Here is a 144,179-nt window from a genome sequence, read left to right on the forward strand (position 1 = left end):
CACGCACTCTGAACCCCGTCACTACATAACACGTGACTCTAAACAACAGGTAACGTTCAATATCACAACTGTAAAACAATTACACCACACTTATCAAATCAAACCAAAAAAACTCAATGTTTTAACATCTTTTATGTTTTGCATACTTGATACATGTCGTGGGATAAAAGTTAGAAAAAGATTAAATATGATTGTCACGTTGTACAGCACTGTGTCCTCTTCCTGGGTTTTTAAAGAGCTTTATAAATAAAATAAATGAAGTTGGATTAGAACTGCACTTGAACTTTTTCTGTTTAATATGGTTTTGTATTATATAACATATTTTGTAACATAATATGTTATAGTATATATCAATACAGTATATAGTTATTATTAATAGTAATAAATATGTAATACATTTTTATAATTACATTTTGTTCCATATTGTAGTGAAAAAAAATACAAATATCACATGGTGTTTATTATAATGTATTTGACCAGATTTTTTATGAATATCAAATGTTAATGTGTCTTTATTTATAAACATCCCATAGTTGAAAAATATGAATTAAAATACAAAAGCAATTCATCCAAATTTGAACATTTCTTATTTTATAGGAACTTTCCTGCATAAAAATATCATTTTATTTTTGATATATTAATGAGCTAATATTATGGAAGCAGATTTGGGTTAATTTTGAAGACAGAAAATAATTTTGGACAATCATTAAATAATTGAAAATTCCAATGTTTTGAAACTGAAGCCTTTATTGGTCCCTATGAACAACCAAAAAATAAATTCAATTTATGAGTTTTAATTTGTACCATATTTGATACATCTGGTCTCAATGATCAAAATTGTTTTTTTAACCAACAAAAACATAATAAACTCAGAGAGCGCAGACTTCCACAATGCTCACGCTCACCTAACACGCTCCGGTCACATGGTCAACTCAGGATTACCATGACTACCTGTCAAACATTGAGCTGTTGACTCCAGGAGAACCAATGACATCATCAAGTTTCACAGTGTGGATGGGAAAAGAAAGGGGTATATGTATATATATACATATACATATACTGTACATATACATATATATATTCTTTTGGTAGCCAGAACATCACAAAAATGTAATCACTTGTTTCTTGTCCCATTTATCAGTTTTCCTGAAAATTTCATCCAAATCCATTCATAACTTTTCAAGTTATGTTGCTAACAGACAGACAGACAGACAGACAGACAGACAGACAGACAGACAGACAGACAGACAGACAGACAGACAGACAGACAGACAGACAGACAGACAGACAGACAGACAGACAGACAGAATGACGGACAAACAAACGGAGGGTGAAACATAACCTTACCGTCGCTTTGCTCCACTTCTGTGCTTCGCTCTATAATAATAATAATAATAACTAGGCAACTGAAAATTGAAACTGCAAAATCTGTAGAAAAAAATTCAATATGAAAAAATAATATTTCCGAATTGTTCATGTGAAAGACGTCTTATTGTGTGTATTTTGTTGTTGAGTAATGTCCCTTAATGTTGTTCTTTTTCGTGATTGAATTAAAAGAAATAATGCAGAAAAAACAGAAGACTGACCTTGACCTTAAATATGACGCTGAGCAAAGGTCAAGGTCACACATTGAAAGGAAATTGTGTTCAATGGTACCAGTCTGAGCACTGGATGGTGGTATCATCAGCATATTTGATGATCAAACTGGAGTCAGAAGAAGCCAAACAATCATAAGTGGACAAAGTAAAAAACAAAGGACTTAAAATGTTCCCTGAGGAGATCAAGGACTCATAAACACTGTCAGAAAGACAGTCCTAGTTTTTACTCTCTATGATCTGCCAGTTAAAAAGATAAACATCCACTTACACATAACATCACTCAGACCAAGAGACGTTTTCAACCAGTTTACCTGAAAAAGAGAATTAAATGCAGAGCTGTAATCAATGAGATTTAGCATTGTCTAAATGTTGGTAAACAGAGTTCAAAACAAAGACCATTACATCATCAACGCTCCTGTTTTCTTTGTACGTAAACTAGAGCAGATCAACACACGCAGGGATGAAGTCCAGTACAAGCCGCTCAAAAGTCTTCATCAGAACAGACGTGAGGGTCACAGGACGATAGTCATTTAGACACGTCACTGGAGATTTCTTAGGAACCGGAATAATGGTGGACTTTTTAAAGTCTTACAGTTCCTCAGTGACAAGTTGTAGATATCCGTTAAAACAGGAGCATAGTTTCAGTACCCGAGGAGGAATGCCGTCCGGACCTGGGACTTTCTGGACAAGACACGTTGAACTTCCTGCTGCATCGTCGTAAAAGCACCCTGCTCAATGTATTTGAGGAAAACAACAGATTCAAAGTGACAGTAAAAGTTGTTGAGCTCATTCAGCAGAGTTCTTCCTGTACTTGGTTTCCAGGACATAATGGTTTTTATTTCTTTCCACATGCGTCGAGGGTCGTCCTCTTCAAAGTAGCGCTCTAACCGGTCCCCATAGGAACGTTTTGCATGTTTTATTGAGCATTCTACAGCGTAAAGGGACAGCTTGTAAGTAACCGCATCATCAGATTGAAACGCTAATGCACGCTCATGCATTTTCAAATTTACGTCAAAGTTCATCCATAGATTCTGAGTGCAGTGTTCTTTGATTACGTTCTGTGGGACACAGCAGTCAATGCAAATGTTTATGTATCCCATAACAGCGTCACAGAATTCATCCACATTGTCAGACTGGAAAACGGACCAGTCAGTGGCATCAAAGCAGCCCTGGAGCTTGATACTGGCCTCTTCAGACCAGCACTGTACCGAGCGAGAAGTTGGTTTATGTTGTCCTCACATTATAAATAATTGTGATTATAATTGTGATTATCATTTTGGACTTAACTGTGCAGCCCTACTGACTAAGCACGCTAATGGCCCTAATCCTGTTCTGTAGAAATGACCTGAACACCATCCGTCTGGCTCTACTGGGTGAGAAGCTGACAGAGATGCAGGTGGACTCCTCCATTGTGTCCTGGATTGTGGACTACTTAACTGGCAGACCACAGTATGTACGCCTGAGACACTGTGTCTGACAAAGTGGTCACCAACACCGGGGTGGGGCCCCTTAAGGGACTATTCTCTCCCTTCCTCTTCACCACCTACACCACGTACTTCAGCTACTGCACTGACTCATGTCATCTCCAGAAGTTCTCTGATGACTCTGCAGTGGTTGGATGTATCAGGGAGGGGGATGAGGTGGAGTACAGGGCTGCTGTGGACAGCTTTGTCACATGGAGTGAGCAGAACCATCTACAGCTCAATGTGACAAAGACCAAGGAGCTGATTGTGGACCTGAGGAGAACCAAGAGGCCAGTCAGCCCTGTCTCCATCCAGGAGGTCAGTGTGGACATTATGGAGGAGTACAAATACCTGGGAGTGGTGATTGACAGTAAACTGGACTGGGGGAGGAACACTGACTCCCTCTACAGGAAGGACCAAAGCTGCCTCTATTTTCTGAGACGCTGAGGTCCTTCAACATCTGCAGAAAAATGCTGAGGATGTTTAATGAGTCAGTGGTGGTGAGTGTGATCCTCTACGCTGTTGTTTGCTGGAGGAACAGACTGAGGGTCACAGACACCATCAGACTCAACAGACTCATCCACAAGGTCAGTGACGTAGTGGATTAAACTGGACTCTCAGAGAGGAGGAGCCTGTCCAAGGTGAAGGACATCTTGGTCAATGAGTCCCACCCACTCCATGATGTGCTGGTCAGTCACAGAAGCACCTTCAGCACCTTTAGAACCTTTAGAGCCTTTAGAACCTTCAGCACCTTTAGAACCTTCAGCACCTTTAGAACCTTTAGAACCTTCAGCACCAGGCTGATCCAACCATGGTGCTCCACAGAACACCACAGGAAATCATTCCTGTCTGTGGAGATCAAACTGTATAATTCATCACTGTAACCTCACAGCTTGATTGTTGTAAATATCTGTATCAAATTATTATTATTATTTAATATTATGAGAAACAGCAGTATTATCTATCTTACTTTATTTCTTACTACTGTAATATGTGTGTATCTAATCCTTATTTTTAACAGTATTTTACGTAATTATATACTTATTTAACGTTTATTCTTTTATTTGTGATTCTTACCTGAGTGGCTGTCACAAAAGAAATTTCCCCCTGGGATTAATAAAGGAATTCTGATTCTGATTCTGATTCTGATTCTGATTCTGAAGGACAGAATGCAATACCTCAGATCCTCCTTAGAGGAAGTACTTTTGTGTATTTATTTTGAACCACTGATAGTTCAAAATAGGCTAAGAACAATGGTACAACCAATAATAATAATAATAATAGTTGTTTATTAAACTGACAGCTAATTATGTGGCTAATGTTTATTTTTTCCAAACTTTATTAAAATATAAAATAGTACAGTATACATACATACAGAGGCACAGCTTCAGAGTAAAACATTAAACATAAATATTGTAGAGAACACATACATTAATTAAAAGTCTTAATAGCTTTCATATTAGTGGAGTGTTTAATGGTTTTCATATATTGTTTGACTTCATTTTCAAAAACAGGAAGCAGTGGTTTCTGTTTTGTGTTTCAACTTTTGTGAATATGCCATTTTTATCTCATCAACTCAGAAAAAAGAACAATATTTCCTATAAAAACAGAAAAACATGGCCAAATTTTTTTATTCACTAATTTTCATCCAATCAATTAAAAAAAAAAACAAAAAAAAAACGAAACTTTGTTTTCTTCTGTGAATGCAATAAGCTTCTGTACATTTATAACGATGTGGATAATGTTTAGGGAGATTGTTTTTCCCGGTGTTCTCGCGGGGCGGACTAGCTCTCACCGCGGAAGGAAAAGGCTTCGCGTATGGATTTGTGTATATATCTGTAGCCTGCCCCCGTTCCTCAGCATTAGCATAGACTGCTAGGTCATAAGAACACTGTGTTTAGCTGCAGACTGGCAGTCAGCTACGGACAATTACTGACAATACTAACGTTGGGTGTCCTGTCAGTGACGCACGGAAACAACGTCCGTTCCTTTACGTGGCTCGGATTAACGGGAGAGGCGGGGAGTCGCTCGGTTGTCTCATCATCATCAGAAAAAGAGGATTCTGCTACATTAGCAACTGAAGCTAACACTCGGTGGTTAACGTAGAGTCATGTTTCGTCTTTGTTGAGGATGAGTCTGTTTAAAGGTAGCGCTGCTGTGACACTAGGCTAATGTTAGCCTGGGGCTAGCGGACACTCACTGACCGTGTCACCGTCTTTATGGCCCCGCAGCTCGGCATCATGTAGGCGGAGGACTCGGAGCTGTGGATGGCTCACACACTCTCATCATTTCAGTCCTGTCTGTTTGCGTTGCGTGACGTTTCACACATGCACTGTGTGAGTGCGTGTGAGTGCACAATGTTCCATCTGCACCCTGTGTTGGCCCACCGTGAGCCCTGTGAGGCTCCACCGGCTGCTTCCTCCCAGTGACCCGCACCGACACACCGAACCGTCCCAGGGCTCAGCCCTAGCTGGCCCAGCGTTAGCACAGCACCATGGAGACAGTGGGAGACTTTGAGTACAGCAGGAAGGACTTGGTGGGACATGGAGCCTTTGCAGTGGTTTTCAAAGGAAGACACAGGAAGGTAAGGAGCGTGTGTCCTTTCACAGTAAAATACTGCAACTTTATTCTATAATGTGGGCCAGAGCTGCTAGGCCTTATCTAACACCATGACTCACTGCTCTATGCTGACAGGTGGAATGATGGAATCACTAAATGTAAATATTAGGGGTGGGAATCTTCAGGCCTCTCACCATTCGATTATTTATGCACCCATGATTGAATCAGTAATTACTACAGCTAATTTACAATTAATCTCAATTACTGAGCCTTTAATAAATAACCTTATTAAACGTAACCTTGCTCTTGTGTTAGCTTTCTGTTAGCATCTCTAATGCTAATGGGTCAGTTTGACCCATGTCATAAATCAGCTGTAATAAATATTATCTATCATCTAATTAGTTTCTCATCTCATGTTAGGCTTTCTAATCAATGAAAATATTGGTATTAACGTTTTTTCACAGTAAAATGTTCCTCAAGAGAATTAGCAGATAAACTTGATATGAAACATATTTTGATAATTATTAACTACGTATGTGTAAGACATGGTCCCATAGGTTTGTTTAATTACATAGTAAATTACAGTTTTTATAGAATTTCTATGCCAATTACATTAAAGTCAAATATCTGAACTCAGTTAATTATGATTACAGAGCAACAGATTTTTTTCAATCTATGATATAATTTATAATTATGTCATAACTGTAATTAATTATCAATTACAGATATAATTGACCCAACCCTGCTGGCAGGTGTAAAGCAAACTTATGATGGGATCAGTAAATATAAATATTAGAGCTGAGAATCTTTATGAATCGATTATCGATGCACATTTTCGCAGCATTTCTTTGTTTCTCAACGTGATAAAAAGCTTTAAAAACGTAGGAAACAGTTTGACCTCTTTTAGCTTCTAATAAAGCAGCAGATGATGGTGTATCTGTAAAACAGGGGCTGAATACAGACCACTTTGATTTCAAGTGGGCCATGGAATTATTAAGGTGTGGAAAAAGTATTTGTGAGAAATTGCAAGATTTTTTTGAAAAATTGAGAATTATTTTTATATTTGCGATTTAAAGAAAATGACTACATTCATTTGATGTAAGCGTGGGAATACTTCAAGCCCCTAAAAATAATGTGGAGTTCAATTGAATTTTGAGATATCTACAACTGAATTATTTATTTGGTAATTTACACAATATTTCATGTATTTTCTATCATTTTACTGTCTTCTGTGGGCAAAATTGGGGCCGGATTTGCCCCCGGGCCTTGAGTTTGACACACATGCTGTAATGTGTTCAGTTAGAAATGCACAGTAAAGTAGAACCATCCTGGTTAGCATATACAGTAAACCAGTGTTTTGTGGGATCACCCGGAATTCAAATGGGGGTTGCTTGAAATATCTAGTAATTGATTTAAAAAAAAAAAATGCTGATCAAAATTAGGTTTTTGTGATTTTTCTGTAATTATTCTTTTTAAAATTAAAACATCACACACAATCTCAAACAACCGTAGTATAGACTTTTACTTCCTCAAATAAAATCTACTTTAAAAAAAACACAGTATAAACATTTAATAAATAAATAGTTTAAATAATAAAAAATAAAAATTGTTTTTGTAATTTAAAAAAAAAAAAAAATGATTCTGTTCCAAATTAAGGCTACACTGAATCTCAAACAACCTTATTCTATACTTTCACTTACTCAAATATATATTTAGTTAAAAACAATAGAGTACAAGAATATATGAGCTGGTGCATCTCATCACTATAGTGCTATTATTAACACTATATTACAAACATTATCAAAAACTAATTTAAAAAAAAAGATCTTTTTTTAAGATGAGATCTTAAAGATTGGAAGGGCTGCTATGAATGATATATTACCTACAGTTTAATTGATATATAAACACATAAACTAAATCAGAAGCTTAGTCACATCTGTTAACGTTCAATTTATTATAATTTATTAGTTCTCCCATCCCTAGTAATTTATATAGTTAACCAATAAATCCAGTTTAAATGTGTGTAATTTAATGAGCTAGGTCACAGTAAGTCCGTTCATCTACTCATTCATTAAAGAGCTGAGTCAGGCGTTAGTGGTAACACGGGGGAGGGAGGGTGGCTCTGTTTATGTAACAGCTGCTCACTCACCCAGTAGGTAACAGAGCTCTGCATCAGAGCAGCTACTGAAGCATGCTGGGAGCTGGAGTTCTGTGAGTAAAAATGAGATAAATGGCTTATTTTGTATTTAAATACTCATTTTAGGAGTAGCTGCTTTTACTTCTCACAACAGCATAAAAAGCACAGTTGGATGCATTAATGAGTGTGTCCTAACCCCTAACAACACACTACAGAACTCACTCACACATGCTGTCCCTTACAGGTGAAAAAGCGGCACGTTTTTCATTTGAATTGTATTTGTTTAATATAGATACATATGTTTTTTAAATCACATGGCCCTGTGTGCAGGTTTTCACACAGGGCCATGCAGCTTTGGATTTTTTTTCTTTCTCATTAATAAAACCCTTCATTTAAAAACTGCATTTTGTGTTTACTTGTATTATTTTTGTAATGTTTAATTTGTTTGTTTGATCTGAAACATTTAGGTGTTGAAAACATGCAAAATAGTAAGAAATCAGGAATGGGGCAAACACTTTTACACACCACTGTAGTTCGATAATTGATATTTCCGTTTCTCTGTTCACTCATTTCCAAAATGTGTAAATGTGTAATATTTTTATATTCACACACATTCTTAACTGATAATTACAGAACTATCTCCAGGTCAGTTCTGGTCATACTTCCATAAGCAGGCCAGATGCCATCGTACATCTCTACCTGAGGAGGATCTGCTATGTTATGACTACTGCTATCAGCAACATACATAACACTGAGCAATAAACAGCAGCAGACTTATTGAGACACACACACTGAAGACTGGTTAACCGTAAGCTGAGGCGACTCTCAGAGGATATGAAGGTTCTCCGAAAGAAGAAGAACTTTTCGTTTGGAGAGTTGGAGGAACGTAAACAACGACTGGAAAAGAAAGCTCGAGGAGATATGGAAAAAAAGGACAGTGAGGAGGAGTAACAACAGGAACAATGACTGCAGACGAGAACGCATCACATAAAAAGGACAAAAAAAAAAAAAAAAAAACGTTAATGAAAAGATGAAATTATGAAGAAGATGAGAATGTTTGACAAGGGAAGAAACGAGGTTTGATGTAAAATTATCTGTGTTCAAATCAGGGGACGGATCTGGATAAGCATAATGCTTTTTTCTGTCGCCCTTTCCGGCATGCAAAAGGACAAAAAAAAAACAAAGATGTGATTTTGCTCTGAATGTCAAAATGAATTTCTGTGATTGCAACCATGTCGGAAATGAACTGAATAAATAAATAAAATAAAATAAACCTCTGAATCCCAGACTGGTCTGTTCACCAATAAACCCTTAGTCAGCATCTGACCAGCAACCCTAAAGCTGGACTCGGTCTCATTCATCCAAATATATGCTCAATATTCTAGAATGTTCACAATAAAAAGAAAAGCTGAAATGTACAGGAAGTGTATTTTATTTTAATTACTGATTACTACTGGGATGACATAGAGGGAACTGCTCTGCTTATTTTCAGCTTTTGTAACTTGGAGCTTAATGGGTGACAAAATGATCTTCAATGTTTTTGTGTGTGATGAGGCAAGGCAAATTTATTTGTATAGCGCATTTCATACTCAAGGCAACTCAATGTGCTTTACATGATAAAACATTCAATTGTTTAAAATCAATAACATTTGTAGCAACTTTTTCCACAAAGTTTGGACAGAGTAGTATTTAAAGACTGTATTGTTGTTCTGTTTGTGCAGAAAACGGACTGGGAGGTGGCCATTAAGAGCATTAATAAGAAGAACCTGTCTAAGTCACAGATCCTCCTCGGCAAGGAAATCAAAATCCTGAAGGTGAGATCTCGACTGCATCTCATTGAAGATTGTGTGTATGTGCACTGTCAGCATAAAGTTGGAGATCTCAATGAGGCTAATTCTCTGTGCAGTATTAGCTTTCTGAATGCTCGTGCTGACGTGTTGTTTTTTTCAGGAGCTTCAGCATGAGAACATTGTGGCCCTATACGATGTCCAGGTGAGCCTCTCTTTCTTTTTATTCCATGGAATTTAAATAAATGTGTGCAAAGCTATTTATTTGCTGAGCTGTTCTTTATTGCCGTCAGGATTCTTCTTTGTTTGTTTGCCTCAGTGAACAATGCTGTGAAAAAGTCAAATATTGGTTAAATAATGCTGTTCAGTAGTCAGAGCACGTCCACAGGCTGCCTTCAAACATCACACATCCCATCAAATATCATCTTCATTTTTCAGAGGCTCATGAGCAGGGTTTGGGTCAATTATATTTTTCAGTTACAGTTCAATTACAATTACTGTTACCAGCATTTTTCCCAATTACAATTCAATTCCAGTTCTTTTTTATCCTCAGAAAGTCAATTACAATTACGTTCTCAATTATTGAAGTTTAATTACAATTAATCACAATTACAGAGCCTGAAATAAATAGCCTAATAGATTTTAACTTTACTCTTGTTAGCTTTTTGTTAGCATCTCTAATGCTAACGGGTCCTAAATGAGCTGTAAATTACAGTAAAAACTAATCAGTGCAGCAGATGAATTGCATATTTCAAGAGAATCATTCACTTTGGTATAAAAGCATGACATTTGGAACAGATACTCACTATTTTAGAAAAAGGTGTTGGCCACTCAAAAATTCAATACGGAGGCCATTTTTCATTGCTATTCAATAGTTATTATATAACCAAAAAATGTTTGGATTGGACCAAATGAGGTGTCAGCGGAAAGGTGTGGTCCTCCAGAGGCCGAATATGTGGATCCCTGGTGGGCACAGTTGTAACTGCGCCCGCTAGAGACAAAACACTCAGTCATGGTGCAAAGAAATAACTTGTTTTGTAAAAAATGTGGCACCAACAGACGTATTTTATTCCCCTGAGTCCAAATATGTGGTTTGTGTTTGGCAAAAGGCCAAATTACGCCCGCAGGAGGCCGTGGAAGTCTGGTATTTTCCTGCTCCAGGGGTAACTTTGGTCAATGGGAGAAGGCAGTATAAAAGTCACTCCCTTTTGCTCATACTCCTCTGAGGTTACCCCTGGTGCAGGAAAACACCAAACCTCCACGGCCTCGGGAGGACCAGACCTTTCCGCTGACATCTCGTTTGGCCCGATTCGAGCATTTTTTGGTTATATAATAACCATTGAATAGCAATGGCGGCCATCTTGAAAAATGGCCGCCATATAGAGTGGCCAACGCCTTTTTCCAAAATAGTGGTCTTTAGAGAGTATCTGTGCCAAATGTCATGCTTTTATACCAAAGTGAACGATTTCTTTTTTTAACTAATCGGCTGCACTAAAATATCTATCATCTAATTTATTTCCTATCTATTGATTACCTTGTTAGGCTTCCTAATCAATGACAATACAGGTTTTAATATTTATGGTGTGAGACTTTTTTGTTTCAGTATACTCTAGAGTAATTTTTCTAAATTGGTAAAATGTGGGAAAGCTTGATATGAAACATATTTTAATAATGAACATCGTATGTATAGAGTTTTTTGTTAAATTATAATGGACAATTTTTATAGAATTTTCATACCAATTCCAATTACAAATGAATTTATTTGAACTCAATTACAATTTCATTACAATTACACCAGCAACATGTTTTTTAAATTTGAATTCCGATTATAATTACGCCGTAATTGTAATTATCAATTATAATTGAGCTCAACCCTACTCGTAAGCCACTGAAAAGAAAAACCCAACTCACTTGGTCATGAGCAAAGTGACATAAAATATACAAGTAAAAACATAAAAAGGAAATAATAATGCTTTTAACTGTAAACCCTTTTCAACTCAAAAAGAATATAAAAAAGGTTTTACTGTTACTATCTGGTGTGTAGTAGATCGTGTGACTGTCTTAAAGGGGCCACGCACTGGATTCTGAGTGTGCTTTAAAACTGCTTTCTGGATCTCAAACCTGTGTAAGACAGAATTTACTCGTCTCTAATGAGAGAAAGTGGCACAAAACGCTGATATTGTGCAGCTGGTGATTACTTTTGTTTATTTTGTTTATTCTAACAAGTTAAAAGAAAAGAGAAAAAATATATATATGTATATATATATTTAATGTGGATGGGCAAAAATATTAAAGATACAACTCAATAAGAACATAAATAATTATACCTTGTTTGAAAAAGGCACAGGGTTATTTAATAAAACAAATAAAAGGGCTTTTATGGTCTTTTTCTCCAGTGACTTTGACCCAGAATTGTTTTTCTTTTAAAAATCGACTGTTTTAGGAAAAAAATTGAGGTATGAATACAAAAGAAAAAACCCATCAAGTCATTCTGGTTTCATTAATCCACCCTAGTTATTTTACTGGTACATATATTTGGGGTGACCATGGCTCAGCGGTAGAGTGGGTTGTCCAGTAACCGAAGGGTTGAGGGTTCAAATCGTAGGCACAAAATGGCAGCCACACCACTGTCAGTCTGCCCTAGGTATGACTGAGTGAGTGGTGTGAATGAATAATGGTTTCTGTAACGCGCTTTGAGTCTCCTCAAAGAAAGCGCTATATAAATCCGAGCCATTATTATTATTATATTGAAAATACGCTACACAATAAGGTGTAAAATAAGGGGTTTCATGATGATATGATGTTGATTATTTGGAACATGAAACAATATTTGCTGATAAATTCAGGGACCTTTAAGACGGTATTATTTACCTATTTAACACAATGGATTACATTTGACTAAAGAAATTTAGATCCTTTGACAACTTTATAACTTTAAGTTTCAGACATTCAAATAAAAATCATTATTTTGAACAAAAAAGAAAGAAAGACCTGTGCTGTGTTTCACTGAAGCAAAAAGACATTTTAAAAATAGTTTTTCTGATAATCTTTGCCCTGCTTGTATTGATCACTCACTTTGAAATCATTGAAGGAAGTTGTTCCGTGAGTGTGTCCGTGTTTATTAACATCATGTACTGGTGCTATCTTTGTGCTTCAAAGTAGAAGGAAAAACATTATTGTGACATAAAATCTAAACCTTTATAAACAGAGTAAATGTCCAAATGAGGAACGTGTTGAGCAGGACAAACACCACTCTAACTATTTCAATGATAATAAACATGTTTTTAAATGACTGAAGGTTTGTGATCAGTCTGGGAGACGAGCTTTTCCTCTGAATGTAAAGTTTGTCCTGGGAACATTGTGTTCTGAACTGCAGAGAAACCCGTATGTACATGTGTGGCTGTGATTTCCTAGAAAAGTGCGTGCGTGCGTTCTTTTATGGAGCTGTGCTTTCTAGGCAGGAGGAATGCACAGTGACTGCTCTCTAAGCACAGCCGTTCACTCAGTCACGTGCTTGGAATAGAATTCATAAATCCTGTCAACATGTACCAAAAAATAATCAAAATCACCCTGAAAAATAACCTAAAAAAAACTAAACACTAGTTTTATTTAAGCATAAGAATTGAATGAAAATGACCTCAATAAATTCAATAAAAACAAATGATGTGCTTTTTATCAGATATATATGATCTGATACTCATTAGTTTTGCTGATATCAATAATATGGCTGTACATTGCCATGAATTTGATGATACGATGCAACATATTACGATATATTATAGAGTATATTATATAGTATATTATAACTATCTGTAATTTAAGTATAAATATCAAAAACAAGTGGTATGTTTATCAAAGTGTCAAATTACATTTTTCAAAAAAGTTTAACTTTTGCTTCTAGAACAGATTCTGATTCTGTTAGGTTCTTAAATTCTTTATAAATGTAACCATGTACATCTACTAAAATGCATTGAGTGAGGTCGTTTAACATGGTCTGATGGTGTGTTCACTGACACCTAGTGACTGGGAGTTTACATGCTTTGCAGATATGAGCACAAATAAATGCTTTTCTCATTAAAAACATCATTAGAAAAATTGATTTGGACTTTTGTTTTGGATCGTTACTATAATCACACGGTGAGATATTGCGATATATCGCAGAATCAATTTTTTTCTTACACCCTTAATACCTAGTATCAATATCTGACTGGGACACCCTTAAATATACGTATTTATTTTAAGTTATGTTTATTAATATCTCCTATTATTGTCAGTGTTAGAAGTACATGAATTTATTCTGGCTTTGTTCCAGTGTGACGACATGAATTAAAGCTGTTTGGCTGCATCTACAGTAAGGGTATAAGAAAAAACAGATTTGACGATACATCACGATAATTCACGCTGCGATTATCGTATCAATCCAAAAAAATAAAAAAAATCCAATTTGATTTTTTTTAATCATGTTTTTTATTTTACAAAGACAATCATTTAATTTCGCTAACATTAGCATAGCACGTAAACACTAGGTGTCAGTGAACGCACCATCAGACCTTGTTAAACTACCTCACTCCTCAATTACTTTTAGCTGGAAATTAATTGTGCTTTATTTTCATAAACACTTTTATAGATGTATCTGGTTACTTTTTTTTTAAAGAATTTAACAGAATCAGAATGACACTTGGATAAACATCCCTCTTGTTTTTAATTTATTTTTGTACTTGAATTACTGTTAGTTACCATTTGCTTGTTCTTGCAAGTTTAAAAAAAAAAAATGAAATAAATTGTATTTCATACCATTTTGTACTTGTAAAGGTGAAAATCTGTAATTATTGATATTGAGATATATAGTATTGTGTGATTCATGGCAATGCACAGCCCTAGTCTACCTGACAGCAAAGTACTCACAGTCACACACACATTCCTCAGTTATGGCCCCTTCCCTTATATAATTACATAACCGTACGACCTTAGAGTCGGTCAGTAACTGAACAGATAACAAACGTACGTACGTACGTACGTGCTCTAAGGCAGTGTTTCTCAAATGTGGGTACGCGATGGCACTACAGAGGGTACTTGACAGAGAGGAAAATTAACAAATAAAAGCATTAAAAATTTGGGGTTTTATGTTTATTTTTTATTATAATCACACTGAATATTACTACAAATGTTACTATGACAACAAAAACATAAAAAATAAGAGACAAATATACTGACTAATAAAAAGAACAGACCGACAACACCAAAATACACAAAATCCCACTGAAAACACACATTAAGAAAGAAACATACTCACTATCTCCAGCAACACACAAAACGACAACAAATACACACTAAATGAGAGAAAAATACACAAGATCACTCCAAAATACACCAAAACAACAGCGGAACAACCACACACTGAGATAGAATAATTTAAATAATACCAACAACACACAAACAACAACAAAAACGTTCAAAGTAAGAGACAAATATACTGAATAATAACAAGTACAGACAAACAACAACAAAATGGATTAGAACATTGTTGGTCCTACATCATGTGGGAGATGACCAGAATTCATAAAAACTATAGAAATGAATCTATTCAAGCACTAAATACTGTTTCATTCACTTATTTACATAATGAGAATGTTTAAAATGTGTTATCACTCATTCATTCCATTATTATGATCTAAAGTTACTTTTCACAGAATTCTGAGCAAAATGTTGTCGTCAGACAATAACTTGATTTCAAAGTTAGGGAAAGGAAAGAAAAGCCTCTGATCAAAGGGATTTAAAATCTTTGATCCTCCTTGTGTAGGAATGTAGATTTTTCTTATTTCATTTATTGTAAAGGTTTAGATGTACAACAGTATGTTTGTGGATAGTGGAACCAGAAACTCACTGAGCGACTGTTTATTCCAGATGAAAACAGTTTTTTTCTTCCAACATGTAGAAAACATTGAGCTCAGCATGTTTCTCAGAACTCTTCACTCTGCTGTTGTTGAGTTTTGTATCAGTTGTGTAACAGTGTTCCTGTTCTTATGTTGTTACGTTATATCAGCTCCTCTTTGCTCATGCTAAGCACTGCTGACTGTCCCACATATACCAGCGTTTTATTCTAAAGGTCACAGGCTGGAGCTGTTGAGTCAATTCTATTCAGGATTTTTAGGAACAAAGAAGCTTTTTACCCTTGGGTGTGTCATCAGAACAAAAGTAAATGAAATAAAAAAACTTTCAGACATAAATATATATATATCTTATCGCTTAATTTACTAATGGATACAATTAAAAGGATGTGGACAAAATGGGTCTTCTTAAAAAAATATTGGGAATAGGAAGCAGAGGTCGTTCTCATCATTAGAAAACAATATCAGAAATTTTTATTTCTAATTTTGGTTTTATACATCACTGTTTTGAAAAAAGGCAAAAAACAAAAAAGAGGAGTATACAAAATAGATCAATCTTGTTATGGACTGTTTTCTGACCAAGATGTACAGCAACAAATACACATGAAATCAATCAATCAACATTTATTTATTATATGTGATTGACAAAAGTAAAAAGCAACACTAGATTAGGCAGTATATTGTGCCTATATAATATATTTAATATTTATAAACTACAGTCACTGTCTTTTTTTTTCTTTTTACAATTTTAACATATTTCTGAGATATATATTTTTACATCTTATTTAGTATTAAAATCTTCATTTTAGCAGTCTCCTTTAGTTAGTTCTCAGAACAGCACAGTTAGATGATCACTACAGAACTCACTCACACATGCTGTCCCTTACAGGAGAAAATGCTTAAAGTGGCACGTATTATTCAGATGTTTATTAATAAATGTGTCTGTGTGGTGTTTTTTGTCTTCAAATTTAACCCAGAATTGTTATTCTGGTCAGACTTTAAGTTAAAAATATTGAGATTAATATTGTTTATCACCATTTTAAGAAAAAATATCGAGATATGAGTTTTGGTCCATATCGCCCAGCTCTATTAGAGACTAGAATAAAAACAAAGCAGAAACTGGAACATTTTTAAAACATAAACATGTACAGTATGTATACATGGAAATACTCTAAAAATGAAAAAACAAAAGCAACAACTTTCAGACATGACTTTGCTCCTGTTTGACTGTGTTAAAGAGAATGCTTACTCAGCATTTAGCTGAGCTCTTTTACTGTTATTCTGTGTTTAAGTTTGGGTCTCATGATCACATAATATACAGCACACACCTAATGAAGGCTCCCAGTATGTACTCTGGACTGGATCCAGTCAGTGGATGTTTTTCCTGCTTGCTCCAGAGAAACTGACTCTGTCTTTCATCTCTTCCAGGAAACGCCCAATTCTGTTTTCCTGGTCATGGAGGCAAGTATAGAAACATGACTCAGTCACGTGATCCAGATGACGTGTTGGAACGTCCGTTTCAGGACCTAAGATCTGTGGATAGAATAGATCAGCGGTCACCAACGCGATGCCCGCGGGCACCAGGTCGCCCGTAAGGACCAGATGAGTCGCCCGCTGGCCTGTTCTAAAAATAGCTCAAATAGTAGCACTTACCAGTGAGGGTATCACTGAATCTCCCGGGGCCACCATTCTCCCGATTTTCTCCTGATTTCTGCCCGACATTGTCCGGGCGGACCATCCTTCACTGAGCGTCGTTTCCAGCCGGACAATAATAACGATTACACCGCATAAGAAGAGGAAGAAGACTCTTCTTCCTCTTCTTATGAGGTGTAATTATATTATTGTAATAATAATATTGTTGTAATAATAATAACGATTACACCGCATAAGCAGAGGTGTAATCGTTATTATTGTCCGGCCGGAAACAACGCTCAGTGAAGGATGGTCCGCCCGGACAATGTCAGTGAGGAAATCGGGAGAAAATCAAATCCAACCATGTGTAGGGAAGTGTTTCTGTTATGGTTATAGCCGTTGTTGTATAGGCTATGTTTAATTTTCCTTTTGTTGATTATTTTTATTTCAAGCATACATTGCATAGATTGATGGATAATTTATGCAATGTATGCTGTTTTTGTTTAATTTTATGTTATTTATTTTATTTATTCTACTACTACCACCATTTACCATTTGCACGGGTACTGTGGAATTTGTTCTTTACTTTATATGTGTTTTTCAAATAAAAGAACACTGTGAAATTGAATTATTTCATTTTCTCTTTAAAAAGCAAACTCCCCCCCCCAAGTGATCATTTGAAAATGTTCAATTTGAAAAATGTGCACTTAGAGAAAATATAAAAATAAAGTGTTGCATATTGATATTTATCTGTTTCTATATATATTTATTGTGAGAAATCATTGAGATGATCAGTGTTTCCACAAAGATAAATATTAATTATTAATAATAACATAGAGTTAAAGGTAAATTGAGCAAATTGGCTATTTCTGGCAATTTATTTAAGTGTGTATCAAACTGGTAGCCCTTCGCATTAATCAGTACCCAAGAAGTAGCTCTTGGTTTCAAAAAGGTTGGTGACCCCTGGAATAGATGGATGTGTCCTTACACTAAGCTTCAAAATAAGTAATCAGACTAAACAGCCTTGAGCCGTAAAACACACGACATGACGTATTTTGAAGAAACCAGAAATAAACATGACGTCAATATGTGCTGCTTCGGATACAAGAGTAAATGAAAAACTGCAATTGCCAAATACATTGTTCTCGTGGAACTCCTCCTAGACTATTAATGCAGCACTGACACGTATGTCATCTCATAGGACAATGTCAAGGATGTGTAGTCGACCTTTTTTGGAGCCAAAGTGTCATGGTCAAGGTTGTGTCAAGTGCCAAAAACCAACATTTTCCATATCTCTACAAATATCTATCATACCTGTTTGATGCTTGCATTTCTGAAAAGCTCATCTCCAGTGGAGTATTTTATTTCATGGACCGAAGCTGTACGACCTACCAGTAAAAAGATCGGTAGGGGTCAAAGTTCATGACATCACTTTTCACCATATTTCATGATTGTTTTTCACAGTTTAAACTATTTGTTCCTATTTTTAAGTTTCATTACCCCAACCCCCTATTTCTTTCACTTTAAAGCCAATATTGACACTTTGAACCTTTTTTACCACTTTTTCTTTCTGTTTTTGGCCACACTAATTTGCAACTTTTTAGAATTCCATTTCACCACCTTTTCCACCATATTTGGTCACTTTGAACCCATTTTATTTGTGATTAAAACAATGATTTCCATATTTAAGATGACTATTATAATAATAAATGTTCCTGCATAGCAGTGGATATTATTCAGATGAATAAATAAATGCAGGGCTAAAAAGCTTGAGAGCCACTGCTGTAGAGCAAAGTACGAGACATTTAGACACAGCAGTGAAATGTCAAAGAATCCCCGTAAAGTGATTTACTTTGCAAAGAATTAAGACAAAGATGATATTTGTACATTTAGGGTTCTATTCTTTCATCTGGACTTGAGCGCTTTTTTTGCGAGCCTGCAGTTACGCGCTTCTCTCCTACGCGTATTCTTCAGTCCAGGCTACTGACACGCCCACCACACGTAAGGAGCCAAAAAGCGCGTATGTGTGAATGAAGGTGGGATGAAGGAAAGGCGGTGGTGATGTCATTTTTTTGGGCTCTTTAGAAATCACGGAACATGGAGTTTTCCCAAGGCTTTTAAATGTCATTGAAATACGTGAAAATGTTAAAGTTCACTTTTAATTTGAAACGCCTTCATTGATAAACAATATAACAGGTTGATTTGATCAGATTAGTTCAAATCTCTCTCCATCATAATCATCATCATCATCATCATCACTGTAGTGTGACAGAGTTAGATGATGTAGATGTGATGAAATAACGCGTCCACAGAGCGTCCTGCTTTAATACAGAGGGATGTTTACAGTGAAACAGAACTATTAACTTCCATAATACACAGTTTTAAATATAAATAGTTTAAAATGACCTGAGCTGAGCCTCATTAAAATATGTGTGGGAACAGTTTGTGTTCCATCCTCATCTGCATATGACAGCTTGTTTCACTCTGTAGTGAATCAAACTGTGACTTTACGTTGGACATAGTATGAAAATAGTTGAATCACTGTGACCAACGTGGACAGAAGTCTGTGTCTGTCAGAGTTTTAATTAATCACACAGCAGCAGCTGAGTGATCACAGCTGCTGCTGCACAACACAGGAGTCCGTGTAGCTTCAAATGTAACCAAGTCCATATTTCAGAGCTGCTCCACCCACCGTGCGTAACTGGGATGAAGGCGTGGAGAGACTGACTTAAGTACAGGGGGAGAATAGCATACAGCCAGAAACGGTGTCACTGCGTGGCTTTTTGGACTGGTTTTTAGTCATTTAGGAGAAAAGCTTCACCTTCTATGAGGCTTTAAAGAATAAATGTTTTGTTGTTGTGCTGCCTTATTTCATGTTTAGTTTAAATTAAAGTGAAATTATCACTGACTATTGTAGTAGTTAAGTAGTTGCTAGTTATGAGAATGGAGTGGAAAATGGATTCCTCACTGAATATATTTGATGGACTTGATTCACAGACATGTTTAGTGTATCAGAACAATACAAAATAGAATAAATAGCTTACTACATAAACTGACTGATGTTTTTGTTTCTTTGCTCTTAGTACTGCAATGGTGGAGATCTCGCCGACTATTTGCAAGGTATGGCTTCCACTAAACTGTACGCACACACACACACACACACACACAGTCAGCAGTTATGGTTTGTTTGTTTGTGGTCTGTAATACAATATTATCTGTAGTTCTACTTGAAATCCTAATAATCGTGTCTTTATAATGAGTTTTTCTGCATTTTATTTGCGTTGCGTCATGGTCAGAGACTGTGTGACTGTTGTGCTCTTTAGGAACAAACAATCAACTATTCACTCACATAGAAAGTCTGTCTTTGTGTAACATCAGGGATGGTCGATGCGTGTTAGAGCCACATGGTGATTGGTCAGCAGTGAAATGAGGCGTTTCCTGCATTAATTCACATCTTTTTTGCGTAAATAGTTTTGATGATGATGAAAATCACATCGATTGTTTTAAATCAACATCTTCCATGTGAGATTGTGACTGAAATTATATCATTTGAGCTTTTTGACTTTCTAATTTTATTTTCACTTTTATTAGGAAAAGCTGCTTTATGCATCAGTGTGGTCGCTTTATTTCACTTTACAAAGAAGGAAATAAACACAGACACACACAAAACTACCAAACGCAGCACGTGTAGCAGCTAACGACACAAAAGGATGACAGAAATGCACAAAAATAACACAAATATATAAAATGACAACAGTAATACATAAAATAATTCAAATCCCAAAAATATGCAAAAATAACATACATTTACTAATTGCCAACAAAAATGCACAAACTGATTCACATCATGCCCATTTTAAAAACCGTCCAAACAAGGACTAGAGAAATGTACAAAAATAACCAAAAGTAGCAGAAAATGTGTGAAAATCCACACAATTTTACAAAATGACAACAAAAATACACAAAATAATTCAAACCCAAAAATTATTTTTTAAAAAAATACAAAAATAACAGAAATTTACTAAATGTCAGCAAAAATGCACAAATTGATTCACAACATGCCAAATTACAAAAAAAAGTATGTGAAAGGACAACAGAAATACACAAATATATAAAATGACAACAGAATTACACAAAGTTAACTAAAAGTAGAACAACATGAGGGAAAATCCAAAACAGACAACAGAAACACGTAAAATTATTCCAGAAACACACAAGATGACAACAGAAACACACACAAACCTTTCTTTTGTCATTAACGCTCAGATTGGTCTGAGTGTTGGTCATGTGACCCTCAGATCAGATATAGTCACATTGTTGTGGCCCTGCTGTATTTAAAGTTGTGTATTTCAGAGGTAAAGGAAGCCCAGAGCACAGAAAAGCCACTGATTTAATTCCAGGGTTAGGGTCAATTATGTTTTTCAGGTACAATTACGTCTTCAATTGTCCATGTTCAATTACAATTTAATTACGATTATGTTGACAAGCATTTTTTAAAATTACAATTAAATTATGATTATTTAAGTCAAGTACAATTATGCTCTCAATCACAAAATGTCTTAACCATGTCATAATTCAGCTTTGTTTCTCATCTCTTGGTTTCCTTGTTAGATTTAAATCAAGGCTGTAACCCTTGATTTATTTAGTTTTTAAATGATAAAATTATCGTCACAACAGCCAATCCATAATAAAAAAGACCATGATTCATGCTGAAGTGCTCTAATACCTACTACCTGTATGGGTGTGAAGATTCACAAGGTATTAATCACCATGGTAACCGATTAATGCAACAACCCATCCTGATTAACATGTTGGGATTAACCCACCTTTAGGAGGTAGAGCAGACAAGGATGCCAGTTGAACAATTGAGAAAATAAAGAAATACGATAGGTCAGTGACTTCAAAGGTGCACTCACAATGGCAGCACATTGAGGCTTGTGTAAGTGTTCATTTCCAACCAGTCTTTGTTGACCTGATTGGTAGAAACTCTGTTGGTCACACATGTATTCTGTAAGCAGGGACCAGACTGGCCTAGAGCACTGTGTGCTATGTGTAGCCATTGGGTTTTCATTGAATTTTCAGGCCAATTACAAAGTCAATTATCTAAACTCAATTACAATTCAATTACAAATACGATAGCAACAATTTTTTTAAGTACAACTTCAATTACGTCATGATTATAATTATCAATTACACGATTGCAATTAAAATTGACCCCAACCCTGTTTAATACAGACGTCTGTAAAAGTGACTCTTTACGTTGGTTAGTTATTGTTGTGTACAACATGTCTATAGATGAATATGATGATAAGATGAGTGTTTAATAGATAACAGTGGTTGGAGCAGGGCACACAGCTGGAGTCATAAATAATGTGATGTGGTAGTTATCTAACGTGATCACTGTTGATTATTGGAGACTCTGTGTTACTGTCAGGACTGCAAAGGGAACAACTGTCCTGGGTTTAATGCAGGATGTCACAGTAAACAGTAAAGTAAACTTTCCTATCTGTAGATAATATGTACTGTATGATGGAATATTCTTGTTTTTAAGCCGGGCTACTGGACTAAAACGCCACTCATTTTACTCTTCTTTGGACCCCAAAAGACAAAAAAAAAAAACAAAAAGTCATTTTCTCATTTATTTGTGAGTCAAATATTGCTACGGTTGGTGGTACCTAATTATTGGCACATGCCAATATATAAATGGGTCCATTACTCAATGTTTCAAATGACTACTTCTGCGTTAATGCTCTTTGAATCGGGCTGTAATTAAACATGGAAATTCTATGAGCGGATGTCTGGAGCCTCTCGGAGACATTTTTTTACTCTGAGTCATCTATCTATAAATACAAGGATGGTGCGTGTGCGCGCGCATGTGTTGAGCAAATATCTCCCCAACGTGGTGCCTGTTCGACTTAAAACTTTGTCAATGGCTTCCAAATACCCCAAGTGTGTGTATCTGTTATTTTGGAGTAATTTGGTATACACAAAATGACTCCAGAATCACACTACAATGGCAACAGAAAACAATAATTATACAAAAAACACAACAGAAAGATACTAATGTACACATGACTCCAAAAAACATACATTACAGAAAAATACACCAAAGAAAAAAAATATAAAAATGAGTTTTAAAAAAAAACATTTATCATGCGCATGTCCCATAGAATTAAGGCAGAGAAATTGCACATGCTATTTTACTTTGCACCTGCAAATAAACTCCTTTATAATGCTACAGAGTATGTTATTATTATGCCCATAATTGACAACTCTACTTAAGCGCCCACTATATGAATACATACTTCCGACGGGGGGGGGTACAATATAGCCATGCATGCTGATGAATAATTGACTTAACTGGCGTACTGTAGCTTTGTATGAAGTAAAGATTGACAATGATTTAAGATATTTGCAAAATGTTTTCAGATTTTAGTGACAATATTAAGTTTTTCTGCAACAAGCAGTGGCTGAAATAACAGGTCATTATTTTTATATAATTTTAAAAGACGTAACAAAAATTATTTTGTTTATTTTACAGAAATACTGTACTTGAATTAAGTTAACAGTAACATAACCAACTTAGCATCTTCATTGTTTCACCCCATGAATTAAATTCAGAGGGTCCAGCTCTGATAGTGGGGTCTCCTAACCCTCTTCCCCTGGTCAGGGGTCTGTAACCTTTACTCTACAAGGAACCATTTAACCTCATCTCACCTGGATTAAAGTCCTCCTGGAGCCATAAATACCTTCTCTATGAAGACAATACAGTGGATTACATTATATACAGTTAAATTATATAGAATAATGTTTGATTTAATTTAATTTATATTGATCATGTAAATGGAAACTTAAATATAGTTTAAAATAAAATAAAATAAATTAACATCAAGAAATAAAACAATATCTTCAAATTCTTACACATTTAAGTTTACATGAACACAATGTTTTATAAAGATTTTTTTTAGTTAATGTATTTGAACGACTACAAAAAGTAACTTGAATATGATAAAACATGATCATGTGATCAACACATGCTAATTACTCATTTCTTGCCTCACATAAAACATACATATTTAACCTGTACATTGGTGGTTAAATGAATCTGTTCCCACACAATTAAACTCTGTATTTTCTTCCAGAAATAGTGTTTTTGTTGGTTTAGTTTCTTACCAGGGATTTAAAACTTAAGGTTAGTCACAGGTGGAGGAAAGTTGATGGTCTGTAGATGTTGTAGGAGGTGAAGTAGGAATGTGCTGAGTCATTGCACAATGTGATTTATTTTAGGTTAATAAATGGTTATATCTTGATTTAATTTGTCAATAATCATTAATAGTCTCTGTAAAGCTATAGGGAGCCATTGCAAAAGAGTCAAAGGGCCACATTTGGCCCCCAGAGGTTGCAGACCACTGCCCTGGGAGAACCACAGCTGAACATCTGGCCTGGTATCATAGTCCATCAGTTCTGGTCCCTCCATGATGATTCTGATGTGTGTACGCTCTATCGCTGAGCTCGGCACTTTCTTCCTTTTTACTTCTGCCCTGAATGTGAGCGCGCACTCAGTGAACGGCTTGTTATGTCTGGCTCTGTTCATAGCGGACCGCAAGGAGCATATTGGTGTTTATACTCAGCGCATTCACCGTTGCAGGAGCATTACCTGCAGCAAAGTTGCGTGGGCGTGCTCCGTCTCCTCGCCCGCAGCGTGGAGAGAGAGAGAGAAGTGCACTCTGTGTGACGTGACTGCGCTCAGCCGCTCAGTCTAACATAAGGTCACTACGCACTCGCACGGATGCGACCAGATAAGATTTTCACTCGCACACAATGAAAATATATTCGTATATGCGACCATTTTGGTCGCAGTTTCTAGCCCTGAATATACATTCATTTATTCTTATCAAAGTGTGTTGAATAGGAATCAAACTTACAACAAAATCTATTATGATTTTTTTTTACAATTATTTTTAGAAATAAAAAGTGCAATTGTCATTTTTATCAAAGTTTCTAAAATACAAATCAAACAAAATTTGTGTGTTTTTTTTTTTAGTCATTTTCGTATGTCAGCTCAACATCCTGGTGGTAAATGAGAAGTCCTTGACAGCTTTTGGTGAAAAATGTCGTGTAAAACATTGGTGTCATGTTGGGCCTGATTTTGAATAAAGAGAAAAAAAAATATGGGTCAGATTGATTTTATTTGTTTCAGAATGTGAATTCAGTTTTTTTCCTAGAATTGGAGGTGAATCCTGTTTCTGTTGTAAAAAATATGGTCACAATAACCAAAAGGTTGTGAACCTCTGGACTAATCTTTTTTAATTTTTAATTTTTTTAGCCAAAGGAACTCTGAGGGAGGACACGTTGAGGATCTTCCTGCAGCAGATCGCTGCTGCCATGAGAATCCTCAACAGCAAAGGAATCATTCACCGTGACTTAAAACCCCAGAACATCCTGCTGTCGTACGCAGGACGCAGGAAGTCCAACGTCAGTGGGATTCGCATCAAAATCGGTAAGAAGAGTAGACTTTGTTATGAAGCATAGACTTTATTGATGGTTAGTACTGTAGGTTTATTCTGCTGATGTTAACATCTGCTTTGTTTCTGTGTTTTACAGCTGACTTTGGCTTTGCTCGTTATCTACAGAGCAACATGATGGCTGCTACGCTGTGTGGTTCCCCCATGTACATGGTCAGTGTGCGTGTTATGACATAGTTATAATTGTAATTCCATTTTGAAAATTCTGTTGCTGTTGTAATCTTAATTGAATTGTAATTGAGTTCAGATAATTAGTGAGGATACAGTAAGTAATCTGTTTAACCTTTTTCAACTATTTTTAAACGTTATTTAGATTATTTCTGATCTTTCAACTTATTTTCAACAATTTTCATCTTCTGCATCACAGAGGTTTCATTGGCAAAGATAATGCCAGCTTAATGTTAATGCTAATGTTAGATTAATGTTAATGCTAATACTAGGTTAATGTTAATGCTAATGCTAGAATAATGCTAATGCTAGGTTAAGCTAATGCTACGTTAATGTTAATGCTAGGTCAGTGTTAATGGTAGATTAATGCTTTTGCTAAGTTGATGCTGTTGCTAGGTTAATGCAAATACTAGATTAATGCTAATGATAGGTTAATGCTATTGCTAGGTTTATGCTAATGGTAGATTAATGCTATTGCTAGGTTGATGCTGTTGCTAGGTTAATGCAAATACTAGATTAATGCAAATACTAGATTAATGCTAATGATAGGTTAATGCTAATGGTAGATTAATACTATTGTTTGGCAGATGCTGTTGTTAGGTTGTTGCTATTGCTAAGTTATTGTTATTGCTAGGTTAATGCTATTTCTTGATCAATGCTAACTTTAGGGTAATGCTAACTTATGTTATTGCTAATGCTAGCCAATGCAAATGCATTCACATGCGAATGCTAGTTAATTCTAATAATGATGTTAATGCTAATTTATGTTAATGCAAGTTCATGATAATGTTATTGCTAAGCTAATGCAGTGCGACGCAGGCCAGGGAATCCAAATATACTAAATGTACATTGTAATTGAAATTGTTATTAACATGCTATAACACTAATTAAAGCCTGGTGAACCATGTTACAGATCTATCTGTGTCTTACACATATGTAGTTAAGAATTATTAAAATATGCTTCACATCAACTTTTCCCACTGCATGTATGTTCTGAGGAGGATTTAATCATTTAAAATAAAAAAAATCAAATCTGAGTATAGTGACAGAAAAAAGGCTCAGACGTCCACACCATAAATATTAATACCAAAATATTTATTGATTATGAATCCTAACAAGGAAACCAAAAGATGAGAAACTAATTATATGATAGATCATATTTATTAGTGTATTTTACAGCTGGTTTAAGACATGGGTCAAACTGACCTGTTAGCATTAGAGATGCTAACAGAAAGCTAACACAAGAGCAAGGTTAGGTTTAATAAAGGTTATTTATTACTGGCTCAGTAAATGGGATTGTTTGAATTTGAACTTTAGTAATTTAGAACGTAATTTGTAATTTCAGCAATTTCAGCAGGAAAATAATAATTGTAGTTTTAATTGTAATTGGAAAACATTCTGTTTTCTTTAATCTTGACTGAAATGTAATTGAACATGGGTAATTGCAGACCTAATTGTAATTGAACCAATGTGTATTTAATCCTCTCTGACCTTGGCCCTCACAGGCCCCAGAGGTCATTATGTCCCAGAACTACGACGCTAAGGCCGACCTGTGGAGCATTGGGACTGTGATCTACCAGTGTTTGGTTGGAAAACCTCCATTCCAGGTGTGTAGTGCGTGCACGTACACGTGCACTCAGTAACTTCACTCTGTGATTCCTTTGGTTCAAAGTGTTTTTGATGTTTTCAGGCCAACAGCCCTCAGGATTTGAGGATGTTTTATGAAAAGAACAAGAATCTACAGCCCATGTAAGCGTGCTGTTATCTACTGTAAATCCATAACGTGTAGTTATCGTTAAACTGATGTTTAATGTCTACTTACTACTGTCTCACACAAGTGCTGAGGTCAGCTTCTCTTGATTTTGGTATATAGCAGAGGTGGACAACCTTTACCACAGCTGGGCCACAAAAATGTGATTGTCTAATCTGAGGGCCACGTTATCAACATTCATGTCAGCATTAGAATAATGATCGATCCGAGCATTACTACAGGGAAGAACGATGAGATTATGTTGTCATTTCATGTGTTTTTGGTTATTTATTGTTGTTTTTTGTGGTCGTTTTGTGTATTTTTCTTTCATTTTGTTGCTTTGTGTGTTTTTGAATTTTCCTCTGACTTCGTTTTTTGTTGTTGTTGTATTGTGTGTTATACTCAATTTGAGTATTTTTGTTGCCATTTTGTGATTTTGGAGAAATTTTGTGTTTGTTTTTGATGTCGTTTTGTTGTGTTTTTGTTTTTGCCATTTTATGTGTTATGAGTCATTTTGTGTATTTCTGTTGTCCCGTGTATATTTTTGTAATTTTGCAGGTTTTTTGTGTTGTTCTTTTGTGTATTTGTTTATTATAGTTATTTTGTGTTTTACTAACTTGTCTTCTTGTGTATTGTTCTTTACAATGTGTGTTTTTTTGTGTTTTTGGAGTTATTGATGTATTTCTGTTTTTTATAGTGGTTTTATATGCATTTGGAGAATATTTTATGTTTGTGCATTTTTGTTCTCCTTATTTGTGTATCTGTGTTACATTTTATGTTTTATTTATTATTAAAGGCTTTGTGATTAATCACAAAGTAATTGTGATTAATTTTAAATAGGGATGTCCCGATACAACTTTTTCAAATCCAATACCGATATTGCAGCCTTGAGTATTGGCCGATATAGATATTGATTCGATACAATACTTTTATGACTTATTTTGTAGTGTGGAATAGTACACTAGTCAGAAACATTAGGGATGAGAAAACCTGACACATTTATTATTCACAGATTGGTTCCATACATTTTAACTTTTAACATAATATCTACAGTATTTTGCAGTTGATGAAATATAATATATATCAGAGATTTTAGATGCAGTCCGATACAATCTGATATTCGTTTTCTGGCTGATATTGGACCGATGTCAATATCGGATTGGGACACTCCTAATTGTAAATGAACTGTAGTGAGAATGTAATTGTAATTGACTTTCAGGGGGAAAATATTCATTCTGATTGGGAAAAAATACTGGAGTTGTAATTAAAAAATGTAATTGAGCCCAACCCTGGTTGGGGAGTTTTTAAAGTTGTGTTCTTGCTGCTCTAAACCCTCAGAATCCCCAGAGAGACGTCCCCCCCGCTGGGTAACCTCCTGATGGGGCTGCTGCAGAGGAATCAGAAGGACAGGATAGACTTTGGTAAGAAGTGGAAACCATGGTCCTCAGCTCCCTGCGTTACCTCTTCTTCTTCTTCTTCTTCTACTTAAACAACCTCTGCTTTGTGTTTCGTCTCTGTAGAAACCTTTTTCAGCCATCCCTTCCTGCAGCCATCACCCGCCATCAAAAAATGTAAGAGAAACCAGTTTGGTTCTTTACTGGGAGATGTTGTGTATCTATCTGTACCTGTTGGTTATTCTCTGTTTAGCAAGTCCAGTACCAGTGCCCAGTGCTTCCAGTGCTGTGAGCGACAGTTCCTGTGGCAGCTCCCCCTGCATCCGCTACAACTCCCCCCCCGTGAGTTTCACATTCGTCTCTGTAGTTTGAACTTGATCTTTAAATGACTCGTTTTTTCTTCAGTCTCTGCCGGACGTGCAGACTCTAGCTGAAGAGGGTCTTTCGTCCCCTCCACTCGGTCCACCCAACTTCCTGCAGCTGTCCAAAGAGTCTGCAGGAAGCACAAGCAGCAAGAACTCGTCATGTGACACCGATGACTTTGTGCTGGTGCCTCACATTTCTACAGACAGCTGTGAGTCTTCTTACCTTCTCTCTAAATGTCCACAGCATCAATTACACACAACCACACACACACACGCTGACTTTACACAAGGTTTCTGTGAGAGATTTAACATCCAGCCGTTAGCTAACTTGCTAAAGCTAACATTAGCCCACCTGTTTTACAGAGAAAAATATGGTATAAAAGTGTGATATTGTCCCTAAACATGTGGTTGGGGTTTAGCAGAGGTGAAAGTAGCAAATTACAAGTACTGACATTACTGTACCTGAGTTGCTTTTATGGGTACTTACATTTTTTTGAGTATTTTTCTAAATCAATCATTTTACTTAAGGTAATTTGTTGTATTTCTGCACCCAAACTTTACTGAGTAACTTATATTTTTTGTTTTAAAATGATTAACAGACATTGTGAAACTAAAAAAAAAAATGACCTGACAACAATCAAATATATCACATCATAGCTGACCAATCAGATTAAACAGAATGCATCACATCATAGCTGACCAATCAGATTAAACGTAATGTACGGCACCAAAAACACCATTGAATGGAGGTTATTCAGTTCATAAATGTATCTATACTTAAAGCCTGATATTTTTTTTATTTTGAATTTAATTCATTGGTGTTATTGTATCTTAAAAATAATCGTTCATTTATTTTCCACAAAGGCATCTATTTAAATTAAAGGTATAGAGGAGGATTTTCCCAAAGTTTAGAAAAGAAACAACTCTCCAATTTCTGGGAAAATGCACATGCGCAACACATTAAACATGTGAGAGAGCTGTGCACGAGTCCAGTTTTCCTCGTGCACAGCTCTGTTTACAAGTTGGTGTCGGCATCGCTCATACAAGCTTACTTTTTCTCACTACAGTTGTGTGCGAAAGTCAGGGCACCCCTTTAAAAACAGCATATTTTATATATTTAAAAAGTTATATTCATATTTACTGTCTCTCTGGTATATGTGAAAAAAAGACAATATTGTCAGGAAACATTAATGCATAGTTACATTTTATTTTATAAATTGAACAAAATTACAAAAATGAAAAACATAATTTTGGCATGTGCAAAAGTCGGGGCACCCTGAGAGTTTCAAAGTGTCAGATTCTTTTTACAAGCTCAGACCTCTACCAGCTCATTGGTCCTGAAGCATGTGTCAACAATTGTCATTAGGGAGTGCCAGCTGGTGCCAATTTCAGGGTTTCTTAAATACGGCGACTCCACAAACCTTGTACAAACACTCAGCAACCATGGGTTCCTCTAAGAAGCTGTGTAAGACAGAAAAAATGAAAGTAATTGATGCCCACAATGCCGGGGAGGGCTACAAGAAGATAGCAAAGCGTTTTCAGCTTGCAGTTTCCACAGTGCGAGGCATAATTAAGAGATGGCAGGTGAGAGGAACTGTGGAGGTCAAAAAGAGATCTGGAAGACCAAGGAAACTCTCGGAGAGAACAGCTCGTAGTCTGGTCAGAAAGGTAAACCAAAACCCACATTTGACTTCAAAAGACCTCCAGGAAGATTTAGCAGACTCAGGAGTGGTGGTGCACCCTTCCACTGTGCGCCGATACTTGCACAAACAAGACCTTCATGGAAGAGTCTGTAGAAAAAAACCTTATCTACGACCTCATCATAAAATACAACATCAAAAATATGCAACAGAACATCTACAGAAGCCTGATGACTTTTGGAAACAAGTGCTGTGGACTGATGAAGTTAAAATAGAACTCTTTGGCCACAATAAGCAAAGGTATGTTTGGAGAAAAAAAGGAGCAGCATTTCATGAAAAGAACACCTTGCCAACTGTTAAATATGGGGGTGGATCCATCATGCTTTGGGGTTGTGTTGCAGCCAGTGGGACAGGAAACATTGCTCGGGTGGAGGGAAGAATGGATTCAATTAAATACCAGCAAATTCTGGAGGCAAATATCACAGCATCTGTAAAAAAGCTAAAGCTGAAAAGAGGATGGCTTCTACAACAGGATAATGATCCTAAACATACCTCCAAATCCACCATGGACTACTTCAAGAAACGCAAGCTGAAGGTTTTGGAATGGCCTTCACAGTCTCCCGACTTAAACATTATCGAAAATCTGTGGGTAGATCTTAAAAGAGCTGTGCATGCAAGACGTCCTAGGAATATTGCAGAACTGGAAGCCTTTTGCAAGGAAGAATGGGGAAAAATCCCAAATAATAGAATCCAGAGACTTGTTGTTGGCTATAAGAAGCGTTTACAAGCTGTGATATCTGCCAGAGGGGGTGTTACTAAGTACTGAAGGTACTGATGCTGTAGGGTGCCCCGACTTTTGCACATGCCAAAATTATGTTTTTCATTTTTGTAATTTTGTTCAATTTATAAAATAAAATGTAACTATGCATTAATGTTTCCTGACAATATTGTCTTTTTTCCCATATACCAGAGAGACAGTAAATATGAATATAACTTTTTAAATATATAAAATATGCTGTTTTTAAAGGGGTGCCCTGACTTTCACACACAACTGTATGTCAGACTCACCACTGGTAAGAGAAAAGTGAGAATGGTGAGCTTCACTGAATGTCTTAACTCATCATCAAGTTCTGCAGAAGCCTGATAACGATCCTGGTCTATTTCATCTAAGCCCATATCTTATCTAACTTCTCATTTTAATTAGTCACTGTTGGATTTCATGACCTTTATTAAGTGAGATATCAAACTTTTCAGAAAATTGATTTATTGCCCGTGCAACATTTTTTCATCCACTTTCATTAGAACTTTTAAGCCCTTTCATCCCCAGTCATTCTTCAACATACACACATTTCTACTTTTTTCAAATTAATTGCTAATATTAAGCTATTGCTAGATGAATGCTAATGATGGGTCAATGCTATCGCTAACGTTAGGCTAATGCAGCGGCAAGCACCTGCATCCTCACTTGCATTTTCTTCAGGAAATTCAAATATTCTAGTTTTAATTGGTGTTTTTTATTTTTTCTTCATCAGTTGACCAGCCAATGGGAGCAGATCGTAGGCTGTCTAATGAGTTCCTCATGTGTGCAGGGTAAGTGTCATATCACATCATCTAAACCTGTTTTGTCCTGTTGTTGATCCTCCTGTACCTGAATCATATCTGATCATCTTTGTTACATTAGATTGAGTTTTAGTCATTTTGGGCTTTAGCGAGAGTTTAACAAAGTAAATGTGATACTTACATTGTGGTGTATTAAAGAGGTGATGGACAAAAAACGTTTCTGCATAGAGACTTGGGTGTGGGTCAATTATAATGGCGTAATTGATCATTAATTACAATTATGATGTAATTAATGATCATTGTAATTGAAAAATATGTTGCTGTTGGATTTGTTCAGAAGCGATCACGCTGTGATCGTTCAGAGGTAGTTCACGGTAATAAAAGCGGATGAAGTGGTGTATCAGTCTGGTTCTAGTGAAAAGTGACCATAAAAAGCTGTAAATGGACTGATATGTAGACGTGGAGCAGTGAGGAGGAGACTTCATGTTCAAACATGGACATTTCAGTGAAACCTAACTTGTGTACAGCAGCCCACCTACCTGCCCGCTCTGATTGGCCGAGTTGTCTGACGGGCACCCTTATCAGCCAATAGGGTGCGGCCTATGTTGGGCTTCAGCATTTGTGTGGATTTTTGTTAAAAAACTGCTAAATTTTTGTAATGCAGCCAATATAGCCCGGAAATTACGGTAATTGAAGACATAATTGTAATTGAAAAATGGAATTGACCCCAAACCTGATAAAGACCAAAAAATGAATTTACAACTGCCAGTTCAGTAAATGCTTCCAGGTGCTGTCAGTAGGATTAAAACTGCAGGTCATGCTGAGTCATGCTGTCCTTTTTAAATGTGGATTATTTAACCTCTCGTGTTGCATGTCAGTGCATTTTTTTTTTGGACATCCAGGGATGTCCTTTGTTTGTGTATGTTCTCAGTTTTTGACTTTAACCACTTACCACAAAAACAGGCTGCTGGTGTTTTTACACACACGCACACACACACACACACACACACACACACACACACACACACACACACACACACACACACACACACACACACACACACACACACACACACACACACACACACACACACACACACACACACACACACACACACACACACACACACACAGACAGACAGCATCATAGTTGGGTTAAGTCTGTAATGAATCAGACTGACCAAAACATGGAGGTGGTGCTGAGTCAGCACTGGAGGGACAATAATAAACTCATGACATGTCTTGTTTGTAAAAACAGAGAATATAAAAACAGAACAGCATTAGTCAGCAAATCTATAATCATTCAACAACAAACTGTCATCATTGACCTTTTTAAAACCATCCCACACATCAGTGGTTCCCTTTGTTCAGATGTTATTAATAACTCTTAAAAATAAAAACTGTCTGTTAAAGTTTAATGATTCTATTCACCTAATGTACAAATATGAATAAAGATAGAAACTACAACTGTTTGGTGTATTAATAGGAAACGGAAAACAAATACAACTAACACCGTTTAAAGGTCAAAATTCCAGGGAATTTATTTTGTGATCTTTGCAAAAATAATACATTATGTTTTAATTTATTCAGACAATTGTATTAATTTTTATTATCAATATAATAAAAAATATTGCGTTTCACAAATTGGGATGAATTAATAGTGACATTATTTATGCTAATCTATCACAAAAACATCTTCTACCACCTAAAGAACATCTCCAGAGTGAAAGGTTTAATGACTCAGAAAGATCAGGAGAAACTGGTCCATGCTTTCATCTCCAGCAGACTGGACTATTGTAATGGTCTTCATCAAACATCTACAGCTGGTTCAGAACGCTGTAGCTCAGGTCTGAACCAGAACAAAGAGATCAGAACACATTAGTCCAGTTTTAAAGTCTTTACACTGGCTCCCAGTCAGCCTCAGAGGAGACTGTAAAGTTCTGCTGCTGGTTATAAATGAGTGAATGGGTTTGGTCCAGAATACATCAGTGAGATGTTAGTCAGGTATGAACCCAGCAGGTCTCTGAGATCTATGGACACAGGTCAGATAGTGGAGCCCAGAGCTCACAGTAACCATGGTGATGCTGTGTTTAGTTGTTATGCTGCAAAGAAGTGGAACAAACTGCAGTAGAGCTGAAGTCAGCATCACATGTGAACATTTTTAAATCAAAGTTAAAGGAACTATTTTTCTCTACTGCATATGATTGAGAGAGATTTATGGTCATGTTGATGATGTCATGATGATTTTACTGATGATTTTAATTGATTTTACTGGTGATTTTAATTGTTCGTATTGATTTTAAACAATTGAATGTTTTATCATGTAAAGCACATTGAGTTGCCTTGTGTATGAAATGCGCTATACAAATATATTTGCCTTGCCTTGCCTAACACTTATTTCACACAACGTGTAACATGTTTAGTTTTTATTCTTCATAAAAGTATTAAATCTGACCGTAAACAAATCTATGGTTCTCTGTGGTTTTATGACAGTAAGACGTGTTCTTTTTATTTGGTCTATTCCTTATATGGAGTGGTTAGCATTAGCTCTTAGCTCAGTGCTTAGCATAGTTAGCTTTAGTTGAGTTTCCAGTTCATAATCGTTGCTACAGGTTCATCTCTGTCCCCGTGTTTGTGGATCTGATGGAGGAACTTAGATTGGTTCACTTTGTTGATGTTTATCTGGTTTTAACCAAGTAGTGGTTTATGATGTATCGCAGCATAGTAGCTTCTGGTAGCCGTGACGATCACACGCACAGACAGACGGCGGTGTGTGAAGGGGGCGGTGGCGGTGCACACCGTGCAGAGCTTCCGGAAACAACGTTCCCTCCAGAGCATTCTTGGCTAAATTGAGGGACAAATGGCCCGTGGCCCTCGCTAATTTCCGACATGGGAATTTATCGTTTATATCGAGGGATGACATATTCTTACCGGTGAGAATGATTTTGACGATAAATCATAAACGATAAAATATCGCACATTCCTATTAGTTACTCTTTACAGTTGCACTTGACTTCCATGTAATAGTTCCAGCGAGATTCTTTTTGTCTTTTTTTTAATAGTTATGTTCGAAATCCCCTGAAAAACCTTGTCTGAATAAACAAAACCTTAAGTTGCTATACTTCACACAGAAGACGAAATGAATGTTGCTGGAACAATTATCAGATTATATCGGCCGACATCTACTAACATGTCTGGTATAAGCACATACAGAAATGAGTTTTTATTGGATTTATTGAGGTTATTTTCTTTCATTTAAATACCAACGTTTGTTTGGCTGTAAAGACTTGATCTGATCCCTCCTGTGATTGGATGATTTACAGCCTTCTACCCTGTGCGTGTGTGCGTGTGTGCGTGTGTGTGTGCGTGTGTGCGTGTGTGCGTCTGTGTGTGTCTGTCTCTGTGTCTCTGTGTCTCTGTGTGTCTCTGTGTCTCTGTCTCTCTCTTTATGGAGCTCTGCACATGGTCTCAGATGTAAAAAAAAAACAAACCCACATTGGTTTCTTTGTCTCGACATGGATGTTCCTCACGTGTTTCCCTCAGAAAAAGCACCCTATGGTTACTAACACTGATTCCCATCTGCCCCTGTACACCCCCACCCCCCACCCCCCCATGCTAAATGTAATCGAGGGTTTACTTTCCAGTGAGTGACTCGGTCATGAATGTCCAGAACACTTTGTCCCCACTGGGATGAATACAACACGTGCTCATTGGCCACGCTGAGCCTGTAGCCCCGCCCCTCAACAAAGCCAAGCTGTAGCTGATTGGTCTGTTCTCTGTTTACATTAATGCCCCCCCCCTCCCCCTTCTTCCTGAACTACTGAGCGTTTACTCTAGTAGGCAGATTGAGGAACTAAAAACTGTGATTGTTTCAGTCGTACTAAAAGCATAGTTTGTGTGAGTTAAATATTGAATGGGTAAAAACATGTCCCTCTGTTGCTATGTTAGCAGCATGTGCTAGCCCTCTGGCTAACAGATCTGCTTCTCTACATCCTCACTCCCCCTTCCAGGCAGCCTCAGCCTACAGCAGGACAGACCCCCATGGTGTCCCCACGGGTGGAGACCACCCCGATTCCTGTGCCCACACAGGTCCGCAACTACCAGCGCTTCAAACAGAATGTGTCCAGCAGCCCGACCACAGCGCTGCACACCTCCCCCAGGTAAGGAGCTCCTCAGGGACCCACTCTGATTTTTGTTATGTTCTCTGATGGTGTTGCTGCACTTCCATTGTATGTTTTAATCTGAGAAAATGTATTATATAGTGTAGGCCTCACAGATCAATAAATCAAAGATCAATGGCTTGGAAAAAATATGTGAACGGATTAAATCACTGCTCAAAAGGTTTATATTAATCTCCACTGTAAACTCTCTTATTGACATGAAAAATCCACTAGATCATAATAATGGAATGAATGAGTGATAACATACATTTTAAAGAATCTTATTTTGTAAATAAGTAAATGAAACTGAAACTTAGATTTATTTCTATAGTTTTAATCATTTCCTGATGTGGGACCAAGATTGATCCTTGTTTTTTCAGTCCATGTTCTAATAAGATAATTTCTATCATTATTTTGTGTATTTTGTTATTATTTTTGTCTGTTTTTTTTATTATTCAGTATATTTTTGTCTTATTTGTGTTTTTGTTGTTGTTTTTTGTGTGTTGTTGGTATTATTTAAATGTTTAGTGTATTTTGTGTATTTTTCTCATTTAGTGTGTTTTTAAAGTCGTTTTGTGAGTTGCTGATAATATTCAGTATGATTGTCATTTTAAAAATAAACATTGTAAAACCCCATATTTTTTAATGCTTTCATTGGTAATTTTCAACACACTGTTGAAAGTGCCCCTGTAGTGCCATCACGTACCCCCATTTTAGAAACACTGCTTTAGAGCATCAAATTCAGCCCGCTCAAGTCAGTAAAAATAATAATAAAAAATGTGAAAACATTTTGGAAATTAACTGTCGGTTGTACATATTTCAGCCCCTCCAAATGCAGTTTTCTTTAATTAAAGTACACAGTATTTGCAGAGCTCAGTTTTCCACTTCTTATATCACATGACAGCAGTCATTTTTAATCTCAAATTGTTTAAAAACTGTAAAATTTTCCAAAATCTGGCAGTTTTTTCCTCAAATTATTTCACAATATTTTCCCAAATTCCCAAAATCAGTGAAAATTAGGTTAAGATCCTGCAGGGACTAAGATAATCGCATACTTTATCATTAAAACCAGGCCACATTAATGTTGAATTTGCTTTTTTCCCCAACCTAAAATCTGTGGCCCACTTTAGCTCAAACTGGTCCATGTTTGGCCCCTGAACTAAAATAGTTTAACACCCCTGACTTAAAGAAAAGACACATCACGTGCAACAAGTGTTTGGATTTGTGCAAAAGTGAAAATACTTGATTTTAGTGTTTGAAGGATTTTATTTATGTTTAAACAGGGTTCCTGTGGATCATTAAGTCTTAAAGGCAATAAATTCATGAATCTAAAATTAAGGCCTTAATTTTCATTCAAATGTCTTAAATCAATGTTTCAAAAGTCTTACATTTTAACACAAGTATTATTTTATTATTGTAATTAGTCTCAAATTTCAAAATAACTGGTAACATTAGATTTAAAAACGTATATACTATATAATTTACAGTAACATCGCGCGCTCACGACAATGAAACAGTGACGTGGTTACAGCTGCACTCTGTAGCAACTTCAAACATTGTGGGGAAATTTACATTTAAAGAAAATTGCTGGTCCAACAAAGATTTTTCTTAACGGTTTTTATTTTTTGTTTTATTGATTTCTGGCTATTTTGTCGTCATCTTGTTTTTGGAGTGATTTTGATCATTTTAGTCCATGTTTTTTGTGTATTTTAGTGTCATTTTGTGTATTTTTGTGTGTTTACTTTGGGGGCCGCCAGTTGCACGTTTGCACTAGACACTGGAAAAAATGTACCCTAACCCTATATAAATAATGTGGCTTTCCTCCCTCATTGTGTTTACTGTGAAGTTGGTATTAAATTTAAATTCAAATGGCAATAAAACATTTTAAGAAGTCTTGAATTTAATTTGACTGAAGCTGTAGGAACCCTGTTAAAGAATAGATTTTACATTGTTTTGTACCAAAAAAAAAAAACCTTTTTGGTTGAAAAATAATCATTTCAATAATCATGATTTCAATTATGACTAAAATAATAATAAATAAATAAATAAAATATAATGAATTAATAAATAAAAATAATGACTAATATAACAATAATTAAAAAAAGATTTTTTTAAAAATTGATTAAAATGAATAATAATAAAAAACACTATAATAATAATTATAAATTTTTTTCTATATTCGAGCAGCCCTTGGAACAACAAAGTGATTGAAGGCCTAATGAATTAATGACGTGTGTAGTAAAATAAAATGTGTGTGTTTGTTCCTACTTGTCACCAAACAAAGGTGTGTAACACTTTGTTCTGACACGGTGTTCACCAGCTTTAAAAAGTACTGATGACACGTTTGATGAGTAACCATCTAAATGTTTCCCTGTGATTGTTTTATCAAACCATTAGTCATCTTATTCCTGCTCATGACTAATCATCACTAATGGGTTGATTTTTGCAGTTCGTGAGTTTCACTGTGGTTACATCAGCTCAGGGTTTACTGGAGTTTGTTGGACTGTTAATGATGTTGATGGGAGGGTTTTTGGCAGTTTTGTGTGGAGACATGCAGAAAAGGGGCGGGGCAAAGGAAAGAAGCACTGTCAGTAGTTTAGTGCTGCTGTTCCTGTTTACAGCCTCATTGGGTACTGTGTGCTTCTATTTGTTTCCTGATGATTTCATGTGTTGTTTGTTGTCCTCCTGTCTGACGCTTTAGTCATGTGTTGTGTTCACATCGTACAGATCTAAACTGCAGTGATTCATCTGGTCTCACATGTTTGATCTGTTCAGTGATAATATGTGAGTCATGTGTACGTTGTTTATGTAGTTGTAATGTTTAATAATTCTTTTTTTTTTTTTTTTAATATGTTAAGGTTTTCTTTTATTCAGACAACTTTTTCAGGAAATGTACTCTCCTGACATGTTTTGACTGTCAACTGCCAGTCTTCCTCAGAGGCGGGGAAAGAAAAGAAAACAGGGGAATTTCCAATCTGGAACATCAGTCCTCTGAAAAATACCAAATTACATCATGGACTGGCACAAAGCATCAATAACCGAGACAGAAGGAAACAAACACGGGATCAAAGAAGCCATCCAGATCAGGAGGCGGAGCTTCAACATCAAAAGGGATGAGGGAACATTTTCATGCTCCCAAACCTGAGACCATCGGGTGACAAGTTGACAAGTTGGCCACGTCCAGAAAGAAAGAACTCATAAGGACACATCTAAGCGATCAGCAGACACCTCTGAGGAAGACTGGCAGTTAACAGTTAAAACATGTCAGGAGTATGGTCTACATTTTAAGACATCCTCATGTCTCAGAAAAACCTCCGTCAGATAAAACGGCCTCACTTGTCAAACCAAACGCTGTCAAATAAACACGGCCTCAGGCAATAAAACACGACATGGCGTTTTATTTTGTAGGACCTTTAAGTACACATGAAGTAAGTTGAAAAGCTGTTTTTTTTTTTTTCCTTTTTCTATTTTAAAATGTACGATATATCAACTAAATGTTTGATTAATAAATACATAGTTCAAGGAAATGTTGGTATATCTTAACCATAGAAAATAACATATACTCTCGTACCTGAAGCAGCACAGAATGATGACGTCGTGTTTATTTCTGGTTTTTTTAAAACACTGATCATGAGGCAGTTTTATTTGAGGCTTTTTAACTCATTCAGCCGTTTTAGAGCATTTTGACTCATTTTTAAAGACACACAGAATATTTTGTACAATGACAATCTGAAACCAGATTCTGAAAGAATAAAGTTTCAAGTTGCAAGTTTTACACAAATCACCAGTTTCAGAGCAAAAAGCTGAGAAAAAAAAAAACTCATCTCAGTGACTTCAAAGCAATTTTTTTGCTTTATTGAAAACTATAACATCTGAACATTGGTTTACTTCTTAAAAAATCATCACTGAGACAAGGCTTTTGATGGCAAAATTAAATTATTAATATTATTTATCTATCTGTCTCACAGTTTAATGTTTTGCTTACTGTACTTTGTACCTCCTCCCCCCGTCAATCACAGACATGCAGACATGACCAGTTTGGCCTGGTTCGTTGATGGTTTGAATAATCCACTCAGGTCCACACATGTTCTGTGTTGGTATGTGGTGCTGTGAGCTGCTGGATACGTCACTATATCACTTCATAGTTACATATCTCACTCAACCGTGCTTCTTCCTCCTTAGCTAATGGTAGCATCAGTGGCTAATCTGTCATCCAAAGGAGTTGATCTAAATACTTTTATTTTGAATCCTGATGCTGTTTCATCTGACGACGTTTGGTCTGACCAATGACAGAGGATTTCCTGATACTTGATACTTCATACTGAGACCCGAGGATGTTCTAAAATGTACACCGTACAGGAGATCAAAGTCCATTTCCTGATAAAAATGTCTGAATAAATGAAACCTTAACACATGTGATGTGTAAACAGCCTAAAGTGGAGTGACAAACAGGAAACAGGAAGTTTAATAACAGCTGCTGTGAATTGATTCCACTCAGTTTGTCCTTTATTCTCTAATCTGTTTTAATTTTTCTAGGTCTGGCACAGTCCGACGTTCCAACACTAGTCCCATGGGGTTCCCCAAAGTGGGCTCAGGTTCACCCAACATGGCGGACGTTGCTCCTCAAACAGCGGGCCGACGCCTCTCTACGGGCAGTTCGCGGCCTTACTCTCCGTCACCTCTGGGTAAGAGTCTGTGATCTCTGCACTTTGACTATATTCACATAGGCCCCAAAATGTAGCGTGGGTATAACGGGAGTGTTTGCGTTGGCAGTGGGAACCATCCCAGAGCAGCTGGGTCACTGCTGCTGTCACCTGCAGAACCAGGAGCCTCGCAGCCGCAGCTCCTCAGGAGGTCAGTCCACTCACATAGATCACTATCGACACAGCAGTGGTTCAGTCTGAAATAGTTTTTCTACATAACAGTTGATAAGTTGGGTCAGACGATGCTATCAGACGATGCTATCTGACAACCAGACAAGGCTGTCCACTCTCACCTTTGCTTTTTGCAATATTCGTTGAACCTCTCGCAGCAGCTGTACGTCAGAACTCTGTTATTAAAGGAATCCACTCATCCATCTCAGAACACAAAATTAATCTCTACGCGGATGACATTTTACTCTATTTGGAAGAACCGCAATCCTCTTTAGAGGAAGTATTTAATCTAATAAACAGCTTCTCTAAATTATCAGACTATTCCATTAACTGGACAAAATCATCAATCCTCCCTTTGACAAAAAACTCTTGGAATCCTGCACACCAAAATCCACAACACCCCTCCACCACAAATACAATTAAATATCTAGGCTTAAATATATCACCAAACTTAAATGAATTAATTAAACTAAATCATGATCCGATGTTGGACAAAGTCACAGAAGATCTGCGGAGATGGAACAATCTCCCCATCTCACTACTTGGCAGGATAGCCTCAGTTAAAATGAAAATCTTACCAAAAATAAACTACTTGTTCTCAATGATACCACTGAAACCACCAAAACAATGGTTTCAAAGATTAGATTCTACAACTACAAAATTCTATACTAGAAATAAAAAACCTAAAATAAGCCTTTCTACCCTTCAAAAAAACAAAGACGAGGGTGGTTTAGAAGCCCCTAATTTCATGCATTATTACTTAGCAAACCAAATACTATATTTAACAGAATGGCTAAATCCAAAAGAATACTACAACACCTGGCTAGAAATAGAACAGTTAGACTGCAAACACATTAAACTCTCTGATCTCCCTTTTATCACTGCGACCCTCATACATCACAACTGCTTTAAAAACCCACTAATTGCCTCCACACTGACTGCATGGTGGAAAGCCCTGGACATCACAAATGGCCAATTAAAAACTAGTATACTCTCTCCAATCTGGCACAACCCCGACTTTAAAAATAAAAAAACACCACTCTATCTGAAGACATGGGAAGAGAGTGGAATCACTCATCTCCAAGACCTTTTTGAAAATGACAAGATCAGGTCATATAACAATCTAACCCAAGCATTCGATATAAATAAAAGTAACTTTCTACAGTACTTACAAGTAACAGAGACAATAAAGAAAACCACTCCACTAGACTTAACTACGTTACAACCTCCAGAACTGGCTATATATATGAAAAAAATCTCAACAAAATCAAAAAAACTCTCAAAAATATACAGAGCGCTTTCGAACACTAACTGTAATTACTTACCAATCGCGAAGTGGGAGGCCGAACTCTCAATCACCCCGAGCACTGATTTCTGGGCAGAAATTTGTTGTAATACTTTTAAGATGACAAAAAACACAAACCTTCAGCTAATTCAATACAAGGTCCTCCACAGATCCCACATTACCCAACAGAAAATGCATAAAATGGGCTTCTCAGCAACAGACATCTGCTCTCAGTGCACCCAGAATACAGCGGATTCCTATTTACATGCCTTATGGCTTTGCTCCCCAGTTCAACACTTTTGGATTCTAATCACTGAAAAACTGTCCTCCATTTTGGACTACAGAATTCCTTTATCTCCAAATCTTTGTTTGATTGGAGACCTGACAATGCTTCAACCTCCAGCAAACCAATCACAATCAATCCTTGCGGCACTAGCCATAGCAAAAAAAACAATATTACTAAATTGGAAAGACAAAAAATCCTTAAACATAAACCAATGGCAAAATCTCCTCACAGAATTTATTTCCATGGAAAAGATGTCTGCTCTCAGAAAACAAAAAAAAATAACGTGCTTTGAGGAGCGTTGGACTCCTTTTTTAATTGCATTAAATCTAAATTTTTAAAAGCCTGATGATCTAGCCTGCAAGCGACTGCCAGCACCACTCTTTACTAACGCACTAGCCCAACTGTAGGCCGGGGCCGCCTTGGGCCTCTGGGGTGGTCTTGGTCAGGATGGCTGGGGTGGGTTGCCGGGGTGCCTTGTTGCCTCAGCACGGGTGTGCATTCCTTCTGGGTGTTCACGGGGTCCCGGGGCTGTTTGATTTGGCGCCGTTGCCCCTTGCATGCGCATCTGGTTGGTCTCTGGGGCTGGGGCCCTGCGTGCTCCCCTGCCGCTCCTTCCCCTTGCTCCCTGTCCCCCTGTCTCGTCCTCCCCCCCTCCTCCTCCTTTGCTCTTGCGCCCGCCATCCTGTGGGGTTGGGTTTGGGGGGCTCCCGTTGGCCTGGGGCACTGGTGGGGGGGCTGTGGCTCCCGCCTGGGGGGCGGGCGGTGCCGTGCCGGGTGGGTTGGCTGGGGGGTGGTCTCGTTGGGGGGCCTGGGGTGGTGGGGTCCTTGGCTCCGGTCCGGGGGGATCCGGGGTGGGGGTAGCTTTGGGGGTGGCTGCTGCCCGGGGTCGGCGATTGCCTCCTGGGTTGCTGGGTGGCGGGGTGTGGCTGTGGGTTGCTCCGTCGGCCCTTGCGGGTCCTTGGCTTGGCTCCCTGGGGCGCACCTTTGCTAGGGATGTCGCTTGCGCGACGAGCCAGGCGGGGCCCCCTCGGGGGCTTTTTGTACGACCGCAATGGCCGGGGTGTGGACGTTATGGCTAGGGGGTGGGGTGAGGGGTACTATGGGGCCTCCCCGGGGGTCGTATTGGGCGGGTGTGCGGGGGCGCGGCGCGTGGTTCCTCGCCCGGTGGATCCGCGTTGGGATTGGCTGGTCTGCTGGCTGGGTGCACCGGGCGCCGTGGGCGCGATTCTGGGGCGGGGGTGCCCCGGGGGCGGATCCTTGGGCTACGTGTCCGGGGAGGTGCTCTCCGGCCATCTGCCCGGGGACCGGCCGCGGCTCGTGGCGGCGCTGCGCAGCCTTGGGCGGGGCGGGGCTGGTGGCCTTGGGCCCGCTGTTGTTCGGGGTGTGCTGGCGTCGGGGGGGTGTCTCGTGCCGGTGCGTGGGTCGTCGGGGATTGCCTCCGTGGGGGGGGGGGCTCTATTGGCGCCGTTGGTGTGGGGGGGGCGGTTCCGGGCTGGGGGTGCTTCGGTACTCTGGCTTGCCGGTCCGTGGCTGGCGGGATGGCCCTGCTTGGCGGTGGATGGCGTCCTCTCTCGTCGGGGGGGCCGGGGCCGCCTCCCGGTGGAGAGTGTTGTATCGTGGCGCCGGGTGGGCCTGTGCTGGCCCTGGTGCGGGCATGGGCCTCCCCCCTGCTCGGCCGCTCCCCTTGGTGGCGGGGTGGCGTTGCTCCGGGCCGGCGGGCGGCGGGGGTCGCCCCCTGGGGCGCCGGGGGATGTTGTTGGTGCCTGGCTGTGCCCGGGGGTGGGGGGTGTCGCCGTGCTCCGCGGGGCCGGCGCGGTCTGGGGGGGTGCCGTGGGGGGGGGTCTCCGGCTGTGCTGTTCCGGGGCCCGCAGTGCCACTTGCCCGTCTGCGCCATCTACCCTCTCGCGTGGCCCGCCACGCGGACGGGCCCGGCTCACACTGGACAGGCCTCCTACATGTTCACTTCACCCCACTCCCAGCTGGTCTGGCTCACTCAGAAAATGCACCACACACCAATACCCAACCCTTGGGGGGCTGGATGGTGGGGCTGGGGGTGGAGGGGGCCGCCACCTGTGTTACTATGTAGTGGCATGGGGGCGGCCCTCCCACCTCTAGTTGCCCTACTAATCCCTCCAATTTTAATCGCATCTCAACATGTCACCCCCCGGAGGGTGTATCATCATTTACACCCTCCGGCCTATTACACCACATACACATAAATCCACAGAGGCTGGAGGGGGAGCACCGCTCCCCTCCATCCCCCTTCTTTTAATTACACCCCATACATTCACCAAACACACACATTCACACAGGGGATTGGGAAGTGCCTCTCCATTGGGGAATGGAGAGGCACCATAACAGGGTGGTGGGTTGGTACACATATTTGGGCCTCTCCGGTGGGGGCCTGGCCCCTCTGTTGGTGGCTGGGCCACTGCATGGAGTAAAAGCACATCAAGATGGTGCGGTCGGGCGTGGCGGTGGGTCTCGGGGGGGCTTTGCCGGGGTCTCTCCTTGCGGGGTCTTTCCGGGCTGTGTCGGCCGGGTGGGGCGCGGGGGTGCCTCTCCCCCTTGGGTGTGGCTTGGTGCTTGCTTTGTCTCCTGGTGGCCTAGGGGGCGGGCCCCGCGGTGTGCGGGCCCGGGGCGGCCTGCCTCGCCGGTTTGGGGGGTGGGTGTGCTGGGGGGGTGCTGGTGTCCTCACCGGGGTTGGGGCAGGGTTGTTTGGCGCCTCGGGATGATGCTGTTTACTGGGGGGGCGGCGTTAGCTGTTCCGATGGTTGAGGTTGCTTTCGGCCGCCTGGTGGGTATGTCCTGCCATCTGCGGACTGGTGGGTGGGTCCGGGGCATCTTTGGCTGGGGGCTGCTGTCCCGCGCTGGATGTGTGCCGTTGGGGTGCCTCCGTCCCCGCGGTGGGGGTCGCCGGTTGCTCGCGGGCCGTCGGGGGGCGCTGCCCTGTGGCTTGCGCTGTCCGGGGGGCGGCGGGCCCTGGGCTGCTGGCCTTGTGCCGTCTGGGGCTGTGCGGTCCTGCTGGGCTGTGGCCGGGACCTGGGCTGGGGTGGGGGGCGCGTCCCGGGGGGCTTGGCCCGGGGGCTTGCCCTTGGGGGGTCCTGGTCCCTGGGGGTGCTCCTGGGGCCCGGGGTGCTTGGCCGGCTGGCCGGGCCGGTCCTGGCGGGGGTCTTCTGGGGCGGGTGGCGCGTGCCGCGCCCTTGCATACCTTCTGGTGCGGCCCCTGCTTGGGCAGTCCCCCGTGAGGCAGAGTGTCGGGGTTAAATTAGGGGGCCACATCCCGGCGGGGCGGTCTGGCTTGGCCTCTGGAGGGGGCCCTGGCTTTAAAGAACTGAAGCTCGTGGCGCGGGCGGCATCAGCATCTGGGGCGCCCGGGGGGGCTAGGTTGGGGTGCCTGGGGACCGGCGGGGGGACTCCCAGCGGCCCCCTGGTGCCTTATGCGGCTTGGGGTGTGGTCGTTCGCCCTGGGCGGGCTGCTCCTGGTGCTGCATCCATTCCGGGTCCTCCTGGCCTGGGGTCGGGTCCTTGCTGGCTCTGGGCTCACCGGCGGGGGCCCGCCGGCTGCCCGTTCGGCGTGGCTCTGGTCGTCTGCTGGGCGTGGGCTTTGGCTCCTCCGCTGGGGTCTCGGTTGGGGGGCTCTCTGGGCCCTCCCCTCGGGGGGCTGGGCGCGGGGGTGTGGGTGGTGGTGGGGGGGTGGGGGGCTGGGGGGTTGGGGGTTGGAGTCGGTGGCGTGGTGCGCTGGGTCCTTGGCTCCTTGGGGGCTTTTCGGGTGTGTATGGGGGGGGCAATGGCAGCCTCTCGGCTTGGGACCTTGGGGGCGTTCGGGGGGCTGCTTGGCCGTGGGGTGGTCGCCGGGGGCCCCTAGATCTCTCGCTCTTTCTGCTGGCCCGACTGCTTCTTCGGGCCCGGGGGCGGCTTATGGGTTTTGCAGTAGCGGCTCTTGGAATCACATTTGTCATGGACGCACTGGCCTCGGGCTGTGGGATAACACTCATACTGGGCTCAACCATAGACACGTTGTTCCCAAATACCTGTTTTATGTAACTTCCACTCACTTCCTCCTCTGCTCACAGCCACCATCATTATTCCTAAGCCGCACACTGGTCACCAGACTGGCTTGATAACACAACAATAAGCACAATATACACAACCACAATTTCACATCACATCACTTGAAACTTATTGATTATTCTCCACCCATTCGTTTTCCTATCTTGTATCCCTCCTCCCTGTTAACTCCCCCCCCCCACCCCCCTCACCCTGGTGTAACACTGCCCTCTCTCTTTTACATCCTCCCTTTAATAAAGTATTTACCCTTCCCTAGGGAGGGCTGGTGATGGTCACAATTATGCAATGAAATAAATTCATTTATTTAATTGCAATAATAAAATATGCATTGCTGTTAAAAGATTGCACTTCTTGTAGTGTTAACCTTCAACAGCATGTGCAAACAAGGTGAAAAAAAAAAAAAAAAAAAAAAAAAAAAAGACGATGCTATCTGTAGCAGCACTTCTAGCCCCGCCCACATCCTCTACCACAGAGTGGTCGACTGTCACTACAATCATTTATCACTGACTTTGTTCATTTGTCACTCATGGATTTATTATTGGTTCTGAACCCTGTCTGAGTGTCAGTGTGGATTGGAGACACTGTCTGCTCCACTAGGACCATTGTCCCTGCTAGCTGCTACATGTTAGCGTTGAGGTGCTAGCTGTTAAATGTTTAGCATTGAGGTATTAGCTGCTACATGTTAGCATTGAGGCGCTAACTGTTACATGTTAGCATTGAGGCACTAGCTGCTACATGTAGCATTGAGGTCCTAGCTGAGGCTAGCAGAGCTCCGCTGATCCACAAACTCTTTCTTAGACAATTTTCACACAACTAGGCTTTATTTTTCCATCCAGTGTTTTTATTTAAACTAAAATTAACTCCCACGAAGCACAGCAATGACTTCTCTGGTTCTCCTGTTTCTAGTGTTGTGGTCTGTGCATCAGTATTATGGGTTTTTTGTGCGTTATTTTTCTGTAATTAATTATTTGCGATTAACGTTTTGAAGTCCCAGCTCTAGTGTGCACAAATCAGAATAGAGGATGTAATTGTGGTCATTACAGTTCTGAGATAGCAACAGTGAAATAAAATTATGAATAATAAATTTGATTATGGTCCTGTCCAGGCTCCCCCATCCCGCCCTCTCAGCTCCTGGGGGCTCGTCTCCAGAGTGCTCCCACCCTCAGTGACATGTATCAGACCAGGCAGAAGCTCTACAAGCAGCTGTCGGACCCCGTGCCTCCCTCGTCCTCCTCGGTCTCCTGTGGTCACTCCCCTCAGCTGGGCCGACCGGCCAACCTCGGCTCCTCCCCCACCAAGCTGCTAGGCTCCTCCCCTCGAACGTCTGACTGGCTGCAGAAGTCCCCACTCCCCACCATCATTGGTTCTCCTACCAAGGTCAGGCACCGACCCAAACAGTGACCAGATGCGTTCAAAGTGGATGTTAGTTTGATGGCATTGTTTATCCTCAGACTATTTCAGCGCCGTTTAAGATCCCTAAAACCCAGGCGTCCTGTAACCTGATGGCACTGGCAGACAGCCCGCTGCCCACCAGAACTATGACGGACCCCAGAGACTTCTGTGCCTTCCACTGCAGCCCCTACCTGGCTGCACGGGGGGCTGCTCCTGAGGCCAGCAGAACCTTTGGGAGGTGGGACACTTTTCACTTCCTGTACCAGCTCGTAGGATCAATAAATTAAATATCTCTAAGGTTATACTCCTCGCTGCTCAGTGAATTCGATCGTCATTAACATGTCACGCCCTTAAATCTTCCTGGTTCGGAGGCTCCGCCCACTATGGTCAAACAAGCACTGGCATGAAAAGCTTTAGTGGAGGCTGTGCTGCCATTGGTTCAGCTTTGGCTCCTCACGCTGTATCACTGCATTCACCAATGGAATGAAGGATTGGGGTCAATTATAACTGTAATTGATATTAATTACAACTATGGCGTAATTAATATTGTAATTTTAAAATTCCGTTGCTGTTGTAATCGTAATTAAATTGTAATTGAGTTTAGATAATTGATTTTGTACTTGTAATTGCTGTAAAAATTCTATAAAAATTGACAATTATAATTTAACACAAACCTGCAGAACCATGTTACAGTTCTAATGTTCAGTTCTACACATATGTAGTTAACAATTATTAATATGTTTTATATCAAGCTTTCCCACATTTTACCATTTAAAAAAATATTTAAATCTATGGGTATATTGACAGAAAAAAGGCTCAGACGGCCACATCATAAATATTAATACCAATTTTGTCATTGATTAAGAAGCTTAATAAGATAAACAATAGATGAGAAAGGACTTCCGTGATAGATCATAGTTTATAGTGTATTTGTGGAACGTATGAACGGTTGATAAATGAGGGCCAGCTCCAGTAGTTGAGTGATGAATGGAGCATGCTTGTTTCTGCTCTCCCATAGGTCTGTCAGCACAGGTCGACTGTCGGAGCAGCCAATCAGAATCACCCTGGGTGGACAGGCCTATCAGGGCAGCACTGACAGTCTGAACAGTGAGCGACCCATGGACACAGGTAAGCTAACGCTAACGGTCTGTTTCATCCTGTCAGTCCATACAGTGAGAGCTAACAGTGGGTTCTTTTTCCTCTTCTTCTAAAGCTCCTGCAGGTTCCTCAGCCAGTCCTCGTACTGTCCTCTTCACCGTGGGCTCTCCACCCAGCAGCAGCACCCCTCCCACCTGTAGCCACCTGAGCACCCGCCCCCGCACCACATCAGGTAAGACGCCCACATACTGTACATCCACAGACTGAGGATGCACCGATTGCAATTTTCTGGCCAATCACGGATTTTTAAAAAGTCTGACCTGCCAATCCTAATTCATTTTCTAACTGACAGCAACACCTTTAATGTTCCAATTTTATTTTATTGTAAGACATTGAACAATACCTGTGAAACAATACAAACGTGTTGTTTTACCTGCACATGAGGTATTTATCTGTAATATAAATGAAAAGTTTAGAACATTGCTGTCCAAAATACAAAATTATATCACTTCCTTTAATCTTTAATTTTTCACATTTAAAAAAACTAAATAAACAGGTTTCACTGCAGACCTGTTTAGAGGTCTTTGACTAAAAATAAAGTGCACATTGAGCAGTATTGAGATTTTACAAATAAATGAAATAACAAGGTTGATGATATAATAATAATTTACAGGACAAACTAACAAAACATCTCAACGCACCAATAAAGTGTCCTGAGTTTTATGTTTCCTTGTAGAGCAAAAATAAAATAAAGTGCATTATGTAACATTTTCAAAAGTCATGAGTAATGAGTAGAATGAACATGTGACATGTTAGTTGTTTTCACACTTATTCATTAGTGGAAGGTTTTTATTCATGTCACATGACATGAACTCCATTATTTTCCTTGGAGTCGCTTTGATCTTTTCACTGCTCTGCTCCCGTTAGCTTTAGAAATTGGCGCTGATCGATTGGTGCATCCTAACCACACCCACAGACATGTCTAACCTCTGATTCCCCCTCCCACCACCACCACTCCCCACCACTCCCCCAGTGGGCTCCAACAGCTCCACAGGCTCCTTGTGCTCCACCAGTGGGCGGGTCTACGTGGGCTCTCCTCCCAGCATGGCCCTGGGCTGTTCTCCTCCAGGAGGCTTTGGGGGTGCTCAGGGATCCCTGGGGGCGGACGGACCCCCCAGCAGTCTCCGATACACCCCCTATGGGACCTCTCCTCCCAGCCTGGATGGATTCATCACGTTTGAAGCTCCTGAGCTGCCTGAGGAGACCCTGATGGAGGTGAGTTAAAGCTCTGCTCTCCCATAGTGGTTGTTATTTTATAACGAGTAGGGGGGGGGTCTCTCTTCAGCGTGAGCACACCGACACCCTAATGCACCTACGGGTGATGCTGTCCTTCACCGACTGCGTCCTGGAGATCGCGGCGGTTCGAGCCGGGGGGGCGGACCTGGGCGTGTCGGCCACGTCTCTGTACCCTCCCCAGGACAGCGTGGTCGTGGACCAGATCAGCCAGCTCAGCAAAGAGTGGGGGTGAGGATGGTGCATCAGTGTCATGGTGCAGGTGTTTAGCTCAGTGACTAATGAACCATTGCTGATACTAAAGCATTAGCATCCGTTTTCATTCATGCTAATAAAAAGGCTAAACCTTCTCCAAAGCTAATCCTTTGGTGCTAATGTGTATAAAAGAGTCACTGCCTGATCCTTTCAACACATGCACGTAGATTATGTCACTTCCTTCACTCGACCCAAAGTGGGCCGGTCTGGTACATTTTTTGTTTTTGATGAGTGAGTGGAGGCAGACATGGAAACAGGTGGCCAGGCAAAAACGGTCCAAAAGTTACAAAAACTTAGCAAGAAAAGACTAAAATGGGCCAAAAGCCAAGAGTGGCCAAAAAATGGGCAAATACAGAGGAACCAGGTGGTACTTAATGGGAAAAGGGTAGCTGAAATGGGCCAAATGTAGCAAAGGATAGTGAGGAAGGGCAAAAATGTTGAACAAAAAATAGGCAAAATGTAGGGGAAAGAGATAATAAGTGGTATTTATTGGGCAAAAGTTAGCTTATTTGGATAAAAAGTGGCCAAAAAAGTTATAGAGAGGACAAAAATTGGATAAAAGTGTCAAAAAGAACTTGCAAAAAAATAGGGAAAACATTTTGTATTTATAGGGAAAATCAGCTAAAGTCTGAAAAAGTGACAAAAAAGGCAAAAATGGGACAAAGGAAATGGGTGAAAAGGGGGTGTAGATGTAGATGTGTTCCATACGTGCGTTGAAAGGATGTGGCAGTTTATTATCCTGTGTCTGAGTCTGTTAGCATGTTTGTTTAGTGAGTGTGTGCTGCCCCCTACAGGCAGGTGGAGCAGTTGGTGCTCTACATGAAGGCTGCTCAGCTCCTGGCGTCATCGCTGCATTTGGCTAAAGCTCAGATTAAATCAGCCAAACTCAATCCTTCATCTGCAGTCAAACAGGGTGAGAACAACACGGGACACACTCTGAAGTCATTGCTGATCACTAACACCACACCAGTTAGACGCTCTACATCACACATGCCAAACTCAAGGGCCGGGGGCCAAATCCGGCCCGTTAGAGCATCAAATTCGGCCCGCAGGATAAAGTCGAATTTTTTTCGAAGTTTTAAATATATAAATGTAATTAAAGTCGATAATATATTTGCAGGGCTCAAAGTTTTCACACGCTTTTATCACAACAGTCATTTATTTTATTGAAAATTGTTAAAAAAAAGAAATCTTTATCTTATCTCCAAATTCCTGCAGTTATATCTAAATTATTCCACAAGCGTTTCCCAAATTTAATAAAATTTGGTCACAAACTCAAAGAAATGTAATATTGTCACTGTAACTTCCATTCATTTACATATACTTATAGTGCAGAATAATGTTGAAATTGCTCAATTTTACCTAAAATTTGTGGCCCACTTGAGATCAAACTGGTCCGTTGCTGCTCAAGGTCCGTGGGCCAAGTCTGGCCCACCAGAACATCTAGTCCGGCCCACAGGAAAAACAGGACTTTATTAATGTTGTGGATAAAATAAGATGGAGACTGCATTACTACATTATTTACTGTAATATTAAATCACAATTATTCATAAAAACTTGCAATTTATCCCACAGAATTCTGGAAAATTTCAAGAAAATTAGTAGTAAAGTCAAAGGAATTTTCACCAATTGCTTGAACTAAAATTACCATCCAATTTGGCCCGCAGGAGAAAGTTTAAAAAACTTGTCTAAATGACCAAATTATTCAGCTGTAGATATAATTTCAGATCTATAAATACACAAATTAAATGAAACTCCACAATAATTGGAGGATCGCAATTTTCCCCATGCTTTCATCACATGACTGCAGTCTTTCTAAATCTCAAATTGTTAAAATAACTCAATTTTCCTAAAATTATTTCACATAATTTTGCCAAATTCAATAAAAATTGGTCACAAAATTAATAAAAGAGAAAATCCTCTGTCACTTATCGCCTGGATATTCTTGGCGCCTTACATACTTTATGATTTATGTGTTGTGTAAAGTACAAATTTCTGGACATTAATGATGAAATAGCTTGTTTTCTTGCCTAAAATCTGCAGATCAAACTACTTTATATTTGGCCCCTGAACTAAAATGAGTAAAATGACCCCTGCTTTACATGATAGCTAATGCTAACAGCTAAATACCTAAAAAAAAAAGCTCAGAGGATGTTTATTAGTATAAACAGTTTTTACATGTATTTTTTGCTGTAACCTTTCAGTGATGTGGTTTTAATTCAGTAAAACAAAGTCAACATTTAGTATTTTAGCTAAGTTTTGTTTAAAAGAAGCACATTTTAACTTGTGAAACCTTGACTTTAATGTGTAAACATGGAGCTGATTAGTGTGTGATTGTTTCAGTGGTGAAGAGTTTAAACGATCACTATAAAAGCTGCATCCTGCTGTGCCGACAACTCACCGACAAACTCAACCACTTCTTCTCTGACAAACAACTGTTTATGGATGAGATCAACAGCGTCACTGCAGAGAAGCTGATCTACAACCACGCTGTGGAGATGGTGAGACACACACACACTGTTAATGAGAGCTGTTGGGTAGGAGTGTCTGACCGTGTGTGCGCGTCAGGTTCAGTCTACAGCTTTGGATGAGATGTTTAAACAAACCGAGGACATTGCGTACCGATACAGCAAAGCAGCCATGCTGCTGGACGGCCTGTCCAAGATTCTACAGGACCCCACGGACATCGAGAATGTGATGAAATGTGAGTACACACACACACACACACAGTGTATAACACACTCTGGGGCGGAGTCACTACTATCTGAAATAAAGGGTGGTAAATCAGTTGCTTCCCTGAATCCCTTAGTGACGTAGTTTCTTCACCTGCTGCACTGAATTCACTAAGATTGCAGAGATGATTAGTGCATGTGCAGAAGTAGTGCAGACCGCCCTTATTTAAATGAGTGTTTTGTACGTGTTGTGTTAAACATGGAGGGTAAACGTAAGTGCACAGAAGCAAAAATACAAATGTGAAGCAGCAGAATTGGTCGTGTTAGTAGAGGAAACGAATTAAAAAAAAAAATGGATGAATTACAGCAGATGGATATTCTTTATTCATCCCACAGTGGAGAAATGTGACTGAGTGCGTATGGCTGATTGCGTACATGTGTGACAGTGACCCGCGGAGGAGAGATGTGCAGCTTTTTTTCTCTCTCTCTCACACACACACACACAACTGGAGCCTTTTTTCCATCTCCGCTTTGCTTTCTGTCCACATTTACCAAAAATAGTGGAAAAGGTGGTGAAATGGGATTTTAAAAACCACAGAAATTGATTAAAAGATGCAAATTGTGGGAAATTGAATTTAAAAATGTTGTAAAAATTTGCAAAATATGGGCATTAAAAATTATGAATGTGGTGAAATTGGCAAAAATAAACAAAATAAAATGTATAAAAAATTAAAAATAGAAGTAAAAATTGGCTCAAATTGATCAAAACATATTCTTAGTTTCTTGGAGGCATCTGGCGACCCCCTCCCAGTGTCTAGCAACTCCAAATGTGGTCCTGAGTGTTTACAGTGGAGATAAAACAAACTTTCAAGCAGTAATTTCAACATTTTACATCTTTTCTTTTTGAGCAAATGTTTGGTTTAATGATCATTGAAGCCTCACTATGTCTTTATCTGATAAATCATCGTAGTCTCCAGCTGCTTTTAGCCTGAAAGGATCGGTCTCCTCAGGTCCCAAAACACGTGCTAGGAACCATCAGCAGATTCTGATCCATGGACCTCAGAGCTCAGGCAGGGGTGTGACCCCCAATTTTCACTGTATGAGGGTCTGCTGCGTTGCGTCTCTGCCACCGGAGCTGATAGGTTTTCACTGTAGTCTGTGTTCATTTCCACCGGCTCCGTTGTGCTGCATATCTGCAGGACTTCTATTTCTGGTGGATGCTGGAGTACGACACAGAGACAATGCAGTGAAACAGGAAGTTAAGCACATACTAAACATTAAAACATCCCGTTATTTTTCAAAATAAAACACTTTAGATCATACTACATCATATTATCTCTTCTCTGATGGCTGTAGCTAAAAAATGTAACTAGGACAACAACAAAAGGTAAACATTATATTTTAATACCTTAAATTATGTAACAAACAAAAAAGCTGTGAAACTAAATAATGTAATATATACATATATGTCTGAGAAGTGTTTAGTGTTTATCATTATTTATTTATCTTTATTAATTTATGTTTCCTCTCCTTTCTCTGTCATTTTATTTTTTTCTATAATTATGTCATTTAATCTATTTCCTGGCTCTATTAACCACATAAATGCCCAAATGTATCTATACTTGTTTGTGAATATTGCAGCACTTTGTTATTATATATATCATTGTAATTCACTATTAAAAAAAATAAATATATATATATATATAAGACTTAAACTGCGTTCTTGCGTGATTATGTAAATATCGCTGGAACTCCTCGGTCTCATGACGTAAACCAAACTGCACCGTGGCACACTCAAAACACAACCGGTGGGGGTTGCCGGACGGCGGACAGCGGAGCCGTGGCGCAGCGGAGATGTATCCAGTGGAAACCCCGGGTAACGCTGGATCAGATCACTGATGGAAGGAGTCTGACCCTGCGAGGCTCTGAACGCTTTACATGATCAAAAAGTGCAACAGAAAACATTTAACAGCAGCAAAAAACAATTAAAATCATCAACAAACACAAAACATCTCCCTCTCAATCATACGTGGTAGAGAAAAAGAGTTCCTTTAACTTTGATTTAAAAATGTTCCCATTGGATGCTGATTTCAGCAACAGTCATTGTGTAGCGCTTATCAAAATGTAAAATTATGAAGAAAAAACCAACAATTCCACATGAACATGATTGTGTAAACTCTATAGGTTCTAGAATTGGACCTCCTCATATGATTTGAATACAGGTTGTGGGTCAGCTGATGTCATTCTGGACTTTCCTTGTTCTAGAGCCATGAATAGAACTTTTCATGTTTTCCTGACATGTCGTCATAAATGACCTGATGTTAACCTTTTATCCTCAAATATCACTAATACATTTAACGTCAATCTGACGGATATTTTCCTCCACAAAATGATTTTCAGAAAATTGTTGACTACTAGTAAGTTTTAGTGTCAGACACTTTGTGTATTTGTTGAATCCATAAATAAGTCTTTGATAATGAAACCTTGACCTGTTCTCTAGCGCCACCATTAGGACAAACTTTTATATTACAATTAATTTATGTTGAATAGTTTTCATTCAAATCTTCTCACATTTACTGACAACATTAATGAGCAATAGAGTATGAACCCTATTGGTTGTGGGGATAATGTGACCTTTGACCTTTCCTACAGCGCCACCACCAGGTCAAACTTTCACTTTTTCACTTTTTCTAATTAGGGGTGAATCGGAGGGTCGCCAGTTCAAGTCCCGGTGTGGACCAAAAAAAAAAAAAGAAACGGAAGTTGTTCTAGTAGCTGGAGAGGTGCCAGGGCACTTCCCGAGCACTACTGAGGTGCCCTTGAGCAAGGCACCGAAACCCAACACTGCTCCTTTCATTGTAAAGTGACTAAGAGTACCCAGAAAAGCACTAAATAACAACACAATGAACCATAGTAATTGATGTTGATGAATTGAGTCAAGAATTATTTTTTGAATGATAAATGTTGAAGGGGTCAAATTGACCCCAAGGATGATAGGAGGGTTAAAAAGGCTTATAAAATGACTGAACTAATGTGTAGAATGTTTCCTGTCTCTAATGGTGTGTGTGTGTGTGTGTGTGTGTGTTCAGATAAAGCCAGTGTGGAGCGCAGGATCTCGGCCCTGTGCTACTGTACGGTGACTCTCTACGAGTAGTGGGACCAGGACCACCTCTCTGCTCCATCCTGTAGCAGCTCAAGCACTTTCAATCATCACTATTTATCACTGCTATACTTTTTTTTCTTTTCCAACCAAAGACCATCTTCACGCATCCTGGAACTAAAGGCTGGACCTGGACCCACTTTCAGGTGCATTTTTTATAAGAAGCTATATTTTGTTTTTGCGCTCATGCTGTCATCAGATTGACTTTGTTTACCGGAAGAAGAAGAAGAAACTGTGGACTCCTGTGTACCGGTAGTTGTTTCTGACTCATTGGTTTAAACATTGGCCCTCCTACCAGTATCACCACTAAACAAAGACTTGTAGAGACCCCTGTCAGAGGACCAGGACATGAACCAGAACCAGGACCAGGATCGTCCTGTGGTCTGTAAGTGGAGCAGCTTGTGCTCGTTTGTGTTGTTGAGTGATTCACTGAAGCACTTTATGTAAAGTTCCTTCTGTTGGTGTGTAACCAACTTATCCACGTGTCATTGGGCAGCGCTACAGTGGGCAGAGCTTAGCTACGTTCAGCTGCAGGTGAATGCGACCCCCATTCCCGACTCAGTCCCTCTCTCTGATACGTATCTGATATTTAACAAAGTGAACGGACAGGTGGCCTTTTTCTCACCTTTACGTCATTAAATGTAAATTAACGTCACAATTCTGCGTCCCAGGAGTAGCAGCAGCGGGGAAAAACATAATTTTCTTTTACAGAACCTTTATCAGTGCCACACACACAAGACGAGAAGCCTCCATATTGAGTTCTGTAAACACACATTGGTCCTCATTTATTAACCGTTCGTGCGTTCAGATCTGAGCGTACCACGTATGTTATCAATAGTGACGTGATCGTACGCCATGATCAGAATTCACCTCAGTGGGAAATAATTATTAAACAAACCTCAGCTGTTACTAGCTTTTTCTATTACAGATTTTCGCAAAATAAAAGCAATGTGTCTAAATGTCCACAAAGTATAAATGCGCTTTGAAGGTGTTTCCATTGAAGGTTGTTTTGGGGGCGGAGCCTCGTAACTCCTGTGAAATTTCATCCCGTGAGACTTCTCTGCAGGAGGTCTGATAAAACTTCCTCATGAAAGCCTAAAAGCTTTTTAGCAATATATGAGTGGGGTTTTTTGTTGTTGTTCAGGTGTTTCCATGACCAATTTTGATGATAATTATATTTTGTACATCTCCACGAGTAATGAAAACGCAGCGAGTGATAATATTGTCACTACCGTCATGTAGATCTTTGCTTAAATGCTCTCAAACCTTTTCTAACATCAATGAACACAAAGGTATCATCAGCAAAGAGCTTGACTCTCTAGCTGGGTTTCCATTACAGATTTTCGCAAAATAAAAGTGATATTTCTAAACGTCGACAAAGTATAATTGCGCTTTGAAGGTGTTTCCATTGAAGGTCATTTTGGGGGCGGAGCCTGGTCACTCAGGTGAAATCTCATGCCATGAGACTTTTCTGCAGAAAGATGGCTGCTCTAAACCTCCTTAGAACACTCTGTATTCAAAGGTTGTTTCACGTCTAATGGGGCACTAATTATTTTTAAGTGTAATGCTAAGAAATGCCTGGGTCTTCTCTTCTGTCCACACATACCGCGCCATGTTTACTCGGAGAGAAGTGGTCATGTGACCAGATACGTAATGTCCCGTGACGTATATTTGCGGAAAATGTTTCCATAGCGCTTTTCTGACAATTTTAATATCGAAACATCTGAAATTATCATTGAAGTGTAAAAAAAATTGCGATATGTGTTTTTTCTAAAAAAAAAAAAAAAAATTATAAGTTTGTATTGTTCTATTAGATTTTACGCATTTCTGAGGGTAATGGAAATGCAGCTACATTCAGAACAGATCTAAACACAACTTAAAAACACTCCTCAAAACCCACCTGTTCAAACTTGTTTTTCTTTTAGCTTTCTTTTTTATTATTTCTTTATTTTTCTGTATTCTGTAAAGTGGCTTTCAGTCTCTAAAAAGCATAAAATAAACACAGACAAGGGGCAACATTTTGTCCTTTTAAGGGTTTTGTTAATTTATTTTAATGTGATATTTATTGGCTAAAGCTTGAGGACCGAGGTTGATATAAACCTCATATTTCCATGTGTGTCTCCAGGATCTCTGTTGTGTAGTTGTTCTCAGTGCACACAGGGGGGCAGACGTCACCTGCTCAGTAGCTGATCCTTCACAGTGTGTTTAAATGAGCTAAATGAAGTCGAGTTTTCACACGTTCTTAAATAACATCTGTATTCTGCTCCACCTCAGATGTGAGGAATTCCTTTCTTTTCTTGCCAGTGTTTGTTTGACCTCAGTGGGCGGGGCCTCCGAACCAGGAATTTTTGAGGGCGTAAAATGTTAATGTCTATAGAATTCAGCCGCCGCATTTATCAGATATCAATATTTGATTAATCACACATTGGTCCTGTCTTACAACACAATGTGAACTTACATTTACACACGGTTGATAAATGAGGGCCATGATGTGGTCACATATGACCTCGGGACGCCTTCAGACATGGTTGGTCACATTCAGTTCATGCTGTAAACTGACAGATTAGATAGATACGTTTAATGTGCAGTCTGAACGAAGCCTCCATGACTTTAGTTTCCTGTATGTTCTCCATCACTAGCCTTTACCTACGTTACGTTCCAATCAGTCACACTTTAACTAAATGAATTCTATACATTTCATGTTTAATGTATTTACTCTAACATTACAGCAAAGTAAGAATTTTATTGTACAAGGAAACATGTTTCCTTACTGTGCACATGACAATAAGTACTTTGAACCTTGTGTTTATTTTGATAAGGAAATCTCATTCAAACCTCCTGTGATAATGATATAGATGAGTCTAACAAACCAAGCCCTGTGTTTTATGGGATGTCTGCTCTTAATGTCACTGTGCAGATGAAGCAGAGGTTATTCCATAGCGTTTTTAGCTCCTGTCTGCAGTTTGTTTTAATTTAAAAAAAGGTGATGTTGGTAAAGCTGTACATATTTAAATGTGATGCATGTGATATTTACCTTCTTTTGTTCTGAAAAAAAAGCTGTGTGTGCATGTGTGTTTGTTCAGGAGTGCTAATTACACCCTGTAATTAATTACATGGTGTAATGACATCAGGCAAAGAAGCACTAAAATGTATGTAAATACAGGACTTTGTACGGATTTTCTTTCTGTCAACATTTGATTAAAAAACGACTGACACAACGTGTGTGTTCATATTTTTGCTCCTTTTAATGCATTTTTGCTACATTTCTGACACTTCATCACATTTCAATGATTTTTCAGCACTCATAACCCCTCCCACCTAATGTCACATATGTTGACCAATTATTGTCACTTTGAACCTCTTTTCACCAGATTTCATGTCGACAAAGAATGTGTTTAAACGTAACTATGCTATCGTCTTAGCCCAGGGGTCTGCAACCTTTACTTTGAAAGGAGCCATTTTGCCTAATCTCACCTGGATTAAAGGTCTTTACGGAGCCGAAAAAACACTTTCTCAATAAAGATAATATAGTGTGTAACATTTTACAGTTCAAATTATATGGAATAATTTTATGTAAACAATATTTTATCGAGTTAATATTTGAAGGGCTACAACACATGACCATGTCGGTCAACACATGCTAAGTGATCATTTCTTGCAACATCAAGCATGCATATATAAATTAGCTAAATTAAAAAAAAATCTTTCCCCACAAATAAAATCTACATTTTCTCCGAGAATATTCTTTGAGGGATTTAAAACCTAAGGTTAGCCACAGATGCAATTAAAGTTGAGAGATTACAGGTGACGTAGGAATGTGGCAGAGTTATTGAACAATCTGATTTAGTTTTAGGTAAAATTGTTTCATCATAATTCTATTTGAAGTTAATGTAATTAAACATTAATACCCTCTGTAAGAAATAACAATTCATTGTTTTAATTTTTAATTTTTTTTTTAAAAGCTATAGGGAGCCATTGCAAATGAGTCAAAGAGCCACATGAGGCTCCAGAGCCGCAGGTTGCAAACCCCTGTCTTAGCCCCTCTTTAAAGTGACACCAATCCATCCCATGATCGCTCTAAAGCTGAATAATAAAACTTTTAGCCTCAAACACATTTTAAATGTTGGCGTGGAGACTTTTTTTTAAATCTTGTTGGCTGTTTAATTTATTTAAGAGAAGTCCTCTTGTTCTTTTCTGCCTTATTGTGTATTTTCTTTTGTATTACAACAACTAATATAACATATTTGTCCTTTTAGAATGCCCACAAAACTATAACAATGCTTATGTCCTCTAAACCCATATTTTATTCAGGCGTACATGGAGTATATTGTTTAAACACATCCACTGCTTTTCACTGAAACTTTGGTAGATTTGATGATGAGGTTCAGGTCAGACTTTTTTGGTGTTTTGAGGTGAAGTTGCAGTAAATTTCTTTAGCTTTGGTAAAAAGGTGATTAACTACAAATCCCAGCTCACCATCACTAATGTTTGTGTTTTAAAGTTATTTTGATCTTTTCTGAAATAATGTTAAGGTTTCATTTGTTCAGAAAACTTTTTCAGGAAATTTACTTTTAAAAGTACATTTCAAAGTATATTTTCTTTTAAAAAAAAGTTGTCTGAATAAATGAAACCTTTACATATTTCAAAATTTGTTTGTGACTTCTGGAACTTCTTTCAAACCTGGATAAATGTAAAGGACTCTACATTACATAAACTACAATGTTTAAATATTAAGGTTATTGTGCAAAGAAAAAATAAAAAGGATTTCACACAATTAGTTTAATCATAATGGGCAAACATTTCATTCTTTGCTGTATTTTTTTAATAAGTTGACATTTTTAGAACTATATTAATTGTACATTTCGATATCTGATATTGTTTAAATACATTTTTAATAAATTTAGAAGAAAAAAAACTTTTCCTCCATAAAATAAATATTTTAACATACATATACAAACATCACACCAATCTAAATCTTTCATTTAAAAGAAATAAATAAACAATCAGGCATCAATAATGAAAGTACAATCCACATATCCAGCCATCAAAACAAAACACACTCAAAAAAATAAAATACAGCAGTTATTCAACATTCAACATTAGAACTTTGGACAGTTTTATATCGCTTCTGTTTTAAAATGTTTTCAGTGACAGTCAATTTTAAAAGCTTTAAAATTTGGGATATATTTCTTAAAAGAAATCTGCATTTATGTATAAAATGTTTGCCAAATATCATTCAGTTGTTAAATTAATAAATTTTTGAAGGACAAGGATGTGACCTTCAAAATGACACCAAATGTATCAAAATTATAATCTAACCCAGATTTTTGTGAGCAGCCAATCATGAACTCTTTCCCAAAAACTCTTCACCACAGAACACGAAAAAAAGACGCGTTACTGAGTTTCAAATATATCCGTTTGACAAAATATACAGGTGTTATCATCCAAATTAAACCTAATATTTGAACATTCTTTACTTGGAGAAGAAGTAGTTCTGGTTCTGTCTGTATTAGCGTGCCGTATATATATATATATATATATATATATATATATATATACGGCATATTAAAATGTGTTTATTGTGTTAACGCATAACATCAAAAAATAAAAAATAAATAAATTCAAATATGAAGAAGTAACAACTTCCGCTTCGGTGAGGCCTGTACCAAGATGGCGGCGCACCACGCTCAGCGGAAATGACGTATAATAAACTTCTTCTCTGCTTGTCATTGTCGTCGGTGACTAGAAACTGTCAGCAGGTAAACAACATGTTCGGTCATTATTAACTAATGTTACTGTTTAATCACAGTGGTCGTTAGTGACGTCATCATGGCGGTTTTACATCAGTGTGTGTTTAACAGTGAACTACTACACACCAGTTCCAGGGGAGGATGTCCCGACAGGAGCAGCTTCTGCAGCGGGCCCGGAGCTCCTTCCAGGCGGGTAAAAGTAAAGCTGTAGAGCATCGGCTCCAGCAGCTCCACCGCCTGATGGACCTCCTCACAGAGAGGCGGAAGGATATCTGTGAGGCGCTGCGGCTTGACCTGGGAAAGGTGCGTCCATTGGGTCCTCAGAGCACGTGGTGGCCCGCGGGCCTATCGGTCGATTAATGGGGAGATAATCGAATCAAGTCTAATCGGACTGGAAAAAGGAATCATTAGATTAATCGATGCATCAAAGTAACAATCGCTCTCGATTAATCGCTTAAAAAAAATAATCGTTTATGCCAGCACGAGCTGATATAGTTTTTTTTTAAGCACATTGATTATGAAAAAATAATTTAAACATATGATATAAATATATATATTAGAAAATTAATTAAATACACCAATAGAACTCTTAACATTTATTGAACTTTAAATATACCCGTACACAACCAAGTAAAACAAAAATCCTGATCTTATTAAGGATATAATAGGATAAGAATATTTGATCAGGCACTATTATATTATATCCTTATCCTATTATATTGGCTTTTTATTTAGAAGCCTATTGGCTTCATCCTCTCCCATGCACATGCTATTATTATTATTACTTTTTTTGTATATTCATACATCCAAATGGATGTTTTTTATGTTGTTTTTTTTCCTTTAATGGCTACTCTAAAGTGCTAAATAATAATAATAATTAAAAAAATGACCATATATCAATCAACCTCTATCAAAAATACACTAAACAAGACAAAAACACATAATGACAACATAAAAATACTGATGTCTCACACGACACATAATAAAACCCACAGAAAATGACTCAAAAGATGCACAAAGACAAGAAAAATCTATAAAACAATTCCAAAAACATGAAGAAAGAAAGAAATTCCACAAAATGACTTCCCAAACACAAAACTACAGAATAAAACTCATTTGTGTATTAATTTTATATTCCTCAGCTGAGATCTTAAGACATTTTGTGTGAGAATTTATTGCCTTTTCTGTTTCAAGAAGTAAACTCCACTGTTTTCCATAATGACATAAAACTGTAGGTAAATCAATGTGACATGAATGTATTTAAGGTATTTGTGTTTTAAAGCTGCTAAATAAAACAAAGCGTTGGTGTTATTGTGTATTTTAGAGCCAACATGGCACTGAGCTGTTTGAGATCTTGGTGGTTGAAGGTGAAATCCAGCTGGCTCTAGAGAAGCTGTCAGAGTGGGCGTGTCCTCGCCCCGTAGAGAAGAGCCTCCTCACCCTATCAGCTGAGGCCTACGTACAACCTGAGCCTCTGGGAGTGGTTCTCATCATCGGGGCGTGGAACTACCCCTGGGCCGTCACCCTGCTGCCCCTGGTCGGAGCCATCGCTGCAGGTAGGATGTACATATTATGTAGGATGTACGTAGGATGTACATAATACGTAGGATGTACGTAGTACGTAGGATGTAGGTAGGATGTACGTAGTACGTAGTTGTATTATGTAGGTAGGATGTACGTAGGATGTACGTAGGATGTACGTAGTACGTAGGATGTAGTATGTAGGTAGGATGTACGTAGTACGTAGTTTGTATTATGTAGGTAGGATGTACGTAGTACGTAGGATGTAGTATGTAGGTAGGATGTACGTAGTACGTAGTTTGTATTATGTAGGTAGGATGTACGTAGTACGTAGGATGTAGTATGTAGGTAGGATGTACATAGGATGTACGTAGTACGTAGGATGTACGTAGTACGTAGGATGTAGTATGTAGGTAGGATGTACGTAGTACGTAGTTTGTATTATGTAGGTAGGATGTACGTAGGATGTACGTAGTACGTAGGATGTAGTATGTAGGTAGGATGTACGTAGTACGTAGTTTGTATTATGTAGGTAGGATGTACGTAGTACGTAGGATGTAGTATGTAGGTAGGATGTACGTAGTACGTAGTTTGTATTATGCAGGTAGGAAGTACGTAGGATGTAGTATGTAGGTAGGATGTAGGTAGTACATAGTGTGTAGTATGTAGGTAGGATGTACGTAGTACGTAGGATGTACGACGTAGTACGTAGGATTAACGACTAATCATTTACAACCACTGCACAGTGACTCATCATTTACAACCACTGCACAGTGACTCATCATTTACAACCACTGCACAATGACTCATCATTTACAACCGCTGCACAATGACTCATCATTTACAACCACTGCACAGTGACTCATCATTTACAACCACTGCACAGTGACTCATCATTTACAGCTCAGATCAAACATAATCAAACACATGATTGCTCTGAGAGCCACGTTTTGGATGATTTCATGTCCTTTTTCTGTACTTTTTGTTCTTCGTTATTGTGTATTTTTCTTGTTGTTTTATGTTTTTTTCTTTAATTAATATCTTTTTTTTAAGTCATTTTGCCTATTTCTGCTGTTTTGTGTATTTTTTTGCTCTTTAGTGAAGTTTTGCTGTAATTTTCTGTAAATTTGTTGTCCTTTTTTGTGTTTTTGTTAATTGTATAATATTGCTGTTGTCATTTCCTACATTTTTTTGTTCTTTTTGTGTATTTTTCAGTGATGTTATGTTTTTTTTGTAATATTTTCTATTATTTTAGTAATTTAGTCTATTTTTGCTGTTTTGTGTATTTATTGTCCTCTTGTGTACTATTGTTGTCCTTCAGTGTATTTTTCTATAATTCTGTGGTCCTTTTGTGCATTATTGTTGTTTTTTGTGAAATGTTGTCATCCTTTTGTGTTTTTTCTGTCAATTCTGTTGTAATTTAATTGTGTGTATTTTCATTCTTTTGTGTAATATTGTTGTTCTCTCGAGCCTTTTTATTGTTTTTTGTTTTGGTCTTTTTGAGTCTCTTTTACTATTTTATGTTTGTTTAGTCGTTAATTATTATTTTTTTGCTGTTTATTGTTTCGTGTATTTTTTGTTGATCTTTTGTCTAGTTTAGTTGTATTTTTGTGTAAGTTTCGTGTTGTTTTGTGTATTTTTAGTTGTATTTCTGCACTGCCTTTTATTGCTGAAGGTGCTAATTGATAGAATAATGAATCTACTGATGTATGATTATTATTATAATTAATATTTCCCACTTTTGTGAGGCTGATGAAAGTGCTGCTAGCTGTGTGTGACGGTGTGTTTTGTGCTGGTGTTTCAGGTAACGCTGCAGTAATAAAACCATCTGAGGTCAGCTGTGGGTCTGCCAGTGTCATGGAGAAGTTCCTCCCTCAGTATTTAGACCCAGTGAGACCCCTCCTCCTTCCTCACAGTGTTAGCATTATTAGCTTCTAATGCTCACCTCTTCTTCTTCTCCTAAGGACCTGTACCCCGTGGTGACGGGGGGCGTGTCAGAGACCCAGGAGCTCCTCAAGCTGAGGTTTGACCACATCTTCTACACGGGCAGCACCGCGGTGGGCCGCCTGGTGATGGAGGCGGCCGCCCGTCACCTCACCCCAGTGACCCTGGAGCTGGGGGGGAAGAGCCCCTGCTACATAGACAGGAAGTGTGACCTCAGCGTGGCGTGTCGGTCAGTAACGGCTCATCATCTTTAGAGTCTACTGTAGATCTGTGTCGGTGTCAACGTCACGTCTATTATTAAACTGCTTTATTATTATACTGCCCTCAGATAGCACATTATATTTAAAAGATATGGTGATAGAAGAGAACCTCGTTGAACTTACACATGATATCATTACACATGTTAGTTTATATACACAAAAGTATTGTGTGTGTGTGTGTGTGTCTCCCCTGGAATTTTTCCACAAAATACACCATTTCTCCCAGAAATTGTTGCAATTAAAAATGTTTTTGCTATACATGTTATTTATTTTATGTGCATTGAAAAAACACAAAAAAGCAGAAAAAAAGCCAAATTTTATACAATTTTACACATTAAAAGGAAAAAGACCAGACAAAATAGTTGGCATCCACCCTTTGTTCTGTCGACGGAAGGAACTTCATCACATAAAGGTAAATATGGTATAGTAATAAGCTCCACCCACTCTCTCAGAATATATAAATAGATCTGCTATACATCCTATCTGGTGGACATGTCAGCTCCTCTAAATAGTCACAAAGTCAGTGTGTGTTTGGGTCTGGAACATGTTTGAGTCTTCAGTAAACTACTTAGCATATGTCTCAGCTCCCTGTAATGTGATCAGCTTAGAGCTATGAACATAGACTGTTCACATCACTAATGATTAGTCACAGATATGCATTGGTTCTTGGCTCACACACTCTGGAAATATGAACATATACTTTATTTTTTACAATTTTTATTGGTCCATAACTGCATGTGGGAATGTAAGAACAAATCTGATCTGTTTTAATTTATAGTATAAATGTTACTATTTATCAGGATATAAAACAATGTTTGTTTATGAGAGTTTTTCATTTTTATTTTGGACCTAAGCTTTAGGGTTATTTCACCACTTGTCGATATTGAAAATCCTTTAATGAGGCTATTGTAGCTTTGCTCTGTGTCTGATAATCAGAGGTGACAAGTAGCAAAGTACTCCAGATATCAGCTTTAAGTAGTTTTTTTCTGTACTTTACGAGTATTTTTTTTTTGGCGACTTTTTATTTTCTACTACTTACTTTTGTAAACAAATATCTGTACTTTCTACTCCTTACATTTTAAAAATTTATCTCGTTACTTTTAAGACCTTTGAAGATGACGTCACATGTAATATGTAGGTAGTTTGACTATTTTACAGTTAGACAGGTCCCTTATTTTTATGCTTCACATTTTCAAGTTTTGCAACTCAAACCTGCTCTGGGTTAAATTGAGCATTTGTACTTAATTTTTTTTTTTTTAAAGCTAGGGCAGGCGATTTTCTCCAGATACACTTTTTAAGTTATTGGTTGAAATTGTCTTTATGTTCTGACAGAAATTAAGATCTTATGTTCTCTGGAAAAGGAACAAAGAAAATCCATCATCTGTAGCAGCTGTAAATCTGTATTAACTTTAACCAATGGAAAAAATTAACTGTTTTTTTTAACCAATCACGTCTCCCTGTCTCCCTGCTCGTTCTCAATCCCTCACATGCACAAGCTCACACTGAAAGCTCGTCACCGCTGACAGAGTTAAAACAGAGTTTTTGGTCATGTTTTATAACATATATAATGATAAAGTTTAGTGTTTACTTATTGCCGAATGAGCTGAGCTCCTCTTCTGCAGCAGCTATGAGCATGCATGTGAGTGAGATGGAGCACAGAGGGGAGGGGGGAGGGCGTAAAGGAGGAGCCATTGGGGAGGCTACATTCAAAATTTTACCAGAGTCCTTTTTCTGTTCCAGTATCTATATTTTTACTTGAGTACAAAAGACTACTTTTGCCACCTCTGTCTTATAATAATTTCATTATTAGTTTTTCACTAGTAAGTTTACATAAATAATATAAAAACCATTGCATCAGAAAAGCATTTATTTCTGAAAACACAACATAAATAATGAACACATTTCTCATAGGGGAAGTAAAGAACAGCCAAAAAATGTAGAACATGAGAAAAGTTATTACATAAAACTGGACAGGGATGGAAGAGCAAAAATAAATGAAAACATTTAAAATAAAACTTGAGCGGAAAAAAAAAGCGGCAAATGAAAAGGAGGGTAGTGGAGGAGGCCGGTGGGTGGGATTTTCTATGGGGTTAAGGTCAGTTTGCTGGCCAATCAAGAACAGGGATACCATGGTCCTTAAACCAGCTACTGGTAGCTTTGGCAATGTGTACAGGTACCAAGTCCTGTTGGAAAATCAAATCTGTATCTCCATAAAGTTGATCAGCAGCAGGAAGCATAAAGTGCTCTTTTATGTCTTGTCCTCCTTGTTCAAGGTGTCAATGGTCATCTTTTGGACAACTGTCAGGTCAGCAGTTTTCTCCATGATTGTGTAGACCTACAGAACTAGACTGGAGAACATTTAAAGGCCTTTGCAGGTGTTTTAAGTTAATTAGCTGATTAGTGTGGGGCACCAGGTGTCTTCAATATTGAACCTCTTGAACCTCTCCATGAATGTATTGTTGGAATATAATCTATTCTTATTCCAGTGTTTGTTAAATAGGAAGGATCACAGTTCAAATTCTTACTTGACCTTTTTTTTTTGCCTGTTGCGCAGGAAGCAGTTCAATACGAGATCTTAAGAAAAATGCCTAGAACAGAGTCTGAGCAAAATCAAAGAGGAAGAGCCTCGAACTTCATGTGCTCCACTCACGTCATCCGTTTATCAGTTATTGTGCTCTTGTGTAACCTGACTCCAATAATTAATACAGACATAAAGTGTGGTTGAGCCGTTATCATTTTTTCAACATGTTATTCAACAACATCACAATGTTACAAAAGACATCTCAAGTAATTCATAAAGTGAGTTTTTAACTGTTTACACAAAGATTTCAATAAAGCCATATAAGGCATTGACCTTGACCATTCCAGGGGAAAAAATGAGTGGCTGCGATATGTCAGAGTGGAAAATTACAACAAAATGTTGAAACAGGACATGTTTACCTGCTGCACTTGTCTTTGCCTTAAGCAATGGTTTTAGCAATGATTATATGGTTAGATCAACACCCAATTTATTATTTAAAACCTTCAGTATACATTATACAAGTTTCACTTTTTGAATGGAATTACTGAAATAAATCTACTTTTTTATGATATTCTGATCATATGACCAGCGCTTGTATACATTTATATACAGTATTGTTCTTTTCCCCCACATATTGGACTATTGTTTACTTATTATTGTCTCCGCCTCTCACCCTCTAATAGCACAATACTATTACTATAATTATTATAACACACACAGAACCAACGGAGGAGATTAGAGTCTCAGGTAGAGACACACACACACACACACACTCTTACTGTATTATAATGTATAAGATTGTAGATATGGTCTATGGAATTTTTTTCTGTAATTGTCTCTGTTTTTGTGTTGTATGTGGCAAAAAAAAAAAAACTTATCACATATAGTCATATTTCATGCTCTGCCTGCAGTCGCATCACGTGGGGAAAGTTTGTAAACTGTGGTCAGACGTGCATCGCTCCAGATTACATCCTGTGTGAACCATCCATCCAGAGTCAGGTGGTGGATGAGGTCATTAAGTGCATTAAGGTAGAGTGGAGTACATATCACAGGATAAGATCATTGTGAGATAAACATACTGTATATAATAATCAAAGACTTGTTTGTGCAGGAGTTCTACACAGACGAGCCGAGGACATGTGAGGACTATGGACGCATCGTTAACCAGCAGCACTACAGGAGAATTATGGCTCTGATGGAGGGCAGTGCAGTGGCTTATGGAGGAGATGCTGATCAATCCTCCTGCTACATCGGTACGTCTCTGAGCCCTTAGATCAGACATAGGCAACTGGCAGCCCCCAAAGTAAACATACAAAATGACAAAAAATACACAAAACAAGAGCAAGAATACATCCAAAAATACAAAGAATTTCAACATTTTAGGAAAATACAGTGAAAGACAAGAGAAAAACACAGAAAATACTATGAAAACACACAAAACTACTTCAAAAAATGAACAAAACCACAGTAATACACAAAATTACTCAGAAAAATATACAAAATTACAGAACCTGACAACAAAAGTGCAATAAAAGACTAGAAAAACACAAAAATTACCCACAGTACTAATGTCACGGCAAATTTGCGGTTGACCTCATTTGGAGACATGATTTATTGCTCTGGTTGAATGATGGAGTCCAGTCGGAGCATTGATGATTTTATAAAAAAGATTTATTATAACATTAAATAAAAAAGGAGTAAAAAAGAAGCTTCCATCCTGAAAGAATGAAAGGCAAAAGGCTCGTGGCAGAGCAAAAAGGCAAGACCCACTCTAACTAACAGTTTCACAGCTTAAGCTTTTATACAGATGACAGAAAAAGTTCCACCCTGAGGTGAGGAGAAGGAGGGAGTCAGATGCCCAACAGTGGAAACGTTTGAGGATGATGAAGACGTGTATATTATGAGGAAGATTGGGCGCCACTCTTATCTGTCCTTGATAGTGTGTGTGTGCGTTTATATCTGCATGTGAGTTTGAGTTTGGCCTTCAGCAGAGACTCTGTGTTGCACTGAGTACAATACGATCTGTACTGTTTAATCTAACATGACTCAGCTGTTCTAAAGTGTAAAGAGTAATGGAGTCATCATGTATTAAAACATGACAAATTGTACACATGAACACACATTTGACGATATTATGATGAATATAAAAATTGCCATAACATTCTCCACTTTTGGTCGCCATCAATGACCAAATCAAGAAACAAAATTATTATATTCTGGTAGATTAACCTTGGATCCACCTTTGCTGTCTGTCAGGGTTAACCATTAGCATCGTTATTGTCATACATTGGATATATTCTTCCTTTGTGAGGCACAGACATATCAAGAAAAATGTGGAAATAAACCTTAAAAAACTTCATCATTCTTATCAATGGCATGAATCATCAAAAATCATCCTCTATTACCATCTAGATAAGCAAAAATCATCATTTGCATCAAGGACATGACTGGGGTCACCAATAGCTAGAAGAATAGTGGAACCATGGTTAGAATCACCACACTTGATTGGCGGCATCATGAGTGAAGAACCTTGAGTGTTTTCCTCAATCGCAGCAGAAGGGTTTATGACTGTATTCCTGCAGCTAGGTGTGAGGTTGTCCACCCTCCACCGAGCTATAAGCCTTTTCATGGGTGTGGCCTATAAACAAAGCAAAGGAAGAACAAAATCCCACGTCGGCGGGGTCCTCAGGGCTTGGTCTAGGCTCTTGTTCTGGAGCGTTTTTTCAACAGTGTGTGTGTCTCGTGAAAAAGAAAATCAGCTCCTGTGATCCCATAAGGCAAAGGAATGCTTCTTTGTGCACCGCACCTGAGAAGCCAGCTTAGACGGCGTAGTTGTTATTATATCATATTATATTATATCACTCAGTGGCCTTGTCGGTTCTCCCTTCGTTGTTCGGTCAGCCTCCGTCTCAGCATCAGCTGGTGTCGGCAATCATCTGCTTGGATCCATGTCGCCCGCTCCGCGACCTTCACTGCCGTGTGGGTCGTCAGCTGAATTCGGAAAGTGACGGTCCACCTTCGGTCGTTCATTTTCGGTCGGCGTTGTAGATGATCGGTTGTTGTCTGAGGAAGGGTAGTCTCCACACACCTGGCAATCTCTCTTGGGATCGGTTGGTACCTGAACAGAAGAAAAGAGGGGGGGTGGGGAAAAAACCAAAACAAAACAAAACAAAATAAAATAAAATAAAAATAAAATAAAATAAAATAAAATGAAATGAAATGAAATGAAATAAAAGTTTAAAGAGTAGGGGTGTTAGGGTTAGTTAACTAACTAAATGAATAGTTAGTATGGCTCTGGTGCTCAGTTATAGCTTCCAGGAAGGCAGAGACAGGTCAGAAGTCAGGATCTGAGAGCTTTTCAGATCCTAAAAGGTGCTGCTGCACAATCACACAATGGTTAGGAGTGGGTTAGTGAGCTTTTTGCCATGCTAGCTCAAAGTTATCTGTAGCCCATTCACACGTGAGTGGGAAAATATGAGGCTGAAAGAAAAGCAGGAAGTATTAATTCGATTCTCCTTTCCTGGAGCAAGGAGAAGCATAGCTGGAGTTGCAGTGATTCTCAAACTGTGGTACGTCTACTACCAGTGGTACGCTGATACCTGGTGAGAAGCAACAATTTGAGAACCACTGTTTACAAGGACATGCAAGTCGGACGGAGAAGTGTGGAGTGTGACTACATGTCTTCTCAAGATGAATGCATACAATTGGGAGACATGGAGATGTGAGAAAGCTAAATAAGTTTAACCAAATAAATAAATAATGTTATGTATTTATTTAAATTGTTTTATTTTTCTTTGCTATCTTTTATTTATGAAGGAGAAATCTTATTCTATCCTTTATTTATTCTGAATAATGTTTACACTCCACACCTAATGACATAGCCTAATTAATTTATAGAGCTGAATTTGTCAGTTCATTTATTTCATTATTTTCCCCCATAATTGTTATTTGAGATGTCATTTACTTAATTTTGAAGGTAAATTGGTGGCAAAAGTGTCTCCTATTCTTTGTCTAAACCAGAGTTAAGCAAGATTATTGGCCCTTTTAAGGTTAGACAGAATTAAAGTTAAGTTGAGTCGAACAATCATATTGTCTTTTGCTCTCTGTGTTTATCCCATTCGTAGGAGTGACGAGCCCTAGCACGGTTTGGAGAGCTTCCTTAAATGCTCGGAAGTTACTTAACTTTAAACTATCTCATTTATATCGATCAATTATTAAGAATTTCAGGAGGACCCTCTTTAAATCTCAGGCGACCCAGATTGGGCCACCAACCCGATGTTGAGAGCGCTTAATCTTATTCTTAGAAATGTCTAAACCCAGTGAAGGTGTTTTATGGTCTTACACACTAAGTGCTGGTGGGGGAAGAAAAGGGTTGGAGGGTTTTGAGGTAAATCATTTTCCCATGATAAAATATAAATCAAAAATCAGAGGGACGTTGGCCCCTTCATTCCCTTTTTTACATAAGAATACATTTGGATTCTTAAAACCATATGATAAATATCATTGGAAAATCACTTATCTGATCATTTTGGATGTGTCTCCGTTTTCCTCTCTCTTGTGTCCGCCTGCTTTTGTGCCCTCCAGCCTCCTCGACCTCCTCCTCCTCAGCCATAAAGGTCAAAGCCAGGGTCAACTGTACGCTCCTTTTGGAAATTTGAAGATCTGTCCCCACTTTCGCAGTTGGATTGGAAGTCTCTGTAGTCTCTGGAATAGATATTATGTTAGAACATCTTTAATCCTTAATCACCCCACCACCTAGCAATTGAAATGAATAAATGACAGACCTTTTTTACTCTTGGTTTCCACATTTAATTCAGTCTCCGTAAAATAATCACAGTCTGAGTTTTGTTTCCAGTGTTTATATAGATCTGGGTCCATATCCATGATTACCATCAGTAATGTTGTTGTTTAGGTGGATCCTTCGTATTTTCCCAAGTTTTCCATCGTTTTGATGAGGATTGGTTTTCCGTTCTCTTCTCCCAGTGGTGTGATATAAATCCTGCAGTTTCTTGTCCACGTCTTTAGAATCTTTCCTCCTTTTTTTATTTGGCGTGCCTTCCATGCAATGCTTGCATTTTGTTTCGTCAGGTTTTCATTGATGTACACCTTCGTTCCCTTGAGTTTATTTCCTTGCTTCAGTAGTTCTCCTTTGAATTTCATATTCGTGAAGGTTATTTTTACAGCTCTGTTATCATTTTTCTTTGGCAGGAGATGGCAGGAGTTGATGTTGTCAGGGTTCAGGACAATGTCCTTCGACTCCAGGTAGTCAACGACCTGTTGTTCAATCGATTTTGTTTCTTCGTCACTCGCGTAGCTTCTGGGTTTTATCTTTAGGCCTGTGATGATGACATCTTTCTCTCTTTCCTTTTGTTCCAGCTCTTCAACCCTGGCGTTCAACAATTTTATCTCTTCAGCATTTCTTTCATTCTTTTCTTTCAGTACCTTTGCTTCGCTTTGTAGGTTTTTCAGTGAGTTTTCCGTCGTCTTTTCCAACGACTTTATCTCGGCAGATAGGTTTCGTAGACCCTCGCGTATCATCTCCTTGACCTCTTCCAAACCCGAATTGGGTTCTGAAGGGCCTCCCTGCGGTTTTTTCACCATTTTACTTCAGTCTTGGGCCCAATTTTTCAGGCTATTCAGCTGTAGCCAGCTGTAGCCAAGGTCGTGTTATCGGAGCGAATGAGTATGAAATGCGCTATACAAATAAATTTGCCTTGCCTTGCCTTACAAATGTGTTGCAAAACTCAGGCAGCTCAGATTCACACGAAAAAAGTAGTTTGTGTTTCTGTAGCGGTAGATTGGAGAAGTTATAACCGGAGAGTTGTGGTTGTAAACCATCATTTACGCAAGTAATTAAAAAACATGTGAATAAATGTTAGATTACAAGTTTGCAGCTGTAATTTTATGTTTAAAGCTCACTCTATACATTTTTTCCCATCATTTGTGACATTAAAATTATTTCACGCGTGGATTTTTTATCCACAAGCTCACATCACATTCTACAAACTCTCACATTTTGCAACATATCTACCTTCATAGATGCTGGTCATTAGTTTTTAATAATGATTTATATTTGTTGATATGTTTGTAAAGGTCCTACAGTTCTAAAAGATGTGACGGCTGAATCTAAAGTGATGAAAGAAGAGATCTTTGGTCCGGTGCTGCCCATCATCACCGTCAGTGGGTTAGACCAAGCCATCCAGTTTGTTAATGAGAGAGAGAAACCTCTGGTGGTTTACGTGTTCTCCAACTGTAAGAAGGTACGAGGACAGGTACAAGAACAGTGGAGTCTCTGTTCTACTGTACTCTGTGTGATGAACCTCTTCATTTTGTCGTTACCAAGGTGATCAGAAGAGTCCAAGATGAAACGTCCAGTGGAGCTCTGCTGGCCAACGACTGTCTGGTCCACTTCACCATCCCTGCTCTGCCTTTTGGGGGCGTGGGTGAGAATTAGGCTGTTAAACACATGCAATTTAAACAAATAACACTTCGGTCTTAAAAAATACTAACATTTATACCGATATTTCTGTGATTATACTGAGTCAGAAAAGTTTATTTTGCCAAGTACAGTTTTAAAAAAACAACAGGGAATTTGACACGGTTGTCGGTGCGCAGAACAGAAAAAACAAAACACAAGCCAGTAACAGTAATAATAACAATGATAGGTATAAAAGATAAATAAAGGATAGATAGAGGATCAGGATAAAAGTTAAATTATTTCTTTTTTTAATTTGATCTTTTTTTTTTCAAAGATAAAAATAACAAATAAAAATATATAAAAATGTAAATGAATATAAATATATGGGGGCGGTGTTTAGCTCAGTGGGTTGAGCGCCCGCCCCATGTACAGAGGCTATAGTTCCTCACCTGCAGCGGGTCCAGGTTCGATTCCCGGCCTGGGACCCTTTCCTGCGTGTCATTCCCTGCTCTCTCTGACCCCTTTCCTGTCAAGCAACTGTCATATAAAGGCCACTAGAGCCAAAAAAAAAAAAAAATCCTTAATAAATATATGAACTTATATACAGTGCTGCAGGTAATATTGACTTTATGGAGGTGGTGATAAGGGGGTGGGAGGGGGGTTTATGGGTGACTGGGAGTGTGTTCATGTGGATGATGGTGGCAGAGGAAAAGAAGCTGTTTTTGTGTCAGGAGGTTCTGGTCCTGATCCACCCAAACCTCCTTCCAGAAGGGAGAGATTGAAACAGTTTGTGTCCTGCACGCTTCAGAATCCTGGAGGCGTACAGGTCCTGGAGGGAGGGCAGATTGCAGCCGATGATCTTCTCTGCTGAGTGGATGATACGCTGCAGTCTGACCTTGTGCTTGGCAGTAGCTGCAGCGTACCAGATGGTGATGGAGGAGCAGAGGATGGACTGGATGATGGAGCTGTAGAAGTTCACCATCATCTTTGTTGGCAGACTGAACTTCTTCAGCTGCCTTAGGAAGTACATCCTCTGCTGAGCTTTTTTGATAAGGGAGCTGATGTTCAGCTCCCACTTGAGGTCCTGAGTGATGATGGTCCCCAGGAAGCAGAAGTGCTCCACAGAGCTCACTGTAGAGTCTCCCAGGGTGAGGGGGGTGAGGGGGGATGGGCTCTTCCTGAAGTCTGCTATCATCTCCACTGTCTTTAAAGCGTTGAGCTCCAGGTTGTTCTGGCTGCACCAGGACACCAGCCGGACTGTCTCCACCTGTAGTCAGACTCGTCTCCATCAGAGATGAGATGATGATGGTCGTGTCGTCCGCAAACTTCAGGAGTTTCACCGACTGGTGAGAGGAGGTGCAGCTGTTGGTGTAGGTGGAAAGGAAAGGGGGAAAAAGGCAGGTCCCAAACTACAGTATTCTCCTTTACAGGGTGCCCAGTGTGGGGGGGTTAGGAAAAGATTGCAGCTCGCCATTGCTGGGGGGGGGTGCGTGCAGCCTCTTACAGGTACCTAGCTCGCCCCTCCTGCTGCCACTACGAGGGAGGGAGGGGGGACGGGGGACCAAAGAAGGTGTTGAAACATGATCCCGTTTGCTTCATTCTGTACAGTTCAGTCCATCGTCGAATACGTATTTGGCAATTGAAAATTAAAAAAATTGAGAGGGGTCCAGCTGCAGACCTCCATGACCCGGTCCTCCATGCCCCGGCCCGGAAGCTAACCCAACATATATGGGTTCCTGCACAGCAGCTTTTCTCCTGAAGGTGGCAGTAATGCAGCGTTTTGGGTGCCAACTGCCGTCAACAACCAAAGAAGAAGAAGCTACTCTTCTTCTATTGTTAGACGAAACAGTAGTTGTACACGTGTTTCTCGGAACACCCTTGTGCAGAACATGGTAAGTAAAAACTTTTGTTTCTGTTAAATTATCGATAAAATTATTAATCCTCAACGTTCGCGGTGTTCAGACGAGAGGGTCCAGCTGCAGACTATTACTATTAGTTTCTTCAGATGATCTGTTGATGTAAAATACAATCACAACTTTAACACAAAGCATTTTTTTAGATGAGGCCGAGCTAACGTGGGCTATTTTTCTTTAAAATAGGTACAATGTTAAAGCTTTCTATTATGTCATGCCATTGAAATTAGTCGCAAGGGTTAATTTTGATACCAGTAGATTGTAATATCAGTCGTAATCGAGTGCGTTTTTATAATAACGGTTTCACAGATATAAAAATATCATTTGAGTTATTATTGTATTTATGTGTCCATTAAAAAAGGATGGCATGGTTTGTCTTTATTTTTTTTCTTTCTTTTTTATGACCTGTCACATTAGCCATGGCAAAAGGTTTGCTCACTGGACGGAGCAATCAAAAGCACTCCTTTCAGGTCAGCTGAAACCAGTTTTCAGACTGAAAAAGAGGAGAAGCCAGCTCTGAGGTTTGTCATTTACATGTATATATTTTGTACATCTCTGTAAATGTGTGTATCTGTTACCTACATCTATGTGTGTTTGTATTAGACACATCTGTTTTTGTGAGAAATATATTGTGTTCAAGAAATTGTTCAGTTGCTCTGAAATAAATGGGAAAGAATATGTAAAATTTAGATTGATTATGGATCTGAATCATTGACCAAGACATTATTTGGAACAGGAACAACAACAAGACTCTCTTGAACGTCATGCTGAGGAACCGGTTACCGAGGAGGTAGAAGTAGAACCCTGTTAAGCCCCGTAGGGTGCTAAGATGAATTGAAGTGTGTATTTTTGTTGTATTAAAGGCTTATTCCCTTTGTTAACATGGATGACTTCACAGCAAAGGATTGTGGCAGATGGCAGAAAAGCTGCACAGTGGTTTGTGGAAAATAAACACCTGTTTGCAGCAAAGGTGGAGGTACCAGCGGCCCTGCAGTTTGAGGAAGAGGAGCTGGCACATGCTCTCCAGCAGTGTTGCTGGCTTATAAATGACTCTACTGATGAGGAAATGGACGACGACCAAAAAGAGTTGATTTTGGAGCCATTCAAATTTCTTTTTTATAACACGGAGGACATGGATCAATTTATTGAAGAAATTGTGGACAAGAGGCAAAACCTGGTATTTTGTGAAAGAATAGATGGTTGACAACAAACTTTGGTCTTTCAGTTATGGAATCAGAACAGTATCATAATGAGTGAACTCTTGCAGGCTTTTTCACAAATGCACACGATCTGTTTCACAAATGCACACACACTGGTTCACAAATATTATTTTGAAGTACACTTGTGATATAAATCCACAGATAATGCAAATTGCTGAATGTGCATTTGCAAACTGCTTCTGTGCTGTGAAACATCTGTGTATTTGTGAGAGAAATGTGTGGTGAATTATGAGACTGTCCTGACGGTTCAACAAACGTCACCATATGCTGATAAAAGTGATTGACAGATTCATCAGCCAAAAAAGTGTTTTTTTGAGACATCATGACATTAACAATTTTCAAGTGCCAAATATAGATAGTTTGAGTGGATGTACTTTATAAAAGGTTGAAACCCTGAAAAATTACAAATGCATGTTTTTTGTATAGGATGTTGCATAAACAATCTGCACTTTTCATGTATATTTGTTGTGAATATACACATTTACATTTTGTTATGTCAGCTGTATAATGTAGATGCTTTTCAAAACATAATAAATGAATAAAAAAACAAATGTATGTTTTGAGTGAATTCTTTTTTTTTTTTTTTTTTTTTTGAGTGAATTCTAATATATTTTGGTTTGTATTTTATTTTCTGTTAGGTTTTTGATTGTCAATGTTGTGTATTGCGTTTGATCAGTTTTTTTTATATCGTCAAGCGGTGTTTTTTTTCCTTTTTTTTTTTAAAATTAACAATTAAAAACACCACAAAACAGTCACATATTTTAATGTGTGCTACATTAAAACATTTAACAAACGTTGTATAGTTGGTTTACATTCAAATATCACGTCCCAGCAGCTCTGTCGTAAAAATTGGGAGTGAGCGTTTCAACACGCATGCGTTCAAAGCATCAGGCTTGTGAACAGATCAGGCACAGCTATGTTCACTAATATTTAGTCACATATATGCATTGGTTCTTGGGTAAAACGCTCCGGAAATATGAAAATATACTTTTTTTTATTATTATTATTATTTTCATTGGTAAAAAAAAAATGAAATTCTGAAAATGGCTGGCACTGAATGAGTTAATGACATCACATCCTGGATGAGCCGTAACTTTCTCCTTCTTAACCAGGATAAAAGCAAAGTGATTTTATTTGGTTCAAATAGTGTCTCTGGATGACATTACTCTGTCACCCAGCACCACAGTAAAAAACTTAGGTATTATCTTTGATACTGACTTATGCTTTAACTCTCATATTAAACAAATCACAAGGACAGCCTTCTTCTACCTCCGTAATATCTAAAATCAGGAATATTTTGACCCAGAGTGATGCTGAAAAACTGATCCATGCATTTGTTACATCTAGATTAGATTATTGTAACTCTCTACTGTCAGGATGTCCTAGTAACTCACTAAAATGTCTCCAGTTAATTCAGAATGCTGCAGCTAGAATACTAACAGGTACTAACAGTAGAGAACATATTACTACAGTATTGACTTCCCTTCATTGACTTCCTGTAAAATCTAGAATAGAGTTTAAAATCCTCCTGTTAGCATACAAAGCTCTACATTATCTAGCTCCTGTATATCTATAGAGACCTGTTAGTGCCCTATCATCCAGGCAGATCACTCTGCTCTCAGTCTGCTGGTCTTCTGGAAGTTCTTAACGTGTCTAGAAGTAGAACAGGAGGAATAAATCCTGTCTGGTCTTGGTATATAATTGACTGTACTACTTTCTTTAACCTGGAAGTGAGTGCTTTGGAAATAATGTTTATGTCTGTGTTAATAAGTGAGATGGGACGGTAACTTGAGGGTAACATGGGGTTTTTGTCTGGTTTAAGTAATAATTTAATGTTCGCTGTATTAATGTGACGTCCTACGTAACCTTTATTTTTAATCTTTGTTACTACTCTGAAAAAGAGCGGAGCCAGCATTGACCAGAAGTGTTTTAGGAATTCAGCAGGGAACCCATCTGGACCTGGTGCTTTGTCTGTTGACATGCTGTCTAAAGCATTTAGTAGTTCTTGTAAGGTTAATGGTGAGTCTAAGGTGGTTTTCTGCTCTATGGTGAGCTGTGGTAGGTTTAAGTTATTGAGGAAGGTTTTCATATCATCAGGGTCAGGGTTTAAGTTTGATGAGTATAGGTTTTGATAATAATCATGAAAAATCTTATTAATGTCCTGAGGTAAGTTTAAAGTTTGACCTGAATTATCAGAAATATTATATTATAGAATAATTTTCTTTGTTGTGTTTAAACTGATTTGCTAAATATTTGTAATCAAAGTTTTTGTATCGTAATTGTTGCAAAATAAAATATGTTTTTTTTAGATAGGATAATATCCAGATTAAGTTTTGTATTTTGGAGTTTTTTCCATAAAAGTTTCGACGGGTTAGCTGCGTATTCTTCCGTAAGTTTCTTAATTTATTCTTCAATCGTTTTTTCTGCTATCTGTTCCTGTTTTTTTCTCACAAGAAGAATATGATATTTTATATATATATATTTCCCAGAGTAAGGACGGTGACACTTGCAGGGAGTCGTTTGTTTACAGAAAGTCCTCCCATTCTTTTCTTATCATTTTTTCAAATTCACTGTCATTAAGTAATTAAAAGGCCCCATCTGTACAGATGATGTCAGATGACGATGACCCTCCTGTTTCCTGTGTCTCAGGTCACAGTGGGATGGGCTGCTACCGTGGCCGTCACACCTTTGACTGTCTCAGCCACCTGAGGAGCTGTCTGATCAAACCTCTGAGCATGGAGGCGGTGAACAACATGCGGTACCCTCCACACACGGCCAACAAGCTGAGCTGGGCTCGGTTCCTGCTGCTGCGACACATCAACGTTCCTAAGCTGTGGCGTGTGGTCCAGATGGCAGCCATGGTGGGCCTGGGAGCGTTTGTGGTGCAGGTAAAGATTCAATCACACGCTACATGTAAACGCACACTTTGACCTGCTGTACCCGTTGGTACGTCACCACACACTGCTTCCTGTTCAGAGAACGACAAGAAACAGTTAAATAAATAATTAAAGGGATCCTTCACTGTTTTTACAAGTTGGGCCTAAAACTGGACTGTTGAAGAGAATAAAAATGCTTTTGGGTGGTAGTCCTTCAAATGTCCGTGATTTACTCTCTAACTACAGCCACCAGAGTGTGTCAGCGCACTGTTTAAGGGAGACTACAGGTCCTTCAGGAGAGCTCTACTTCTCTGCTTCATTGTCTCCTACCAAACCTCAGAGTTGGAACTGTCGCCCCCTGTGGTCACAACAGTTTTTATCCTTTTTCTATAAACAAAAGGTGGAAATCATCTTTAACTTGTCCTGATTATTTAGAGTGTTTTTCAACATTAAATGTCTAGTAATTGCTAAAAAAAAAAATTGCTTATCACAATCTTTTACATTATTATTAAATTCTTATTACCGTAATTTCCGGGCTATAAAGCGCACGGTTTTATTAGCTGCATTACAATAATTTAGTAATGTTCTAAGAAAAATCCACAAAAATGCCACAGCCTAACTTAGGCCGCACTCTATTGGCTGATGAGGGTGCCCGTCAGACAACTCAGCCAATCACAACGGGCAGGTAGGCGGGTTGCTGTACTCATGTTAGGTTGCAGTGAAATGTCCTTGTTTCAACTGATAAGTTTCCTTTACTACATGAAGTCTCCTCCTCACTGCTCCACGTCTACATATCAGTACATTTACAGCTTTTTATGGTCACTTTTTACTAGAACCAGACTGATACACCACTTCATCTGCTCTTATTACCGTGAACTACTGCGGATCAATCACAGCGAGTCAGACTCTGAGTCAGAATACAAACGCGATCACTTCTGAACAAATCCAACGTGATGATTTGGTAACTTTATGCTGTTATGTTACTATTACAAACTGGATGACTTTTAGTTCATCCATGCTGCTGCTGCTTCTGCAGCGGGCACTCTCTCTCTCTCTCTCTCTCTCTGACAACATTTCTCTGCATCGTTGCTATGGTGAGGCAGTGTGCATCATGACAAAATGAGTGATCAGAATGATTCTGTGCGAGCAACAACGATTTAATGTTAAAAATGTCATTGTTTCACCTGGTCTAATGTGTCAGAGCTTAATTTTGTGGCGGCATGAAGCTAAATAAAACCGGGAAAAATCCACAATTTAGCCGCGTCACTGTTTAAACCGCAGGGTTCAAAGCGTGAGAAAAAAGTAACGGCTTATCGTCTGGAAATTACAGTATAGACCTTTCTCACAATAACCAGAAATATGCAATTGTAGTGTATAGGGATTTCTGCTAAAATATCAACACAGCAGAAAGCCAGGATCAGAAATGGATCAGAGACTCTACACAACTTCCCTCATGGATTTGCCAAAAATTAGCTTTGCCTACTTGGCACGAGTCGTGGAGGAAAACTCCGTCACCAAGAAGAAGAAACTGGATAAAGGATACACACTTTCACACGAAGAATTTGTCCATAAGTATCAAGGTAAGTAACGTTAGAGAGCATTCAGGCTAACTGTTACTGAACTGTTAATTAGAATGACTAATCATTAGTGTGTCCGCTACACAACAACATAACTAGGGAATTAGACACAGCGATATTAGGCCAGGAATGCTGTCACAACACACATCTCTCCCATGAAGACATAACGTTAACGTTAAAGGAAAAGGAAGTGGAATTTCTTACCCGCGGGCGGCGGTGTCTCATAATCATGGTCCAGTTTATTTCTTTTACCTCGACTCCTACCGACGGTAACGGCTTCAGTTAACGGCACCTCTCATACACAGACGCCCTTTTTCCTTTAGAGGTGTAATCGTTCCAGGATAAAGGCTAGGGACAGACAGTGACAGTGATCCCCAGACGTAGTCTCCTGGTGTGGTGTCTGCTGCAGACATTAGTACTCCACTTTTTTATTGTAAACGTTGCTCCTTCATCCCGTCGTTTAACCTGAACCTATTTTTGTCTAGCTTCACCGTTAACAGGGAAGGAGTGGAACCATAAGTAAGGCTGCTTTTAGGCATTACAAGAACAGCCCGCTACTGCTGTTTACCCGTTAGCCCTGACCGCAACAGGAAGTAGGTTTACACAACGAGTGCGTATTTCCGGTACAAGATATGAAGTTGTGAAAACGGTCTATTCTCAAATAATTTAACACAATCTTAAACAACTGTATTCTATACTTTCACTTTCTCAAATATAAATGTTCAATTAAAATGCAGTATAAAAATATCTGAGTTGGTGCAATTTGTCACCAATAGTCGCTAATCTGTATTTGTAACACTGAAACAAACGAGGTAAAAGAAGTAATTCTAGAAAGAAAAAAAAACAGTGTCTTTGGGGTCATCTGACAATTGTAATATCAAAAGGAGACCACGATCCAAAAAAGGTCGGGAACCACTGATTTAGAGCAATAAAAAGCTACTAAATGATCTACAAAGCTGTTAAATGATGTAAAAAGCTGATAAATGATCTATAAATCAGGCTGAATGTTTCACTCCAATAGAAAACAATGGATGTTTACAGGCAGTGGGGCCGTGTGACATCATCAATCACATGATTTCAAGATGGAGGAACACATGCTCTAAAACGTAAAGTAGTCCTGTTTTTAAAAGGCAAATACATGAATATGGTGCATAATAATGTGTTTAGTTAGACATAGATCTACTAATAAGGACATTATAAGGTTTTAGGACACATTTGTAAAAGCAGTGGAGGATCTATTTAAGATAGTTTAACTTTCATCTCTCTGTTTTTTACATACTTTAATGAAAATATTGCTCCTAACCTGGTCCAAACTGTGGTCATCCTCTGATTCTGTATCCGAGTGCCGTGGTTCTCAAACTGGGGTCCTTGAGGCGTAGTTTGGGGGTTCATTAAATAATTCTATTCCTCATGTTGTAATAATACCAAGTGTTTGAGACAAGTCCATACTGTATGTAAACCAATGCAGCATCACAACAGATAGTACAGTTACTCTTTAAGTTCATTTCTTCTGTGTGTGTGTGTGTGTGTTCGTGTGTGTGTGTTCGTGTGCGTGCGTGCGTGGTGGTAACCCCATCTTCATCTCCTGCTGTTGTTTGCAGAGGTTCCTGCTGCACAGACACTAGAGGATTCTGGGATGGAAGTGTTTGACCATCAGAGGATGGAACTGGAGGTTGTAATGAGGAAACCACTAATATATCTATATATATGTGTGTGTGTGTGTATACGTTAATAAATATGTTCACTATCAGTGTCTCAGAGGGTCAACGGGTCATTTGGGTTCATCATCAGAGACTGAGTCCAAAGTCTTTGTTTCTATTTTTGTTTACACTCCATGTCTTTTGTAACTTTTGTAAATTATATAATTCATGAAATAAAACCTGATTCTCATGTTTGAACAATCAAAGGCTTCCTAGTGGTTGATCTTCTACTAGAGCAGGGACCCCCACTGTAGCTGAAGGTGGTTGAACACAGACATGAACATTGAAGAACATTCATGTGGAGACAGGACCATCTATAAGGAGGAATAAAGGAGAGATTTTTGGGGTCCATCCATAAAGTCAGTAAAATGATGGTCTATTGTTCTATGAATCTGTGATAACCACATTTATTTATTCATCTGAATAATATCCACTGTTATCCAGGAACGTTTATTATTATTATTATAGTCATCTTAAAGATGGAAATCATGGTTTTAATCACTAATAAAATGGTTCAAAGTGACCAAAAATGGTGGAAAAGGAGGTGAAATGGAATTTTTTAAAAAATGGTTAAAAGTTGCAAATTAAAGTGGATAAAAACAGACAGAAAAAATGCAAAAAAGGGTTCAAAGTGTTAATATTGGAACAATTAGTTTAAACTGGTAAAAAATGGTCATGACAAATCCTGAATGTGGTTAAATTGGTAAAAATAATCATGAAATATGGTAAAAAGAGGTTAAAAGTGACAATAATGGGTCAACATATGTGACATTAGGTGTAAAAGTGGTAGAAAGGGTTTATAAGAGCTGAACATGTATTTTGACAATATTAGAAAAACAAAAACTTTTTGTGGGAAATTTTTATTGAAATTTATCAGAAATTGGGAGTAATTTTAAAAACACTATCATATCCAAACATACATATTGGCATCCATGCAAAATAATACACTTAGAAAAATCCAAAACACAACATTTCAACTGTTTTATATAGAAGTAGAACTTTAGATAACTTTTTATTGTCATTGTACAAAGACAACTACATTTGTAGCAGCTTGGAATGCTGTTGTAACACATAAAAATATCATAATAAAATGTATATAAATAAACACAAATATCTACTTAAGAAGATACAATCATTTAAATGGAGTTTCATTTAATTTGTCATAAATTCAATGAAACTTTACAGTATTTGCAGGGATTTCATGGTTTTCCCATGTTTTTATCACAAGATGGAAGTCATTTTTACTTTCAAAAATCCTGCTCAATATTGAAATTATTTGACAAGATTTCCCTAAATTAAATAAATATTGTCCCTACCTCACACCTGTCAAGTATCTCGTTTTAACCGGGAAACTCCCGTATTTTATCCCTCTTTCCCGCCATCTTCCCGTATTATTATTTTCCCGTAAATATCCCGTATTTTAATGTAATAATTAAAATATGTCTTACTAAACTGAACGCCGTCACTAGCCTCGCGAGAACTTCCACCTGAAATGGCCTGAGTGACAGTTCTAGATTAGATTAGATTAGATTAGACTAGATTAGATTAGATTAGATTAGATTAGACTAGATTAGTGCTGACATCAGCAATAAACCCAGAAACAACAGAACAGAGATGATAATGAAGAAGTTCTGGTGATAAAAACAAAGAACTGGTGTAAATACATTATAAAATATAACATAGAGTTTATCCTCATAAAGACCATCAGGATGTGACACAGTTACACGTTCTGTTAGATTAATAACTGATATTATAACGTTTACCACAGAGGAAGGAACCACGTAAGTCACCATGAAAAATCATCCAATCACAAGCTCCATAAATATACACTGTTTATAAAGTGTTAAATAATGTAAAGTCTGTAATAAATGTGTTTAATAAGTCATTAGTGAATACCAGAGAACCACATGAGTGAACATGAGAAATTATAATAACATATATAATGAAAATAAAATGTTAATGTCTAATTTAAAGACAAGCAATGTTAAATTAACAGTAAATATGCAACGTGTTGACTTGTTTATAAACTGTAAGTATATTAAATAAACATGAACTTCATATACACATTTATGTTTTTATTTAGGCTGTTTTATAATTTAGGAATTAGGGCTGGGCGATATATCGAGATTCATGATGTATCGAGTTTTCTATTTTGGTGATATAGAAAACTATAATATTTCATATATATGTATATATTATAGCTTATTATGGAGTCGCTGCTTTTACTTCTCAGAACAACATGTAAAGCTCAGTTAGATGATTAATAAGTGTCACATATTGATCAGCTGTTTATTAATAAATGAGCCTGTGTGACATTTTGTGGCAAATTTAACCCAGAATTGTTTTTCTGGTCAGACTTTATTTAATAAATTATCTAGATTTATATCATATTTCACCATTTTGAGAAAATATATTGAGATATGAGTTTTGGTTCATATCACCAGCCCTAGTAGGAATGTTTACAGTATTTTAATATTAATAAAGGTCGACCTACCAGATTATAATCACATTATTGTATTTAGTAAGTGGTTGATAAGTGGATATTTTACATTTATTGTACATCTATATTAATATATAAGAGATACTGGAGCTTGGTTGGGTGGGTGGGACGACTGGTAGTGGGTGTCAGAAAATGTCCCTTATTTTCAAATCCAAAACTTGACAGGTATGATCTACCTGTCACTTATTGTTTGGATATTGTTGGGCGTGTGTGTCAGTGTGTGTGTGTGTGTGTGTGTGTGTGGGAGCCTGAGCAGCGACTGACACACACCAGTGAGGACAGACTAGACCAGAGGTTTATTCCATAAAGTAGGTTATGTTCAAACTCTGAGTATGTTCAGGCTGAAATGATGAAACTCTGAGTATCTCATTCCTAAACGTGAGGTATGTTCTTTTCTAAGTATGTTACCATGACAACATTGTCCGTGAACTAAACCTGGTCACTGGCAGGTTTTATCAAAGAAACCCTGGGTTTCTACCTGGCTCCGCCCACCTGAACACTTTAATGAACCTTAACACTTTTCTCTGAAACACATTAGTAACATCACACACCACAGACGTGTTCACATCATTACTAATGTTGTGTTGCTTTATGTTTATTTATTTTTTTATCAAACGGTAGTTTTCTTTCTAACATTGTAGATGTAGATCATTAAGTGAAACACACTGAGAGGTTGATCTACATTAAAACATCTACTGTAGTAAAGTTCACTGAATACAAACCTGTAGATAATATAAAGGAGGAGATGATCATTTAAATTAATCCACTTTTAAGGCTCAATTGTTGTTTTATATTGTTATACAGTTAAATCTGTAGATCATACATCTATGAAGATATGATGTCACAGTGATTTATGACACTGCTCTTGGAAACGATGGGTCACGGGTTCACATCCCGCTTCAGTGTTTTTTTATGACATTTTTTTAGGACGTAGAGATGACTTTGGTGACAATATTACATTAAAAATCAATATAAATGATTAGATATGAAGCAGCATTTACTGTGTTTATATCCAGTGTAACAGGAGGACTCTCTATGCAGACATCCTATGCTGCTGCCACGTCTCCTCAGACACATTTTATTCATATTATTCACCACTCGTCACGTCACTGAAGCAATAAAGTGATGAAGTGACCAAAAAGTGTGACTAATTACAGGTGATTTAAGCCACTATAGTCACTGAAGACTGAACACACCTTTAGAACAGGATCATATTCATCAAACACCGACTTATTTCACCCATTAGGGTGAATAAATCACTATTTTCGGGTGGTTGTCATGGCAGCTCGAGTCATCTCTGATCCATTGATGATGTCTTTTTATCAAACGCGTGCACGTCAGTAACCCAAGGTTTACATACTCAGGGTTGATTAACCCACTTCATACCAGCTGTAATGGAATCAGATACACAGAGTTTACCATCGAGGGTATGTTGACCCAGAGTTTATGGATAGACTCAGAGTTTGTTAACCCTCCTTTATGGAACACCCCTCAGAGGTCCCCAATCCTGGTCCTCAAGAGCCACTATCCAGCATGTTTTAGATGTTTCCCTCTTCCAACACACCTGATTGAAATGACCAGGATCGTTATCAGGCTTCTGCAGATCTTTCTCTTCACTCCTTTCTATAAAAAACATATTAATAATATTCATTAAATGTTTATAATATAAATATAAACATGTTAATGATATTGTGGGTGGGGTTGCAGGTGTGTTTTTCTTTATCTATCTTCTTGTTTTCACACCGTTAATGACTGTATTGGACTCAGGTGTGTGTGGCTGATTGGAAGGCGTGGCCTAACCATTAAAGTCACGTGAGGACTCACCCTCCAGTCTGGCTCTGGCTGGTTGTGGATGCTCCTGTGGCTGAATTATTATTTGTTGCCTCGAGGTCTTGGGTAGTGCAGACATTTATCTACCTCTTGTTGTTTTATTGTTGTCACGGTCTTTAGCCAATATGTGACAATTGGGGGCTTGTCTCGGTTTTTCATGTTCTCCTGATACAGTTGGATGTTGTGTGGAGGGGCACATTTTTCCCCAGAGGTTTCTGTGAGGCTGTAGGGCACTTTCTCCTCTGGGATTGTGCCGGTTTGTTATTTTTGTAATGTTGTGGGGAAATGGCTCGTGTTGGGGTGCAATCCTACTGGAGTTGGTGCTTAATATTCCCACTGCTGAACCTCATGAAGCCAAGGGTTGAGATTAGTTAGCTTCTGGATTTCATAGTTAGAGAAATTCTCTGAGAATTTTTTGTGTATCCGGCCTTATATAACTCTACTGTAGGTGAATATGGATAGTTTGTCGGGATTTTATGAGGCACCTTGTGCTGTTTTTTTGGGTTCCTATCACAAGAACCAAAGAAATAAATTGCTGACTATTATGGTATTATTTTGCAAGAGGGTTTGCTTAAAGTTGAGCTGAGGAGGTTTATTTTCTTGTCTTTAATTGAAAAAGGTGTGTTAGAGAAAGAGCCAGTGGCTACAGCTTCTGTGTCTGTGGGGCAGGCTGAAGTGCTCACGTTTGAGCAACAGAGGGAGCTGTTGCTGCTCCAGTTGGAGCTGGAAATAACCAATCTCAGAGTTTTGGATCACGAGTACAGTGCCTGTTGGAAGTATGTATTCATCTAGTGGGAGCTAAAGTAGAGTTGACAATTGTCGGCATAATAAAAACATACTCTGTAGCATTATGAAGGGGTATATTTGCAGGTGCAAAATAAAATAACGTGTGCAAATGTGGTGGGGTTTTTTTTTTTTTTTACTCATTTTTATATTTTTTTAGTTTGGTGTATTTTTCTGTAATGTGTGTTTCTTGGAGTCATTATGTGTATATTTTAATTGGTGGAACCAAAATTAGTCAAGTGACTCAAACTAAATTTTTAGGCGTCATTGTAGACCAAAAATGAACCTGGAAATCTCACACTCAACATGTTTGTTGAAAAATATTGAAATCTATATATATTTTGAGTAGAATTCACTCCTTAATAGATCCTAAATGTATGATGAAAAAATGATTTGGGGTGCTACATGCCAAACTTATCTGAATAAGACACAATTTTTTTTTCTTCTCAGAATTAGGAATTTTTCAAATAGATTTTCCTCATCTGCTCCTCTCTTCAGAAATACAATGTTTTGACAACATATAATGTTAATATTTATTGCACTTGTCTCTTCATGTATAAATATGTGCATATGTCCAATGTTATGCCCAGAGCTTGTCGAAATGTATTCATATATAGGTAGGCTGTGTGTGTGTGAGAGCGAAAGAGTTGATGTGCTACAAGAGCCTCAAATATTGTACAATATATTTCATTTCATGATTCTCAGATTATAAAATTATTCTCAATATGAATAACTATATAATTGAATCATCTAAACACTTAAATATATAATATAACATCAATATAAATATCAAAATAGCAGCTTGCGTTTAAAGTGCCAAGTGCATTTGAACCATTAAGAACAATGTTTTGCTAAAACACACCACAACATAGCTTAATGATAACTCTGATCCACATTGAACATGATACTAATATCATTATTGATTAAATCCCATTGACAACATAATTGAAAGGAAAATGAGAACATTGGCATAAACAAGTGATAACTATGTAACCACTTGCTTATCTCACATCGTGATCATCCAAGATGGCTGCGCCCTGCGACGTGCTGCAGGCTTAAGCATCAAAGATACGTTTTTTTCTTGCTTAAAGTGTGAGAAAGAAACAAAAAGTAGCACAGGAAAAGCAGCGGAGGCAAAGATGGAGAATGATATGGAGGAAATCCGGGAATCTCTAAACCGTATGTCTGGGGAGCTAATGAAAGTGACGCAACAGCTGATTAAGCTGGCGGAACTTTTTGAAGAAGTGAAACAACTTAAAAATATCGTAAGAGAAAGAGACAAAACCATCGAGGAGCTTGAGAAAAGAATCGACAACCTCGAGCAGTACACCAGAATGGAAGATGTTATAATTACAGGTCTTACAATCAAGCCGCGCTCTTACGCCAGAGCAACTATGGATGGCAGAAATATAAGTGAGGATGCACATGCCGAGGATTTGCAAACGCTGGAAGAGCAAGTTGTGAACTTTCTGGCAGAGAAGGACATCTACCTGGATCCGACTGCCATCTCGGCATGCCACACTTTGCCGCAGAAGGACAAGGCTAATCCAGCTATTATTTTGCGTTTTGCAAATCGCAAACATAAAACGGAACTCATGCGTCAAGGAAAGAAGTTAAAAGGAACGTCTGTGTATCTGAATGATCATCTAACAAAGAAAGCGGCTGGAATTGCCAGAGAAGCGCGTATCCTGAAAAAAAATGGGAAGATCAAAGCGACATGGACGAGGAATTGTAAGATATTCATCCAGCTAAATGGGCACACTCCGGAACAAGCTAAAGTCATACTGGTAAGAGAAATGAAAGACCTTGACCAAATCAAATAATGTTGCAAATTCCACTAGATAAGTCATAGTGTTTATGGGAAAGACAATTGTGCCCAGATGGGAGGACATGGATGCTCACAGGCCACATCTAGCCTTATTATTATTTTTAGTTACGCAGCGGATGTTTCCTGGAGGAATAATTTAACACGAAGTAGGCGATGGATTGATGGATATTTTTCTGTTAGACTGAGGATATACTGTAACTCTGCAAATGGACAGTGTGTGTTCGTCTTGCGTTGGATGGAAGGCTTGCGTTTTGGTACTTTTTTCTCAAAGGATATAATGACAGTGAGTTCTAATAATATTCAGTGGAGTCGACAAGTGGATATGAATATTTCGAACACTCGGACTTTGGAATTGGGAGTACTGGGAACTGCACGGGACATCTCCAAATAGACAGTAGTTTTCTGCGTTTGTTTGATTGCGTGCTGTTTGTGCGTGTGTGTGTGATTGTCAGCGCGTCGCTTGGGCATAAATGTGGATGTGTACGTTGTGTGTGTACATGTCCTGCATGCGTGTGCGTGAGTATGTGCTCCATGAGCGTGAGTGGTCCTGTGGTTGGGTGTGTCCAACGCTATGCGCTTTTGGGGGGAATGTGTGTGTATGATAAAACTAAAAACAAATGTATGACAGAGGATGAATTGAGCGAAGTGGATATTGATAACAATGATACAGAATATATAAATGGTAGTGAAGACATTATTTTGTACGATGATACAAATTATAGAGTAAATGAGTTTGGCTGTGACATAGATCCGGATAAGCATTTGTTTAATAATATAATTAATGATTGTGATTACTATACTGACGAGCAATTTAAACGCATTAATATGAATGGAGCCTTTAGCATTATACACTTTAATAGTAGGAGTTTGAACAAAAATTATAACAAAATTAAACAATATCTTAGTCAGTTTAATAAATTTAGTGTTATTGCTGTTTCTGAGACTTGGTTGGATGCAGATAGGTGCTGTGAAGTACAATTAGATGGATATGAATTGTTCACTACAAATCGGATAAATAAAAGAGGTGGGGGCGTTGCACTATACATAGATACAGATCTGAGGTTTAAAAAGATTGATAGCAAGTCAACCACCATCGATGATGTTTTGGAGTGTATAACGTGAAATTATTGTAGAAAAGTCTAAAAATATTGTTGATAGTTGTGTGTACAGAACACCTGGATCATGTCTAGACATTTTCAATAAAAAAATGAACTGCCTTTTTAGTCATTTAAACAAGGTCCATATTGTGTGTGGTGACTTTAATATCAATCTACTGAAGTCTGTTAAGAACAACAGACTTCATTAATACTATGTATAGCAACTCTCTTTTTCCCCTTATTGTTAAGCCAACCAGAATTACCACGGACACATCAACGTTAATAGATAATATATTTACTAATCAATTAGCAAGTCAAATTACAGCTGGAGTACTTATCAATAATATCACTGACCATCTTCCTATTTTTAGTATTTTTAAACAATTGCAAAATATTACAACCAAAATAAATGATTTCAAATATGTAAGACATCGAACACCTGAAGCTATTGCTGCTCTCAAGGGGGACTTATGTGCCCAAACTTGGGAAGAAGTGTATGCAACTCCTGACCCTGATAAGGCATACAATGCCTTCCTATTTACCCTAATCCAATTGTATGACCAGCACTGTCCGTGTAAGAAATACTATACTAAAAACAAAAACAGCCAGGATAAACCATGGCTAACCAAGGGCATAGCTAAGGCTTGTAAAAGAAAACAACAACTCTATAGAGTACATTTAAAGCAAAGGACTAAACAAACTGAAGAAAGATATAAAATGTATAAAAATAAGTTAACTCAAATAATAAGATTCAATAAAAAAGCATACTATCACAAATTGCTGGAGCAGAACAAGAGTGATATCCAGGGTACCTGGAAGGTATTGAATGGCATTATCAGGAATGGAAGAAAAAAGGAAGAATATCCAAATGACTTCACAATGAATAATTCAACCATCAGTGAAAAAAAGGAAATTGCTAATGCATTTAACAGTTTTTTTTTTGTCAGTGTTGGGCCGAAGTTAGCCAATGAAATTGTGCTACCAAGCAATGCCAATGAATTTGAAGAAATGAATATTAAAAATAATCTAAACTCACTTTTCATTAAAAGTGTTAGTGAGAACGAAATCATTGAAATTGTACATTCCTTCAAAACTAAGAGATCAACAGATGGATCTGATATAGATATGGTCCTCGTGAAAGATATCATTGATTTTATTGTTACTCCTTTCATGTATATATGTAATCAGTCTTTCTCAATGGGTATCTTTCCGAGTAAAATGAAAACTGCCAAAGTAATACCTATTTTTAAAAGTGGAGAAAAGCAACAGTTTACCAATTACAGACCGATCTCAATACTCTCGCAGTTTTCAAAAATACTGGAAAAGCTATTTGTGAAACGACTTGATAGCTTTGTAGACAAGCATAACCTGTTAAGTGAACATCAGTATGGTTTTAGATCCAATAGGTCCACTTCAATGGCAGTTACGGAACTAGTAGAAAAGATATCAACATCTATTGAGATCAGTGAGTATGCTGTTGGAGTCTTTATTGACCTTAGCAAGGCCTTTGACACAATAGACCATTCATTGCTTTTAAATAAATTAGAAAGGTATGGTGTCAGGGGCTTAGCACATGATTGGCTAAAAAGTTATCTAAGTGACCGAAATCAGTATGTAAATATTGATAATATCAACTCAATGGAGGCAAAAATAACCCACGGAGTTCCTCAGGGCTCCGTTTTGGGACCTAAACTATTTATTATGTACATTAATGAAATCAGCGAAGTCCTCAACAAATTACAATGTATTCTATTTGCCGATGATACCAGTTTGTATTGTTCGGGAACAGATCTTGAGCTGCTTTTGAACACAGTAGGAACTGAACTTAAGATACTTAAAAAGTGGTTTGATGTAAATAAACTTTCCATAAATCTGCATAAAACTAAATATATTGTATTTGGAAACAAGGAAGTAAACAAACCATGTCGAATCAAAATTGGGGAGGTAGAAATTGAAAGGGTGTATGTTACAAAGTTTTTGGGAATCAATATTGATAATAAGTTAAATTGGAAAGCACACATAAATACACTAAAGACAAAAATTTCCAAACTTATTGCCATACTGTATAAAATAAAAACCTCTGTGAATCAAAATGCATTATATATACTGTACAATTCCCTCATCCTTCCATACCTTAGCTATTGTGTGGAAATATGGGGGAATACTTTGGATACCTTGCTCCAACAAATCCACTTTTTATTAGATTAAATATCTTAAAATTGCATGATCTTTTTGATGTCTACACAGCAGCTGTGATGTACAAGGCTCACAATCTCATGCTTCCTCACTGTTTACAAAAGATGTTTCAAACTAGAGAATCAAGATATAACCTCAGAGGAACTGATCTGCTACAAAAACCCATGGCGAAGAGTAATACTAAGAGGAGGTGTTTATCAGTCAAAGGAGTTGATCTATGGAACGGTCTACCTATACAACTTAAGGGCTCCAAAACTATTCATGCATTTAAGAAAATGTACAAGTTAAATATTATAGAGAAGTATAGAACACTTGAATGAAACATTAGAAAAGAAGTTGATCGTGGATGCTTAATATAATTTTGATTGTTGAAGTTCAAGTTTTGTGCTTACATGTTACCATCGTTGGTATGAGAGAAACTTTATAATTGTGTCATCTTTGGACATACAGTAGTGTTTCAGTTGTAAAAGGGGTTAGGCAAAATAAGTCTAGACTTCAGCTTAAACCCCTTTCGGTCAGGCATCATTTAGCGGTTGACATTCTTAATGTATACATATTTTTTTTTTTTCCTGTCGTGTAATGTGTGGGATCTTTGAATGACCTTAGATCTGGATGTTCACAATGACCGAAGAAATAAACTAACTAACTAACTAACTAACTTTGCTCCGTTTCACATATTGAGCGGCTTGATCGCAGTAGTCAGCGTTTGGCAGTCGGCTTCTGAGTTATTGCTTAATTAGATCACTTTCATGGTTTGTCACAACAGTTTTATCATGAACTAAGGTTTAGCTACCTGTAGCAACAACATCCAAAGTGTTTCTTGCGTCTGTCGGCCGCTTCCAGGTAGCGCAAGATAGACTTTCTAATTGGTCAAGCAGAGTCACGTGACTGTACACAACCCGCACGTAAAATACAACCAGCAGTGTTGCCAGATACACATTACGTCTTAAAATCTAAACACACACACAAACCCTCAAATTTCTTGGCAGAAAATAGCCCAATCTGGCAACAATGACTTGTTGACTTGTTTCTTCAGCCTGCCGATTCAAACAAATGCAGTGGTATTTGTTTCATTCTTTACCAGCCAAAATGGCTAGTAACGCTATAATGTTACCTGCCAAAGTTAGTGTTTCTCTGCATTTGGCGGGTGTTAATTTAAAGCCCTTGTGTAGTGTAGAATACAGGTTTATAATGCAGAAGTGTGAAAAAGGTCTATGCAGAAGAGCTGAAGGCCACCATCAGATCAACCTGGAATCTCATAACACCTGAGCAGTGCCACAGACTGATAGACTCCATTCCACGCCGCATTGCTGCAGTAATTCAGGCAGAAGGAGCTCCAACTAAGTATTGAGTGCTGTACATGATCATACTTTTCATCTTCATATTTTTCAGTTGGCCAACATTTCTAGAAATCTTTTTTTTTTGTATTGGTCTTTAGTAATATTCTAATTTCTATGAGCATGAATCAGTTTTGCTGCAGACGTCTCGCAAAATGTGATGCAAAACTCAAGCAGCTCAGATTCACACGAGAAAAGTAGTTTGTGTTTCTGTAGCGGTAGATATGAGTAGTTATACCTGGAGAGTTGTGGTTGTAAACGATCATTTACACAAGTAATTAAAAAACATGTGAATAAATGTTAGATTACAAGTTTGCAGCTGTAATTTTATGTGTAAATATCACTCTATACATTTTTTTCCATCATTTGTGACATTAAATTTATTTCACGTGTGGATTTTTTATCCACAAGCTCACACCACATTCTATGAACTCTCACATTTTGCAACATATCTACCATCATACTTTTCACCATATTTCATGATTAATTGGACCAGTTTAACCACTATCACAAATGATCATGTTTATTACAGTATTTGCCAGTTTAAACTAATTGTTCCTACTTTTTAAATGACCTTTTGACTATGTATGCTTTGGTTGTTGTTTTATTTTGGTTATATATTTTTTTCTGCGTAAATGTTGTTTGTACATCGCATCTAATCTGTTTGTTGTATTCAGGAACTATTATGTACATATTTACAGTAGTCTGTGATGTAGAACACAGGAAGAATAGCTCCTGTTTTTTGCAGTATAGCTAAATAAAAACAAACAAAACAGAGAAAATGCGATTAAAAATGCTGTACGCTGGACAGTTTGCACAAAGGACCCATATCTTTTATTATCCAGAATCATTTTTATTGCCAAGTGCAGTTTTTAGACAATACAAGAAATTTTACTTGGGGGATGGTACGTAAAAACATTGGGTGACCAGGGCTGTGTTCAGGAAGCTGGTAGCATACTCCGCTTTGTCCTATTTCAGGGTCGCGGGGGTCTGCCGGTGCCTATCTTCAGCTCACACTAGGCGCTAGGCGAGGGAACACCCTGGACAGGGCGCCAGTCCATCGCAGGGCAACACAGACGACCACTCACATGGGGAGTTTATGCAAACTCCACACAGGAAGGACCCAAGTGTCAATAAAAAATGTTATTTGGACATGTCACTTGATCTATTTAACTAGCCTACTGGAATTTTCTGCAACATTTTTTTTTTTCTTTTTCATCATTCTAAACCTGATGAACATAAATCTGCATCCATACCCAACTTTGGCAATCAAGGCTTAGTGCTTTCTGGGTTGATTGGCCGGGGTTTTTGGGTGACGGTGGGGGGGCTTGCCACCGGTGCTGCCTAAGGATCAGTTGATTCTGGGCTGATTGGCCTGGGTTCTTGGGTGACGGTGGGGGGGCTTGCCACCGGTGCTGCCTCAGGATCAGTTGCTTCTGGGTTGATTGGCCAGGGTTCTTGGGTGACGGTGGGGGGGCTCCGCACCAATGCTGCCTCGGGATCAGATGCTTCTCGGTTGAATGGCCAGGGTTCTTGCGTGACGGTGGGGGGGCTCGCCACCAATTCTGCCTCGGGATCAGTTGCTTCTGGGGTGATTGGCTGGGGTTCTTTGGTGACGGTGGGGGGGTTTGCCACAGGTGCTATCTCAGGATCAATTGCTTCTGGGGTGATTGGCCAGGGTTCGTGGATGATGTTGGGGGTGCTTGCCACCGGTGCTGCCTCAGGATCAGTTGTTTCTGGGGCGATTGGCCGAGGTTCTTGGATTATGTTGTGGGGGCTTGCCACCGGTGCTGCCTCAGGATCAGTTACCTCTTGGCCTGGAGTCTTGCCTCTATTGGCTCTGAACCTGGCCACTGGCGGGCACCCTGTGATTTTTCTCTGGGTGTGGGTCATGACTCTTTTGCTTGGGTCTCGGATGGGGTGCTCCTTGGGCCCTCCCCGGAGGTTGGGCGTTGGGGCATTAATGGGTTTGGCGATGTGGGTTCTAGCAGGGGTCCTTGTAGCAGGTGTTCGGGGCGGCAGCGTGGTGTGTTCGATCCTGGCCGCTCTGCTGGGGTCTTGGATGGGGAGCTCCTTGGGCCCTCCTCGGGGTTTGCATGTTGGGGCATGGAGGGGTTTGGAGATGTGGGTTCTCGCGGGGGTTCTCATAGCATATGTTCGGGGCAGCAGCGTAGTGCGTTCAATTTTTGCTGCTCTGCTGAAGTCTCGGATGGGGGGCTCCCTGGGCCCTCCCCGGGGGTTGGGTGTTGGGGCATGGATGGGTTTGGGTATGTGGTTTCTTGCTGGGGTCCTCGTAGCAGGTGTTGGGTGCGGCAGCATTGTGTGAATGTTTTTTGCTGCTCTGCTGATGGTTCGGATGGGGGGCTCCTTCGGCTCTCCCCGGGGGTTGGGTGTTGGGGCATGGAGGGGTTTGGAGATGTGGGTTCTCGCGGGGGTTCTCATAGCATATGTTCGGGGCAGCAGCGTAGTGCATTCAATTTTTGCTGCTCTGCTGAAGTCTCGGATGGGGGGCTCCCTGGGCCCTCCCCGGGGGTTCGGTGTTGGGGCATGGATGGGTTTGGGTATGTGGTTTCTTGCTGGGGTCCTCGTAGCAGGTGTTGGGTGCGGCAGCATTGTGTGAATGTTTTTTGCTGCTCTGCTGATGGTTCGGATGGGGGGCTCTTTGGGCCGTCCCTCAGGGTTGGGTGTTGGGGCATTAATGGGTTTGGGGATGTGGGTTCTAGCAGGGCTCTTCGTAGCAGGTGTTTGGGCCGGCAGCGTGGTGTGTTTGGTTTTTGCTGCTCTACTGAGGTCTCGGATGGGGGGCTCCCTTGGCCCTCTTCGGGGGTTGGGTGTTGGGGCATGGATGGGTTTGGGGATGAGGGTTCTAGGTGGGGTCCTCGTAGCAGGTGTTTGGGCCGGCAGCGTGGTGTGTTCGGTCTGGGCCGCTCTGCTGGGGTCTCGGATGGGGAGCTCCCTGGGCCCTCCCCGGGGTTTGCATGTTGGGGCATGGATGGGTTTGGGGATGAGGGTTCTAGGTGGGGTCCTCGTAGCAGGTGTTTGGGGCGGCAGCGTGGTGTGTTCGGTCTGGGCCGCTCTGCTCGGGTCTTGGATGGGGAGCTCCCTGGGCCCTCCCCGGGGTTTGCATGTTGGGGCATTGATGGGTTTGGGGATGCGGGTTCTAGGTGGGGTCCTCGTAGCAGGTGTTTGATACTGCAGCATGGTGTGTTCGGTTTTTGCCGCTCTGCTGTGGTCTCGGATGTCTTTCTTCACTGCAGTCGTAGCCAGCTCTTCACTGTGTACCAGGCTGCCCTGAGCCAAAACTGCATTGTACTGGATGCTGGGATCTTTATCCAATGTGAGGAATCGGGAAGCAATTTCTTCCTTTTGGGAGATGTTCATGTTCTGAGGGTTGTTTGACAAATTAGCATCTGTCTGCCTAAATTCCATCCCTAATGTCTGGAACTGTTCATAGGCTTCAATCACCTGTTGTTGAATCATGGTGGGTCTGTCAGAAGATGTCTCCATATCAGGTTTTTGGTTTAAGAGAGTACTCTCCATTTTTTCGTTTCTATAATTCCTTGTTGATGTAATGGACTTGTACTTCTTTCTCGGTTGTTGGCGTGAAGATGAGTGTCTGCTTTAAAGGACTACTTTTGTATCAACGGAACCTGTGACATCAAAGGAACATGCTTTGATCTTGAGAACCTGTTACATCAAAGCAAAGGAATGGGCTGACTTCTAATTGGCTGCTGAAGAGAACCTGTGACATCATCAACAGCAAAGGAAAATCCTGACTCCTGATTGGCTGCTCAATAAGAAACGTTAGTTTGCACATGGACGATGCTGGTTGCCCTTTGATCTCTGTCCATCTGATGGGGTCTCTGGTGGGGGGCTCCCTGGACCCCACCTTGGGGGGTTGGGTGTTGGCCATCGGTGTGTGTGCGTCCACGGGGGCCCTCAGGATGGGGTGCCGGCCGTGTGCGTTTTTGTCATTGGCTTTTGGCCTGGCATCTCTGGGGTATGGGGTTCCATCACTTTATGCAAGTGACACTACCCTCAGTTAAGGTATCAAAACGAGAAGAAAAAAATTAAAAAAGTATTTTTAATGTGACTCTGACATCATCTAAGGCTAAAACTCACAATTCACTAAACACTATTTATCACTGACTTCTTTAGTTAATTAGAAAGAGACAACTGCAATGATAGGTCCATAAGTCAACATGTCAAACATCATTAATCCACAACTATTTCATGATAAACATCTTCTATATCAGGGATTCTTAATCTTGGGGTCAGGATTATGCTACGTTCACACCAAACGCGGTTTCTGCGGCACAAGCGAACAGATTACATGCAAAGTCAATGGTTTAGATGCGCTGGGAGGCGAATTATTCGCCGGTGGGGCGGCGCGGACTGTTTCGCGCGTTGAACGCGAAGGCTGCGGCAAGCGCGCTCCCGATTCTCGCGTTATTCGCCGTTCGCTTGAGTTGAAAATATTGAACTCCAGCGGCTGTTTCGCGTGACGCGCAGGCGCGAAAGCCAATCAGAGTCCTTGTTGGCAATGACGTCAGGCAGGCAACACGGAAACCAGTATTTTCACCCGTTCAACCATTGAGGAGAAGCTCATTGTAGCGGTGTGTGACCACCGGGAGCTGTATGACACGGCCTGTTATTTTAACCGGGTCCAGGACAAGGAAGGATTTGGTGTGGAGGAGAATCAGCGAGGAGGTGGAGCAGCAGGTAAATGTTCTCTCTGTAGTTTTCATCTTTGAACGTCGGCAGTGAGTGAGGATAGCATTAGCTAATGATAGAATTAGCCGCTAACACCAGCTATTTTCACTTACGGGTTATGAGAGGAAAAAAAAGTCAGGAGAACCGTAGTGGGTCAGCTGCAGGAACATCCAAACGGTGGAAATACCCTGTGGTCATGTCCTTCATAGACCCCTTTGTTTCACCGCGAGAGACAAGCAGCAACATGGGGTAGAGGGTTGAGGAAGACAGGACCACAGAGTATGGTCAACCATCAGAGACTGGAGGTTTGTTATCAGTGCAGACATATAGAAATATATACCAGGTTAATATTCAGGCCTTTATGCATCACAGGGCTTCTTCTAGTGGGGGATCTAAATCTAGTATAATGATTTAAAATCTATAGTCATGTGTTTCATATATTGTGTTTGCTGTCACTCAGAGGTAAACAATCAGATGAGTGATGGAGAAGGACAGGGAGGGGGAACAGATAGTGCTCAGGGAGCAGGAGAAGATGCTGATGATGGTGATGGTGCTACAGCAGCATCTCCTGCAGAAACAAGTGCAGCCAAACCATCTGATATGAACATGACAGAAGTTGTTTTGCATTCTGTTATAAATAAAATGTATCTATAAATGCTTGGTATATCAGTGATGACAATGTTGATCATTACCTCATTTAATGTTTAATTAAAATATATCTATGATTTTATTTAAGTAACAGTGACTTGATAAGATATATATATGTTTGTTTTTTTGTTTTTTTTTAAGGAAAAAGAGCAAAGAAGAGGCCCAGCCAAGGCTCTCCAACAGAGGTGGAGCAGCTTATCCTACAGACCTTCAGGAGACCTCCTCCTCACCACCAGCTCTGACTGAGGATGAGATGTTTTTCAGAGACCTGCTTCCTATCCTGCAAAAAGTGCCACCAGAATTTAGGGAACGTTAAATTTCAAAGTTTTAAACTTCTTGATTATCCGGTAACACTAAATTTGGAAAATTTTAATTAGGTTTTTGATTGGACTGGGGTGGGCGGCTCTCTTTGCATGGCAGGAACCACATTGTGAATAGTTGTTTATACTAGTTTGTTTATTATGTAAGTATTATAATATTGAAGTAAATAGTTTGTTTAAAATTGAGGTATTATAATGTTAATGTACATGGTGTTCTTTCAGAATTGTTGATTAAAAACACATTTTGAAGTGTACTTTTGCTTTCTTTTTAATTTCTATCGATGCATCTTAACAGCTATGTGTACACCACATCAAGGTTATATATTTTGTTCATACAAGAATATATAGTTTCCTCATATTGATTCTCTGTGAGACCTTTAATGCCTTAAATTAATTTCAGAGGTGAGGTTTCTGTGATTATTTCTTTCTGGTTAAAAATGAAGCTGACACACATTTCTCTCCCCATTCTTCCATATTTATTATACACATGTTAATACAATAGGAAGTTTGCTCTATAGAAGTATGTGGTTGGCTCTTAAAATAGTCGTTTTGGGTGTGCTGGTGCAATATGTCTAGCCATGGAACAGCTCCTGCAGAAAAGTACAATGTGAAGACCTCTCGTCCATAGCTGTTAGCAGTGGTCCTGAAGGAGTCACCTGTGGCCAGATACCTGCACAGTGAACAATATAGAAAAGCTCAGATCATTGATGATCATATATATATATATATATAATAATGTGGGTGTACGTGTGTATAAAAGGGGGAGAGATTAGAGAGAACAGGCCTTATCTCCCAGAATGTGTTGCCAGATGACAATAATTAACAGTAGTAAATAACTAATGATTTATGAATTATTAATAATATGAGTTAAAAACAATAAATATTAATGAAACAAGCCTCATCTTCCAGAATAGGTCTCCAGAGGACAAAAAATAACAATAGTAAATAATTTATTATAATGATTAACTTTTATTTTAGTTGTAATATATTTATGATAAAGATGATAATAAAGCAGGCCTTATCTCCCAGAATAGGTATCTCCAGAAAACAATAATTTTAATAATTCTGCTTTTAAATTCCCTTGCGATTAATATAGTATCTATCTTTATTGTGTATTTAAGAGATGTGTCTGATGAATCATGGCATCTTTGTTTGCTTATGAAACTTACCGGAGACAGATAGACAGTCGTTCGGCTGCAGAGATGGAGCTCCGGTAGTTGTATCCTGCCGGGACATCCGTGGGCCAATCCGACCCAGCAGGTCGTCGAATCGGGCGCTGGTCATCCACAGGTACCGCTGGAAGCAGTCATCATCCAGGTGTAGCTCAACTAGTTGGATGTGGCGCTGGTTAACCTGGTGAAGCCAGGAACGCCGACGTTTCTTCCCCTTCCGAGGTTAGGAGCAGTGAATTGACGGGGGTCCTCCATAGTTGATGGTGGAAACAAACAGAGCCTGGTTGTCGCCGTTTGGGAGTCTGGTGGGCGGAGCTTCGCTTCAGACGCGAATGTGAAGCGAATAGGGAAACATTTTTTGATCCCGCGAATCCTGCGGAAGGTTTCGCGCGACAGACGCGAACAGTCCCGCAGAAACCGCGTTTGGTGTGAACGTAGCATTAGAGGTTGATTAGAGGTCCATATATTGAGCCAATATCTGGACTTTTTTCAAGATACGCCATTTTTTTACCATCACCAGCCCTCCCTAAGGAAGGGTAAGAAACACTTTATTATAGGGATGATATAAAAAGAGAGAGCAGTGTTAAACCTAAGTGAGGGGGAAGGGAACAGGGAGGAGAGATTCAAGGTAGGAAATGGAAAGTGTGAGAAAGAGTTAATAATTTTAAAGTGAGAGTATAAAGCTTTGGTATAATGGTGGTGGCTGTGAACAGAGGGAAGGAGTATACCTAAAACAGGTATTTAGTTTAAACTGACTACTTGCACATTGTATATTGTTGTCTTGCTTCACTACTAATTACCCGTCCTGTACTTTTTGTTTTACTCAGAGTTCTGTTGGTGTATTTAGTAGTATGCCTTCAAAAAACGAAGCATTTTTTAAAATATTTTTATCGTTTTCCTGCAACTCCACCAAACTCATCATATTTTAAACTATTTTCATCACTTTTTGTTGTCATATTTTTGCTCCTTTTGATGTATTTTTACTATATTACTCCCATTTCTGACATTTCAATGACTTTCCTGCACATTTTTTTCCACTTTTATAACATTTTCAGCACTTATAAACCCTTTCAACCACTTTTCCACCTAATATCACTTATGTTGACCAATTATTGTCACTTTATAACCTATTTTCACCATATTTTATGCTTTATTTTTTTGCCAGTTTAAACTAATTGTTACTACTTTTTTAATGACATTACCAAGTTCTGCAACTTTTAAGCCAATAATGACACTTTGAACCCTTTTTACCATTTTTTCTGTCCGTTTTTATCCACTCTAATGTGCAACTTTTAACCAATTTCAGTGGTTATTAAAATCCCATTTCACCACCATTTCCACCATTTTTGGTCACTTTGAACCATTTTATTAGTGATTAAAACCAAGATTTTCATCTTTAAGATGACTTTAATAATAATAAATGTTCCTGATAACAGTGGATATTATTCAGATGAATAAATAAATGTGGTTATCACAGATTCATAGAACAATGGACCATCATTTTATTATTATTATTATTATTATTATTATTATTATTATTATTATTATTATTAATAATAATATTATATAATAATATTAACATAAAAATCCAAAAACACATATTACATGTAGACACAGGGCTCTACACTAACTTTCTCAGTTGGTTGCACCAGTACAGTATTTGGTCGCACCCTTTTTTTTAAAGCCATGCATGTTGATGAATAGTTGACTGAAGGCAGACATACACTGTACGATTTTTGACCCATTTTGAGCCGATTTTCCACTCGTGCGACTATTTTGTGGGATTTTGTGAGTCTCTGCTAGATCATGTGTCGTGCATGGTGTAGTATACATGGGGTCACGAGAAGCGATGAACACCTCACGACCAGCTCCTGATCAGCAATCGTAGGTCGTAAGGAAATCAAACATGTTTGAAATCCAGTCGCTCCTCGTGATGGTATCTCACAGTTGAAGCAGTGCCACGGACCGGCTTACCGTAAAGGCTCACACTGCGCATGCGCGAACACCGTAGGACTGCTGTAAAATTGATGGACTGTACTGTCCACGCCTGTCCATCCAGCTCCTGGTCCATCATATCGTTGTCTTTTCTTTTTTAAAACTCTTTTTGCTGAGTGTTTCTCCACTTCGTTTTTCCTCTTCGTCTGTTTGAATGGCGACGCTTCTGTGTTCTTCTTCTTCTAATTTGTACGTTGCATTTCCGGAAACAAGACCCTGACGTGTCGTGTATGAACGTACAGTGTGAGAACATAAATCGTGAGCTGAGAACATTCGTGCTCTGTGTCTGAGTCGCACAGTTTGAGTTGGAGCTTAGAACAACGATTGAAAACATTACACAGTGTATCCCAGCCTTAAACTGGAGTACCGTAGTTGAAATAAAGATTGACAGTGGCTCGAGTTATATTTGCAAAATGTTTTAATGTTTTAGTGTCAATATTAAGTTTTCAAGCAGTGGCTGAAATGACAGGTCATTTATTTTATATCATTTTAAAAGACGTAACAAAAATGTTTTAAATAACAGCAAAGCATAACAACATGTTACATGTTTTTTTTTTTATTTTGCAGAAATGCTGTACTTGAATTAATTTAACAGTAACATAACCAACTTAGCATCTTCATTGTTTCACCCCATGAATTAAATTCAGAGGGTCCAGCTCTGATAGTGGGGTCTCCTAACCCTCTTCCCCTGGTCAGGGGTCTGAAACCTTTACTCTACAAGGAACCATTTAACCTCATCTCACCTGGATTAAAGTCCTCCTGGAGCCATAAATACCTTCTCTATGAAGACAATACAGTGTATTACATTATATACAGTTATAATTATATAGAAAGTGTGATTTCATTTGATTTATATTGATCATGTAAATGGCAACTTAAAAACACTTTAAAATAAAATAAAATAAATTGACATCAATAAATAAATTACTATCTTCATCTTCAAATTCTTAAGTATCTCAGTTTACATGAACACAATGTTATATAAAGAATACTTTTTTTAGTTAATGTATTTGACTTTGTTTATATTTTTTTTCTTTTTTTCTGTGTTTTTGTTGTTGTTTTGTGAGTTACTGTTATTATTTAGTATAAACATTATAAAACCCCATATTTTTAATTCTTTCATTTGTTAATTTTCCTCTCTCTCTCTCAAGTACCTTCTGTAGTGCCATTGCGTACCCCATTTGAGAACCACTGCTCTAAACAATAAACACACACCATAGACACCAGCATCACTACTAATACAATCGAAAATGAAATACTGTCTCTTTTCAATTTTTTATAACCTCACACCTTCTACGCGGTGACGGACGACGAGTGCGGTAAGCGGAAAGGAGAGAGTCTGGCTGTGTTTGTGCACATAAAAGAGGAGCTACTGCTCTGCTCGTGCAGCAACGCACGCACACCTTTCTGACTCTAAACGTTGGTTCTCAACTGCTCTCATCCTGGAACCCATATGGTGTATTGTGAGTGAAGCATAAATAACTGGAGTATAGATATGAGTGTTTGAATGAGGATGTATTGTAGTTGAAGTGAGTCAGTTCTGCTGGTCCATTGTTCACTGGTCCATACCTTGATTTGCGGTCTGGGTTGGACCTGGAGACGTTCTGTGTTTGCAGGAACAACGTCCGTGTGGCAGTATAGCAGTGCTGGCGTGCCGCCGTTGAGTTCTGTTTCGTTTAACAGCAGGGTTTCTATTGGCCGATCCGCAACCCCTTCTAGGTTGATCGCAGCCGGTTTCAGACTGAGAGGGACCACGGTTTGGTTCACGATTCAAATGTTGGAAGGTCGGCTTTCAGGCACGTTCTTTTGCGTCTTAGGTTTTCGCTGCGAGCAAGGTTCTTAAAAAAGTCTAACTGATGCAACTACAAATAAAAGAAAAATGAAATGAAAGACTGGAAACATGAGGGAACACGTGTGAGCCGGAACGCCCGCGTCCAAAACTAAAGTTTTCTTTTAAAAAGAGTCTGAAGACGCCTTTTGGAGGAGGAGTCTTGGTTGATCATTGTGAGATCATATTGATGATTGGTCAATGTCTCTGCTTTCAGCTTGTGGGTGTGTCTCAAGTGTGGGCGTGAAGTGGAATGACATAGACAACAGAGGGAGTTCCTAAACATAGAAAAATGCCTAATAATTAATTCCACATATTTCAAAACATCTTTTCAACATCATATCTTAATAAATCATCTATTATGAAACAGTTTGATACGGCTGAAAAATAGCATAGTTAGTACTTCATAAACCTGAATGTCTAAATTCATGTTAGGCTTTTTCTTTACCATATGGTTAACTGTAAATACCTTAAAATAAGCTTTGTGATGTTTTGTAGTATTTCAAGCACCTTTTAAATGATGAAACACTAAAAATAACATTCAGTTGTTTATTGAAATACCTGAAGAGTGGCATAGGACAGACAATATTTACAATTTAAATTTCTGCAGGAACCATTCCAATAATGCCTTCTTTTGTGACTTTTCAAACAAGTACATGTTCTTTGTTCTCATTTGAGCGAGAAACAGAAAGCTGGTATTATTCCAACCTCCTGTGGGACCTCTGGTTAGGGTTCTAGGGTTCTAGAGGTGACATAATCCGCAGGGTGTCAGAGCCCAGAGTTTGAAAACTTAGCATGTAAACATTGACCGATTGTTTCCTTTTGATCGTAATGTAAAAGAGAGGTGATAACAGGAACAAACTCTTCTTGGATTCTCCTGTTCCTTTGTTCGGGCAGGAAGTGGTAGAAGGTCCCACTGTGGGGCACGTTTGCATTTCACAGTGGGAGGTAGACCTTCTGACTCCATTGACTGGTGAAACTACAGTAGTATCCCAAGGTCAGAGTCAAACTTGGAGGATTTGATTCCCTACAGCTACTAAATGATCTAAAAGTTGTTAAATGATCATAAAAGCTGTTAAATGATCTAAAAAGCTGCTAAATTATATAAAAAGCTACTAAATGATTTAAAAAGCTACTAAATGATCTAAAAGTTGTTAAATGATGTAAAAAGCTGCTACATTATTTAAAAAGCTGCTAAATGATTTAAAAATCTACTAAATGACACATTAGTAAAAGCAGTGGAGGATCTATTTAAGATAGTTTAACTTTCATCTCTGTTTTTTTTTTACATACTTTAATGGAGACATATCATGCATTTAAATCCTTCCTTTTTACATATAAATCATACAGTTGTGGGCTATATAAAGCAGAACTGTAATGCTTGGGTCTGAATTCCTCATTATTATAGCTCCACCCCTTTTCTACCCCTTTTCTGATGTGCTTCTGAGAGCAACTTGTTTTGGTGTGGTCGCTTTAAATGCAAATGAGACACTTCATAAACCGCCCCCTCTCCAGGTTCAACGCCACCCTGTTCGGCCATTTTTCTAGTTTGATAGTGTTGAGAGATATGCTCTCATTTCTGTTTAAAGTTATTATTATTATGCCCCTGAATGTTTGTGTTTGATGTTGTCATTGGCGGCCGCTGTGGACGCGCTGGTCATGTGACGTGCAATCAGGAGATGACATGCATGTGTGTGTGAATAAATGTGGTGATCCCGTAGGTGCGGATGTTCACCGGAAACTGCAAAACGTGTGCTGTGTTATGTCACGTTAAACGCTGTGTAGAAGTGACTCTTCTAACAGGTTATGGGCCCAGATCCATAACGCACAGTTTGATGGACCTGCCGGGTGAAGGTCGCAACGTTCACTGTGTGCACCTGACCGGCGAGTTGGAGTAATCAGCCTTCAACATGAGTAAAAGAGACAGAGACGCGGTGCCGAGCAGCCGCTGGGCGAGACTCGTTTTTGATGGTGACGAGAAAAAATATGAGCTATGGGAGACTAAGTTTTTGGGCCACCTTTGTCTGCAAGGATTAAAGGACACTATTTTAAAGGATGCCGCTCCAGATGATGACGAGGATGACGAGAAAAATGCAGAGGCCTACGCGGAGCTCATTCAGTTTCTGGATGATAAGAGCCTGTCGTTGGTGATGCGCGATGCCGGGAACGACGGACGTGAGGCGCTAAAGATTCTCCGGCAATACTATGCTGGTACAGGCAAGCCCAGAGTTATTAACTTATACACCGACTTGACCTCACTGCAAAAGTCACCCATTGAGAATGTCACTGAATATGTAATCAGAGCAGAGACTGCGATTACTGCCTTGAGAAGCGCAGGAGAGACACTCAGTGACGGACTTTTGATCGCAATGGTTTTGAAAGGGCTGCCAGAGACATTTAAGCCATTTGCCATACATGTGTCTCAGAGAGACGATAAAATGACTTTTGCTGCATTTAAGACAAAGCTCCGAAGTTATGAGGATGTTGAAAACATGCGCGCAACTGCATCAGATGATAATGTCATGAAGGCAGGAGCACAGTTTGGCACAAGGCGTGCGCCCGAGGGAGCAAAGTACAGTGGCAATACAGACATTGTGTGTTACAAATGCGGTAGCAGAGGTCACATAGCCAGAGCCTGTCTGCGCAAACAGTGGTGCAACCATTGCAAAAGTAACACACACAACAATGCTAGCTGCAGACGGACAAGGCAGCGGGATAACGCACGGAGAGCGTCCGACGAGACGGAAACGGAATACGCATTCCGAGTGAACGACGCGGAGGTGCGGGTGCCAGATAACAAGAGGAAAGGTCTGATGGTGGATGCGGGTGCAACGTCACATATCATCACAGACATCGCAAAGTTCAAGCGGTTTGACAGCAGATTCCAGGCCGGGACGCACAGCGTTGAGTTGGCTGACGGTTCCAGGAGTAACGGAGTCGCCAAGCGCAGAGGTGAGGCGGAGGTGTGGCTACTCGACAGCGAGGGACGGCGTTTCCGAACGACGCTCAGGAACGCCCTGTACATCCCATCATATCCCCAGAATATCTTCTCGGTGAAAGCTTCCACCTCCAGCGGAGCCACAGTGATCTTCAGTGAGAAGAAGAATGTTCTACTTCATAAAGACGGTACAAAATTCCCCATACACGTACACAACAAACTTTACTATCTCCACACATCAGAAAATGACTGCAATGACTACTGTAAGAAAAGCCTTGATTTACAGAGTTGGCATGAAATTCTAGGCCATTGCAATTATGGAGATATAATGAAGTTAAGAGATGTTGTAAATGGGATGGACATTAGGAATGAAGGAAGTAAACCTGCCCTACAGTATGAAGTATGTACTCAGGGGAAGTTTGTTCAAACTAGAAGCAGAGAGCCAGATATGAGGGCTAAAGCACCTCTGGACATGGTGCACACAGACTTAGCTGGTCCTATAGATCCAGTGTCCAAAGATGGTCACAGGTATGCACTATCCTTCACAGATGACTTCTCGAGTGCAGTGTTTGTATACTTTTTGAAGAATAAAAGTGACACAGTGCGAGCTACTGAGAAGTTTATAGCTGATACAGCCCCTTATGGCAAAATAAAATGCATGAGATCTGACAATGGCACGGAGTACACAGGAAGAGAGTACCAAGCATTAATGAGCAGAAGTGGTATTAGGCATGAAACCTCAGCCCCATATTCTCCACACCAAAATGGTACTGCTGAACGCAACTGGAGAACTTTATTTGAAATGGCCAGGTGTATGCTCATAGAGAGTGGACTGCCAAAGATGTTATGGACCTATGCTGTCCAGACAGCTGCTGTGGTGAGGAATAGGTGCTTTAACAACCGCACTAAACAGACTCCTTACTACATGTTAAAGGGCAGACAGCCAAATATTGCCAGAATGCAGAAGTTTGGACAGGTCTGTTATGCTTACAAGCATTACAAAGCAAAGTTGGACTCTAGATGTGAGAAAGGCATTTTTGTAGGATGACAAAAATAGTCCTGCCTACATGGTGTACTATCCCAGCAGAAACAAAATACAAAAACATAGACTTGTGGAATTTGTATCTAGAGTAAACAGTGAAAAGCTGGATGCTGAGGATGATGATTTTGTGATCCAAAATTAAAGCCAATCTGTGAAAACCCCACCAGTTAGCATAGAAATAACTGAAGACCAAGAAGTTTTTACACAAAGTGAGACAGAAGAGGGTGAGACTAAATCAATGAAAGTTGAAAGTGGGGAGACAGTTGAAAATAAAGAAGACAGATCTGCAGAAAGGCGATATCCTGATAGGGAGAGAAAAAAGCCAGAATATTATGGTGACTATGTTTGTGGTTTTGAAGATGACATAACCAACATTGACTATTGTTACAGACTAATATGTAATGTGCCTCAAACATATAAAGAGGCAGTGACCTCAGTGAAAGCCAAAGAATGGGCTGATGCTATGGAGGAGGAAATGCAGTCATTAAAAGACAATGTGACATATACCCTAACCACTCTACCTGAGGGCAAAGATGTAGTGGGGGGTAAATGGGTCTATGCAATGAAAAAGAATAATGACGGATCAGACAAATTCAAAGCCCGATATGTCGCCAAAGGTTTCAGTCAAAAGAGAGGTGTGAACTATGAAGAGACTTTCTCTCCTACAGCGAGCATGACCAGTATCAGGGTGTTGGCACAGAAAGCAGCACAGGACAATCTGATTGTCCACCAGATGGATGTAAAGACAGCCTATTTACATGCGCCAATCGAATGTGAGCTCTACATTGAACAGCCTGAGGGTTATGAAATCAAATCTAAGGAAGGTGACAAACTAGTGTGTAAACTGGAGAAATCCCTGTATGGACTAAAACAGTCGGGGCACAACTGGAACAAAATGTTGCATGATTATTTATGTGAAATGCAGTTTGCACAAAATCCAGCTGATCATTGTGTGTATAGCAAAGTTACTGACGAAGAAAAAATTCACATAATAATATGGGTAGATGATTTGATTATTGCTGCCAGTAATAATGATGTATTGAAACATGTAAAAGAAATGCTTAAGTCCAAATTTAGAATGAAAGACCTAGGTAAACAGACACATTTTCTTGGTATTGACTTTGAGCAAACTGCTGATTGTGTCAAGATGTCGCATTGCATATATGTACAGAAAATTCTGGAGAGATTTGACATGATAAACTGTAAGTCTAGAGCTACCCCTTGTGAACAAAAACTTGACTACAGTGATGATGCTGAACTAATGGATGATGTGAAGAAATACAGAGAGGTAGTTGGGAGCCTAATATACTTGGCAACCTGTACAAGGCCAGACCTGAGCTTTGTAGTAAGCAAACTGTCTCAGTATTTTTCTAGACCAACTACTGAACAATGGACGACTGTCAAGCATGCTTTAAGGTATTTAAAAGGTACTCAAAACAAAGAACTTTGTTTTAGAAAATGCAAAGATAAGACCATAATCCATGCTTACAGTGATGCTAATTGGGCCGCTGATGTTAGTGATCGAAAAAGCACCACAGGTTACTGTATCAGTTTAAACAGAAATGGTCCATTTGTCTCATGGAAAACCAAACGACAGCCGACAGTCGCACTATCCACCTGTGAGGCAGAGTATATGGCTTCAGCTGCGACTATGCAAGAGTGCATGTACTTGCAACAGCTGTTGAACTGTTTTGATGAAGAAACATACAGGTGCATTATCTATGAGGACAATCAGCGATGTAAACATGTGGATATTAAATACCACTTTGTAAGATCTATGTTGAATGTTGACCAGATGAACTTGGAGTACTGTCCAACCAATGAAATGGTTGCAGATGTCCTAACTAAACCAGCTACAAAGCTGAAGCTAATGACATTTGAGTTGTTTATGTTTGGTATATGAACTATTGCAGTGTGAGAGCCAAATCATGTATGCAAAAAAAAAAAAAAAAGATTTTCTAAATGTGAGCAAGTGGGGGTGTTGAGAGATATGCTCTCATTTCTGTTTAAAGTTATTATTATTATGCCCCTGAATGTTTGTGTTTGATGTTGTCATTGGCGGCCGCTGTGAATGCGCTGGTCATGTGACATGCAATCAGGAGATGACATGCATGTGTGTGTGAATAAATGTGGTGATCCCGTAGGTGCGGATGTTCACCGGAAACTGCAAAACGTGTGCTGTGTTATGTCACGTTGAACGCTGTGTAGAAGTGACTCTTCTAACAGGGGTTCATTAAATAATTCTAGTCCTCATGTTGTAATAATATAAAGTCCATACTGTATGTAAACCAATGCAGCATCACAACAGATAGTACAGTTACTCTTTAAGTTCATTTCTTCTACAAAGATCTTAAATATTGAAGAAAATATTACCTCTTCAGTTTGTTTTGTTAATCAACTTTACTATTACTTTACTATTACTATTACTATTACCTTGACTACCAGCGAGCAGCGACCAGCTGCATCTGAAGGGAGCCAAAGCCTGAGAAAACTGAGAAAACTGGGCCCAGAACATGCCTACAGCAAAAAAAGGAAATCAAATGCCACCACCGGATCCAGAACCTGATCCGGCTATGGAAGAGCTCAAAGAAATGATTAAGGACATGAGACAGGAGATGAGACAGGATCTCATGTCCTTAAGACAGGAACTATCTACGAAGATAGAGAACATGACGAATGCCCTGGAGAAATCATTGAAAATCGTGGAGAATGACGTCAAGGTACTAAAAGAAGAAAATGTAAAGAATGCTGAAAAGATAAAAACGCTGGATGCGAGGGTTGAAGATCTGGAAAGAAAAGAAAGAGAAAAGGATGTCATCATCACGGGCCTAAAGATAAGGCCAAGGAGCTACGCCAGTGCAACAAGACAAGCAGAGGATCCGACAATCGAAGACGAAAAATCGATTGAAGAACAGGTGATTGATTACCTGGACTCGAAAGGCATTGAAGTGAACCCAGACAACATCAACTACTGCCAGCTGCTGCCAAAACGCAAAGATACCAGAGATGTGAAAATTACATTTACCAACGTGAAATATAAAGCTGAAATAATGAAACAAGGAAGAAAACTTGTGGGAACGATGGTGTTTATGAATGAGAACCTGACGAAGCAGAATGCAAGTATCGCATGGAAAGCACGCCAACTGAAGAAAGGAGGAAAAATTGTGAAAACCTGGACCAGAGGCTGCAGGATCTACATCACACCCCCAGGAGGAGAAAATGGAAAACCCGTTCTAATCCAAAGGATGGAAGACCTGGAAAAATACGAATGAGGTACCTAAAAGACAAGAACACTGATAAAAATCATGGATATGGAAAGAATCACTAAAAATCATCCACAATATCATCAACATCAACAACGGGAGAATAATCAAGTAGACGAAGTGGACCCAAACAACTTTTCACACTGGAAACAACACACGAACAGCCATTACTACACAGAGAATGACTTCAAAGTGGAAAATAAGAAGGAAAAAGGTCTGTCACTTATTCACTGTAATTTTTGTAGTGTGTATGCAAATTTTGAAGACATTAAGGATTACATCTCTACTTTGTATAAGTTTGACATAATAGCACTGTCAGAAACTTGCCTGAAAGAAAAAAAAGGCATGGAGTTTATGATAAAAGGATATAAATTTGTCTATAAGAACAGATTACATAAGCCAGGAGGAGGGGTAGCACTATTCATTCAGAGATGAAGATTATAGAGTCGATGAGTTTAACCGTGGAAGAAGTAATGGAATGTATAACAGTGAAAATTACAAGTCCAGAGGGACGTAAGATAATAATCTGTTGTTTGTATCGTGCACCTGACTGTAAAATAGACATATTTAATGAGAAACTAACTAAAATGATAGAAGAAATTAAAAATAAGAGATTACTGATATGTGGAGACTTCAATATAAACATTTTAAATCCTTTAAAAAATACACACATTGAAGACTTTACAAATTACATGTACACAAATGGATTAAAACCTCTCATAACGAAACCAACCAGAATTAATAAACACAGCTCAACACTGATAGACAACATCTTCACAAACATACAAAACACAGATCTAAAGAGTGGTATATTAATAAATGACATCTCAGATCATTTACCAATATTTATGATACTAAACACAAAAGAGAAGAAGAACCGTGAAAATCATAACACACAGACATACAGAAGACTGGAAGGAGAAAAACAACGAGAAAACTTTAAACAACAGATAAAAAGAGAGACGTGGGAGAGTGTTTTCAATGAAGAAGACATGAACGTAGCATATGACACATTTACAGACACAATAACGACAATATACGATAAATGCTGCCCTTTGAAACACATAACAACCAAAAGTAAAATAAACAATGTACCATGGATTAATAAGAAAATAGCCAACGTATGCAAAAAGAAAAACATATTATATAAAAAATATATAACAGAAAAAACATTAAAAGCAGAAATACGTTATAAAAAATACAGAAACAAAGTTAATAATTTACTAAGAGAAAAAAAAGAGAATACTATGAAAAACAATTAAAAGAGAATAAAAACAAAAACAAAAAATTGTGGGAAATTATAAACACCATAACCATGCGCAAATGCAAAGAAAAAAATGCAGACGATTTTTTAATAAACAATGTAAAAGAATACAATAAAAACATAATAGCACAAGAACTCAACAGTTTTTTCATAAATACTGGAAAAGACACGGAGAAAGGGATTAATAAACACCCAACAATTAAATGGAACCATTTTGACAATGAGAAGAAAGACATTGATAAGTACCTTGTACTTGAAGAAGTAACAGAAGCAGAGGTGGACAGAATAATCACAACCTGTACCTCAAAAAAATCCAGAGACGTTAATAATCTAACTATGACTCTAATAAAAACCATAACAGCTGAACTAACCCCGCCATTAACACATATAAGTAATCTCTCATTTAAGAATGGTGTTTTTCATAGAAAAAATGAAAATTGCAAAAATCAGACCGATTTACAAGGGTGGAGAAAAATGTAATTTCACTAATTATCGACCTATATCAATATTACCACAATTATCAAAAATTCTGGAAAAACTGTTTATGAACAGACTCGACAAATTTATAGAAGACAATAATATACTACATGAAGGACAATATGGATTTAGAAAAGGACGTTCAACAGCAATGGCTATAATTGACATCACGGAGAATATAAGAGAAGAATTAGAAAAAAAACTATTTGTATTCAGAATTTTTCTGGACCTAAAAAAAGCCTTTGACACAATTAATCATGATATTCTAGAAGAAAAACTTAAAAATTACGGAATAACGTACAACGCCTTAAAATGGATTACAAGCTATATGACAAATAGGAGACAATATGTTGACTTTGAAGAACACACATCAAAATGCCAAACCATACAGTGTGGTGTTCCACAGGGTTCAATTTTAGGGCCAAAACTGTTCATTTTATACATAAACGACATTTTCAAAGTCACAAATTGCCTCAAACTAACGTTGTTTGCAGATGACACAACCATCCTATGCTCAGGCAAAGACATTAAAACTCTAATAGAGTCAACAAATGAAGAACTATTAAAAATTCAAACATGGTTAGATGTAAATAAATTAGCCCTAAACTTCAGTAAAACAAAATTCATCAAATTCGGAAAGAGAAATAAAACGGTAGATATAACACTGAAACTAAACATGGAAATAATAGAACAAGTGAAAGAATATAGGGTACTAGGAGTGTGGATGGACGACAAGCTGACCTGGAAAAAACATATACAAATAGTTAAAAACAAAGTTGCAAAAAGCAGTTACATCCTATGGAAGCTTCAACAAATCCTACATACCAAATCACTTAAAACAATCTATTCTTCACTCATAGCATCGCATTTAAATTACTGCTCCGAAATATGGGGTAATAACTACAAAACGTATCTTGAACCACTATTTAAACTACAAAAAAAAGCTATAAGAATTTTACATAAAGCACCACACAACGCACACACAAACAAATTATTTGAGAAGGCAAAATACCTAAAACTGCAAGAAATAATACACTACAACACACAAATACACGCATTTAGGGCTTCATCACAAAAATTACCACATCAAATACAAAAACGTTTCACATACAATCAAAATTCCTACGACTTCAGACATAATAATGTGTTCAGACCAGACAGGGTTAAATCTAACGTTGGCAAACATAGTACTGTGTATAGAGCCATGAACCTCTGGAATAGCCTTGACGCAGAGAGACAACAATCTGTAAATCTGAAAGGATTTAAGGAGAAAACACGGAGAACATTTCTACACACATACAGATCTCAAGTCAACTCTTCATCGAACTCTACAGCGACGACATGGAACTCATCAACTGGTCATTGAGCGCCATTGACAGAATCTTCACGACGAGGCAATTGCTACAGCACGAACCAGCGTGTCCAAAGGACACATACCCAAGTGGATATGTCATGGATGCACGAGGGAGAAGCCAGATGCTCTGTCTCTCCCAGTTGACAGTGGAAGATGTGGAGGACATCTATCTGCTAGGAGTCATGATCTTTGGCCTGCTAATGACGTGGGTATGTGTATGTGTATGTGCCTTTCTGATGGATCGTAAGCAGAGGCGACTCTCAGAGGATATGAAGGATCTCCGAAAGAAGAAGAACTTTACGTTTGGAGAGTTGGAGGAACGTAAACAACGACTGGAAAAGAAAGCTCGAGGAGATACGGAAAAAAAAGGACAGTGAGGAGGAGTAACAACAGGAACAATGACTGCAGACGAGAACACATCACATAAAAAAGGACAAAAAAAAAAAAAACGTTAATGATGAAATTATGCAGAAGATGAGAATGTTTGACAAGGGAAGAAACGAGGTTTGATGTAAAATTATCTGTGTTCAAATCAGGGGACGGATCTGGATAAGCATAATGCTTTTTTCCGTCGCCCTTTCCGGCATAAAAAAGAAAAAAAAAAAAAAAAAAAAAAAAAACAATGATGTGATTCTACTCTGAATGTCAAAATGAATTTCTGTGATTGCAACCATGTCGGAAATGAACTGAATAAATAAATAAATAAAAATAAATAATTAGGAATTTTTCAAATAGATTTTCCTCATCTGCTCCTCTCTTCAGAAATACAATGTTTTGACAACATATAATGTTAATATTTATTGCACTTGTCTCTTCATGTATAAATATGTGCATATGTCCAATGTTATGCCCAGAGCTTGTAGAAATGTATTCATATATAGGTAGGCTGTGTGTGTGTGAGAGAGAAAGAGTTGATGTGCTACAAGAGCCTCAAATATTGTACAATATTATTCATTTCATGATTCTCAGATTATAAAATTATTCTCAATATGAATAACTATATAATTGAATCATCTAAACACTTAAATATATAATATAATATCAATATAAATATCAAAATAGCAGCTTGCGTTTAAAGTGCCAAGTGCATTTGAACCATTAAGAACAATGTTTTGCTAAAACACACCACAACATAGCTTAATGATAACTCTGATCCACATTGAACATGATACTAATATCATTATTGATTAAATCCCATGGAAAATGAGAACATTGGCATAAACAAGTGATAACTATGTTACCACTTTGCTCCGTTTCACATATTGAGCGGCTTGATCGCAGTAGTCAGCGTTTGGCAGTCGGCTTCTGAGTTATTGCTTAATTAGATCACTTTCATGGTTTGTCACAACAGTTTTATCATGAACTAAGGTTTAGCTACCTGTAGCAACAACATCCAAAGTGTTTCTTGCGTCTGTCCGCCGCTTCCAGGTAGCGCAAGATAGACTTTCTAATTGGTCAAGCAGAGTCACGTGACTGTACACAACCCGCACGTCAAATACAACCAGCAGTGTTGCCAGATACACATTACGTCTTAAAATCTAAACACACACACAAACCCTCAAATTTCTTGGCGGAAAATAGCCCAATCTGGCAACAATGACTTGTTGACTTGTTTCTTCAGCCTGCCGATTCAAACAAATGCAGTGGTATTTGTTTCATTCTTTACCAGCCAAAATGGCTAGTAACGCTATAATGTTACCTGCCAAAGTTAGTGTTTCTCTGCATTTGGCGGGTGTTAATTTAAAGCCCTTGTGTAGTGTAGAATACAGGTTTAAAATGCAGAAGTGTGAAAAAGGTCTATGCAGAAGAGCTGAAGGCCACCATCAGATCAACCTGGAATCTCATAACACCTGAGCAGTGCCACAGACTGATAGACTCCATTCCACGCCGCATTGCTGCAGTAATTCAGGCAGAAGGAGCTCCAACTAAGTATTGAGTGCTGTACATGATCATACTTTTCATCTTCATATTTTTCAGTTGGCCACCATTTCTAGAAATCTTTTTTTTTGTATTGGTCTTTAGTAATATTCTAATTTCTATGAGCATGAATCAGTTTTGCTGCAGACGTCTCGCAAAATGTGTTGCAAAACTCAAGCAGCTCAGATTCACACGAGAAAAGTAGTTTGTGTTTCTGTAGCGGTAGATATGAGAAGTTATACCTGGAGAGTTGTGGTTGTAAACGATCATTTACACAAGTAATTAAAAAACATGTGAATAAATGTTAGATTACAAGTTTGCAGCTGTAATTTTATGTGTAAATATCACTCTATACATTTTTTTCCATCATTTGTGACATTAAATTTATTTCACGTGTGGATTTTTTATCCACAAGTTCACACCACATTCTATAAACTCTCACATTTTGCAACATATCTACCATCATACTTTTCACCATATTTCATGATTAATTGGACCAGTTTAACCACTATCACAAATTATCATGTTTATTACAGTATTTGCCAGTTTAAACTAATTGTTCCTACTTTTTAAATGACCTTTTGACTATGTATGCTTTGGTTGTTGTTTTATTTTTTTCTGCGTAAATGTTGTTTGTACATCGCATCTAATCTGTTTGTTGTATTCAGGAACTATTATGTACATATTTACAGTAGTCTGTGATGTAGAACACAGGAAGAATAGCTCCTGTTTTTTGCAGTATAGCTAAATAAAAACAAACAAAACAGAGAAAATGCGATTAAAAATGCTGTACGCTGGATAGTTTGCACAAAGGACCCATATCTTTTATTATCCAGAATCATTTTTATTGCCAAGTGCAGTTTTTAGACAATACAAGAAATTTTACTTGGGGGATGGTACGTAAAAACATTGGGTGACCAGGGCTGTGTTCAGGAAGCTGGTGGCATACTCCGCTTTGTCCTATTTCAGGGTCGCGGGGGTCTGCCGGTGCCTATCTTCAGCTCACACTAGGCGCTAGGCGAGGGTACACCCTGGACAGGGCGCCAGTCCATCGCAGGGCAACACAGACAACCACTCACATGGGGAGTTTATGCAAACTCTTGGAAGGACCCAAGTGTCAATAAAAAATGTTATTTGGACATGTCACTTGATCTATTTAACTAGCCTACTGGAATTTTCTGCAACATTTTTTTTTTTCTTTTTCATCATTCTAAACTGATGAACATAAATCTGCATCCATACCCAACTTTGGCAACCAAGGCTTAGTGCTTTCTGGGTTGATTGGCCGGGGTTTTTGGGGTGACGGTGGGGGGGCTTGCCACCGGTGCTGCCTAAGGATCAGTTGATTCTGGGCTGATTGGCCTGGGTTCTTGGGTGACGGTGGGGGGGCTTGCCACCGGTGCTGCCTCAGGATCAGTTGCTTCTGGGTTGATTGGCCAGGGTTCTTGGGTGACGGTGGGGGGGCTCCGCACCAATGCTGCCTCGGGATCAGATGCTTCTCGGTTGAATGGCCAGGGTTCTTGGGTGACGGTGGGGGGGCTCACCACCAATGCTGCCACGGGATCAGTTGCTTCTGGGGTGATTGGCTGGGGTTCTTTGGTGACGGTGGGGGGGTTTGCCACAGGTGCTATCTCAGGATCAATTGCTTCTGGGGTGATTGGCCGGGGTTCGTGGATGATGTTGGGGGTGCTTGCCACCGGTGCTGCCTCAGGATCAGTTGTTTCTGGGGTGATTGGCCGAGGTTCTTGGATTATGTTGTGGGGGCTTGCCACCGGTGCTGCCTCAGGATCAGTTACCTCTTGGCCTGGAGTCTTGCCTCTATTGGCTCTGAACCTGGCCACTGGCGGGCACCCTGTGATTTTTCTCTGGGTGTGGGTCATGACTCTTTTGCTTGGGTCTTGGATGGGGTGCTCCTTGGGCCCTCCCCGGGGGTTGGGCGTTGGGGCATTAATGGGTTTGGCGATGGGGTTCTAGCAGGGTCCTTGTAGCAGGTGTTCGGGGCGGCAGCGTGGTGTGTTCGATCCTGGCCGCTCTGCTGGGGTCTTGGATGGGGAGCTCCTTGGGCCCTCCTCGGGGTTTGCATGTTGGGGCATGGAGGGGTTTGGAGATGTGGGTTCTCGCGGGGGTTCTCATAGCATATGTTCGGGGCAGCAGCGTAGTGTGTTCAATTTTTGCTGCTCTGCTGAAGTCTCGGATGGGGGGCTCCCTGGGCCCTCCCCGGGGGTTGGGTGTTGGGGCATGGATGGGGTTGGGTATGTGGTTTCTTGCTGGGGTCCTCGTAGCAGGTGTTGGGTGCGGCAGCATTGTGTGAATGTTTTTTGCTGCTCTGCTGATGGTTCGGATGGGGGGCTCCTTGGGCACTCCCCGGGGGTTGGGTGTTGGGGCATGGATGAGTTTGGGTATGTGGTTTCTTGCTGGGGTCCTCGTAGCAGGTGTTGGGTGCGGCAGCGTTGTGTGTTTGTTTTTTGCTGCTCTGCTGATGGTTCGGATGAGGGGCTCCTTGGGCCGTCCCTCAGGGTTGGGTGTTGGGGCATTAATGGGTTTGGGGATGTGGGTTCTAGCAGGGTTCCTTGTAGCAGGTGTTTGGGGCGGCAGCGTGGTGTGTTTGATCCTGGCCGCTCTGCTCGGGTCTTGGTTGGGGAGCTCCCTGGGCCCTCCCCGGGGTTTGCATGTTGGGGCATGGATGGGTTTGGGGATGCGGGTTCTAGGTGGGGTCCTCGTAGCAGGTGTTTGGTGCGTCAGCGTGGTGTGTTTGGTTTTTGCTGCTCTACTGAGGTCTCGGATGGGGGGCTCCCTTGGCCCTCTTCGGGGATTGGGTGTTGGGGCATGGATGGGTTTGGGGATGAGGGTTCTAGGTGGGGTCCTCGTAGCAGGTGTTTGGGGCGGCAGCGTGGTGTGTTCGGTCTGGGCCGCTCTGCTGGGGTCTCGGATACGGAGCTCCCTGGGCCCTCCCCGGGGTTTGCATGTTGGGGCATTGATGGGTTTGGGGATGCGGGTTCTAGGTGGGGTCCTCGTAGCAGGTGTTTGATACTGCAGCATGGTGTGTTCGGTTTTTGCCGCTCTGCTGTGGTCTCGGATGTCTTTCTTCACTGCAGTCGTAGCCAGCTCTTCACTGTGTACCAGGCTGCCCAGAGCCAAAACTGCATTGTACTGGATGCTGGGATCTTCATCCAATGTGAGGAATGGGGAAGCAATTTCTTCCTTTTGGGAGATGTTCATGTTCTGAGGGTTGTTTGACAAATTAGCATCTGTCTCCCTAAATTCCATCCCTAATGTCTGGAACTGTTCATAGGCTTCAATCACCTGTTGTTGAATCATGGTGGGTCTGTCAGAAGATTTTCTCCATATCAGGTTTTTGGTTTAAGAGAGTACTCTCCATTTTTTCGTTTCTATAATTCCTTGTTGATGTAATGGACTTGTACTTCTTTCTCGGTTGTTGGCGTGAAGATGAGAGTGTCTGCTTTAAAGGACTACTTTTGTATCAACGGAACCTGTGACATCAAAGGAACATGCTTTGATCTTGAGAAACCTGTTACATCAAAGCAAAGGAATGGGCTGACTTCTAATTGGCTGCTGAAGAGAACCTGTGACATCATCAACAGCAAAGGAAAATCCTGACTCCTGATTGGCTGCTCAATAAGAAACGTTAGTTTGCACATGGACGATGCTGGTTGCCCTTTGATCTCTGTCCATCTGATGGGGTCTCTGGTGGGGGGCTCCCTGGACCCCACCTTGGGGGGTTGGTGTTGGCCATCTGTGTGTGTGCGTCCACGGGGGCCCTCAGGATGGGGTGCCGGCCGTGTGCGTTTTTGTCCTTGGCTTTGGCCTGGCATCTCTGGGTATGGGGTTCCATCACTTTATGCAAGTGACACTACCCTCAGTTAAGGTATCAAAACGAGAAGAAAAAAATTAAAAAAGTATTTTTAATGTGACTCTGACATCATCTAAGGCTAAAACTCACAATTCACTAAACACTATTTATCACTGACTTCTTTAGTTAATTAGAAAGAGACAACTGCAATGATAGGTCCATAAGTCAACATGTCAAACATCATTAATCCACAACTATTTCATGATGAACATCTTCTATATCAGGGATTTTTAATCTTGGGTCAGGATACATTTCTCCTATTTCAGACACTTCTACATCACATTTCAATGACTTTTCTGCACATTTTTTTCCACTTTCATGACATTTTCAGTACTTATAAACCCTTTCCACCACTTTCCCACCTTTTGTCACACATGTTTTACCCATTATTGTCACTTTTAACCTATGTTCACCATCATTTATGCTGTATTTTGTCAGTTTGAACTGTTGGTTACTACTTTTGAAATGACATAACCAAATTCTGCCACTCTTAAGCCAATATTGACACTTTGAACCCTTTTCACCACATTTTCTGTCCGTTTTTATCCACTCTAATGTGCAACTTTTAACCAATTTCAGTGGTTATTAAAATCCCATTTCACCACCATTTCCACCATTTTTGGTCACTTTGAACCATTTTATTAGTGATTAAAACCAAGATTTTCATCTTTAAGATGACTATAATAATAATAAATGTTCCTGATAACAGTGGATATTATTCAGATGAATAAATAAATGTGGTTATCACAGATTCATAGAACAATGGACCATCATTTTATTATTATTATTATTATTATTATTATTATTATTATTATTATTATTATTATTATTATTATTATGATTATTAATATTATATAATAATATTAACATAAAAATCCAAAAACACATATATTACATGTAGACACAGGGCTCTACACTAACTTTCTCAGTTGGTTGCACCAGTACAGTATTTGGTCGCACCCTTTTTTTTAAAGCCATGCATGTTGATGAATAGTTGACTGAAGGCAGACATACACTGTGCGATTTTTGACCCATTTTGAGCCGATTTTCCACTCGTGCGACTATTTTGTGGGATTTTGTGAGTCTCTGCTAGATCATGTGTCGTGCATGGTGTAGTATACATGGGGTCACGAGAAGCGATGAACACCTCACGACCAGCTCCTGATCAGCAATCGTAGGTCGTAAGGAAATCAAACATGTTTGAAATCCAGTCGCTCCTCGTGATGGTATCTCACAGTTGAAGAAGTGCCACGGACCGGCTTACCGTAAAGGCTCACACTGCGCATGCGCGAACACCGTAGGACTGCTGTAAAGTTGATGGACTGTACTGTCCACGCCTGTCCATCCAGCTCCTGGTCCATCATATCGTTGTCTTTTCTTTTTTAAAACTCTTTTTGCTAAGTGTTTCTCCACTTCGTTTTTCCTCTTCGTCTGTTTGAATGGCGACGCTTCTGTGTTCTTCTTCTTCTAATTTGTACGTTGCATTTCCGGAAACAAGACCCTGACGTGTCGTGTATGAACGTACAGTGTGAGAACATAAATCGTGAGCTGAGAACATTCGTGCTCTGTGTCTGAGTCGCACAGTTTGAGTTGGAGCTTAGAACAACGATTGAAAACATTACACAGTGTATCCCAGCCTTAAACTGGAGTACCGTAGTTGAAATAAAGATTGACAGTGGCTCGAGTTATATTTGCAAAATGTTTTAATGTTTTAGTGTCAATATTAAGTTTTCAAGCAGTGGCTGAAATGACAGGTCATTTATTTATATCATTTTAAAAGACGTAACAAAAATGTTTTAAATAACAGCAAAGCATAACAACATGTTACATGTTTTTTTTTTTATTTTACAGAAATGCTGTACTTGAATTAATTTAACAGTAACATAACCAACTTATCATCTGCATTGTTTCACCCCATGAATTAAATTCAGAGGGTCCAGCTCTGGTAGTGGGGTCTCCTAACCCTCTTCCCCTGGTCAGGGGTCTGAAACCTTTACTCTACAAGGAACCATTTAACCTCATCTCACCTGGATTAAAGTCCTCCTGGAGCCATAAATACCTTCTCTATGAAGACAATACAGTGTATTACATTATATACAGTTATAATTATATGGAAAGTGTGATTTCATTTGATTTATATTGATCATGTAAATGGCAACTTAAAAACACTTTAAAATAAAATAAAATAAATTGACATCAATAAATAAATTACTATCTTCATCTTCAAATTCTTAAGTATCTCAGTTTACATGAACACAATGTTATATAAAGAATACTTTTTTTAGTTAATGTATTTGACTTTGTTTATATTTTTTTTTCTTTTTTTCTGTGTTTTTGTTGTTGTTTTGTGAGTTACTGTTATTATTTAGTATAAACATTATAAAACCCCATATTTTTAATTCTTTCATTTGTTAATTTTCCTCTCTCTCTCTCAAGTACCTTCTGTAATGCCATTGCGTACCCCCATTTGAGAACCACTGCTCTAAACAATAAACACACACCATAGACACCAGCATCACTACTAATACAATGGAAAATGAAATACTGTCTTTTCAATTTTTTATAACCTCACACTTTCTACGCGGTGACGGACGACGAGTGCGGTAAGCGGAAAGGAGAGAGTCTGGCTGTGTTTGTGCGCCGAAAAGAGGAGCTACTACTCTGCTCGTGCAGCAACGCACGCACACCTTTCTGACTCTAAATGTTGGTTCTCAACTGCTCTCATCCTGGAACCCATATGGTGTATTGTGAGTGAAGCATAAATAACTGGAGTATAGATATGAGTGTTTGAATGAGGATGTATTGTAGTTGAAGTGAGTCAGTTCTGCTGGTCCATTGTTCACTGGTCCATACCTTGATTTGCGGTCTGGGTTGGACCTGGAGACGTTCTGTGTTTGCAGGAACAACGTCCGTGTGGCAGTATAGCAGTGCTGGCGTGCCGCCGTTGAGTTCTGTTTCGTTTAACAGCAGGGTTTCTATTGGCCGATCCGCAACCCCTTCTAGGTTGATCGCAGCCGGTTTCAGACTAAGAGGGACCACGGTTTGGTTCACGATTCAGATGTTGGAAGGTCGGCTTTCAGGCACGTTCTTTTGCGTCTTAGGTTTTCGCTGCGAGCAAGGTTCTTAAAAAGTCTAACTGATGCAACTACAAATAAAAGAAAAATGAAATGAAAGACTGGAAACATGAGGGAACACGTGTGAGCCGGAACCCCCGCGTCCAAAACTAAAGTTTTTTTTTAAAAAGAATCTGGAGACGCCTTTTGGAGGAGGAGTCTTGGTTGATCATTGTGAGATCATATCGATGATTGGTCAATGTCTCTGCTTTCAGCTTGTGGGTGTGTCTCAAGTGTGGGCGTGAAGTGGAATGACATAGACAACAGAGGGAGTTCCTAAACATAGAAAAATGCCTAATAATTAATTCCACATATTTCAAAACATCTTTTCAACATCATATCTTAATAAATCATCTATTATGAAACAGTTTGATACGGCTGAAAAATAGCATAGTTAGTACTTCATAAACCTGAATGTCTAAATTCATGTTAGGCTTTTTCTTTACCATATGGTTAACTGTAAATACCTTAAAATAAGCTTTGTGATGTTTTGTAGTATTTCAAGCACCTTTTAAATGATGAAACACTAAAAATAACATTCAGTTGTTTATTGAAATACCTGAAGAGTGGTATAGGACAGACAATATTTACAATTTAAATTGTAAGGCATTCCAATAATGCCTTCTTTTGTGACTTTTCAAACAAGTACATGTTCTTTGTTCTCATTTGAGCGAGAAACAGAAAGCTGGTATTATTCCAACCTCCTGTGGGACCTCTGGTTAGGGTTCTAGGGTTCTAGAGGTGACATAATCCGCAGGGTGTCGGAGCCCAGAGTTTGAAAACTTAGCATGTAAACATTGACCGATTGTTTCCTTTTGATCGTAATGGAAAAGAGAGGTGATAACAGGAACAAACTCTTCTTGGATTCTCCTGTTCCTTTGTTCGGGCAGGAAGTGGGAGAAGGTCCCACTGTGGGGCACGTTTGCATTTCACAGTGGGAGGTAGACCTTCTGACTCCATTGACTGGTGAAACTAGTATCCCAAGGTCAGAGTCAAACTTGGAGGATTTGATTCCCTACAGCTACTAAATGATCTAAAAGTTGTTAAATGATCTAAAAAGCTGCTAAATTATATAAAAACCTACTAAATGATTTAAAAAGCTACTAAATGATCTAAAAGTTGTTAAATGTTCTAAAAAGCTGCTAAATGATGTAAAAAGCTGCTAAATAATTTAAAAATCTACTAAATGACACATTAGTAAAAGCAGTGGAGGATCTATTTAAGATAGTTTAACTTTCATCTCTCTGTTTTTTTTTTTTACATACTTTAATGTAGACATATCATGCATTTAAATCCTTCCTTTTTACATATAAATCATACAGTTGTGGTCTATATAAAGCAGAACTGTAATGCTTGGGTTTGAATTCCTCATTATTATAACTCCACCCCTTTTCTACCCATTTTCTGATGTGCTTCTGAGAGCAACTCGTTTTGGTGCTGTCTCTTTAAATGCTAATGAGACACTTCATACCCCTCCCCCTCTCCAGGTTCAACTCCACCCTGTTCGGCCATTTTTGTAGTTTTCTAGAAGAGATACGGCTATGTAGCGGCGCAGAAAATGTTTATTCACACGTTATTTACAAAATGTCAACAACGTTAGACTTGTCCATCCAGCCTTACATGTTCCAGCCAGAGTCTGACCCAGTGGAGCGAGATGAAAATGAAGATGATGAACCTGCAGAACCCTAACAAGTGAGCTAACACAAGCACCGAGCTAACGCTAGCACCAAGCTAACGTCACGAAATGCATTTTAATACAGTCTTTTCAAAGACAAAAACGTCAAAATGAAATGACTAATGAAAACTTATGTGTGTGTGTGTCAGTGTGTGTGTGTGTGTGTGTGTGGGTGTGTGTGTGCATAATTTAACTTTAAATTAAATCACGTAGGCCATATCATCAAGGATCTAAAACGAGCACACAGCGCTAACATATGAAGACGGTGCTAATGCTAATGCTAACAAAACAATGACAGGGACGTCTTATCATCACACTTTTTAGCGTTATTTACAGCTTACCGAAGTGCTCTGTTCATCGTCTCCAAAGATAGAAGGAATTGAACCCTCAATCAGACAAAGTCTTTCTGTAAATCCTTCTTTATACTGGTGGAGGTTGATGAAGCAGTCATCATTGAAGTGCTTCACACACACAAAAATGACCTTATCCACAGATGTGGTACATTTCTGTAAAAAATAAAACTCAACCAGACACTTTGAAAAGGTTCTGATGCTGGGAGACGGTGTAATGAAGCGTGTGGGTTACTACATCCAACAACCCAACATTTTGACTTATCCTCTCGTAACTTCTGCATCCTGGAGCTTGGACTACAAAATAAAAGCCAGAAATAAAAATGGCGGATTGCTCGAAGTGTTGGACCTGGAGTTGATGAACTAATTTAGCAGTTCTGCTGCAAATACTGACGTTATTGTTCAAAAAATGTAATAGAGAATCGAAAAATCGAAACAGATTGAAAAATATGACCAAAACAGAATATAAAGATATCTACGGAGCACCTGAAGAGATTAATTGTAACTTTTCTGTACTTCTAAACACTCTAAATATACAACAAAATGCATTTAAGGGCTAAAAAAGTGGATTTAACATGATATGTCACCTTTAATGAAAATATTGCTCCTAACCTGGTCCTAACTGTGGTCATCCTCTGATTCTGTATCCAAGTGCCGTGGTTCTCAAACTGGGGTCCTTGAGGCGTAGTTTGGGGGTTCATTAAATAATTCTAGTCCTCATGTTGTAATAATACAAAGTCCATACTGTATGTAAACCAATGCAGCATCACAACAGATAGTACAGTTACTCTTTAAGTTCATTTCTTCTACAAAGATCTTAAATATTGAAGAAAATATGACCTCCTCAGTTTATTTTGTTAATCAACTTTAATATAAATAATTCCAGATGATTTACTGCACAATTATATAAATGCTGCTCCTCTGTCACACTACCCACAATCCCTCAGGCCTGTGTGTGTTCACAACAATGTGTGTGTGTGTGTGTGTGTGTGTGTGTGTGTGTGTGTGTGTGTGTGTGTGTGTGTGTGTGTGTGTGTGTCAGACACAGTGTGTTGTTGTTCCATCTGCCCACCCTTTGATCTCCCAGCATGCATCAGTCCACACTGCAGCCTTTGTTTGTACACACACACACACACATGTTTGTGTTGTGGTAACCACGTCTTCATGTCCAGAGGGGTGTTCCATAAAGGAGGGTTAACAAACTCTGAGTCTATCCATAAACTCTGGGTCAACATACCCTCCATGGTAAACTCTGTGTATCTGATTCCATTACAGCTGGTATGAAGTGGGTTAATCAACCTTGAGTATGTAAACCTTGGGTTACTGATGTGCACGCGTTTGATAAAAAGACATCATCAATGGATCAGAGATGACTCGAGCTGCCATGACAACCACCCGAAAATAGTGATTTATTCACCCTAATGGGTGAAATAAGTCGGTGTTTGATGAATATGATCCTGTTCTAAAGGTGTGTTCAGTCTTCAGTGACTATAGTGGCTTAAATCACCTGTAATTAGTCACACTTTTTGGTCACTTCATCACTTTATTGCTTCAGTGACGTGACGAGTGGTGAATAATATGAATAAAATGTGTCTGAGGAGACGTGGCAGCAGCATAGGATGTCTGCATAGAGAGTCCTCCTGTTACACTGGATATAAACACAGTAAATGCTGCTTCATATCTAATCATTTATATTGATTTTTAATGTAATATTGTCACCAAAGTCATCTCAACGTCCTAAAAAAAATGTCATAAAAAAACACTGAAGCGGGATGTGAACCCGTGACCCATCGTTTCCAAGAGCAGCGTCATAAATCACTGTGACATCATATCTTCATAGATGTATGATCTACAGATTTAACTGTATAACAATATAAAACAACAATTGAGCCTTAAAAGTGGATTAATTTAAATGATCATCTCCTCCTTTATATTATCTACAGGTTTGTATTCAGTGAACTTTACTACAGTAGATGTTTTAATGTAGATCAACCTCTCAGTGTGTTTCACTTAATGATCTACATCTACAATGTTAGAAAGAAAACTACCGTTTGATAAAAAAATAAATAAACATAAAGCAACACAACATTAGTAATGATGTGAACACGTCTGTGGTGTGTGATGTTACTAATGTGTTTCAGAGAAAAGTGTTAAGGTTCATTAAAGTGTTCAGGTGGGCGGAGCCAGGTAGAAACCCAGGGTTTCTTTGATAAAACCTGCCAGTGACCAGGTTTAGTTCACGGACAATGTTGTCATGGTAACATACTTAGAGTTTGAACATAACCTGCTTTATAGAATATCCCTCTGCTGTTGTTTGCAGAGGTTCCTGCTGCACAGACACTAGAGGATTCTGGGATGGAACTGGAGGTTGTAATGAGGAAACCACTAATATATACAGTATATATATATATGTGTGTGTGTGTGTGTATGTTAATAAATATGTTCACTATCAGTGTCTCAGAGGGTCAACGGGTCATTTGGGTTCATCATCAGAGACTGAGTCCAAAGTCTTTGTTTCTATTTTTGTTTACACTCCATGTCTTTTGTAACTTTTGTAAATTATATAATTCATGAAATAAAACCTGATTCTCATGTTTGAACAATCAAAGGCTTCCTAGTGGTTGATCTTCTACTAGAGCAGGGACCCCCACTGTAGCTGAAGGTGGTTGAACACAGACATGAACATTGAAGAACAGTCATGTGGAGACAGGACCATCTATAAGGGGGAATAAAGGAGAGATTTTTGGGGTCCATCCATAAAGTCAGTAAAATGATGGTCTATTGTTCTATGAATCTGTGATAACCACATTTATTTATTCATCTGAATAATATCCACTGTTATCCAGGAACGTTTATTATTATTATTATAGTCATCTTAAAGATGGAAATCCTGGTTTTAATCACTAATAAAATGGTTCAAAGTGACCAAAAATGGTGGAAAAGGAGGTGAAATGGGATTTTAAAAAAAATGGTTAAAAGTTGCAAATTAAAGTGCATAAAAACAGACAGAAAAAATGCAAAAAAGGGTTCAAAGTGTTAATATTGGAACAATTAGTTTAAACTGGTAAAAAATGGTCATGACAAATCCTGAATGTGGTTAAATTGGTAAAAATAATCATGAAATATGGTAAAAAGAGGTTAAAAGTGACAATAATGGGTCAACATATGTGACATTAGGTGTAAAAGTGGTAGAAAGGGTTTATAAGAGCTGAACATGTATTTTGACAATATTAGAAAAACAAAAACTTTTTGTGGGAAATTTTTATTGAAATTTATCAGAAATTGGGAGTAATTTTAAAAACACTATCATATCCAAACATACATATTGGCATCCATGCAAAATAATACACTTAGAAAAATCCAAAACACAACATTTCAACTGTTTTATATAGAAGTAGAACTTTAGATAACTTTTTATTGTCATTGTACAAAGACAACTACATTTGTAGCAGCTTGGAATGCTGTTGTAACACATAAAAATATCATAATAAAATGTATATAAATAAACACAAATATCTACTTAAGAAGATACAATCATTTAAATGGAGTTTCATTTAATTTGTCATAAATTCAATGAAACTTTACAGTATTTGCAGGGATTTCATGGTTTTCCCATGTTTTTATCACAAGATGGAAGTCATTTTTACTTTCAAAAATCCTGCTCAATATTGAAATTATTTGACAAGATTTCCCTAAATTAAATAAATATTGTCCCTACCTCACACCTGTCAAGTATCTCGTTTTAACCGGGAAACTCCCATATTTTATCCCTCTTTCCCGCCATCTTCCCGTATTATTATTTTCCCGTAAATATCCCGTATTTTAATGTAATAATTAAAATATGTCTTACTAAACTGAACGCCGTCACTAGCCTCGCGAGAACTTCCACCTGAAATGGCCTGAGTGACAGTTCTAGATTAGATTAGATTAGATTAGACTAGATTAGATTAGATTAGACTAGATTAGATTAGATTAGATTAGATTAGATTAGACTAGATTAGATTAGTGCTGACATCAGCAATAAACCCAGAACCAACAGAACAGAGATGATGAATGAAGACGTTCAGGTGATAAAAACAAAGAACTGGTGTAAATACATTATAAAATATAACATAGAGTTTATCTTCATAAAGACCATCAGGATGTGACACAGTTACACGTTCTGTTAGATTAATAACTGATATTATAACGTTTACCACAGAGGAAGGAACCACGTAAGTCACCATGAAAAATCATCCAATCACAAGCTCCATAAATATACACTGTTTATAAAGTGTTAAATAATGTAAAGTCTGTAATAAATGTGTCTAATAAGTCATTAGTGAATACCAGAGAACCATATGAGTGAACATGAGAAATTAATAACATATATAATGAAAATAAAATGTTAATGTCTAATTTAAAGACAAGCAACGTTAAATTAACAGTAAATATACAACGTGTTGACTTGTATATAAACTGTAAGTATATTAAATAAACATGAACTTCATATACACATTTATGTTTTTATTTAGGCTGTTTTATAATTTAGGAATTAGGGCTGGGCGATATATCGAGATTCAAGATGTATCGAGTTTTCTATTTTGGTGATATAGAAAACTATAATATTTCATATATATGTATATATTATAGCTTATTATGGAGTCGCTGCTTTTACTTCTCAGAACAACATGTAAAGCTCAGTTAGATGATTAATAAGTGTCACATATTGATCAGCTGTTTATTAATAAATGAGCCTGTGTGACATTTTGTGGCAAATTTAACCCAGAATTGTTTTTCTGGTCAGACTTTATTTAATAAATTATCTAGATTTATATCATATTTCACCATTTTGAGAAAATATATTGAGATATGAGTTTTGGTTCATATCACCAGCCCTAGTAGGAATGTTTACAGTATTTTAATATTAATAAAGGTCGACCTACCAGATTATAATCACATTATTGTATTTAGTAAGTGGTTGATAAGTGGATATTTTACATTTATTGTACATCTATATTAATATATAAGAGATACTGGAGCTTGGTTGGGTGGGTGGGACGACTGGTAGTGGGTGTCAGAAAATGTCCCTTATTTACAAATCCAAAACTTGACAGGTATGATCTACCTGTCACTTATTGTTTGGATATTGTTGGGCGTGTGTGTGTGTGTGTGTGTGTGTGTGTGGGAGCCTGAGCAGCGACTGACACACACCAGTGAGGACAGACTAGACCAGAGGTTTATTCCATAAAGTAGGTTATGTTCAAACTCTGAGTATGTTCAGGCTGAAATGATGAAACTCTGAGTATCTCATTCCTAAACGTGAGGTATGTTCTTTTCTAAGTATGTTACCATGACAACATTGTCCGTGAACTAAACCTGGTCACTGGCAGGTTTTATCAAAGAAACCCTGGGTTTCTACCTGGCTCCGCCCACCTGAACACTTTAATAAACCTTAACACTTTTCTCTGAAACACATTAGTAACATCACACACCACAGACGTGTTCACATCATTACTAATGTTGTGTTGCTTTATGTTTATTTATTTTTTTATCAAACGGTAGTTTTCTTTCTAACATTGTAGATGTAGATCATTAAGTGAAACACACTGAGAGGTTGATCTACATTAAAACATCTACTGACGTCTGTAGTAAAGTTCACTGAATACAAACCTGTAGATAATATAAAGGAGGAGATGATCATTTAAATTAATCCACTTTTAAGGCTCAATTGTTGTTTTATATTGTTATACAGTTAAATCTGTAGATCATACATCTATGAAGATATGATGTCACAGTGATTTATGACACTGCTCTTGGAAACGATGGGTCACGGGTTCACATCCCGCTTCAGTGTTTTTTTATGACATTTTTTTAGGACGTAGAGATGACTTTGGTGACAATATTACATTAAAAATCAATATAAATGATTAGATATGAAGCAGCATTTACTGTGTTTATATCCAGTGTAACAGGAGGACTCTCTATGCAGACATCCTATGCTGCTGCCACGTCTCCTCAGACACATTTTATTCATATTATTCACCACTCGTCACGTCACTGAAGCAATAAAGTGATGAAGTGACCAAAAAGTGTGACTAATTACAGGTGATTTAAGCCACTATAGTCACTGAAGACTGAACACACCTTTAGAACAGGATCATATTCATCAAACACCGACTTATTTCACCCATTAGGGTGAATAAATCACTATTTTCGGGTGGTTGTCATGGCAGCTCGAGTCATCTCTGATCCATTGATGATGTCTTTTTATCAAACGCGTGCACGTCAGTAACCCAAGGTTTACATACTCAGGGTTGATTAACCCACTTCATACCAGCTGTAATGGAATCAGATACACAGAGTTTACCATGGAGGGTATGTTGACCCAGAGTTTATGGATAGACTCAGAGTTTGTTAACCCTCCTTTATGGAACACCCCTCAGAGGTCCCCAATCCTGGTCCTCAAGAGCCACTATCCAGCATGTTTTAGATGTTTCCCTCTTCCAACACACCTGATTGAAATGACCAGGATCGTTATCAGGCTTCTGCAGATCTTTCTCTTCACTCCTTTCTATAAAAAACATATTAATAATATTCATTAAATGTTTATAATATAAATATAAACATGTTAATGATATTGTGGGTGGGGTTGCAGGTGTGTTTTTCTTTATCTATCTTCTTGTTTTCACACCGTTAATGACTGTATTGGACTCAGGTGTGTGTGGCTGATTGGAAGGCGTGGCCTAACCATTAAAGTCACGTGAGGACTCACCCTCCAGTCTGGCTCTGGCTGGTTGTGGATGCTCCTGTGGCTGAATTATTATTTGTTGCCTGGAGGTCTTGGGTAGTGCAGACATTTATCTACCTCTTGTTGTTTTATTGTTGTCACGGTCTTTAGCCAATATGTGACAATTGGGGGCTTGTCTCGGTTTTTCATGTTCTCCTGATACAGTTGGATGTTGTGTGGAGGGGCACATTTTTCCCCAGAGGTTTCTGTGAGGCTGTAGGGCACTTTCTCCTCTGGGATTGTGCCGGTTTGTTATTTTTGTAATGTTGTGGGGAAATGGCTCGTGTTGGGGTGCAATCCTACTGGAGTTGGTGCTTAATATTCCCACTGCTGAACCTCATGAAGCCAAGGGTTGAGATTAGTTAGCTTCTGGATTTCATAGTTAGAGAAATTCTCTGAGAATTTTTTGTGTATCCGGCCTTATATAACTCTACTGTAGGTGAATATGGATAGTTTGTCGGGATTTTATGAGGCACCTTGTGCTGTTTTTTTGGGTTCCTATCACAAGAACCAAAGAAATAAATTGCTGACTATTATGGTATTATTTTGCAAGAGGGTTTGCTTAAAGTTGAGCTGAGGAGGTTTATTTTTTTGTCTTTAATTGAAAAAGGTGTGTTAGAGAAAGAGCCAGTGGCTACAGCTTCTGTGTCTGTGGGGCAGGCTGAAGTGCTCACGTTTGAGCAACAGAGGGAGCTGTTGCTGCTCCAGTTGGAGCTGGAAATAACCAATCTCAGAGTTTTGGATCACGAGTACAGTGCCTGTTGGAAGTATGTATTCATCTAGTGGGAGCTAAAGTAGAGTTGTCAATTGTCGGCATAATAAAAACATACTCTGTAGCATTATGAAGGGGTATATTTGCAGGTGCAAAATAAAATAACGTGTGCAAATGTGGTGGGGTTTTTTTTTTTTTTTTACTCATTTTTATATTTTTTTCGTTTGGTGTATTTTTCTGTAATGTGTGTTTCTTGGAGTCATTATGTGTATATTTTAATTGGTGGAACCAAAATTAGTCAAGTGACTCAAACTAAATTTTTAGGCGTCATTGTAGACCAAAAATGAACCTGGAAATCTCACACTCAACATGTTTGTTGAAAAATATTGAAATCTATATATATTTTGAGTAGAATTCACTCCTTAATAGATCCTAAATGTATGATGAAAAAATGATTTGGGGTGCTACATGCCAAACTTATCTGAATAAGACACAATTTTTTTTCTTCTCAGAATTAGGAATTTTTCAAATAGATTTTCCTCATCTGCTCCTCTCTTCAGAAATACAATGTTTTGACAACATATAATGTTAATATTTATTGCACTTGTCTCTTCATGTATAAATATGTGCATATGTCCAATGTTATGCCCAGAGCTTGTCGAAATGTATTCATATATAGGTAGGCTGTGTGTGTGTGAGAGAGAAAGAGTTGATGTGCTACAAGAGCCTCAAATATTGTACAATATTATTCATTTCATGATTCTCAGATTATAAAATTATTCTCCATATGAATAACTATATAATTGAATCATCTAAACACTTAAATATATAATATAACATCAATATAAATATCAAAATAGCAGCTTGCGTTTAAAGTGCCAAGTGCATTTGAACCATTAAGAACAATGTTTTGCTAAAACACACCACAACATAGCTTAATGATAACTCTGATCCACATTGAACATGATACTAATATCATTATTGATTAAATCCCATTGACAACATAATTGAAAGGAAAATGAGAACATTGGCATAAACAAGTGATAACTATCTAACCACTTGCTTATCTCACATCGTGATCATCCAAGATGGCTGCGCCCTGCGACGTGCTGCAGGCTTAAGCATCAAAAATACGTTTTTTTTCTTGCTTAAAGTGTGAGAAAGAAACAAAAAGTAGCACAGGAAAAGTTTGCAATGGGCTTGAAGAAAGCAGCGGAGGCAAAGATGGAGAATGATATGGAGGAAATCCGGGAATCTCTAAACCGTATGTCTGGGGAGCTAATGAAAGTGACGCAACAGCTGATTAAGCTGGCGGAACTTTTTGAAGAAGTGAAACAACTTAAAAATATCGTAAGAGAAAGAGACAAAACCATCGAGGAGCTTGAGAAAAGAATCGACAACCTCGAGCAGTACACCAGAATGGAAGATGTTATAATTACAGGTCTTACAATCAAGCCGCGCTCTTACGCCAGAGCAACTATGGATGGCAGAAATATAAGTGAGGATGCACATGCCGAGGATTTGCAAACGCTGGAAGAGCAAGTTGTGAACTTTCTGGCAGAGAAGGACATCTACCTGGATCCGACTGCCATCTCGGCATGCCACACTTTGCCGCGGAAGGACAAGGCTAATCCAGCTATTATTTTGCGTTTTGCAAATCGCAAACATAAAACGGAACTCATGCGTCAAGGAAAGAAGTTAAAAGGAACGTCTGTGTATCTGAATGATCATCTAACAAAGAAAGCGGCTGGAATTGCCAGAGAAGCGCGTATCCTGAAAAAAAATGGGAAGATCAAAGCGACATGGACGAGGAATTGTAAGATATTCATCCAGCTAAATGGGCACACTCCGGAACAAGCTAAAGTCATACTGGTAAGAGGAATGAAAGACCTTGACCAAATCAAATAATGTTGCAAATTCCACTGAGTATACCTACAACTCGTGAGAAGATAAGTCATAGTGTTTATGGGAAAGACAATTGTGCCCAGATGGGAGGACATGGATGCTCACAGGCCACATCTAGCCTTATTATTATTTTTAGTTACGCAGCGGATGTTTCCTGGAGGAATAATTTAACACGAAGTAGGCGATGGATTGATGGATATTTTTCTGTTAGACTGAGGATATACTGTAACTCTGCAAATGGACAGTGTGTGTTCGTCTTGCGTTGGATGGAAGGCTTGCGTTTTGGTACTTTTTTCTCAAAGGATATAATGACAGTGAGTTCTAATAATATTCAGTGGAGTCGACAAGTGGATATGAATATTTCGAACACTCGGACTTTGGAATTGGGAGTACTGGGAACTGCACGGGACATCTCCAAATAGACAGTAGTTTTCTGCGTTTGTCTGATTGCGTGCTGTTTGTGCGTGTGTGTGTGATTGTCAGCGCGTCGCTTGGGCATAAATGTGGATGTGTACGTTGTGTGTGTACATGTCCTGCATGCGTGTGCGTGAGTATGTGCTCCATGAGCGTGAGTGGTCCTGTGGTTGGGTGTGTCCAACGCTATGCGCTTTTGGGGGGAATGTGTGTGTATGATAAAACTAAAAACAAATGTATGACAGTGAGGATGAATTGAGCGAAGTGGATATTGATAACAATGATACAGAATATATAAATGGTAGTGAAGACATTATTTTGTACGATGATACAAATTATAGAGTAAATGAGTTTGGCTGTGACATAGATCCGGATAAGCATTTGTTTAATAATATAATTAATGATTGTGATTACTATACTGACGAGCAATTTAAACGCATTAATATGAACGGAGCCTTTAGCATTATACACTTTAATAGTAGGAGTTTGAACAAAAATTATAACGAAATTAAACAATATCTTAGTCAGTTTAATAAATTTAGTGTTATTGCTGTTTCTGAGACTTGGTTGGATGCAGATAGGTGCTGTGAAGTACAATTAGATGGATATGAATTGTTCACTACAAATCGGATAAATAAAAGAGGTGGGGGCGTTGCGCTATACATAGATACAGATCTGAGGTTTAAAAAGATTGATAGCAAGTCAACCACCATCGATGATGTTTTGGAGTGTATAACGTGAAATTATTGTAGAAAAGTCTAAAAATATTGTTGATAGTTGTGTGTACAGAACACCTGGATCATGTCTAGACATTTTCAATAAAAAAATGAACTGCCTTTTTAGTCATTTAAACAAGGTCCATATTGTGTGTGGTGACTTTAATATCAATCAACTGAAGTCTGTTAAGAACAACAGACTTCATTAATACTATGTATAGCAACTCTCTTTCTCCCCTTATTGTTAAGCCAACCAGAATTACCACGGACACATCAACGTTAATAGATAATATATTTACTAATCAATTAGCAAGTCAAATTACAGCTGGAGTACTTATCAATAATATCACTGACCATCTTCCTATTTTTAGTATTTTTAAACAATTGCAAAATATTACAACCAAAATAAATGATTTCAAATATGTAAGACATCGAACACCTGAAGCTATTGCTGCTCTCAAGGGGGACTTATGTGCCCAAACTTGGGAAGAAGTGTATGCAACTCCTGACCCTGATAAGGCATACAATGCCTTCCTATTTACCCTAATCCAATTGTATGACCAGCACTGTCCGTGTAAGAAATACTATACTAAAAACAAAAACAGCCAGGATAAACCATGGCTAACCAAGGGCATAGCTAAGGCTTGTAAAAGAAAACAACAACTCTATAGAGTACATTTAAAGCAAAGGACTAAACAAACTGAAGAAAGATATAAAATGTATAAAAATAAGTTAACTCAAATAATAAGATTCAATAAAAAAGAATACTATCACAAATTGCTGGAGCAGAACAAGAGTGATATCCAGGGTACCTGGAAGGTATTGAATGGCATTATCAGGAATGGAAGAAAAAAGGAAGAATATCCAAATGACTTCACAATGAATAATTCAACCATCAGTGAAAAAAAGGAAATTGCTAATGCATTTAACAGTTTTTTTTTGTCAGTGTTGGGCCGAAGTTAGCCAATGAAATTGTGCTACCAAGCAATGCCAATGAATTTGAAGAAATGAATATTAAAAATAATCTAAACTCACTTTTCATTAAAAGTGTTAGTGAGAACGAAATCATTGAAATTGTACATTCCTTCAAAACTAAGAGATCAACAGATGGATCTGATATAGATATGGTCCTCGTGAAAGATATCATTGATTTTATTGTTACTCCTTTCATGTATATATGTAATCAGTCTTTCTCAATGGGTATCTTTCCGAGTAAAATGAAAACTGCCAAAGTAATACCTATTTTTAAAAGTGGAGAAAAGCAACAGTTTACCAATTACAGACCGATCTCAATACTCTCGCAGTTTTCAAAAATACTGGAAAAGCTATTTGTGAAACGACTTGATAGCTTTGTAGACAAGCATAACCTGTTAAGTGAACATCAGTATGGTTTTAGATCCAATAGGTCCACTTCAATGGCAGTTACGGAACTAGTAGAAAAGATATCAACATCTATTGAGATCAGTGAGTATGCTGTTGGAGTCTTTATTGACCTTAGCAAGGCCTTTGACACAATAGACCATTCATTGCTTTTAAATAAATTAGAAAGGTATGGTGTCAGGGGCTTAGCACATGATTGGCTAAAAAGTTATCTAAGTGACCGAAATCAGTATGTAAATATTGATAATATCAACTCAATGGAGGCAAAAATAACCCACGGAGTTCCTCAGGGCTCCGTTTTGGGACCTAAACTATTTATTATGTACATTAATGAAATCAGCGAAGTCCTCAACAAATTACAATGTATTCTATTTGCCGATGATACCAGTTTGTATTGTTCGGGAACAGATCTTGAGCTGCTTTTGAACACAGTAGGAACTGAACTTAAGATACTTAAAAAGTGGTTTGATGTAAATAAACTTTCCATAAATCTGCATAAAACTAAATATATTGTATTTGGAAACAAGGAAGTAAACAAACCATGTCGAATCAAAATTGGGGAGGTAGAAATTGAAAGGGTGTATGTTACAAAGTTTTTGGGAATCAATATTGATAATAAGTTAAATTGGAAAGCACACATAAATACACTAAAGACAAAAATTTCCAAACTTATTGCCATACTGTATAAAATAAAAACCTCTGTGAATCAAAATGCATTATATATACTGTACAATTCCCTCATCCTTCCATACCTTAGCTATTGTGTGGAAATATGGGGGAATACTTTGGATACCTTGCTCCAACAAATCCACTTTTTATTAGATTAAATATCTTAAAATTGCATGATCTTTTGATGTCTACACAGCAGCTGTGATGTACAAGGCTCACAATCTCATGCTTCCTCACTGTTTACAAAAGATGTTTCAAACTAGAGAATCAAGATATAACCTCAGAGGAACTGATCTGCTACAAAAACCCATGGCGAAGAGTAATACTAAGAGGAGGTGTTTATCAGTCAAAGGAGTTGATCTATGGAACGGTCTACCTATACAACTTAAGGGCTCCAAAACTATTCATGCATTTAAGAAAATGTACAAGTTAAATATTATAGAGAAGTATAGAACACTTGAATGAAACATTAGAAAAGAAGTTGATCGTGGATGCTTAATATAATTTTGATTGTTGAAATTCAAGTTTTGTGCTTACATGTTACCATCGTTGGTATGAGAGAAACTTTATAATTGTGTCATCTTTGGACATACAGTAGTGTTTCAGTTGTAAAAGGGGTTAGGCAAAATAAGTCTAGACTTCAGCTTAAACCCCTTTCGGTCAGGCATCATTTAGCGGTTGACATTCTTAATGTATACATATTTTTTTTTTTTCCTGTCGTGTAATGTGTGGGATCTTTGAATGACCTTAGATCTGGATGTTCACAATGACCGAAGAAATAAACTAACTAACTAACTTTGCTCCGTTTCATATATTGAGCGGCTTGATCGCAGTAGTCAGCGTTTGGCAGTCGGCTTCTGAGTTATCGCTTAATTAGATCACTTTCATGGTTTGTCACAACAGTTTTATAATGAACTAAGGTTTAGCTACCTGTAGCAACAACATCCAAAGTGTTTCTTGCGTCTGTCGGCCGCTTCCAGGTAGCGCAAGATAGACTTTCTAATTGGTCAAACAGAGTCACGTGACTGTACACAACCCGCACGTAAAATACAACCAGCAGTGTTGCCAGATACACATTACGTCTTAAAATCTAAACACACACACAAACCCTCAAATTTCTTGGCAGAAAATAGCCCAATCTGGCAACAATGACTTGTTGACTTGTTTCTTCAGCCTGCCGATTCAAACAAATGCAGTGGTATTTGTTTCATTCTTTACCAGCCAAAATGGCTAGTAACGCTATAATGTTACCTGCCAAAGTTAGTGTTTCTCTGCATTTGGCGGGTGTTAATTTAAAGCCCTTGTGTAGTGTAGAATACAGGTTTAAAATGCAGAAGTGTGAAAAAGGTCTATGCAGAAGAGCTGAAGGCCACCATCAGATCAACCTGGAATCTCATAACACCTGAGCAGTGCCACAGACTGATAGACTCCATTCCACGCCGCATTGCTGCAGTAATTCAGGCAGAAGGAGCTCCAACTAAGTATTGAGTGCTGTACATGATCATACTTTTCATCTTCATATTTTTCAGTTGGCCAACATTTCTAGAAATCTTTTTTTTTGTATTGGTCTTTAGTAATATTCTAATTTCTATGAGCATGAATCAGTTTTGCTGCAGACGTCTCGCAAAATGTGTTGCAAAACTCAAGCAGCTCAGATTCACACGAGAAAAGTAGTTAGTGTTTCTGTAGCGGTAGATATGAGAAGTTATACCTGGAGAGTTGTGGTTGTAAACGATCATTTACACAAGTAATTAAAAAACATGTGAATAAATGTTAGATTACAAGTTTGCAGCTGTAATTTTATGTGTAAATATCACTCTATACATTTTTTTCATCATTTGTGACATTAAATTTATTTCACGTGTGGATTTTTTATCCACAAGCTCACACCACATTCTATAAACTCTCACATTTTGCAACATATCTACCATCATACTTTTCACCATATTTCATGATTAATTGGACCAGTTTAACCACTATCACAAATTATCATATTTATTACAGTATTTGCCAGTTTAAACTAATTGTTCCTACTTTTTAAATGACCTTTTGACTATGTATGCTTTGGTTGTTGTTTTATTTTGGTTATATATTTTTTTCTGCGTAAATGTTGTTTGTACATCGCATCTAATCTGTTTGTTGTATTCAGGAACTATTATGTACATATTTACAGTAGTCTGTGATGTAGAACACAGGAAGAATAGCTCCTGTTTTTTGCAGTATAGCTAAATAAAAACAAACAAAACAGAGAAAATGCGATTAAAAATGCTGTACGCTGGATAGTTTGCACAAAGGACCCATATCTTTTATTATCCAGAATCATTTTTATTGCCAAGTGCAGTTTTTAGACAATACAAGAAATTTTACTTGGGGGATGGTACGTAAAAACATTGGGTGACCAGGGCTGTGTTCAGGAAGCTGGTGGCATACTCCGCTTTGTCCTATTTCAGGGTCGCGGGGGTCTGCCGGTGCCTATCTTCAGCTCACACTAGGTGCTAGGCGAGGGAACACCCTGGACAGGGCGCCAGTCCATCGCAGGGCAACACAGACAACCACTCACATGGGGAGTTTATGCAAACTCCACACAGGAAGGACCCAAGTGTCAATAAAAAATGTTATTTGGACATGTCACTTGATCTATTTAACTAGCCTACTGGAATTTTCTGCAACATTTTTTTTTTTCTTTTTCATCATTCTAAACCTGATGAACATAAATCTGCATCCATACCCAACTTTGGCAATCAAGGCTTAGTGCTTTCTGGGTTGATTGGCCGGGGTTTTTGGGTGACGGTGGGGGGGCTTGCCACCGGTGCTGCCTAAGGATCAGTTGATTCTGGGCTGATTGGCCTGGGTTCTTGGGTGACGGTGGGGGGGCTTGCCACCGGTGCTGCCTCAGGATCAGTTGCTTCTGGGTTGATTGGCCAGGGTTCTTGGGTGACGGTGGGGGGGGCTCCGCACCAATGCTGCCTCGAGATCAGATGCTTCTCGGTTGAATGGCCAGGGTTCTTGGGTGACGGTGGGGGGGCTCGCCACCAATTTTGCCTCGGGATCAGTTGCTTCTGGGTTGATTGGCCAGGGTTCTTGGGTGACGGTGGGGGGGCTCACCACCAATGCTGCCACGGGATCAGTTGCTTCTGGGGTGATTGGCTGGGGTTCTTTGGTGACGGTGGGGGGGTTTGCCACAGGTGCTATCTCAGGATCAATTGCTTCTGGGGTGATTGGCCGGGGTTCGTGGATGATGTTGGGGGTGCTTGCCACCGGTGCTGCCTCAGGATCAGTTGTTTCTGGGGCGATTGGCCGAGGTTCTTGGATTATGTTGTGGGGGCTTGCCACCGGTGCTGCCTCAGGATCAGTTACTTTTTGGCCTGGAGTCTTGCCTCTATTGGCTCTG

The 144,179-nt window shown here is 38.9% G+C and overlaps 4 protein-coding genes across 8 annotated transcripts; 2 read left to right on the forward strand and 2 right to left on the reverse strand.

Moving 5' to 3' along the window:
- Positions 1–4,908: 4,908 nt before the first annotated feature.
- ulk2 (unc-51 like autophagy activating kinase 2) lies at positions 4,909–60,230 on the forward strand. Of its 2 annotated transcripts, XM_028465550.1 has the most exons (27): positions 4,909–5,645; positions 9,479–9,571; positions 9,708–9,749; positions 16,861–16,893; positions 20,148–20,184; positions 25,391–25,564; positions 25,669–25,742; positions 27,263–27,364; positions 27,448–27,506; positions 28,846–28,928; positions 29,028–29,078; positions 29,155–29,243; positions 29,307–29,475; positions 32,439–32,496; positions 36,477–36,626; positions 41,163–41,311; positions 41,400–41,480; positions 48,248–48,519; positions 48,594–48,772; positions 49,553–49,662; positions 49,748–49,864; positions 50,666–50,907; positions 50,978–51,156; positions 51,975–52,093; positions 53,524–53,681; positions 53,749–53,884; positions 56,942–60,230. In XM_028465550.1, exons 1-27 carry the CDS (start codon positions 5,556–5,558, stop codon positions 57,004–57,006), a joined length of 3,111 nt encoding a protein of 1,036 aa, XP_028321351.1. In that variant the 5' UTR covers positions 4,909–5,555; the 3' UTR covers positions 57,007–60,230. The 2 variants fall into 2 exon arrangements, with proteins under 2 accessions (XP_028321351.1, XP_028321353.1); XM_028465552.1 differs by lacking the exons at positions 51,975–52,093; positions 53,524–53,681; positions 53,749–53,884; positions 56,942–60,230 and having other exon boundaries at positions 50,959–51,120.
- Positions 60,231–62,692: 2,462 nt separating this feature from the next.
- Positions 62,693–84,762, forward strand: LOC114474933 (fatty aldehyde dehydrogenase-like). 3 transcript variants are annotated; one of them, XM_028465553.1, is made up of 11 exons: positions 62,693–62,771; positions 62,874–63,065; positions 64,087–64,318; positions 66,088–66,173; positions 66,248–66,456; positions 69,920–70,037; positions 70,120–70,261; positions 75,102–75,268; positions 75,352–75,451; positions 81,209–81,447; positions 84,614–84,762. In XM_028465553.1, the coding sequence occupies exons 2-11, from the start codon at positions 62,904–62,906 to the stop codon at positions 84,635–84,637; spliced, it is 1,479 nt and encodes a 492-aa protein (XP_028321354.1). In that variant the 5' UTR covers positions 62,693–62,771; positions 62,874–62,903; the 3' UTR covers positions 84,638–84,762. The 3 variants fall into 3 exon arrangements, with proteins under 3 accessions (XP_028321354.1, XP_028321355.1, XP_028321356.1); XM_028465554.1 differs by having other exon boundaries at positions 62,732–62,771; positions 62,860–63,065; XM_028465555.1 differs by having other exon boundaries at positions 62,741–62,771; positions 62,892–63,065.
- Positions 84,763–97,419: 12,657 nt separating this feature from the next.
- Positions 97,420–99,890, reverse strand: LOC114474783 (nascent polypeptide-associated complex subunit alpha, muscle-specific form-like). 2 transcript variants are annotated; one of them, XM_028465301.1, is made up of 2 exons: positions 99,749–99,890; positions 97,420–99,646 (listed from the first exon to the last, which is right to left on the reverse strand). In XM_028465301.1, exons 1-2 carry the CDS (start codon positions 99,821–99,823, stop codon positions 97,628–97,630), a joined length of 2,094 nt encoding a protein of 697 aa, XP_028321102.1. In that variant the 5' UTR covers positions 99,824–99,890; the 3' UTR covers positions 97,420–97,627. The 2 variants fall into 2 exon arrangements, with proteins under 2 accessions (XP_028321102.1, XP_028321101.1); XM_028465300.1 differs by having other exon boundaries at positions 97,420–99,667.
- Positions 99,891–120,545: 20,655 nt separating this feature from the next.
- On the reverse strand, positions 120,546–121,094 carry LOC114473997 (proteoglycan 4-like). Its single transcript, XM_028463823.1, has one exon. The coding sequence runs from the start codon at positions 121,092–121,094 to the stop codon at positions 120,546–120,548; it is 549 nt and encodes a 182-aa protein (XP_028319624.1).
- Positions 121,095–144,179: the final 23,085 nt, after the last annotated feature.

The sequence above is a fragment of the Gouania willdenowi genome, chromosome 13, assembly GCF_900634775.1.
Source record: "Gouania willdenowi chromosome 13, fGouWil2.1, whole genome shotgun sequence".
NCBI lineage: Eukaryota > Metazoa > Chordata > Actinopteri > Blenniiformes > Gobiesocidae > Gouania > Gouania willdenowi.

Coding starts and splice junctions, on each gene's coding strand:
- LOC114473997 (XM_028463823.1), bottom strand. CDS start 121,094: ATGACCCACACCCAGAGAAAAATCACAGGGTGCCCGCCAGTGGCCAGG.
- LOC114474933 (XM_028465553.1), top strand. CDS start 62,904: ATGTCCCGACAGGAGCAGCTTCTGCAGCGGGCCCGGAGCTCCTTCCAG. Junction 64,319..66,087: donor GGTCGGAGCCATCGCTGCAG/GTAGGATGTACA, acceptor CTGGTGTTTCAG/GTAACGCTGCAGTAATAAAA. Junction 81,448..84,613: donor TGGGAGCGTTTGTGGTGCAG/GTAAAGATTCAA, acceptor TGTTGTTTGCAG/AGGTTCCTGCTGCACAGACA.
- LOC114474783 (XM_028465300.1), bottom strand. CDS start 99,823: ATGGAGAGTACTCTCTTAAACCAAAAACCTGATATGGAGACATCTTCT. Junction 99,668..99,748: donor CCACCATGATTCAACAACAG/GTGATTGAAGCC, acceptor AACAACCCTCAG/AACATGAACATCTCCCAAAA.
- ulk2 (XM_028465550.1), top strand. CDS start 5,556: ATGGAGACAGTGGGAGACTTTGAGTACAGCAGGAAGGACTTGGTGGGA. Junction 27,365..27,447: donor TTGGAAAACCTCCATTCCAG/GTGTGTAGTGCG, acceptor TGATGTTTTCAG/GCCAACAGCCCTCAGGATTT. Junction 41,481..48,247: donor CAGCCGCAGCTCCTCAGGAG/GTCAGTCCACTC, acceptor GGTCCTGTCCAG/GCTCCCCCATCCCGCCCTCT.